The 121,896-nt window shown below is 42.1% G+C and overlaps 1 protein-coding gene and 1 long non-coding RNA gene across 4 annotated transcripts; both read right to left on the reverse strand.

Annotated features, from left to right (window-relative positions):
- Nucleotides 1-30,121: 30,121 nt before the first annotated feature.
- On the reverse strand, nt 30,122-32,711 carry LOC149127990 (uncharacterized). Its single transcript, XR_016230202.1, has 2 exons — nt 32,551-32,711; nt 30,122-30,465 (listed from the first exon to the last, which is right to left on the reverse strand). It is a non-coding gene; the product is annotated as an uncharacterized LOC149127990 (long non-coding RNA).
- Nucleotides 32,712-60,312: 27,601 nt separating this feature from the next.
- Nucleotides 60,313-117,704, reverse strand: TMEM182 (transmembrane protein 182). Of its 3 annotated transcripts, XM_089327447.1 has the most exons (6): nt 117,262-117,671; nt 116,950-117,049; nt 115,220-115,318; nt 82,882-83,019; nt 67,140-67,180; nt 60,313-62,922 (listed from the first exon to the last, which is right to left on the reverse strand). In XM_089327447.1, exons 1-6 carry the CDS (start codon nt 117,391-117,393, stop codon nt 62,842-62,844), a joined length of 591 nt encoding a protein of 196 aa, XP_089183573.1. In that variant the 5' UTR covers nt 117,394-117,671; the 3' UTR covers nt 60,313-62,841. The 3 variants fall into 3 exon arrangements, with proteins under 3 accessions (XP_089183573.1, XP_002709887.1, XP_017194876.1); XM_002709841.6 differs by lacking the exon at nt 67,140-67,180 and having other exon boundaries at nt 117,262-117,704; XM_017339387.4 differs by lacking the exons at nt 67,140-67,180; nt 82,882-83,019 and having other exon boundaries at nt 117,262-117,682.
- Between the last annotated feature and the right edge of the window lie 4,192 nt (nt 117,705-121,896).

Below are 121,896 nucleotides of genomic sequence, written 5' to 3' on the forward strand. Positions count from 1 at the left end.
CCCAGGCACATTAGCAGGAGCACATTAGATTGGAAGTGGATCAGCCAGAACTCAAACCAGCACCCGTATTGGACGCAGGCACTGCAGGCGGCTGCCTTACCCGCTATGCCACAATGCAGGCAGGCACCATAGTATAACATTCTTAATCACTGGTTTCACAAAGTATAAAAAAAGTTTTACAAAACAGTGTTTGCAGCAACACTGATATACACAGACATTTCTTTCTCTTTTTTTTTGTTTATTTTTTAAATTTTAGCTTTCATGTATAAGGGAGAGCATGCAATATTTGTCTTTGAGTCCAGTTGATTCCACTCAATATGATGTCCTCCAGTTGCATCCATTTTGCTGCAAATGGTAGAATTTCATTTTTATAGCTAAATAATATTCCACTGTGTGTATATATATCACATTTATATATATCACATATATATGTATGTATATATGCATGTGTATATATACATATATAGTATATATATACACATATATAGTATATATACATGCATATATAGCATATATGTGTGTGTATATATACGTATAGTATATATACACACACATATATACTATATATAGTATATACCACGTTTTCTTCATCCATTCATCTGATGATGAATATATATATTATATATATAACATATACATATATACATCACATTTTCTTTACCCATTCATCTGATGATGGACACCTTAGTTGATTCCAAATTTTGGCTGTCGTGAACAGTGCTGCTATAAACATGGTGGTACAGGTATCTCTTTGATACCTATTCAAGTCTTTTTTTGGAAAGCACAATTCCCGATTTAAGGTTTAAAGAATTTAATTTATCTCACTCCAGTGCAATCCCATAAGATGGTAAACACTATTATTTTTGGTTTCTGTATCTAAAGTAAAGATTTCTTGAGGGCAAGATCTGTATTTTACCTCTTTAGTACCTCTGCAGTAACATAATGACATGTGATGAAAATAATCATAATAAAAATAAGTACTGGAGTGAATGAAGGAAATCTCCTAGCCCACACTGAGAAAACAAAGTCTGTGTCTTTCTGAAATTGATGCAGATTGTTTGTGTGTGCGTTGAATGCAGTTATCTGTTGCTGAGTAACAAATTACAACAATATTTAGTAGGCTGGAGAAAATGGTTGGCTTATTACGGTAGGCTTTCTGTGAGTCTGAACTTCAGCAACAACGTATTTAGAGACACTCATGAGCTTTCACTGGAGATGTTGGCCAGGGCTGCTGTCATCTCAAGGCTTCTAAACTCATTCACTTGGCTATTGGAAAGACTGACTCCAATATCAAGATTATGCACAAGAGGTGAGTAGTTGAACTAGTGGTTAAGACATTCCCATCCCATATCAACATATCTGGATCTGGGTTCCATGCCTAACTCTACCTCCTAACTTAAGCTTTTTGTGAATGTAGACACTGGAAGATAGTAGGAGTGGCTCAAGTAATTGGGTCCCTACCACCCATGTGGGAGACCTGGACTGTACTCCCAGCTCCTGGCTTGGACCTATCCCAGTCCTAGATGTTGCAGATACTTTGGGGATGGATTGGAATCTCTCTCTCTCTCTCTACCTCTGACATAAATAAATGCACTTAAAAAAAACAGATTAAGCACATGAGTCTCCTTATAAAGCCTTCTCATATTATGGCAAATTCTTTCCCCAGAGCAATGCATTAGATGAGAGAGAGAGAGAGAGAGAGAGAGAGAGAGTTGTAGACAGATGTCACCCCCCCTTTTTTTTTTTTTTTTGATGACATGGTCTCAGAACTGATCTCCCTCCACTTTCAATGTATTCATTAGATATGAATTTTTATTCCAGCTGACACAATTGAATCCAGAGGATATATAAGGGGAGGGAATTACCCAAGGGTGTGAGACCAGGAATCACTTGGGCAGAGAGTGGGCACCCAAAACACAAAAATGTAGATTTTAAAATCTTCTATAAAACCACATATTCAAGCACTCTCATGTATGAAGATTTAGAGATTTTTAGCAGAGAAGATGAGTCAGAACCTGCTATTATGACTCATAATTCAACGTGTACTCAGCAGAAAGAGCGTTAAGAACCCCTGAACCCCTGACACTAAAATACCCCCAAGTATTTATCATCATGGTATTTTTCTGGGATCTAGTAACATCATTTTTAGGTGAGTCCAATGTGCAGCATCAAAGGCAACCTAAGGTGAACTGCTGGACAACTCATTGTCCCCTGATAACTACTCTTCTTGGTTTTCCAATGTATTAACATTGAGAGGCACCAGCGGTAGAGTTCTTGTGCTTCCATAACTGAATACCTCTGTCTGCGCTGTTCAAACAGCAGACAGGAGACAGTTATGTTCTTGAAGTTCTCAAGGCTGGGAGTCAAAACCAAGGTGCTGTGCAGATCAGCTTCAGATGAGAACTCCTGTCCTGGCTCGCAGACAAGCAGCCTCTCTGTGGCCCCAGCTGGCCTTTCCCCCCTGCTCTCCTTTCCTTTCCTGTAAGGACTCCGGTCCTATTGGATGAGGTTGTATTGAACCTTAATTTTCTCCCTGAAGGCCTTATCTCCAGATACTATCATACGGGAGGTTAGCACTCCCCATTAGGAATTTCAGACGGCAAATGGACATCAATTCTGTCTGAAGCAGTGCATACTTGCTGAGGTTGCTAACTACATTTCCCAGTTCCCTTTTATTGAAGCTTTAATTGATTTATTTAAGAGGCAGACACACACGGGAGAGAGACAAGGAGAAGGGGGAAGGGGAGAGGGAGGGAGCTGGGGAGGAGAGAGTGGAAGAGGGAGAACTCCCATCTGCCAGCTCACTCCCCAGTTGCCTGCAAGGGCCAGGCCAAAGCCAAAAGCTATATTCTCAATCCAAGTCTCCTTTTTGGGTGGCAGAAATGCAATTATTTGAGGCATTACAGCTCCCTCTCAGGGTCTGCAGTGGCAGGAAGATGGGGCCAGGAAACAGAGCTGGGCACTGAGCCCAGGTGCTGCAATGTGGGACACAGGCCTCTCAACTGAAACCTTAACCTCTAGGGTAAACACCCACTCTTCCTACCCACCTTTGAAGCTAGGTAACCACATTTTCTTCAGTGAGAGGGAAAAGAAAGTTTCCATGAGTTTCCTGGAAACTTCTTCACAAAATAGCTTTGCTCTTGCTTTGTCTGTCCTTGTGACTCAAAGGCTGCAGCAAGGACTACAGGCGCAAGGTCACACCTCAAGAATAGCCAGAATGTGTCTAGTCTCCAGCATCCTGCGGAGCAGAGCTGCCTGCCCTGCCCTGGACTGTCTGCACGCTAACTTTCATGACGGTGGGAAATACTACTCTATTTTATTTAAGTCATTACTCTTTGAGGTATTTCTTCTACGTGCAGCTGAATGTAATCCTAATTAATACACCAGATTTACTCAGCTAGTGAAGTACAAATATCATGTGATTATCGAATGTCTTGGGGACAGGTTGAATTGACATTCTCATGTAGGAAGAACTAGATGTCCACTTGCTAGTGTTAAAAACAAATTTTCACTCTTTTAGTTGAAGTTTGCATGGTTCCTGTTTGTTTAGGTCTCAGGCACCCTCCCTCACTAACACCAGGCTTTATACAATCCATTCTCTGTCTGGCTACATACACATTTGGAATGGCAATGACAGACATATTCCAGTCCAAACCCCTTATTTGTGATGAAGCAAAGACCCATAGAACTAAAGTAACCTTGGACTGGCCTGGTGTAGCAGCTTGAGCAGCCGCCTGCAGTGCCAGCATCCCACGAGGGTGACAGTTCCAGTCCTGGCTGCTCCACTTCCAACCCAGCTCCCTGCCGATGTGCCTGGGAAAGCAGCAGAGAATGACCCAAATGCCTGAGCCCCTGCTACTCATGTGGGAGACCCTGAAGAAGTTCCTGGCTTGGCCCCACCTTGGCCACTGATACCATTTGGGGAGTGAACCAAAGGATGGAAGATCTCTTTCTCTCTCTTTCTCTCTCTCTGTAACTCTGCCTTTCATATAAATAAAAAAAATTTTAAGTAAAGAAACCAGAGATTATGGAAGAATAAATACTAATATTGAAGGCTACTAACACCCAAGTCAGGCTTTCCATGGCTCAGACACAAATTAGCCCATTTGAATTCCCTGGGGAAAACTGCTTGGTTACACAATACCCTCTGCATATCTGCACCTCCACTGTGGGCCTAGCCCTTTTCTATCAAGAGCTCCCACAATTGGGCTAGAGCGAGAACGCCTCACCTTGCAGCTGAATTCCAGGATGATAGCTGAAGGCCTCTGCACATACCCCATCTATAACTCCCCTCTCCATGCAGGGACCAGGGGAGGCTGCGTGTCTACCTCCTGGCAAGTCCTATCAGCACTCATTTTTTATCACATAGATTGAGGGACCAGTGTATTACATTCTCAACTCTCTGTCAACTCATATCACATTAATGTGAGATCATTTTAGTCTGTTAGAGTGCCATAACAAAGAAAGAGCTGTTAGAGCATGACAGCACCTGTCAGGGTATTGCAAATAGTTATTTGAAATATTGGATTAAAACAGTTTCCTGTGACATTAGTGGCAGCAACTTGTCCCTGCAGACGAAGCTCATTTATTTGCACTATGTAAATGAAGGTGTTCTGTGCAGGCTATCATTAAAGGAAACATTCCCTTACAGAGTTAGGGAATTCAAAAATGTTAGCATTAAGAGAGATTTAGAGAAGCCGGTGCTGTGTCATAGTGGGTAAAGCTGGCATCACAGGTGGCATATATGGGTGCCAGTTAGAGACCTGGCTGCTCCACTTTTGATCCAGCTCCCTGCTTATGCACCTGGGAAAGCATCGGAGGATGTCTCAAGTTCTTGGGTCCCTGTACGCACGTGGGAGACTCAGAAGAATCTCCTGACTCCTGGCGTCAGCCTGGCCAAGCCCTCAATGATGCAGTCATTTGGGGAGTGAAGGAGCAGATGGAAAGTCTCTCTCCCTCTCCTTCTCCCTCTCCCTCTCCCTCTCTCTGTCTCTCTCTCTCCCTCTGTAACTATAAACAAATAAATCTTTAAAAAAGAGAGAGAAAGAGACATTCAGAGGGACTGACCTTGTGGCATGGTAGGTAAAGCTACCACCATCCTATATAGGTGCCAATCCAAGACCCAGCTGCTCCACTTCTGGTCCACCTCCCTGCTAATGCACCTGGGAAAGCAGCAGAGCATGGCCCAAGTGCTTGGGCTCCTGTATCCACATGAGAGACACAGAAGAAGCTCCAGGCTCCTGGCTTCAGATTGGCCCAGCTCCAGCCTTTGTAGCTAGTTGACAAGTGAACCAGGGGATGGAAGATCTCTCCCTCTCTGTATCTCTGTATCTCTCTCTCTCTCTCTCAAACTCTTTCAAAATAAGTAAATCAACCTTGAGAGAGAGAGAGAGAGAGAGAAAGGGGTGGGGGGGAGTTCAGAAACCATTAAAGACCATTGCTCTGCCTGGAGAGTTGGTTGCCTCCTCACCTTTCAGTATTAAGCTCACCAGCCACCTTCTCCATGGGTGCCTGCTAAGTTTATCCACCTATATAGGTGAACGTGGATATTTTGACTATTTTCAAATGGCCTACACTGTAATCTAGCTGCATCTGTATGTGTATGAGTAGACGGTAGATTACTTGAAAGCATAAGAATAGCCTCCTCTTCACCCTAGCATTCAGCAAAGGGCATTCCCTGCACCAAGGGCTCAACCTTTATGGACTGATGAGCCAGGCAATCATGTTTTTAACAGAACAGGGGACCAGCCGATGTAAATGACTTGTTCAGTGGAGGCAAATAATTTAGTCACTTTCAGCAAAGCACACTTATGCCTATTATATAGAGTAACAGTCTCACTCATGGTTCATTAGGCCACACGCTGATCCTAAATTAAAAATTTAAGATTATGCCTCCAACTCTTAAAATAGGATCTGAAGTTATGACTCTGGACTTTGAAGGCCCTGGTTTCTAGTCCTATATTCTTAGTGTGTGGCTGAACACAAAATATTTACTTCCTTTCATCCTGACTATGCACAAAATTAGGAATAGAATATTAAAAAATGTCAGTTTTCCACCTTAATAGGCCACATGGAAAATAAAACCACTGATGATGATGACACAGCAACATCAGCCATGGGAAGCTTCAGGAACTCAACTCACAAAGTGGAATGGGACTCCAGGGTTACACCAGTTTTTGCTGTTAATGAGTATATTGCTCAGCTTTTTGTTAATTAAAAAAAATTCCTTTCTAAGGAAAGGTTTGTTTAGGTCCCAAGTTTGGAGGCTCACATTTAAGATTAGGTGATGCCACTGATTTGGCCTCTGATTAGGGTGGAACTTGGCAGTGACAGAGTGTGTGGAAATTCAGGAAGCAGAGATAGAGAAAGAGAGATAGAGGGCCCAACTGAGGCTTTGATAACCAAGCTTCTAGTGAGAAGTACCTACTGAAATCAAACCCCCAGTGTCCTAAGGACTTCGCACTAAGCTGCCTCTTGAGCACCATAATTAGGCTAAGTTTCCACCCTCTTAGTTCTATTAGCTTATTACTGTGGAGTTTAAAGTCTTCATGAATTCAGGGACCAAATCATATTCAAGCTGTAGCAGTAATCGCATCACTCTCCTTCCTAACTGGTTTTTATTTTCTCTTAATGTGAAATGTAAAGCTCAGAGAAGAAGGAATATAAAGTTATCTCCCCTACCTGGGGTTCAATAAATTAAAAATTCACAGTTCAGCGCATTCAAGAAGATTTACTACATTCTGATGAAGAAGTAGCATACCTCATCCCCTCAGATGCCACCCAAGGTGACCACAGTCCTGACATTCATGGAAATCACTGCCTTGCCCCTTTGCACTTGCACCATGTGACCATAAACATCCCTAAACACCATGATGAAGCTTGCTTCTTTATCTTTTTGCTCAATGCTGTCTTTGTGAGATTCATCCTTATCTCTATGTCCAGCTATAAGTTTATTCATTTCAGTGCTATGCATTATGCCTTTTTGTGAATATACCCAACACATTCATCCGTTCTATTGTTGATAGCAATTTGACATCTTTCCTACTTGAGATAATATCAATAATATACTCTAATAAAGAGACAGAAATAGAGATGGAGTAGAGAGAGACAGGTACAGAAATAAAAACAGAAAGGCAGAGATGGAGACCGGAAGCTAGAGGCAACTTTGGTCCTAACAGACATGTGTTTTCCTAGGTGTGTCATTTTGAACCATAAGTTTTAAACAATTTTCAATTATTTAAATAATTGCTGGGCTCTCTATTCTTTTCCATTTGCAGTGGTCTTTTTTTTTTTTTTTCTGATTCTATAGAGAATTTCATTGGTATTTTGTTTACATGGAATCTGCAGCTTGTTTTGGGTATATGGACATTAACATTATTAATTCTTCCATTCCATGAATATGGACTATCTTTTCACTTTTTGTGTGTCTACTATGATTTCATTGTGTTTTATAGTTTTCACTATAGATCATGTTCATCTCTTTGGTTAAATTTATTCCTAAATATTGTTTGTAGCTATTGAGAATGGAATTATATTTTCTTGATTTCCCTTTCTGCAAGCTTGCTATTCATATATAAAAAATCTATCATTTTTGCATGCTGATTTTATATCCTGCAATTTTACTGAATTTGCCTTTCAATTATAGCTATTTGGTGAGTGTTTACACTTTTCCATGTATAAAATCATGTTATCTGAAAACCTGAAGATTTTGACTTCCACCTTTTTAATTTAGATGCTCTTTATTTCTTTCTTTCCCCTGATTGTTCTTGCTAAGATTTTCAAGACTATATTGAATAATATTGAAAATATATTGAATAATATCCACTGAAAGTGGATAGCCTTGTCTTGTTCCATATCTTAGGTTAAGTGCTTTTAGCTTTTATCCTCCTTAGGGTCATATCAGCTCTAGGTTTGTCACACACATCCTTTATTACTTTGAAGTGTATTTTTATACCTAATTTGATAAGAGATTTTTTACAAAGGGTTACTTGTGGTGGAATGAGAAGGTGATGCCAAGATGGCCGCTGGCAAGCAAGCATCAGTTACTCAGGAATGGCTTCGGAACCCACCCGGCAAAGGAACCTGTCTGGCACAGGCAGTGATTGGTTAGGGCATAAACCGCCCCTTGACCGGATTGGCTGCCTCGGCTATATAAGCTACTGTACCAACTGAAATAAATGAATCTGCGAGTTGCTCACCTCTAGCCAGCTTTCACCAGACTCCCGGTGTCTGCGTGGTGACTCTGCGCCTCTTGCCCCCACTGCGCTCCTCCTCTCAGAAGGAATCCACAGCAACAGTTACTGACTCCTATCAATGCTTTTCATATATCTATTTAGATGATATGGTTTTTGCTCTCCATTCTATTGATGTGATTACTTTCCTTTATTAATTTTCAAATACTGAATCAATTTTGCATATCTTAGATAAACCCCACTTGATCATGGTGGATGCTCTTTTTGATGCACTGCTGGGTTCAGTTTGGTAATATTTGGCTGAGAAATTTTGCAACATGTTCATCAAGGATACTGGTGTGTATCTTTCCTTTTGTGCTGCACCTTTGATTTTGATGTTAGAGTGAAATTGGCATTGGTAAAAGGTCTGGCAGCATTCATACTTTTTGGTTTGGGGGAATTTTTGAGACATGCTGGAGTTAGCTCTGTTTACAATATTCTATAGAATTTAATTACAGAGCCATCAGGTTCTGGACTTTTCCTTGACGACAGACTTTTAAGTACTGCTTCAATCTCAGTACTTTTTTTTTTTTTTCTGACAGGCAGAGTGGACAGTGAGAGAGAGAGACAGAGATAGGTCTTCCTTTTGCCGAAGGTTCACCCTCCAATGGTTGCCACGGCCGGTGCACTGTGCTGATCCGATGGCAGGAGCCAGGTGCTTCTCCTGGTCTCCCATGGGGTGCAGGGCCCAAGCACTTGGGCCATCCTCCACTGCACTCCCTGGCCACAGCAGAGAGCTGGCCTGGAAGAGGGGCAACCGGGACAGAATCTGGCGCCCCGACCGGGACTAGAACCTGGTGTGCTGGTGCCGCAAGGCGGAGGATTAGCCTAGTGAGCCACAGCGCCGGCAAATCAATCTCAGTACTTTTTAATAATCAATTTAGATTTCATGTATTATTGATTTAATAATAATAATAATTTAATAATTAAGTAGTATGTGTGCAGAGATGTATCCATTTCTTTGACTTTTTGGAATATAGTTCATCATATATCCTACTTTGTGTTTCTAGGGGACCCACTCCAATGTCTCCTTTTTAACTTGATTTTATTTGAGTAATTCATTTTTTTCCTCTGCTAATAAATGACTTAAGTTTGGTCTATGTTATCTTTTCAAAAAGCAGTTTTTTTTATTTTGTTGATCTTTAGGTTTTTTTTGTTACAATTTCATTCATGTCTGCTTGGATCTTTACTATTTCTACCTCCTGCTAATTTTGGGCTTAGTTTGTCCATGCTCTTCTACATCCTTGAGGTGAATAATTGGATTTTTTTATTAGAAATCTTTATTTTTTTAAATTATACACTTATAAACTACCCTCCTAAAACTACTTTTGGTGTATCCCACAGATTTTTTAAAAAGATTTTATTTTTTATTTATTTATTTGAGAGGTAGAATTACAGACCGTGAGATGAAGAGACAGAGAGAAAGGTCTTCCATCTGCTGGTTCACTTCCCAGATGGCTGCAACGGCCAGAGCTGAGCTTATCCGAACCCAGGAGCCAGGAGCTTCCTCCAGATCTCTCATGGGGGTACAAGGATCCAAGCACTTGGGCCATCTTCCACTACTTTCCCAGGCTATAGTAGAGAACTGGATCAGAAAAGTAGCAGCCAGGCCTAGAACCGGCACCCATATAGGAGGCCGGAGCTGCAAGTGGAGGATTAGCCTACTGTGCCACAGCACTGGCCCCTCCCACAGATTTTGATATGTGTGTTTTAATTTTCATTCATTTCAAGAATGAAAATTTCATTTTAAATTTCTTCAATGTCCCATTGGTCATCGTGTTCAGTATTCATGTATTTGTAAATTTCCATTTTTTCTGTTATTAATTTCTAGTTTATTCTATTGTGATCGAGATGATACGTTGTATAATTTCAATTTTTTAAAAAAACTTTACTTAGATTTGATTTGTGGCCTAATACAGAAAATGTTCCATATGCTGATGAGAAGAATGTGTGTTCTATAGCTGCTGAATGAAATGTTTTGTAAATGTCTGTTATGTCCATTTGCTCTGTAGTCTGATCCAACTCTAATATGTCTCTGTCCAATGATGACAGGACACTGAATTGTTGAAGTCTCCAACTATTATTGTACTGAAATCTATCTCTCCCTTTAGAAATAATAATATTTGCTCTATATATTTGGCTGTTCTGGTGTTGAGTGCAGATATATTTATAATTGTTATGTTTTCTTGTTGTATTTATCCTTTTATCAATATATAATGATTTTTTCTTTTCGATTTAAATTATATGTTATCTGGAGAGAGTATAACTCACATTTGGTTTCTACTTGCAAGGAATAGTTTTCCAATACTTCACTTTCCACCCATATATGTCTTTACCTGTGAAGTGGATTTCTTGTAGCAGTATATGGTTCCGTCTTGTTTTTTAACCCATTAGCCAATCTTTATCATTTTACTGGGGAATTTATTTACATTCATGATTAACAATGATAGATAAGGGCCGGTGCTGCAGCTCAGTAGGCTAATCCTCCGCCTGCAGTGTTGGCACTCCAGGTTCTAGTCCCAGTCAGGGCGCCAGATTCTGTCCCGGTTGCCCCTCTTCCAGGCCAGCTCTCTGCTGTGGCCCGGGTGTGCAGCGGAGGATGGCATAAGTGCTTGGGCCCTGCACTCCATGGGAGATCAGGAGAAGCACCTGGCTCCTGCCATTGGATCAGCGCGGTGCGCCAGCCGCAGCAGCCATTGGAGAGTGAACCAACGGCAAAGGAAGACCCTTTCTGTCTCTCTCTCTCACTGTCCACTCTGCCTGTCAAAAAAAAAAAAAAATAGATTAAAAAAAAAAACAATGATAGATAAGATATAACTCCTGTCCTAATGTTAATTGTTTACTGATAATTTGTATTTTCTTTGCTTCTGTCTGCCTCTCTTATTACGTATCTTTTTCTTGTGGTTGTTTTTTGTAATGATATGATTTGATTCTATTTTCTTGACTTATTGTGTTACTGCTTTGTTAGTGTTGTACTTATGTGTGTTTCCGGATGATTTTTATAGTCCTTTCACTTCTAATGTAGTACTCTCTCAGAATTTCTTGTAGAGCTTGCTAGCAGCGATGAATTCCCCCAGTTTTTGCTTGTCCAGGAAAATCTTCGTTTCTCCTTTAATCCTAAAGGATATCTTCACTGGATAGCATATTCTTGGTTGGCAGTATTTTTCTCTCAAGACCTTGAATTTAATATCCCATTCTCTTCTGGCCATTGAGGTTTCTGCTGATAAGTCTAATGGGTTTTCCTTCCTGCAACTTGACACTTTTTTCTCATTGTACTTAGGCATCTCTTCTCATCTTTAACTTTTGACAATCTGACTATAACATGCCTTGGAGAGACTCTTTTGATAGAGTTTGGCTGGGTCCTTTGAGTTTCTGGTATCTGGATATCCATACCTCTTTTAATACTTAGGAAGTTTGCAACTCTCATTTCATTAAATAGGTTCTCAATGTCTTTTTCCATCTCTTCTTCAGGTATCTTCATGATGTGAGAATTTATTTGCTTGATGGTATCCCATAGGATTATCTCATAGGGTTTCTTTGTTCTTTTAAATTCTTGTATCAGTTTTTTTCCTGGTTGGGTTATTTCAAAAGATTTGTCTTCAAGGCAAGAAATTCTTTCTTTTCTTTGACCTATTCTATTGCTGAAGCTCTCACTTTTATATTTTTTTTGTGTTTCATTTAAGCCTTTAGTTCCCAAATTTCTGAAGGTTCTTTTTAATTATTTCTATTATTTATTGAATTTCTTGTACATACCATACATTGTTTTCTTCATTTCTTTGACTTGTCTACGTGTACTGCCTTCCATATCATTAAATTTCCTTAGCATCATTATTTTGGATATTTCAGGCATTTCATACTTCATCCAAATTGGGATCAATTTCTGAGAAATCTGCTGTGCTCTTTGGAAGCTGTCATGCTTCCTTGGTTCTTCATGTTTCCTGTGTCCTTAGATTGATGACTGTGTATCTGGTATATCAGTTTCTTCTTCTTTATGGAGTAGCTTTTCATTGGAGGAAAACATGCTGTTTAAATGGGATATAGGGTGTCTGTTGGGTAATTGCTTTGAGTTTACTTCTAGATGAGTCCAAAAGTGTAACCACTAGATGATTTCTCCAGCTGCAAACAATGTCAGTGGTGCTTATGAGGGCTGCAATTATTTTACTCTGCAGCAGTTTGTGGAGATACTGGTGTGACATCATAATAGACAGTGGATTCTAAAAGGGGTGTGTCTTCAGGCCCCAGCAGGGAATCCTGAATCATACCAGGACTTGCGGCACCAGAAGCTGTGCCCCTAAGCTCTGATAGTCAGTGGAACCCTCCTTAGAATTACTGGCTGAGTGTAGGTGATGTTACCACTTATAGCAATAATAGGCACAATCCTAGCACTGAGGTATGTACATGGGAGCTTGCCCAGGTTCCACAGTGTGAGCACAAGTTATGCTAAGGATCTGTCATTGGCACACGTGTCCTGGAGAAGTGAAATACAGATGTGTCCCTCTCCGGGTCCCACAACTTGAGTGTAGAAAACCCTGTGGATATAGCACCAACTGTCACAGTTCCAAAGCTGCTGGACCCAGTGGGGCCCTTACCCAGGTACAATGGGTGAGCACAGGTGATGCTGGGAATTGGGCACTGGCAGCCACAGGCCCAGATAATGGAATGCAAGTATGGCTTTTTCCAGGTGCCATAGGGTGGACTCAGGCAACTTTGGGAAATAAACACCAATAATCACAGTCTCAGAGCTGCGGTGCCAGGAAAGCACCTTGCCCATTCCCACAGGGCAACTGTAGTTTATGCTGGGGAGTGTGTACTGGTAGACATAAACCTGGAGTAGTGATATACAGACGGGGCCTTTCCAAGGACTCTTGGGCTCCACTGCAGGTGTCTGTGGGACTTATGACACCAACAGTAACAGTCCCAAAGTGTTAGGATGCATGGGGCTCTTACTCAGGTCTCACAGGGTGAGGGCAGGTTGTGCTGAGAATTGTGCACTGGTAGTGATGGACCTGGAACAGAGATGCAGACAGGGACCTCCACATGTCCATCTGATGAGTGTAGGTTACTGCAGGTATTACATCAAAAGCAACAGTATGAGAGGTGCAAGACACACAGAGAGGACTGTCCCTAGGTCCCATGAAGTATGCAAGGGTAAGTATGCTGGTTCTTTGTATCTGACTATCTGGAGTCTATGGCATTCTGTTAAAACCAGCCCAGATGGATTAAAACATGTGGTTCAGCTCTCTCAGTGGACTTATTTATTGATTATCATGTATCTGAAGATTCTTCTAGTGTTTCTTCACATATTTTTAAGATTTACTTACTGACTGATTTATTTATTCATTTGGAAGGCAGAGTGACAGAAAGAGAGGGAGAGATTTTCTCCATTTGCAGGTTCACTCCTCAAATGTTCACGACAGCCAGGACTAGGTCAGGCCAAGGTCAGGAGGCAGCAGTTCCACGTGGATGGCAGGGGTCCAAGTACTTAGGAGATTTCCTGCTGCCTGCTGCCTTCCCAGAAGCATTCGCAGGACGTTGAATTGGAAGCCAAATAGCCAGGCCTCCAGTGTGAGATGTTAGCTAAATGTGCTGTACCACAATGCATGTCCCATTCAAATATAACCATAGCACACCATGCCATAGTGGCTTTTTTATTAATCCTTTTCCAATTATTATACTTTTTAGTTTTGCTTACTCTACTATTCAAGTACATCAAGTATGATATTGAACATAAATGATAGAAGAATTCTTGTCATTTTCTGATCTCAAAGGGAAAGATTCACATTTCATTCCTAAATATGGCTTTTGCTGTAGGCTTTTTATAGACACTTTTCAAGTTATGGAAGTTTTTTTTTTTTTCTATTCCCAGTTTGTTGAGCTCTTCTAAAAGTGTAGATGCATGTTGAATTTAATCTAAAATTTTCTGCAGCTATGTAGATTATCTTAGGATTTTTCTCCTTTATTCTGATAATATGATGAACTATGTAGCTTGATTTTCAAGTGTTAAATCAACTTAACAAGCCTGGAATATACTCCCTGTATCATCATGGATTCTCTTGTTTACCATTTGCAAGTCAAAATTTTATATTATTTTGCTTAGAAGTTTTATATCTATGTTCTCAACTAAGAATGATTTGTAATTTTACTTTCTCACAGTGCCTTTCCAAAATTTGATGTTAAGGTTACCTTGGCATCTTACAAATAGTTCTGGAATATTTCCTCTTGTTCTCACTATTTGTAAGAATTTCCAAAAGACTGATATTTCAAAGAAAAAAAAACACCTTTCCATCTTTCCCTCTCTCTGTGTAACTCCAATAAATAAATAAATAGTTCCAAAAAGTGAGGAAGCCATCACTGTGATGTAGTGGGTTAAGCTGCTGCCTGCAACATGGCATCCTACATGAACACAGCTTCCAGTTCTGTCTTCCACTTCTGATCCAGCTCCCAGCTAACGCACCTGGGAGAGCAGTGGAAGATGGTCCATGTACTTGAGCCCTTGACCCCCATGTAGGAGACCCAGCTGGAGTTCCAGGCTTCTGGTTGTAGCCTGGTCCAGCTTCAGCCATTGAAGCCATTTGGGGAGTGAACCAGAAGATGGAAGATTCTCTCTCTCTCTCTTTCCTTAACTCTTTCAAATAAATAAATAAATCTTTCAATAACAACAAAAGCAGACTGATAATATTTATTCTGGTAAAACCCACTGGTAAGCAGTCCAGACTGGGCATTTCATTTGTGGGAAGTTTTATGATTACTCTTCAATTTCATTAAAAATGAAAGGATTTGTTTTGTATTCCTGCTTTTGATAACACACTTGCTCACAAATTCAACTATTTCATTAAAATAGTAAAAGTTGTTGAAATAAATTGGTTCATGGTATATTGTGGAATTTTTGGTGAGTACAGATTTTTACTGAGATCTGGCTTTGCTGTTACTGATATTACTACTTTACTTCTTTTTATCAAGGTGTGCTTCAATTGGTGTTTTAAAGTTATAAGTCCTTGAGAATTAATTATTTATTACTAGTTCTTACTGTTTCAATTAATTATTAATTTATCCTATTTTTGACAGTTTATTTCCTTTTAATTTGTATTTACTTATTTGAGAGGCAGAGAGACATACAGCAAGAGTTCCAATCAGCTGGCCCATTTTCCAAATGCCTGCAAGAGCCAGAGCTATGCCAGGCCAAAAAAGGAGCTGTGAACTCAGTCTGAGTCCCCCATGTGGGTGGCAGAGACCCAAGTACTTGAGCCAACACGTGCTGCCTTGCAGGGCCCACATTAGCAGGAAGTTGGAACCAAGCCAAGGTTCAAACCCAGGCACTGTGATAGAGAGGCAGGCAGCCTAAGTCATGTTTAATCACTGTGTGTGACACCAATTCCAGTTTTCTTTTTTTTTTTTCAACTTGGAAGTGGATCTTCTGGGTCAGGCACATGGATGATCCAGGAAGTGCCTTCTTCAACCTCACTTGAGCATTCATATTATTTTAGCTCCCCCAAATATCTTGATTGTAGATTTTCTGACACAGATTCTTCCTGCTCAGCCACTCTCATATTCAAAACTCACAGAAACTGTGAGATAATAAGTACTTGTTGTTATAAGGCACTAAATGTTGGGATATACCAGTGTTCACTATTAGCTAAGTAATACATATTTTGATTCCTGGAAGAGGGGTACTCTCCTAACAAATACATTAAAGTGTGAAAGTAGCTTGGAGCCCAACAGTAGATGAAGGTGGGGAAGATTTCCAAGAACATGCTAGAAAAGCATATATTTCTTTTGACAGAACTCTGGATTTTGCAGATGCAGTCACTGAGGGTTTACAAGAAAATGGATGGATAAATATTCTTGGAAGTGAAAGAAGGGGATCTTTGTTAAGCAGTGGTAGAAAGGTTTGCAAAGGCCAATGTTGCGGCATGGCAGGTAAAGCTAACGCCTTGAAAGCCAGCATCCCAAATGGGCACCTGTCCATGTCCCCACTGCTCCACTTCCAATCCAGCTCCCTGCTAATGTCCTGGGGAAAGCAGCAGAAGGTGGACCAAGTGTTTGGAGCCCCACCACCCATGTGGGAGACCTAGATGAAGCTCCTGGCTTCAGCCTGACTCAGCCCTGGCCACTGAGGCCACTTGGGCAGTGACCGAGCAGATAGAAGACCTCTCTTGGTGTCTCCCTCTCTCTGCATGACTTTGACCTTCAAATAAAAAAAATTTTATAAGAAGCAAAGTTTGCAGCATTGTTACCTGCAGATGCATAAAAGTAAAACATAGGTCAAATGAACTGAGATTTACATGAGAGTGGTGAGGGATCTTGTTTTGTTTTATTTTGCTGCCTATAGTAAAATATAAAAGGAGAGGGATAAATTGTGGGAAAGACTGTTAGTCATCGAGGTGCCAGGTGTTTCTGGATTTGAAAATGCTGAATCCCTCAAGATGACCCATGGTGCAGAGGTTAAGAAACGGGTTCAAAATGAAGGTCAAATCAAGGACATGGTCAATAGCCGGCGCTGTGGCTCAATAGGCTAATCCTACACCTTGCGGTGCCAGCACACCAGATTCTAGTCCCAGTCGGGGCGCCGGATTCTGTCCCAGTTGCCCCCTCTTCCAGGCCAGCTCTCTGCTATGGCCTGGGAGTGCAGTGGAGGATGGCATAAGTACTTGGGCCCTGCACCCGCATGGGAGACCAGGAAAAGCACCTGGCTCCTGGCTTTGGATCAGTGCAGTGCGCTGGCCGCAACGCACCGGCCGCAGCGGCCATTGGAGGATGAACCAACAGAAAAGGAAGACCTTTCTCTCTGTCTCTCTCTCTCTCACTGTCCACTCTGCCTGTCAAAAGGAAAAAAAGGACATGGTCAATAAAATGGTACAGAGATGAATCACAGGTCAGGAATATAAAAACTTGCTGATAAGATCTTAGAAAGAGCACTGTCCAGTTACACAACAGTCCCTTGAAAAGATTAGGGGTGTGCCAGCGTGGATCCTGCCATGTGAACAGCAGGAACTCTAGAGCGCTTATAGGCTAATCTCAAAAGGATTTGGAATCCTGGTTGTTGTCCAATGGAGCAAACCACAGGAAATTCTGAGGAGACCCACAAAGTGGACTGAAAGCATTCGAGACAGTGCGAAATGAAAAGCAGAATCAGCCCCCTCCCCGCCAATTCCACAGGCAGCAATCAAGCTGAGAAAACTGCTTGAGCTGAATGGAAGGGGGATTTTTTTCTGCATCCTGAGACCAAATCAAGGAGTTTCAAACATCTTTTCAAACTAGATTGAAAAATTCATGGGGATCATTTGCTGAAAATGTTTATTTTTGTCTACTTGAGAGGGAGGGCAACAAAGAGGGATGTCAGAGACAGAGACAGAGTGGGAAGAGAGACAGAGAAAGACTTTCCATCTACTAGTTTACTTCCAAGTGTCCACAATAGCCAGGGCTGGGCCAGGGTGAAATCAGGAGCCTGGAACTCCATCAGAGTCTCACATGTGGGTGGCAGAGCCCCCAGACCTTGAGTCATCATTCCCTGCTTCCCAAGACGCATTAGCAGGAAGCTGGTTTAAAAGTGGAGCACTGGGAATTGAACCAGGTGCTCTGATATGGGATGTGGGTTTCCCAAGCAGTGTTTAAGCCATTGTGCCACAGTGCCAATCATGATATGAATCCATTCTGAAATTAAGGTTGAAAAGATATTGACTTCTTTACGGCCCTCATTTCCCCCCTGTTTTGAATAAGAAGGTCTATGGAAACTCCCCCATACCTGCCCTACCCCATTGCATGTTGAGTATCTGTAGAGACAGATAACTTCTCTCTTGGTTTCACAGATGAAGAGATAAAGATGAGCTATACTTGAGAAGCTAAACAAATACACCTGAAGGCACTTCATCCACACTTGTACCTCATTTGAACAATGACATTCTGAACCTTGAACTAAAATTACTATGGGATGGTATTGGTGGATTTTGACAGTGTGTAGATGTACTTTGCTTGTGAGAAGGATCAGGTTCATTGGGAGCCAGAGAGAAGATAGTATTAGACAACCTATAAGATTAACCCCAAATACCTGCTGCTCCTGTTAATAATATCCTTGTATGATACCTTCTCTGCGAGTGTGCACCGCATTCAGTGTTTGCTTCTATTGCAGAGAATACCATGGGGTTCATGGGTTTTACTTTTGAAAGTACACTTCCAAGGGTAGGTGCTGTGGCGCAGCCAGTTAACACCCTGGCCTGAAGCGCCGGCATCCCATATGGATGCCGGTTCGAGACCCAGCTGCTCTACTTCCGATCCAGCACTCTGCTAATGTGCCTGGGAAAGTAGCAAAGGATGGTCCAAGTCCTTGGGACCCTAGACCCACATGGGAGATCTCCAAGAAGCTCCTGACTCTTGGCCTCAGATTGGCTCAGCTCTGGCCATTGTAGCTATTTGGGAAGTGAACCAGCAGATGGAAGACTCTCTCTCTCTCCCCATCTCTGTCTCTGTCTCTGTCTCTACCTCTACCTCTATCTCTGTCTGTAACTCTTTAAAAAAATACACTTCCAAAAAGTTGGGGCTTTTTGTCTCAGAGACCACACTATATCTCCCTCTCTCAAACTGTTGGTTGCTTGCTCTGAGGAATGCTGTTGCCATATTGTGAATTGTCCAATGGAGGGGCTCAACCACAAGACAGCATCTCTGGCAAAAACCAGGGAGAATCTGAGGTCTACCACATGAGCCATCTTAGAAGCGGGTCCTCCTCCAGCAAATCTTGAGACAACTGTCTCAATACTTTAACAGCAGCCTCATGAAAGACCTCAAGCCACAGGGGTCCAGCTACTGATAACTTGACCCACAGAAACCATGAGAGGACAACATGGATTCCATTTCTGCAGTTCCAGCTATCTGTTGTCAACCATGATTCAAAAATAAATAATTCAAGAATAAATAATGCAGACATTTTAAAAATTTTTAAAGAATTATTTGAGGTGCCAGTTCAAATATCAGCTGCTCCACTTCCCAACCAGATCCCTGCTAACATACCTGGGAAAGCAGAGAAAGATGGCCCAATTTCTTGGGCACCTGCCACCCACATGGGAGACCCAGATGTAGTTCCAGACTCTGGGCTTTGGCGTGGTCCAGCCCAGGCCTTTGTGGCCATTTGGAGAGTGAACCACTAGATGGAGAAATCTCTCTCTCTCTCTCTCTCTGCCTTTCTCCTTGTAACTCTGGCTTTCAAATAGTTAATCTTTTTTTAAAAAAATAATTATTTGAAAGAAATGAGAGAGAGAGGGAGAGAGAGAAAGAGAGTACACTCTATCTCCCATCCACTAGTTCACTCCCCTAATGGCCACAATGTCATGACAGCCGTGACTGTACAAGTCAATGTCAACAGCCAAGAATCCATCTGGATCTCCAGCAGGGGCCCAAACACTTGGGCCATATTTTGCTGCCTTCCCGGGCACATTACAGGGAGCTGGGCCAGGAAATAGAGTAGCCGCGACTCACCTGGCACTCTGATAAGGGATGCTTAGCTGTTGTGCTACAACAAAGGGCCCACATATAAGCAATTCCACCACTGAGATGTCATTTACCATGAGGTCCTCACTAGAGCCCAGTCAATGCTGATGCCATGCCCTAGAACCTTCAGAACCATGAGCTAAATAAATTTATTTTCTTTATGTTACCCATTTATCTTATCATAGAAAGAAGAAATGGAAAAATACACATCCCAAATATGTCTGGCTTCAAAAACCCAGTTTCTATGATACTACCTATGCTGACTTCTCTTAGGTTTCCACTGGAGTTAGAAAGGATAAATACTTTCAATAATTCATATGCAAATAACACAAGCAACAACCCAGTCCCCTGAGTTATATCCTACTAACTTATCCTAAAGTTTCCAATTCTAGAAATTATTGATTGAATAGTTCTACACTACATACTCTGCAGAATTTGCTGAACCCCTGACAGACTAATATTTCTGCCTCTTAAAATGTTTCTAATAAAAGGAGAGACAGTCCTCATTAGAAAATTCAATTAAAAAGAATCTAGACTCATACAACTCAGAGTTGTCTTCAGACAAGTGGCCTGCCAGTTGTTAGCAATTCATGAGGAGACAACAACAGAAAAGAAGTTGAGAATAGGCATTTAGAACCCTCTGCAACAATTTGCAATTGCATGACATCCACATATATGGCCAGCAGATTCCTCTACTTGAATAAGACTTAGACTTACCTGGAGTGTTGCTGAGCTGATGTACTGAGTCACACACGGTGGGATCCACGCTAGTCAGCGACAACAGAACAGAGTAGGATAGGAATTCAGGAGCCACAAAAAAATTTAAAAACATGTCTTATTCAGCACATAACTGGGAAGCACTAATCATTGACCTGAGTCAGTTTCTGTGCTACTCTGGCTTGAAATCTGCTAGGACTTGAATATGATTTGAACTTAAAGTCTTAAGTAATTTTTCCAAGAGAGTTGAAACTTAATTCAATGGCAATGTTTAGAAGTGGCAGTTTTGGAGATGTGAACTAATTAGCGTGGAGCCCTCATGATTGAATTCTTGGTAGCTTTGCAAGAGATTTCATAGACAGGTGCATACACACACTCCCTGTCTCACACCATCTTGGGACTCTGCTAGCAGGGGCCAACCAGTGGGGCCTGCCATATCTTGGAGTGTGAACCTCCAGAGGAGTGAGCCAACATAAAGGTATTTCCTTTATCAAGTTGGGCTACCTCGGGTATTTTGTTATAGTAATGAAAACCTAACTGATACAGGGCCCTTGCTTTCCTTTCTGGTTAGGGTCACCTTGGCAACAGATTATCTGTTGCAAAATCTTGGACAAGCCCCTCTGTTGATGAGTCTATAGACCTAGGAGTCCATACCTGGGGCCAGCTGCCATGTCTGAGCTCGGTGAGGTGACATCCCTAGAGACTGGCTCCTCTAGAAACTAACTGGATGGCAACACAACACAACTCAGATGTCGGGGTGGGGGACACATGTCCTGAATGACACCAATGAATTAGAGACTCAAGACTAGAGAAAGCTGGTAAACACATGATTTTTGCCTTTCTCTCTCCAGGTGATAAGCTGAGCTTTGCTACAGAGTAAGGGACTTCTCAGCAGCTCAGGGACACATCTTAAGATCCAGTGTCTTTCTTCTCTGCTTCATGTATCTCGTCTCTCATACCAGCTTCCCAGGGGCTGCATACTCCAATGATGCATTCACAGGCACACTTTCGTCTCAGGCTCTGTTTCTAGGGACCCCCCAAACCAAGCCATATACTATGGGGAATCAACACATGCACACCGATTCTCACGTTTTAGATCAGTGCTTCTCAATGTGTAGTGCCCTGACCATCAGAATCAGCAGTATTTGCAATTTGATAGAAATCCAAATTCTTGGGTCTCAGAACTATTAAATCTGGGATGCTGCCATCTGCGTTTTTAACGAGTTCCAGAAGATTCCGCCATATACAAGTTTGAGAACCATGAACTAGAAAATCTCCTTCTCGAAGTATAACAGTATCCTACATCTTAGCTCATGAACAAACCATTTCTTCTTTTACTTTTTTATTTATTTAACAGAAGAACAAACCACACATTTTGCATGACTTCTATTTTTCTTCAAGCACCACTTTCTCTCACACTGTGTCTTCATGGCTTAGAACGACATAGAGGAAATGCACCCCTCTTCACTGGGGCTCCTCTGTTTTGAGAACGGCACCACCATTCTATTGAGCAATTGATTTATTCTATCTCCTCTTCTATCCTGCTTGTTCTATCCTCAAAGATTTCCTCTTCAACAGTCACTACTTTATCTTAAACACAGCACACTAAAGCTAATTTTTAGACCTTTGCAACACACCTGAAAAGTCTCAGAGCAGCCCTGGGCTTTTGACAACATAAGATTAGAACCAAGGCTCTGATCTTCTACCCTGCCTGCAAGTTAGAATCACCTGGGAATCATGCAATTGGCCCCATATGAAAGAAACTGACTTAGTAGCTTCGGGGGTGGGACTCATGTATTGTCTGTTTCAAAACTCCCATGGGGCAATTCTAATGTCAGCCATGGTTGACAAATAATTTTAGTCCAATTCTAGCTCAGTGTACTGGATTTTGGCTCCTTGACTTCATAAGCCCTCAGGCCAGCTGTTTCTGCCTTTCAAAGGACAGCCATCACTACTGCCACCCCACTACAATCACGAAGAGTTGTAGTAAAATTACACTCTGTGGAAGTTGTAGTCAAAGGACAGATGAGAGTCCATTGAAATTTACTCTCAAACGGCAGCTCCAATGATCGAGGACTTCGGATTGCATTAAAAATGGTTTGCAAGCGTCTTATGGAATTGTTGTTGCCTCTCTTAATCCCTGCTCCAAGCTGTAGTCAAAGCAAGTGGGGTCTCCAGTCATTCCAGCCCAGGGACTGCAGCCTGGTGCTTCCCCAGGCGGGTGGCAGTGTGGAAAGGAACCTGCACGCCTGCGCAGAACCTGCCCTCTGTCTCCACACAGCTTCTGGATGCAATCTCAGGGGGCCGGAGCCAGCTCTGGAGGAAGACTACAGAGACGCACATAGGCCTGAGCCAACATCCGGGACTCTGCACTCCGCCTTTCCGCCTTATCCTGTGGGCTGGCTTGAGCAGAAATTTTTATGTTTGATTCTCACCTTCTATTCCCTTAGCGAAAAACCCATTATCTCAAACAGCTGTGTGTCAAGCAAAGACATGAATTTTGTGTAACAACAAAAGGATCCGATACTTGTTTCTCTAGGTAGCCTTAGGCAAAACCATTTTATCTCGCTTTCTTCGTTTAGAGCATAAAGACTCAACTTCTTGCAGAAAGGCGGGTAGATACTTTTAGAGTGGGAAACTTTTGAAAGAGCGAATTCAATCTCTACAAAACAGAAGGGGGTTTATTATTATATGTTTACTTAAAAAAGAATAAAACCGGCTGGACCAAAAAGAAAACAGTGCACATGTCCCACTAAAGTACGACTTGAAATTTGCCATTTCTCGATAAATTCATAAAGGGAAAGAAAACCAGGAAGGTGACGCACACTGCTTGTGTAAACCTTGAAATTGATTTCCGAGGCATCAGAGCTCGCTACAAAAGAATTTCACAGTTTAATTAGGATGGCTCGAATCCAGAGTCTATATTTAGGATAAGCTGGAAATTACAGTGTAGAAATGAGAATTAGCTAGCAAGAGTCTAAACGGGTGTGTGTGTGTGTGTGTGTGTGTTGGGTGGAATCTATGGAGAAAATTCCACAGCTTTTCTCAGCTAACCGTGAAATTTCTTAACTTTTGTTTTTCACTGGACAAAGAACTAACCCAATCCCTGAGGTTTTCACCTGTGCAGCCAAGAGATGTGTTTTTACCAAAATTCTCTAAATATGAACTTTTAAATCTGCCCGCATACACGTTACCCACATTCTCCTCAATACCTGTATGATCTGCTCCAGTGCAGACAAATTTGGCATTTAATGTAATAACACATCAAAAGAATCTCATTAAAATTCAGAATGTATATAAACATATTTTATACCGTTAATATTTTGGCTTCTGTTTTTAAGTGGTTGGCAGAGGACTCGTGGCACTATATCATTAATTTCTTAAATATTCCTGTTTTCTTATCATCATTGGTGTTATCATCAAATAAATTAGTTCAAACCCAAACGTAACAGAAAGAGCCATATGATTGATTTTTTTTAAACTTTTACTTCAGGAAATGTTTTAAGTGATTTTGTACAACTTATGTTGGCTTACAGCCAATTATTTATTAGATGAGCCCATGGCTATTTATGACCATAATTATGGTTTTTGGGTGTCGAACAAGGGTGTTTATCTTTTTCTTCTTTTTCTTCCTTATGGTGACCTAGCTCTGAATTTAAATATGCTTGTCAGTAATTTCCCTAAAAGCAGTTTAAACGTTCTAAATAATATACTCAAAACTGTGAAGAAAAATCTCTTTAACTGACCCCAGCTGCAAAGATGCTCTAACGCACAAGCCTACACAGAGACATTCGGAGAGAAATTAGAATCCCAAGGGTAGAGCTTGAAATTCATTCAAATTCAAGTTACTTGCCTTGGCCGAGGGTTTAATTTTAAATTACAAGGAAGGAAATACTGCAGGTAAAATAGCTCTTACCTAATTCTAACTCACAAATAAATTACAGACACCAGTTTGGAGCTTAAGTGTGCCATAGTCAAATATTAGTGAATTGATTTCTCCTCATTTATTTTTTTGCAATAGTGCAAACATCTTTCTACTACATTACCCTACTGTCCTGTTTCTCATGCAGGTTGAGGATTCAGACTTTTAAAATGACCTGAATTTTGCCAAAGTCCGACTAGTTAGATTGAATGCAATTGAGTTGAGTTCACTGGTTTGACAAGTGCATACATTAACTCATTTAATGCTCATCACCTTACTTGGTAGTTGTTGTATACATTCTACAGATGCATAAACTGAGGTTAATTATGATTTTGGTAATTTGGTGCCAAAGCTTTGCTGTAGATCCCATGTCCAGGTTGACCTGGCTGCTTCCTGAGCTGAGCCAATCACAGCGTGGAGATCCCTGGTGAAGCGATTTTGGAAAGGATCTAGCTAAGTGGTCCAGGGTTGCATGACCTCCAGCTGAGCAATGAGCACCTCTAATTTCCCCCAAAGCTCTCTTAGCAATTGAAGATCAAACCCAAGGAGGCAATGGCTAGCTCTTGTGGGGACAACAGGAAAAGGGGTCATGGCTGAAATAAACGTCCTTCGACACCATCATCTCCTAAGGAATTAACTTCTGTCTGAAACATTCAGAAAATCTTATTGCTTATGTTGGCTCAAATTGAAGACCCTCGGTCTGCAGACAAAACACTCAGACTTTTGAGCCAACTGATCAGAGGAACAGCAACAGAGCTGGTGATTGAAGCTTCAGAACAGGCAAACCCCGCTGTGGGGAACCTTCAACCATCCTCACCCTGGATCCTGAACTCTTTCCCCAGGCTCACTTGGCAGACTCTAAGGAGAGGACTGTGGTTGGGCTGGGGCATGAGGACCTGTCAGCTGCCTGGAGGCTGTGCCTGTCTTGGTGCAGGTACTGCAGTGGCTGGTTGCACCAGGACAATGCAGAGAACTCCAGGTAGAGGAGGAGCCAGGTCACTGGTAATGGGGAGCCACACCCAAGAAGGAAATGTCATCCCATATGCTGCCACCAAATGGTCTTTCCCCGGGAAAGTTTTATTAAAATAAACACAAAAGCCTTCTGAGAAGGTTTTGCTTTTTGTTTCTGTTTATGTCTGTGTGTGTGTGTGTAGTGAGAAACCTCTCATCAGTTTACATGCTAAATGACACTGGGAGATTCCATCAGCTCAGCCCAAAAGGAGATAAATAATCTCCATGACACATGTCCCACTGCCTTCAACCAATCAGTGGTAGGAAGGGAGAAAGAATAAAGGGAGACAGAAAGAAGGCAAGGAGGAGAGAGAAAACCAACATTAGTGAAATGCATACAGTGTGTCTTATTTGGACAACAATGCAGACAAGCCAGCTATCAAAAAAAATTTTTTTGAGTCAATTTGAGATAGTTAGAAAGTGCCTGGATGTCAGAAGATATTAAGAAATTTTGCTAATGTTGCCAATGTCATTGAGCTTCAGTTTTAAAAGGCAGGAGTATTTTATCTATCAGATAGTATTCATTTGGAAATGATCCAATATCAAGGATATGCTTAAAAATATTCCAGAAAAAAAGTGAGCTGAGAATAGGTGAAAAGAGTTTGAAAGAATGTTATTTGTTCAATCTGGGGAATGGGTCTATGGAAATCGATTTATTATTTTTTAAGATTTATAAATTTAAAATATCCTCAATAAAAAGGTTCTTTTAGGTTTGTTCAGACATAGGAGAAATGACTGATCCTAAGTAAAATGTAATGCTACATAAAATGTTTCTTTTTAAATCCATCTTGTGACTGTCGCTCCCCCATTCGCGGAGGAACGACACTGGACCCTGCGCTGTTCTTTCGTCTGCTCGGCCCTTCCCGGGTTTGCTGCTGGCCCTTCCCGGGTTGGCTGCCGATCCTTCCACCTCCGTGGAATGGCGGCTCCCCCTGCCACTTTCCCCACTTCCGCGGGGGAGCGGCACACCGCCGGCCGGCTCTCTCGGGGGCTGCTCAGATGTTATCCGATGTTCCCTTAGATGTTCCTGGTGCATGTTGTCTCTCTCCTCCTTTATAGTCCTCTTCCACCAATCCCAACTCTGCTACCCACACGCCGAGTATGCTGCTCTCCTCCAATCAGGAGCAGGATCAGCTCCTGCAGGTTATTGGTCGAACTGGAGGCAGCTGTGTAAAAGTTGTTTACTCCTCTCCCAGCGCCATATTGTGGGAGAGCAGATGCATAGAATAAGTCTTAATTCCAGTAACTTAGTCTAGTCCGAGCTGCTCCCCACAGTGACAATATTTTTGCTAACCACCTTTGTCTTCACACAGAAAGACACACACATTGACTTCATTGGTTGCACATTAGCAACCTGTATTGCTGTGCATATTTTTGTGGCATTCCCACAAAAGAGAGTTGGCTTTGAAATTGCGACAACTTTATTAAGCAAAGCATCCATAATTCCACTTTAAAAATCTAGTAATATTAGAAATCCGTTTGTCCACTCTGTTTAAAGGCCTTAGTGAAACACTTCAAATCCTATATAGTTCCCTCCTTGATCTTTTCTATGACATGGAAAGACAAAAAACAAGCATATGAGATATGCATCTGTGTTTTTATAGGGATCATTCCTTGGATACATATTTATCTTTCCATAACTATACATGTAGCATCTACATAGTGTATATTCTAAAAATATACACCCTGTGTATATATGACTGGGGGAGAATGAAGTGATAATACTACATAACGGCATCCCAAGTACAGAAGTCTAATTGACATTTGGAATTCAGACTTCAAGAGTTAGTACCCATAGAACGAGACCTTATTTATACTACACTATTTGAAGAAGTTTATGGAAAATGGAACTAAAAGATTAGTTTTTCCCGGGCACCAATTTTTGGAAATTCATGCACAGTTTTTCTTAGTACACATTTCCACGAACTTTTTGAAGACCCCTCATATGCCCAGGAAACAAAACAAATCACAGCGTTCTCCTTGAATTGTGCACGGGGCTGCTCTGGCCTTCTCATGTGTATGTCACAGAATAGGAACTCTGACCGTCACTTTAAGAAAGGTTGGAGGCACGAAGGAAACATTTCAAACATGAACAGAAAGTAAAGATTTTTTTTCTCTTGGGTTTTAAAAAATTCCACTAAGAGCAACTTGAAAGGTTCTTCTTTCTAAACAAAATATCTCTTAGTTTTTGGTGTTCTGTTTTCTTTCGCAGGGGTAACTCTTTAACCGTGCAGTTTATGTTTCTGAATGAAGGAGCTCACTGCGGGGGAGTGGAAGTTTCTGAAAACCCTCTGCCTCCATCCCAGCCTCGCCCTCAGCCGCGGTTCTGTCCACCCCAGCAGGAGAGGTGGGCTGGTTCTGCACCACACGCTCAGGCACCCCTGCATCTTGTGCCTGGGAGAGAGACTTCAAGGGCCCTTGTGTGCAAGTGTGACCTTGCACCCTCCTCTACATCCAGACGGGGCAGACCGGACCATCCACTACCTCAGGGACCACAGGAACTTTTCACATCTTGCGGTGCTAAAAGGAGCATGAATCCTGCAAATATATGTCACGAGGATCCAGGCGACTCAACGCAGGGAGAACAGGGCGACCCTATGCAGCCCCTATGCCCGGCCAGCAGGGGGCGCCCGCCTGCCCTGAGCTTGGTCTTGCTCTGCTCACCATTGAAGGTAGGCGAGTGTGCGCCAGCAACACAACACAGCATACCTGGCCGGGACTCCTACCGCCTACCTTCCCACTCCTGCCTGTCCACAGCCTCCTAGCGCCATCTAGTCCCTCAATTTGGGAAAACTCTTGCTGCCTGGGCTCTGCCTGCCCCTCTTCAGGCAGCCTTTCTTTTTCCCAGGTAACCTGCTCCTGAGCAAGGGAAATCTCCCTGGAGTCTCCTCAGAACTCCCAGGTATTCGCCACTTAACGGTGAGCGTATTTGTTTAATGACTGAACACCTCTGCCACCGGGAGCAGTGCAGGGAGCACCTGTCATCTCTACCGCTGAGCATGCACTGCTGTGGTTGTCCAGGACGCGACAGCGACAGGTGCGACCTTGGCCCCCCATCCGGGAGACGTGCTGGGAGGCAGCAGCGGGCAGAAGAGGCCGCCAGGGGGAAGGTGCAGCTGTAGACACTCGGAGTGATGACAACAGGAAAGACGCAAGGACACTAAGAGCTGCACCCCGTGGATGGCTGGCCAACACAATGCCAAGTAATCCTTCTAACCCTTAGAGCAGTCCCAAAGAATGAGCAGCTATAACTATTCCCACTTCTCAGGGGAGGCAGGGCAATGCATGCCCCCGGCTACAGTGCACCCAAGCGGTGGAGTCATTTATGCACAAACGTGGGGGAGCCGGGGACTGTGTGGTAACTGCCGTGCCATGCTGCCCACCCAGTGCCTATGGCAGTGCCGCAGTTCCCACGTGTGTCCCCAGCAGCAGGTCACCCACCTCGGGAGAGAGAAATGAAGAGAGACGCAGGGAAGGCATCGAGGTAGAAGGAAGGCTCTACTCCAGGGTCCCACTAAGCCACTTGCTAGAATTTCAAGGGAAGAGCTGATAAGCTGCTTCCAGGAGTACTGGTATTTTTCTGATGAGTCTTGTAAGATCAGGAGCTGTGTGCCCCTGTAAGATGGACTTCATGCCTCGCTGGGTGGTTAGGAGGACCAAGCAAGGAGAGTCACAAAGACCGCACTGTGCCGTCCTCACAAATCCCTGTCTCCAAGCACAGCAGCCCTGGTGCGGACCAGGAGTGCCGATAGACGCTGCTCCTGAGGAGTGCAGGGTGGTCGGTCACAGCGACCCGAGGCAGAACCGCGAGGCTCAGCAGCCTCTGCCTTCCCTGGGAGCACAGCCTCTGGCTGCCCCATGTCAAAGCCACACAAGCCATGCTCCCTCTGCTCCCAGGACATGCCCTGCCTCCCTTGCTGTCTCTTGGCCCCAGCCATGGTTGTCCCTCTCCTAGGACAACACCAGCTGCTTCTTTCAGTCAGAGCAGTTGGGGCCCAGAGTGACTTGAGAGTCCCAGGAGGAAAGAAGCAAGCGCCTGGGGGTTGGCACTGTGGCGCAGTAGGCTAAGCCTCTGACTGCAGCACCAGCATCCCATATGGGCACCTGTTCGAGTCCCAGCTGCTCCACTTCCAAACCAGCTCTCTGTTGTGGCCTGGGAAAGCAGAAGAAGATGGCCAAAGTCCTTGGTTCCCTGCACCCACATGGGAGACCCAGAATAAACTCCTGGCTCCTGGCTTCAGAACAGCTTAGTGCAAACCAGCTTTGGCCCTGCACAGCCATCAAAGAGGTCCTCGGCCTGAGAAGTTAGCAGAGGGGAAAAAGCAGGTCCCAGGCTGGAGACAGACAGCCCTGAGAAGAAAACGTTTGTGGCCCAAGGCACTGGCCGGGCCCCAGCCTGGAGTGACCGGCCCATCTCAAGTACGCCTTCTGCCTGCAGCGATGTAGCCTTCACAGGCTCTAAGAATTGGCACACAAATGTATCCATACACAACCTCACTTCTGTGCCAAAGTCATAATTTAAAGAAAAAAAAAAAAAAAACCTCAAGCAGGGATAGAAATATGTGAGACAAGTTGGCCTCTGCTGACCACTAGGTCAGGGTAGAGGTTCCTGGTCACAAACCACTATCCATTAATCACCCTGACAGGAGCAATTATAGAGCAGGCCTTCTACAAAGGGAATACTGCATTTCCATGCTACATGGAAACCGATGAGGAAAAGCGTAATTGGAAGCATTTTTGGAAAGAAAAAAAAAACTAATACTATAATCCCCAATTCCCTTTAATTAGAAATACAAGCAGGTATGCCTTTCATCCATTCATTCAATAAATATTTATAAGGCATGATACAGTAGGAGACAAACATTTAAGCAATCAGCTTTTATGTATCAGAGTCGTCCAGAAACATATAAGCACTAAGCGTTTAAGAGCAAAACATAAGCAAACAAAGGCATGGCCAAGGTCTCTGCTTTGGAGTGGCTTGCGACTCATTGGGAAGATGCGTAGTTTCCAAGTGCCGAGGTGAACGGCAAAGTAAGTCCGCAGACGAAACATCTTCAAGGGCTGATTCTTCTGAACAGTGGTGTAAGAGCTTGGAGGAGTGAGATGCTGGTGACAAAGAAACAAGTTTCAGGAGAGGGCTGGGACGTGAGGGCTCAGAGAGACTTGGCGTTAATAGCGAGGAGAGGAAATCCCCTGTGGAAATGAGAGATTCGCCTGGCTTCAGTGGAGAAGTTATACAGCTTGTGGGAGATGGCATGGATTGGGTAGATTGCAGCTACATTGAGAACAAACGGAATCCCCGATCTTGTACCTGATGATGCCCTGTCACCTGCTTGCAAGACAGAAACTCTGGACAATTAAGATAAAAAGGGGGAAACAAGAAACGGCTCCAAGGGTGGTGTCACTGCCTGTTGTAACTGGCTAGATCTGGGTGTCTGAGGCTCGGAACAGGCAGCCCCCAGCGTGTGCCAGGGGGTTCAGGAGCTTGGGAGGAGTCCGTTCATGTGACTCCCAGGCCCAGCAACTCTGCCTTTCTGATTTCTCGATCTTGGGAAAAAGCACCTGTCTGTATGGTCGGCCCAAAGCCTGCACTCTGTGTCGCCGGCTATGGCCCAGGGGCACTGTCAGTGGCACTCGTATACATCAGAGTAGTCTCTAGAGAAGCGGAAGTGGCTTTGAGCCCGGCAACCACCAGAAGGTAATTAGTGTACATTCAGACCCACAATATGTGGGAGCAGGGGCAGGCACAGTAGACAGGGCAACAGTCGCCAGGACAAAGAAGGAAAAGTGGAGGCAATCCCAATTCGAGGCACAGGAAAGGGGACGGCACTGTCCAGTGGAATAGAGAAAGTGAAGAAGGATGTGGGAGCTCACGGGCAGCGACTTTGCATTGGAGCCCTAGCAGGAGGACCTTGCTCAGTAGTCCCCGGGGACTACCAGCTGGGGCCAGTGGACACAAACAGGGCATGCCCCTGGAGATTGTATGTCCTACCTGGGCAGTGTTGTAGGAACAGAAGTTATTCAAAATGAAATGCAAATAGTGAGGCTATCATGCAGTCTCAACAGGACTGCAGTGATGCACGTGGGTTCAGGTGTAACTAACCGTACTAGGAAGTTCCAGGCCCACTATTGTATTTAACCTTTGCAATTACCCTGTCACGGAACAGTCTCCGAGCTCTCCATTATGTAAATTGTCCAAAGTGATCAGAACACAGAGGGATGGCAAAGTGGGGCTCTGAGCCCCGTTTCTGAATTCCTGCATTCTTGCCTTAACATCAAGTTACCTCCCCTGATCAAAACAACAAACAAAAATACTTGTCCAAACAGTCAGCACACAGGACAGGAATTTCTATCACTACTGCCACCTTGAAATGTGCTATGCTTTGAATGCACTTGCGGCTCCTTGTTCTGGTTCAAGTCTAGTTTTAGAGATTTGGGGACCTTTATAATCCAAACACCACCAATAATTGGTATTTACAGCCCTGAACTCAGTTAGAGGGAGTCTTTAGAATCCCTGTGTGGCATTGCTAGGTAGCCTGTGTGCAGTTTTGGTTCAAGGTCTTTGACTTAAGGCTCCCTTGCGAAAGCACAGTTCAACTTTAACAATTCCACAGTGACACCTGCTGGTGGGAGGAAAGAACGGCTCAGCCCCCTGCTCCCCAGCTGGAGACCCCCCAGGATCGCAGAGTGGCCTGTGTGAGGGGTGCACCTGAGAAGCAGAACTCTGTGATGTGGCTCAGACCGAGACCCGGAACCCCCTCAAGGCTGAGCTGGAGTTCCAGCCAGGTCCCAAATCACAAAGACGATGGGAGAGTCCACAGCCTGTCTGGTTGCCCTGCTCCCCGCCCCGCCTCTGTGGATAGCCCTGCGCTTCTTCCTCCCAACGCGTCCTTTCTGACGCCCTGGCTCTCCGCGATCCCGTTCTTAATAACAAAATAAGATGAAAAGCAAGTCCCCTGGCGTCAACAAGAGGACGACTTCCGCGGAAAGTGCCAAAATGTTTTAGAAAGAAAAGGCAGACAACAGAGCCCTTGCATATTGCGCCAGGCAGGAGAGTAATTTATGTAATGTATTTTTAACTGTGAGAAGTGATGGGGAAACCACTTAAATATAATGTGAATCGAAGATTTGTCAGTTATGTGGTTCATGCGGTGGCAGATCTAGAAAACGTTATAAAAATTGAAGGATTACCAACAGACAACGCCTGAAATCCGAGCTCTTGTTTGAGTTCTGACTCCCTCTATGGCTGGGAATTGTCTGCGTTCAGTGAATGGAGTCAGTTACACACTGTCAGTCAAATGCTCGTTTTCAAATAAGCCTTCTTCCTGTTTGTTTTTGATCTCTCAGCTCCTTTTTAAACAGCAACAACAACAAAAAAAGATTATTTACTTGAAAGACACAGAGACAGAGTGAGCTTCTAGCCACTGACTCATTCCTCTAATGCCTGCAACAGCCAGAACTGGGTTAGGCCAAAGCCAGGAGCCAGGAACTCAACCCCAGTCCCTACATGGGTGGCAGGGACCCAACAACTTGTACACTACCTGCTGCCTCCCAGGGTGTGCGTTAGCAGGAAGCAGGATTTAAGAGCAGAGCCTGAATGTGAACCCAGGGACTCTGATATGGGGTGTGAGTGCCCCAAACCCAACACCTTAACCACCCATTCTCCTCTGCTCATTTAAAAAAATTTTTTTAAAAAGATTTATTTTATTTATTTGAAAGTCAGAATTACAGCAAGACAAGGAGAGCCAGAGAGATCCATTTTCCATCTTCTAGTTCACTCCCCAAAAGGCAGCAATAGCTGGGGCTGGGCCAGGCTGAAGAAAGGATCAAGGAGATTCTTCCAGGTCTCCCACATGGGTGCAGGGGGCCCAAGCGCTTGGGCCATCCTCCACTACTTTCCCAATGCATTTGCAGGGAACTGGATCAGAAGTGGAGCAGCTGGGACTTGAACCAGGGACTATATGGGATGCCAGCACTGCAGACAGCGCTTAACCTGCCACACCCCCCCCCCCCTTATTTCAAGCTGTTATGTTGAAATGGCCCCCACCCCACAACTCACTGTAGCTGCATATCATTTACCTGACCCTATATCGCTTTGCTTCCTGCCTCCACTTTAGCTAGAGAGGCCTGTAGGAGGGAACAGAGCATTCAGCAGGTCTGGACCCTTCCGCAGAAGTCTTATAAACTAACATATCCCCCTGGGGTATGTGCTGCAGCTACGGAAATTACAACAATCAGGAAAACTGCGTGCGTGAGCTGGGGGCTGCACACTCAGGCCCACGCCCTCCCCCCAGAGCTATCCCAGGGAAAACCCTCTCTCCGTGGTCCTTAGGTCCCTCCCACCTGCCACTCCTTCACCTCCCGCCCCAACACCACCACCTTTTGAGAAGTACTCAAAACCCTTTTAGGAGGTTCCTGCGTTTTCCAGAGAAAGGTTTCTATGTAGATGAAATGCGCCCTCTAGTGGCTAATTTAAAAGTTGCAGCCTCTGTATGATTCTTGAGGATGCCGGTTCTAGTGATTTTGTGCCAGTTTTGTGGATTGGTGCAAATCCCACTTTTTGTTGCTGCTTCTCAAAACAATTCAACACTCCTTCCTGCAGTTTTTAACATCCTGCTACATTTCTCTCTCCCTCTCTCTTTCTCTCTTTCTCTCTCTCTCTATTGGACTATTATAATCTGTGTAACTCATTCTCCCAGGTTGACTGCCAGAAAAATTCATCTAGGATCTTCCAGCTGCCTTTGCTTCTGGGAGCTCCTTATTCCAGAAGCCGCAAGCCCAGAATGACAACACCGCGTGGGACTGCCCCACAGTTCTCCCTGAGCAACGCATGAGGACAGCCTGGCCCCCTCAGCGAGGACCCATTCCACAGGTTGGCTGGGACCACAGCAACGCTGTATCTGAGGGTTTTTTTTTTTTAAGATTTATTTTTATTTATTTGAAAGACAGAGTTAGAGAGAGAGAGAGAGAGGTCTTCCATCCGCTGGTTCACTCCCCAGATGGCCACAATAGCTGGAGCTGTGCCAATCCGAAGCCAGGAGCCAGGAGCTTCTTCCCAGTCTCCCAAGTGGGTGCAGGGGTTCAGGCACTTGGGCCATCTTCTACTGCTTTCCCAGGCCATAGCAGAGAGCTGGAGCAGAAGAGGAGCAGCTGGGACTAGAACTGGCACCAATATAGGATGCCGGTGCTTCAGGCCAGGACTTTAACCCACTGTGCCACAGCACCGGCCCCTGTATCTGAGTTTGATATTGTTTCAACATCTACCCAAAAGCTATGTCCTATCATGCTAGTCAAATCTAATACCTACACTTTTTAAATAACACTCCAACAATACTGAAAAGATAAATTTTGAAAATTTTGAACAGGGTGCTGGGAGGTGGTAAGGATTTATAGCACATCTGCCTGATTGGATCATGCCACCGTGATGATTATTTGACAACGAAAAATAAAATAAGGGGCAGGCATTAGACACAGCAGTTAAGAAACCACTTGGGATGCCTGCATCCTACACGGCAGTGCCTGGGCTCAAGCCCTGGCTCTGCTCTCGATTCCAATTTCCTGCTAATGTGCATCCTGGGAGGCAACAGGTGATGGCTCAGGTAACAGTCCCAGCCCCTTAGATAGGAGAGCTGGACTTCGTTCCCAGTTCCCAGTTCCCAGTTTTGACCTGGTCTAGCTTCAGCTTTTGTGGACATTTGGGAAGGGAACCAGCTAATGGGACTGCTCTCTCTTGCTCTCTCTCTCTCCCTACCTCTCAAATAAATATTTTTAAAAGGTGGTTTAAATATACAGAATGGGTAGGATGTGAAACCTGTCAAAGCAAAGAAATAAAAAATTCTATGAGGCAGGCATCTTGGCATAGCAGGTAAAGTCACCACCTGACATGCCAGCATCCCACATGGGTGCTGGTTCAAGACCTGGCTGCTCCACTTCCAATCCAGCTCTCTGCTATGGCCTGAGAAAAGCAACAGAAGATGGCCCAAGTCCTTTGGCCCCTGTCATCCATGTGAGAAACCCAGAAGAAGCTCCTGACTCCCAGCTTCAGCCTGGCCCAACCCTGGCCATTGAGTGAACCAGCAGATGGAAGATCCCTCTTTCTCTCTCTCTCTCTCCCTCTCTCTTACTCTGTGTGTTTGTGTGTATGTATGTTTGTGTGTATGTAACTCTGACTTTCAAATAAATAAATGCATCTTAAATAAAAGAAGTCAGTTCTAATCCAAATGTTTTTAACAAAATTAACAAATTGCGCTTCAATCAGTAGAAGAAATATAAGCAGCCACTGAGATAGCTTTGCTGTCCCCTTTGGTGCCCTAAGCAGTCAGAAAGATGTATTACCAGCCACTATTTGTATGACATAAAGCAAGTAACCACCCCTTGGTATCCGTGGAGTTTGGCTTTAGAACCCCTGTGGATATCAACAGCTGAGGATGATCAAGTCTCCTGTGTGGTGCAGGATGTTCGCATAATCTGTACACATCTTTCCTCCTGTATCATTTAAGTCTTTTCTCCATAACTTATGATATTTAATACAATGTAAATGCTATGTAAATAGTTGTTTCACTGTATTGTTTAAGGAATAATGACAAGAAAAAGTGTTCATGTTCAGTACATACACAATCTTTTAAAAATATTATTTATTTATTTTAAAGAGTTACACAGAGAGAGAGATCTTCCGCCTGCTGGTTCACTCCCCAGATGGCCTCAATGGCCAGAGCTGGGCCATGCTGAATCCAGGAGCCAGGAGCTTCTTCCAGGTCTCCCACACAGATGCAGGGGCCCAAGCACTTGGACCATCCTCAGCTGCTCTCCCACCCACATTAGTAGGAAGCTGGATCAGAGGTGGAGCAGCCAGGATGCAAACTGACACCCACATGGGATGCTGGCATCAAAGCTAGCAATTTAACTCACTATACCACAGTACCAGCCCCTACATATGTACAACGTATTTTTTTCAAAAGCTTCTCATTCATAGTTGACTGTATCCATAGATGCAGAACTACCAGATGTGGAGACTGACCCTAATTCCAAAGGCAAAAAAGAACAATCCTACTCACCTTGTGTTCATGGCCAAATACAGAAGACAAGTATCTGCAGATCAACAGGGAACCTGTTTCTCAGAAACATGAAAGCACTCATATGACTACTGAGCTGGTGCTTGGTGGGTTCTTTCTGAAAAGGAAGGCTTGGCATCCACAGGATGAAACACAGGACCCTGTTTATACCGCCTCCTTGGAGAGACAGAGGGACGCTCTTTAACCATCCTGATTTCTCTCTCCTCCTCCTTTGCCACTCCCACTGTCTATCTCAGAGTTGATCTCTAGCTACCCTTCCTCTGCTGGTGAGTCAACATAGGGCTTCCAGCCTTTGCCTGAATGACTGTGAGACGGCCATGGACACAAATCTCCCAGGCCTTTCCATCCATAATCCAGAACAGTCTTTTGAAACCATGCATCTGATCTCAGCCCTGCTCTGAACATGCTCAGGAACCCTGAGGTGTCCACCACAGCAGTTGCCTAAGGGTTTCGGGGTTTTGATCCTTCGAGATACTACTGCTGACAAAAGAAATGGGTCTGCATGGGTGGAAACGGCAAATGTGCATTGTGAATTACCCGGGGCTGAGGAGATGGAGAAAATGACATTAAAATATCATTTTATTTAGGGGTCAGCATTTAGCCTAGCAGTTAAGACCTTGGTGCCCCATATCACAGGGGGCATGAGATCAAGGCCAGCTCTGGCTCCTGACCCCAGTTTCCCACTTATACAGTCCCTGACAGGCAGTGGTGATGGCTCAGGTGATGGAGTGCCTACCACTCAACCTGGGAAATGCGCACTCCTCGCTTTGGCTTCAGTCTAACCAACCCCAGCTATTCTCAGCATTTGAGGGTGAACCAGTGGATGGGAGTTCTCTCTCTGTCTCTCCCCCTCAATCTTTCTCTCTCTGTCTCAAAAAGATTTTTAGAAAAAGTTTATTTTTGCACACAATTGTTTTGAAATCCATGCATGGTTTTTCTAGGCATTTCCATGAACTTTTTGAAGACGCATGTATGCACAGGTTTCAAATAACCATATTTTTCTTTTAATTCCATTTTCCACAAACATTTTTTTTTGAGAGGCAGAGAGACATACAGAGTACTTCTCTCTCTTTGATCAGTCCCCAGATCCCAGTAGCAGTTTGGGCTGGTGCAGGCTAAAACTACGAGTGGGAAATTTAATCCAGGTTCCCATATAGGTGACAGGGACACTATCACTTGGGAACCTCTCAGGGTCTTCAGTAGTGGCAAGCTGGAACCCAGAGTGGATCCAGAACTTGAAGCTAGCTATTCTGATAGAAGATGCAGGCCTCTTAACCGCTAAACCAAACGTCTGCCCCCACAAACTTTTTTTTCAAAGATTTATTCATTTATTTTGAAATTCAGAGTTGCAGATAGAGAAAGGTGAGACAGAGAGAGAGAGATCTTTCATTTGCTGGTTCACTCCCCAGATGGCTGCAATGGCCAGGACTGGACAAGGCCAAATCCAGGAGCCAGGAGCTTCTTCTGGGTCTCCCACGTGGGTGCAGGGGCCATCTACTGCTGCTTTCCCAGGCCATAATCAGAGAGTTGGATTAGAAAAGGAGCAGCCATGACATGAGCCAGCACCCATTTTGGGTGCCGGTATTGCAAGGAGACAGCATTACCCACTATGTCACAGCCCCAGCCCCCTCCACAAACTTTTTTAAGTGATATGTGTAGCCATAGAATGAGTCTCAACACTTTGCTACTTGCACTTTTCTTTTCTCTAGTTAAATTAAAAACAAATTCTCTTTCTCATTTGTCTTGACAAAATGAACAACTTTATAATTCTTAGTTTTTGAATCAAAGCACTCTAAACTGGGGGATGGGGGAGAAAGCCAGAAATTCCCTCCTTCTTATGTCTAACATTTATCTGTAAAATTGAATTGGGTTGGAACTAATGTTCTAAGAATTCTCTGTGACATATGAAAAAATTAGAAGCACCACAGGGCACCAGGGAACTGGGAATGGAAACTACCTAAGAAGACAATTAACATTGGAGGGAGGGACCCTAACAGCACAGAGCTCTTACCTGCAGCTGGTGCCCGTGCCCGGGGTAGGCAACGTATTTCAACTACATTGTGGATGATGCTAAGTTTTATGCGCTGCCCTCAAAAGAAGTCCTCTGTCTCTCATCTGAGGGGTCCATTCCCTGTGTTCAAAAATAAGCACTGCATTGGAAGAAGCTCAAAATAGCCACTGTGCATCAGGATCCCTAGACCTCACCAAGTTCATGGGGAAGGAAGAAAGAAGGCATGCATGGATGTCAAATTTTTCTGATTCCAAAATGTGCTTGCCTTTTAATGACTTTTTTCTTGTACTTTTTTGAAGGACCCTAATATGAAGCCCACATGCATGCTTTCTATTGGAGGGCTGGCTGAGGAGTTGTATGTGGGGCGGAGGGCACCACCACCACACAGTGGGCTCCCCTCCTGTGCCTGTCTCTCAATGGCTGGGTATCTTTCACTGATCAGGAAGCAATGCCCTCAAAGCAGGGGCTGGACAAGCAGCTGAACATTGTCACAAAAGCATGGGGGTGGCTTCCCAACTCAAGAGGGAACCTCTGGACACTTGGCCTTGACCTTGCTTGGGTCAAGTTGGGTAGCCTCTCTGGACTTCCTATTACTTCTCTGGAATAGGAAACACAAAATGATAGTTCTCACTTCATAATAAAATGAGGGAATTGTATAAAGTATTCAGCCCAGAGTCCAGTACATAGTTGGCACACAACTTTCTCAGACGTACCCCTCCACACCCATTAAAATGGCCAAAATCCAGCAGGCTGACAGCATCAAACATTGGGTGGGGGTGTCGGCCATCAGGAACTCTCAAGCATGCCTTGCTTGTGCAAATGTGAGATGGTCTAGCCGCTCTGGAAGATAGTTTGACAGTTCTCTTACAAAACTAAACTTACACTATGATCCAGCAACTTCACTTCCTACATGAGGGTACTTCCAAAAGTTCATGGAAGAATTGAGTTGAAAGTTACAATATTTGGTGCAAAATAATTGAAATCCTTGTCTAATTTGGTCATTATATACATTTCCACAGTTTTTGAAGACCCCTCATTTTCATAAATTTAAAAAAGTATATTTATATATTTTAATGCCATTTTCTTTTTTTATTGTTTTTAAGGATTTATTTATTTGAATGGCAAACTGACAAAGAAAGGAACAGGCAGAGAGATCTTCCATCCACTGGTTTACTCTATAAATGGCTGCAAAAAGCGGGGGCAGGAGCCGAAGTCAGGAGCCAGGAACTCCAATAGACTCTCCCACATGGGTGCAGGGGTCCAAGCACTTGGGCTGTCTTCCACTGTTTTCCCAGGTGCATTAGCAGGGAGCTGTATTAGAAGTGGAGCAGGCAGAACTCGAACCAGAACTCTGATACAGGATGCCAGCAATGCAGATAGTGGCTTAACCCACTGCACCACAAAACCAGCCCCTCTCAATGCCCCAGACACTTAATGCCATTTTCAATGAACTTTCGGAAGTGTCCTTATATTTACCTAGAGGAGTTGGAAATTTCTCTTCCCACAAAATACCACACATGGGTGTTTAGTGCAGCTTTATTAAAAGTGCCAAAACTTGGAAACAACCAAAGTTTCCTTTAGTTTGTGAATGGATAAAAACTGATAGATGGCCCCCCTAGACTATAGAATAGTAGTCAGCACTAAAACAAATGAGTTATCAATCCATGAACAAGAAATGCAGGAACTTCAGATGGATAGTACCAAGAAGCCAATCTGGAAAGGCTGTGTGGTTCCAACTATCTCACATCCTTGGAAACAAAGCTGTTGAAAGAGTGAAAAGATCAGGGGTTTCCAGGGGTTGGCAGTGGGGAGGGGTAACTAGGCAGAGCACAGGGGGGATTTTCCAGGGCAGTGAAATCATGCTGAAGGATATTATAGTGAATACATGTTATTATACATGTGTTCAAACAAACTGGGAAAAATATACAACATCAATAGCAAATCTCAGAGTGGAGTGTGGAAGTGGGTGACAGTGATGCATCAGTTGTGGCAAATGTGTCACCCTGGTGTAGGATGTCGACAACAGGGGAACTATACATGTATGAGGGCAGGCAGCATTTATGAAGTTTCTGCATCATCTGCTCAATATTGTTGTGAGCCTAAAACTGCTGTGACAAAAAAGTCCATTAAAAATGTTGAGTTGTGGTTATTGTTATCTAAAATCCCTTCCAGCTTGAGTCTGAAGTTATAGGTAGCCAATATGTATTTGTTGCATGAAGTTAATGTTCACCAAGCATTTGTGTGATCCTGGCCTCTGGTAGTGAATTTGCCAGGTGACATAATTCTTACCACTGTGTTTAGCATTTCCATAGCACTTCTCCCTGATTTTGGTTTTTGCTGTGAGCTGATGCAATTATTAAACCTCTCCTACCCCCACAATTAGCGTGTGTGCCTCTGATTACTATTATTATCCTTAATTTCCAAAGGAGGAAACAGGCACAATGGGTCCTCATCCAAGAGGTGTTATTTGGGCATAAATAACACCTCAGGTGAAACAGGTGAGGCACAATTTGTATCTTGGCATTCAATTAGAAATACACCCCAGGGATATTTCATTCCTGAGATAACAACCCCCAAGTGGAAACTCCAGAGTGATTAACTAAGGATCCTTGGCTTTTGTAATAACTTGGTAACACATTCAGAGTTTTATCCATCTGCATCTATAGAGGACCCCTCTGGATCTGTGGGGACCCTAAATCACCTTTGCTGGTGTGAACCGAATGATGCAGCTCAGTAGAATAAGCATCAAGGGCCTGTAACCAACTCTGCACTGCCACAATCATGTGACTTTGGCAAGTCCTTGAACCTTTCTAAGCGTCAGTTACATATTTATTTTTCTCCATTTGTAGATTGGAGATAATATCTCTCTGAATTGTCCACTTCCCAAGGCTCACCTATGTTTGTTCAAACAAGACAGTGTTTCTGGAAGTGGGTTGGATAGGGCCAACATCATGGCAGATTGGGTTAAGACACTGCCTGCCACACTGGCATCTCATGGGTGCCGATTCATGTCCTAGCTGCTCTACTTCAAATCTAGCTCTTTACTAACACACCTAGGAAAGTAGCAGAAGATAGCCCAAATACTTGGGCCCCCACTACCCACATGGGAGACTCAGAAAAATCTGGCTCCTGGCTTCAGCCTGGCCCAGGCATGGCTGTTGTAGTCATTTGGGTGGTGAGCCAATAGAAGGGAAATCTCTTTTTCTTTTTGTACACACGTGATATTTAACCCATATTGTGGGGAGCAGCCGGACTGGACTAAGTTACTGAAATTAAGACTTATTCTATGCATCTGCTCTCCCACAATATGGCGCTGGGAGAGAAGTAAACAGCTTCCCCACAGCTGCCTCCAGTTCAACCAATTAACTGTAGGACTTGCTCCTGATTGGAGAGCAGCGTACTCGGCGTGTGGGCAGCCGAGTTAGGATTGGCGGAGGAGGACTATAAAGGAGGAGAGAGACGGCATGCACCAGGAACATCTATGGGGAACATCTAGCTGAAGGAACACCTGTGCAGCCCCCCGAGAGAACCGGCCGGCGGTGTGCCGCTCCCCTGCGGAAGTGGGGAATGCGGCCAGGGGGAACTGCCCTTCCACGGAGGTGGAAGGGATAGTAGCCAACCCGGGAAGAACCAGCAGCAAACCCGGGGAGGGCCGAGCAGACGAAAGAACAGCGCAGGGTCCTGTGTTGCTCCTCCACGAAGAGGGGGAGCGACATAATGGTGCCGTGACTCGGATAGGAAACCTAGGAGGGAAGAAATGACTCGGATAGGAAACCTAGGACGGATAGCAAACCTAGGAGGGAAGAACTGGGAAAATATCGGAGAGAGAAACTAGCAAAGAGCCTAGGGAAATTATCGGAGAGAGAGACTAGCAAACAGCCTAGGGAAAAGCCGGACGAAAAGGGTGCCGGAAGAAGCTGTTGAAAGCCTAGGCATAGACTCGGATACGGACTACGGGGGGAAGCTGGGAGAAATCTTTAAGGTCGAAAGCGAAAGTGAAAGCTAGAACAAACAGACTCGGACGCGGACTGTGGGGAGAGGCCAGGAGAAATGAGGGAGGAATATCGTTGGAGGAAAGTTTGGGGAAACATACCGGGTAGAGAAAAGTGTTAGGGAAATTGAAGCCGCGGGGGGCAGGCCAAGGCGGAAACGGAAGCCACTTTGGGGTTCTCAGGTTAGCCCGGGAATAGGGGGCGAAAAGTTGAAACCAGAAGCTGAGACGCAAGCCAGATTGGGATCCGTCTGATTAGCCCGGGGAGCAAAGGACGGGAAGCCAAACCGTGGGGCGGAGACGTACGCTGGGTTGAATTCGCCAGGCTAGCCCGGGGAACTTGGATTGAATCCTAGTGGCGGAGACGCAAGCTACGCTGTGTTACTCGCGGAAGCCGTCGCGTGCAGAGAGAGCACGGGGCGTGAATAGATAGGGAACGGGCTGGCGTAGGCTGTGGTTCAGACGCGAAAGGGTTAAGCGTGGAGACCGCGGAGCCGCGCAAAGCCGGGAAGCTGCGCAGATGAGAGAGGCGCGCGGGCTGAAGCAGCGCAGAGCCGGGAACCCGCCGGCGGGGCGAGGTGCCGGGAAGCTGCGGGGATAAGAGAAACAGAAGTTTTAGAAGTAAAGTGAGAAAAATAGGAATGCTGGAAGATAGAAGTAAAATGGGAGAAGTAGGAATGCCCGGAGATAGAGAAATAGAGAAAAATAAGGCCTCCCCTCAACATGCCAATTAGAAGGCTTGGATTCGGTCTGCCCGATTAGTGAGGCGGTGAGCACCTGGGCGGCTAGCCGCAGGTCACCGAAGACAGGCACGAATTAACATCAGTAAAGCTTCTCCACAATGCAACAATTAGGAGGCTTGGATTCGGTCTGCCTGATTTAAGGCGGTAAGCGCCAGCAAAGCTCGACCAGAGTATGAGCTGCAGGTCACCGAAGATAGGCACGAACCAACACTAATAAGTCTCCCCCACAATAAGGCAATGAGAAGGCTTGGATTCGGTTTGCCTGATAGGTCTTGTAAGTCCCCTGCAGGCAGAGCAGAGCATGCGCTGCAGGGCACCGAACACAGGCACGCATCAGCGCCTAAAAACCTCCTCACAATGGCGAAGAGAGGACCCGGATTCGGTTTTCCTGATTGATAGGACTTGTAAGAGCCTGTGGCAACTCTAGCAAGTAGAGCAGAGTGTGTGCCGCGGGACACCGAAGACAGGCGCGTATCAACGCCAAAAATAAAAAGAAAGGGGGATCTGTGGGGAGCAGCCGGACTGGACTAAGTTACTGAAATTAAGACTTATTCTATGCATCTGCTCTCCCACAATATGGCGCTGGGAGAGAAGTAAACAGCTTCCCCACAGCTGCCTCCAGTTCAACCAATTAACTGTAGGACTTGCTCCTGATTGGAGAGCAGCGTACTCGGCGTGTGGGCAGCCGAGTTAGGATTGGCGGAGGAGGACTATAAAGGAGGAGAGAGACGGCATGCACCAGGAACATCTATGGGGAACATCTAGCTGAAGGAACACCTGTGCAGCCCCCCGAGAGAACCGGCCGGCGGTGTGCCGCTCCCCTGCGGAAGTGGGGAATGCGGCCAGGGGGAACTGCCCTTCCACGGAGGTGGAAGGGATAGTAGCCAACCCGGGAAGAACCAGCAGCAAACCCGGGGAGGGCCGAGCAGACGAAAGAACAGCGCAGGGTCCTGTGTTGCTCCTCCACGAAGAGGGGGAGCGACACATATGTGTGCTACATTAACAGTAGCTCTGCCTTTCAAATAAATAAACAAATATTTTAAAAACAAGAAGGGGGCCAGCACTGTGGCGTAGAGGTTAAAGCCACCGCCTGCAGTGCCGGCATCCCATATTAGCACAAGTTTGAGTCCCGGCTGCTCCACTTCCAATCCAGCTCTCTGCTATGGCCTGAGAAGGCAGTAGAAGATGACCCAAATCCTTGGACCCCTGAACCCGCGTGGGAGACCCTGAGAAAGCTCCTGGCTCCGGCCTTTGTGGCTAATTGGGGAGTGAACCATTGGATAAAAGACCTCTCCCTCCCTCCCTCCCTCCCTTCCTCTCTCTCTCTCTCTCTGCCTCTACTTCTCTCTGTGTGTAACTCTTTCAAATAAGTAAAATAAATCTTTTAAAAAATGCAAGAAGGAAGAACTGTGTTGGAGACTGGGGGACAGTGATCGGTATCCTACATTCCATCTCATTTCTTCGTTTCCCCACGCTCTAGATTTCTGTTGTTAGAAGAGGATCCCAAGTGAAGCTAAAGGAAGAAAAGGTAACTGTGGCATTCAGACTGGTGACTCCTCGGATGATTCATGGTGGAGTTGTTCTTCCTTTGGGTAGAGAGTTGTGCATCAAACTTGTTGAGGGGCCACCCTTCCCCTTAGAGTTAGGGCTGTGGCAAAGGAAGGAAGAGGGTAATTGTGACAGCTGCAGGCAGCCATTGTAATACCACAGGTGTGTTTACACCTATGGACCCTCCACATCACAGAACAGGAAGAATAAAACTGCAAGGTCAACCAAGGAGTCAAAGCACTGAATCTTGCTTTAATGTACATGTGTGTTATTTAACCCCTACATCAGCTAAATTAATATTTCAAGTTTCTTTGCTCACTCAGGTTCCATTCATGTCAATGGGACTTAATGGCATAGGTCATTGACTGAGCAGATACCTCCTTAATTGGTAGATCAATGTGGCCATGATGAGTATGGGGTATATCAACCTTGTGTGTCCCCTGATGTGATGCACTGAGAAGAATTCATCACTTCTGGGATATTCCTTTGCAAAATTCAAGATTCCAATCCAGCAAAACATCAGACAAAACTAAAATGAGGTACACTTAACAAAGTACTCAACCCTTCAAACGTGTCAAGATCATGAGAGGCAAAGAAAGACTGAAGACTTCTCACCTATTAGAGACTACGGAAACAATGCAAATAAATGCAATGTGGGATCTTTGAACCCGTATCAGATAGGATATCAGAGGGAAGACTGGTGACATGTGGATGTGATACATAGTTTAGTTGGTGATACTGTATGAGTGTTAATTTCCCATTTAGAAGCTTGCACTAGAGAAAGCAAGTAAACATGTGTGGGGGTGCTCTCCTTTTTGTCTTTCCAACTGCTCTGTAAGTCTAAATTTATTTCAAAATAAAAAGTAAAACAAAAAAATTATGCTACAATTCCAGGGAAAAGTTGGAGCCTGGATTAGATTTGAGGAATGGGAGAGTGTGCAGATGATAACTAAGCAAAATTGGTGAAGGATCAAAAGCCACATCATTATTATTTCTACAAAAAAGTATATTCATGACTGATTTCTATCCGACTATGAACAAATAACTTAGAATTCATTTGATGAGCACCTGCCAGCAATCCTCTTCTCTCTAACCTTCCTCCTCCTATAACCTTCTTCCTGCCAAAAAAAGGGGGAGCTCCTCCCCGAGATGCTAGTATGCTCCAGTTTTTGTGTCAAGCACTGCATAGGGATGGACTCTTTTCTTTGTACATTGTTCTCAGGAAGTGTGCCGTTAGGGGCTCAGGATAACAAAGACTGCTGTCATAATTAAGCTCCGGGATGTATTTCAAAGACTCACAGACATTAGAGATGAGAAAGACCCAGGAGGTCATCCAAGCTTGTCTCCCTGCCAGTGCGGGATGGCTGCGTGCAATTTGGCAGATCTGTTATCAGCCTGCAACAATTCTAAACTATTCAAAAAAATTACCACTTTCTATAAATTATGATGAAAAAGTTTACCTTTTTTTCCTGGGTGATTCTTGAGTGTAAAAGAGGGGAAGTAAGTCACTGAATAGCTTTCTAAAAACAATTACTGTCCTATTTAGAATATATTTTCCAAGGTGAAAATGTGGTTATTTTCCACTCAGTATGACAGCCTGTGCTTATTGTTATGCAAGAGTTGCCTGCTTGCATCTGATCATTTAAAATTTAGCACTGACCCCAGCTGTCCCTCAAATGATATTATAAATGTGGCTTGCAATACTTCCAACTTCTTCTGGCTTTTATTTAAGTGCTGGACTGGAACACAGTTGTACATGTTTCCTCCTTTAGCTCAGACATTCTAGTCCCAGGATCTTCACTTTACAAATGCAGGCTGGAATGGATCCTTCCAGAAGCCTGAAAAGAATGACATCAAGATACTGTGTGGGAGGCCCTATTTACCTAGAATTGGTGAGATTTCAATGAGACTGTGGACATACTGGATATATAATCCCAGTAGCACAGGACAATGAACACTAGAAGAACATCAAAAAGAGGAAGTATTTGCATGGGATAGAACTTAGAGGAACATGGAAGAGAATCATTGAAATGGGAGAGTTAATTCACTGCCCAGAAATACATTCGTGGGATATGTTTTGATTATGCCCACACTATCAAGCATGTACCCGAACCAGCAGTTCTGCATTGGATACCATTGATCACTCTTCCTTTAACATGACTGCAAGGAGAATGTATATGGGCTGCACCCTGTTTATAAGTAGTTTGTGTTCCAAAATCTCCTATTTCAGGTGGTTAAAACCTAGAATGTACTTTCTCAAAGCTCAGTGTTGTAAATGAAGCTTCCTTCCCAGGTTAGATCACAAAATCTACCATCGGAGCTGGTGTTGTGGCCTTGACCTGACCTCGACATATACACAGGCTTAAACTCCAAGTGCTAAGCCTCGTGAATTCACACAACATCAGTGTTTCCGCCAGCCAGCCAGCACCTCTGAATACTGAGTGTCAAGGCCAGGGGTAAAAACGGTCTTTTTTTATGAAATGGTTGTCAAAAAATGGATTGTTCGTTAAGTCTGAAGATTATGGTACTGAAAATAATGGGTAAAGATTTAGATACATAAAAGTAGCAAAAGTAATCAGACCTCTCTACAACCATCACAACAAATAGGGAACACCTTAGAAAAGATATTACTGCAAGAGACATAAACCCTTTGAAAGAACTGGATGAATACTAAATTCTCAATAGTTGCGGCTTTCTTGATTCCCTCAGTAGAACACCAGCAGCATGTGCACATTTTTGTTTCCTCTTCAATTATCACTCTTACACAGACTAAGAGTCTTACGGGTCTGACATGGACATTTGCCTAAGAGAGGAAACCTGCTCTGAGATTTTCCTTTTCTGTTTCAGTTTGCCTCTTTGGGTTGTCAAGTGCGGGACCATCCTTGACCTAGTTTAATTGGGGAGAGGTGTTCTCAAGTGAAATTGCAGAAGGGAAATGCTTACAAAGAGCCCAAACCTGGGAAACATATGAGTGGGCTGCTTAAATCCCAGAGCTGGAAGGGAGGAGGTCCCAATGGGCAAAGCCTCTGGACCTCAGGAGAGCCGTTGGTATTCCCATGCTCCTCTGTGCTCCCCAACATGAGCAGCTTCCAATCCTGCTGGCAGATCTTCATGTGTTTTCTCATGGTCTTTGTCCTCTGAAGCCTTTCTCCATGTATAAGCAATCAATATCTCTACCATTCTTGGGGAGACTGTTGACACCTTCTTCCAGCTCTGTCTCTTGTTTCTCCCATCTTTTGATATGTGCCTCATATCAGTGTATGCCAGTGACTGCCAGTGCAGGTGGTAGGGAAGAAAACAGAAAAGGGGAGTGAGAAGAACCCAACTCTCCAACTCGCCTTTGTCTCTGGGCTAGAGGATAGACTCTAGGTTGGTCAGCCAGGCACCCTACCCCAATGCGGTTAGCATACTGGTCATGTGGGATAAACTGGGACCCTATCCCAAGTAGTACTCCCTGGCTGGGAACACCAGCTACCCCATAACCTCAGACTTCCACTTAAGCTCCGCATGCTGGGAACTGAAGGAATAACTTGCCCATAGTTATATATTACAAGAGAAAGACAGAACCCACAATATTTGATAACTCCTACTCTGTTCCAACACTTTAAAGGAACAACTTGTCTTCTTCCAAGTAACCATAAACAGACCACAGAAGACTTACGTAACATAAGCATTCACATGTTGCTCTGTTCTCAGGCAGTTTCGGACTAAGTGTATAATTAACATTATAATATTTTCAGGTGTCATCCTAGTTTGCCTTGTCCGGTTTCTTTGAAGTCATCAATAAAAATGACCTTGGTCTGGGCCCAAATTTCACAGCCACTTTACCTACTCACTTCACTTCACACAATTGTTCATTCAACCAATGTTTATGGAAAGTCTGCTATGGCAGAGCCTAGAGTGGAGACTTGGTCAGAGAAAGTTTAATGAGAAAACCAAGGGAAGCAGTCAGGGCTCCGGAAACCTTATGAAGACTGTCAGCAATGCCACTCACCTTGACCATCACTCTGAAGAGTTAGTGACCATGACTAAGGTATGGTAGAGTTAACTGCCACCACCTAGCAATTAATTACCATGACCAACAGGTCCTCTTATACTAGAACTAGAAGAGATTCCAAAATCATCAACAGTTTTACTGATAGCTTTTTTTTAATTAATATAACTTGAGACAACCTAGGACATAAACTACTACCTTTTTTCTCAAGTTCTGTACATGACTACTTGATAGAAAAAAATTTTTCTTTCCTAAGATTACAATATATACCAGAGGTACCCTAAAGATCATGGTAAATATACATGATGAAAAAAACTATGCATGAATCGCAAAATTTTTTGCAGCAAACTATTCGTTTTCCTTGGACTTCTGGCAAAACCCTTGTACCATATCAACCATGAGTGGAGACGGTGTCCCCAAGCCCATGTGTGTAATAGCAATTCTCTGCATTTGCTACTCTGATGGTAAACTCAGTGACACATGGCCTGAGACGTGCTTGGCACACTTTGATCACTTACCAGAAAAGGGATTTGATTTCTCTTCTATGGTTAGTACATGCAGAAGGCCATCTCTCTCTCTTTAAGATTTCTTTTATTTATTTGAAAGACAGAGTTATAGAGAGAGGTAGAGACAGAGAGAGAGGTCTTCCATCCACTGGTTCACTCCCCAGAGGTAGAGACAGAGAGAGAGGTCTTCCATCCACTGGTTCACTCCCCAGTGGCCAGAGCTGTGCCGATCTGAAGCCAGGAGCCAGGAGCTTCTTCCAGGTCTCCCATGTGGGTTCAGGGGCCCAAGGACTTGGGCCATCTTCTACTGATTTCCCAGGTCGTAGCAGAGAGCTGGATCGGAAGTGGAGCCGCTGGGACTTGAACCAGTGCCCATATGGGATGCCGGCGCTTCAAGCCAGGGCTTTAACCTGCTGCGCCATAGCGCCGGCCTTATGGGCATCTCTCTTAATCAAACTATGCTCCACGACCTTTTTATTTCTCTACCCTTAAAACCACCAGTTCTTGTGACTGTATGTATTAGCCACATCCGTGTGGAAGCTGCTTGTTTGTCTCTCTTGAACATCCTGTGAGGTTGCAGCCTCACGCATGACAATGAAGGTGAGGAATAAGCCTGCAATTCCCCAGGAATGCTCAATACTCCACCGTCCCAGTCTTGTCTTCTTAGTCAGGGACAGGTGGTTTCTTTTCGATAACCAGTCTTCCAAGATCAGTGATGCACAAAGTACTTTGCTTAGAAAGGAGAGGAGGGGAAAGTAGAGGAAGGGAAACACACACACACACACACACACACACACACACAGAGAGAGAGAGAAAGAGAAAGAGAAAGAGAGAGAGAGAGAGAGAGAGAGAGAGAGAGAGAGAGAGAGAGAGAGAGGTCGGCTTTGCGAGAGCTCAGAATCTCAGACTGCAGGGCCTTGAAACCGAGGAGTTTTTTTGAAGCTGCTTGCAAATGCCGTATCTACCCTTGACAGGTCATTTCTTTCCATTCAGTGCTTTTTATTCTCTGCCATTTATAAGCTCTTAAGCAAACGTAAGTGGGAGAGAAAGCTAAGGTATCTGATAACACGGCATATCAGACTGACAGCCTCACCAAGTTCCCTCTGTGAGTGAGTGAGACACTGTTCCAAAGAGAAGTGATGCAAAGAGAGAGGAGAAAAGATCAGAGAGATCGTGCCTTCACATTTAATTCAGAGAAGCGGCCCTGAAGTTGCCTTCTGTGTAGATCAGTGGTGCGCCAGTTGTACGTGGGTGCCCGGCGCGGCAGCACTGTAACATGATCGCTCATTTAAGAAGCTGCCAAATAGCTGTGTGGTGGCTGGCGGCCTGCTATGGTGGCCACGAGAGGGGTCCCTTGCAAAGGAAGTCACATAATAAGAGGGCAAGCAAAGCTGACGTGCAGGGAATCGTTTTTCATAATCTTGCTGTATTTTTCTTTTTATATCTAGATGTGCTCACCATTTTTAAAAGGCACTAATCCAATTTGGATTTTTTTTCTGATTGACCAACTACATTTGTAAACCCACCCATTTATGAGATGATTCTCTTCTCTGGTGATCTGTTTTCTCCAAAAGTGACAATATTATCGTTGTTCCCCTCTCCCTCGAGTTTGTTTGTTTGTTTGTTTCTGGCTCTCATCATATGCCTGGGCAATCTTAGACATGTAGAGCAGTAAGGCTTCAGATATTCCTAAGACAACCATAGGAAATAAGAGTACTGGGAAATCTCTATTGAGAGGCTAGCACTGTGCTGCAGTGGTTAAACCTCTGCCTGCAACGTTGGCATCCCGTATCAAAGTGCCAGTTCAAGTCCTGGCTTCCGATTCAGCTCCTGTTAATGCAGCTGGGAGAACAGTGGATAATGACCTCAGTGTTCAGGTCCCTGCCACCCACATGGGAGATCTAGATGGAGTTTCTGGCTCCTGGCTTCAGCCTGGCTGTGCCCCAGCCGTGGTGACCATATCAGGAGTGAACAAGCAGATGAAAATTTCTGTCAGTGTCTCTCATCCTCTCTCTGTCACTCTGCCTTTCAAATAAATAAGTCTTTTTTAAAAATAAATCTTTAAAAATAATAAACTATCCAGCAACCTCTGAATAGGGAGGTAAGAATTTATGGACCAGAAAATATGGAAACATGGTAATTCAAACCTAAAGTCCTGCTAATGACAGCAATAACAATGGTGGACATTTATTGAGCACTTACTTTGTGATAGGTGCTGTGCCAAACACCTTTTGTGAACACATCACTGTCTCCAATTCATGGACGAAGAGGCTGAGACACACAGAGCTTACCTGATCACTCTAGTTCAGGCTGCTGAGGTTGCAACTGGATTCCAACCCTGGCCATTAGTCTCTCCAGATCCCTCTTCTCTTAAATGCAACACCCTAACCAGCACTGATTGGAAACTCTTCTAAAATCACCTGCCGATTTGAACTTCACTAGGTTTTTCCCCGGTTATACTGTTTAGAGGGAAGTGAAGAAGCACAGGAGCTTGCCTGAGGGCACCCGGGTAGGTGTCTCCATCCAGAACCCACCCTCTCTCCCTGCCACATGGCTGGAGGCTCCCTAGAATACGGTGAACAAGGCCTGCCAGCAGCAACACCAGGCAGTGCATTCCACAGGCTCCATCGGCTATCTGAGCAGTGCACGTTCTATTTGCCCCTCAGAGGAACCATTCAAGTGGCTGCAGCCTGCCCGTTGCCTCCCACAGATCCTAAGCCATCGAGGACTGGAGAACGCCGCAGGGATCTTGGTGTAATGTACTGTCCCATTTCATGCTCCAAGCCCAACGCTAAATCGAGGGAGTGGCCAAGAATAGGGGTTATCTTAAATATATATAGTATTATAATATATAAATTTATTTACTTTTTACTTACTGGAAATGCAGAATGACACAGAGAGAGCGAGAGGCACAGAGAGAAAGATCTTGCATCCATTGGTTCACTCTTCCAAATGGCAGTAATTGCTGGGACTGGGGCTGGGGCTGGGGCTCATGTGGGCTGAAGCCAGGGCCCTGGAACTCCATCCAGGCCTCCTGTGTGGGTGACAGAGGCCAAACACATGGGCCATCTTCTGCTGGTTTCCCAGGCGCATAAGCAGGGAACTGGATCAGAAGCGGAGCAGTCGGGCCTTGAAATGGCATTGCAATGTGGGGTGACGGCAGTATTGCAAGTAGCAGCTTCCCTGTTGCACCACAGTGCTGGTTCTCAGCGGAGGATTTAAGAGTGGCTCACTTTGTGCAATCTTGCAATCTGGTTTTTCATTCATGCAGTTAATCCAACATGAGACCTCGGAATTTTGTTTTGTCTTGCTTTCACTTAGAACTGTTCAAAACATTGTCCTCTGGCATCAGGGAAAAGCCAATTGATATCCTAGAAAGAACGTGGAGATTCACATACCTGGAGATCCACCCCCAACCCTTCCTAGATGGGTGGCCTTGGGAGAGTTACAGCTCCTCCCTCTTTCACTTTCCTCAGCTCTCTAGTGGGACTGACACCACCACCTAACATACGAAATGCCAGTGCCATAGGAAATGCTCAAAAGGGCGCCATTGTTCATCTTTCCTTGACTTTCACCCCACTTTTAATTTTACCAAAAGGATTTCCATTGCCCACAACTCTTTTTTTTTTTTTTTTGAGATTTACAAAGATTTACTAGAGTCAAAGACCTCCAGCTAGAGCAGCATGGAGGGGGGTTTCCAGGAGAGGAAAAAACCCAAAAGGCCAAGTAGCATTCGGGTTTTTAAGTACAATTTCAAAGGAAAAAAAAAACTTGACAATCAGATTGGCATTCAGTTACCAGGCAGAGACAAGACCCAAAGGACATGTCTGGCCTGCTCAGATAAAACAAAAGACCATTCAGAAGGGTGGGATAGGTAGCTTGTTTTCACCATAAGCTGTGAAATCAGGAAGAGCTCCCTTGCTGTTCTCACGGTAAATTTGGAGATGCTGAAGGAAACAGGGCGGCCTGTTTGTTCTTTTAAACTTTTTTAGGGAAGGAAGCAAATATTATTATACATCCCAAATTCCATTGGGACCACCCTGACTATCTATTAACCCATCTGACTCCTCACTTCCCCCCTTAACATGAATATACCCTAAAATCTGTTGGGGTGGGGTACTAGACAATGATTACGCTGGCTGCCCACAACTCTTTAACTCACAATAACCTTGGGTGGTTTCAAACATGTCTACATAGGGAATAGCAATGCAACTCTGAGAACCAGCATGTTCCCAAAGTCAAAGACTCCAATACTAAGCAGGTTAGCAGGTGTCTGGGCTGAACTGGCACGGTTGTAGTTAAAAGAGCATAGAGTATCTGTGACATATTTTTGATGAGAAAGTGTTCAAGTTCTAATATTAAAACCAAGTTTTCAAACCTTTGTTCTGTGTGACCCTTTTCTAGTTACCAGTTAGAACTATTCCATGGTTTCTTAGTGGTGGAATTATGGGGGAATTTCTTTCTTGTTTGCTAGTCCTTTGTACATTTTGAATTGTCTACTGAATATGTATTACATTGTGTAAAGAAAAACAGCTTGGAGAATTAAAGGATTTCTTTAACATCTTTTTCTCTGTTCTATTGTGTCTTTGAACAGATATTCATAGACCTTGGAAACTGCATTTTCCTGAAAGCTTGGAATGTAGTAAGATTTTTGGCTTTGGGGCTCACCTTTATTTATTTATTTATTTATTTATTTAAACAACAACCTATGGAGTAATCTGATTTATTTGGAATGCCTTGCTCTCTCTAATTAATCCTTATGGATGGGAAAAAAGTATTAGGAATCACAAACTGGGGCTGGTGCTGTGGCACAGTAGGTTAAAGCCCCGACCTGCAGCACCAGCATCCCATGTGATTGCTGGTTCCAGTCCCAGCTGCTCCAGTTCTGACCCAGCTCCCTGCTAATGCACTTGGTAAAGCAGTGGAAGATGGCCCAAGTCCTTGGACCCCTGCACCCATAAGGCAGATCAGAAGAATCTCCTGGCTTCAGATGTGTTCAGCTCTGGCTGTTACAACCATTTGGAAAGTGAACCAGCAGATGGAAGACCTTTCTGTCTCTGCCTCTCTGCAACTTTGTCTTTCAAATAAATAAAATAAATCTTAAAAAAATGGAAGCATAAACTCTTGAAGATGCTGCCCATCAGTCAACAGCTACAGCAGCTACCTTAGAATAACCACCATGTCATAGGTATATGTAACCACTGTGTTGATGGTCAGATCAGCCAATTACACAGAGAATGGTAAAAACAAGACTTCTATATGGGAGTATTCCAAAAAGTTTGAGGAAAACTAAAATCTAAAAAATAAGTTTATTTTAGTGTAAAAATTTTAAAATTCACATAGACTTTTCATAATAGGCACTTTCCATGAACTTTTTGAAGATTCCCTCTAAACAAGGGTTTCAAAATGTTTTTATACCAAAATAAATGTATATTTTAATTCTATTTTCCATGAACTTTTAAGTATCCTCTTATTATCTCTCAAGAATAAACTGCTCTTGGAGCCGTCACTGTAGCATGGTGGGTGAAGCTGCTGCCTGTGATGTTGCCATCCCATGTGGGCATCAGAGTCCTGGCTGCTCCACTTCTGATACAGCTCCCTGATAATGTACCTAGGAAAGCAATGGAAGATGGCCCAAGTCCTTGGGCCCCTGCACCCACGTGAGAGATCCGGAAGAAGCTCTTGGCTCCTGCTTTGGATCGGCTCAGCTCTGGCCATTGCAGCTATTTGGAAAGTAAACCAGCAGATGGATGATCTCTCTCTACCTTATTGTAAATCTGCCTTTCAAATGAATAAATCAATCTTTTTAAAAAAAGAATAAACTACTCTGAGTTAAGAAATCAAAAAATTTCCTTGAACCAAAATCGAGTTCATTTTTATAAAAAAAAATAGAAAAATAAAGAAGCCCTCTTTCTGCTCCTTTATCACCACTCTTTCATAAACTCTGCTTTTATTTTCATACTAGGAAGTTTCCTAGATCAAAAATGGACAACTTAAAATAAATAAAACATAATCCCTGTGCAAAGTTCTAGTGTAGTATCACATGTTACTTCTTTTTACGGTACTTTATTTACTTAAGAGACAGGGAGACAAAGACAGACAGATGGACAGACAGACCTCACATCCACTGGCTCACACCCCCCCCCAGTGACTGAGGACTGAGAACTAGGGCATAGGTGACAGGGATCCAGTTATTTGAGCTATCACCTGGTACCTCTCAGGGAGCACATTAGCAGGGAACTGGGATCAGCAGCCAAGCCAGCACTCAAACCCAGACACTTTGATATGGGCTGCAAGTGCCACAAGTGGCATCTTAATCATCACACCAAAGCCACACTCCACAATTTATCTTTTGATTGTTCTTACAGGATACCGAGCATTACCATTAAATCAACAATGGCTGTCTGACAGTTCCAGATTCTTCTGGATAAGAATAAAACTAATGCCAATAGAAATCAACAAGATATTCTCTTCTCAAATACTTATCTAGGGAAGCCAGGCCGGAGACATTTCACTTCACTTGCAATGTGGAATCTTCCAGCTACGCGCTAACATCCTGTCCTACTGAGAATGCTGTCACATTCTATTACTACTCAAAATTTTAACAGCTCTCTCCTTCAACTGCAGTGATGCCCTGGGATTGTATTTATGTGCTTCACTGATAGGCGATGTAGAGTATTGCATTTGACCCAAACAAGGTGCTCCTGCCCAAACTTTCTATAACACCTAACTCTGGAACTAGTCCATGTTACATGCACTATAGGGCTTTCGTTTGCTCACTGGCTTTGACTTGCTTTTTTTGTCAAACTTAATGATGAGTGCTTTCCACACTCCCAGGGTCTAAAACCTGTCCTTTGGGATGAAGTGGATCCCTCTATCCTTACACCTGCATGTCCAAGTCTTGTGTACTCTTTTCCCACATCCTCCACTTTGTACAAAACAATACCCAGTGCTTCTTTTTGACTCCACATTCCCTTCTGCCCAGATCCACAACTCCCTTCTCTCCTTTTTAAATTTATTTGACAGATAGACAGTGAGAGAGAGAGAGAAAAAGGTCTTCCTTCCATTGGTTCACCCCCCAAATGGCCACCACGGCCAGAGCTGCACTGATCCGAAGCCAGGAGCCAGGTGCTTCCTCCTGGTCTCCCATGCGGGTGCAGGTGCCCAAGCACTTGGGCCATCTTCCACTGCCTTCCTGGGCCACAGCAGAGAGCTGGACTGGAAGAAGAGCAACTGGGATTAGAACCTGGCTCCCATATGGGATGCCAGCGCCGCAGGCGGAGGATTAACCAAGTGAGCCACGGCGCCGGCCCCTCTCTTCTCTCCTTAAAAGATAGTCTCCTTTTAGGAATTGCTCAATTCTACTTTCTCGCTTCCCAGTAAGTCCTCCAACAAATCAATCTAAATTCCATCCCAGCCACGATCCCAAACCCTGAGTCCTCACCAATGCTGACAACCCCTAAGCTTCCATCTCCCAAGCTCACCTTTCTTTCCCTGTCTTATCCTCTCAGCAGCTTAGGTAAAGATATATTTCTTGGATTCCTTTTTTTTTTTTTTTTTTTGTCACATTTCCCATAAATCTTTGTGCCTCATTCTATCTTCTGCTTCAGTCTTCTGATCTTCTAAATACTGGGTTCCCCAGTGCAGGGGGAGCCATTCCCCTGATGGTCTCATCTTCCCCATGACTTAAAAATTGGTGACTCCCAAAAGTGCCTCTCAACTTAGATAGCTTCTCGAAGCTCCAGATGGCTGTATCCAATTATCTTTGAGGGGTTCAAGGTGGGCATTTCACAGGTACCTCAAATACGATGCCATCAAAACAAAGCACCATTATGCAGTGCATGATGGTATATATATGAGGATCCTTCAAAAATGCATGGAAAATCTGTGTTATCTTTTACTGCCATTTTTCATGAGTGTCTTTTTCAGAAACAGTCAGAGCTCTCATCCACTGCTTACTCCCCAAATGCCCCAATGATCCAAGCTGGACCAGGGCCTGGGGTCTAAGCTGGGAGCCAGGAACTCAATCTAGGTTACCTATGTAGTGGGCAGGAATCCAACTTGAATGTTCACTGCTGCCCCCAGGGGTATGTATTTGCAAGAGACTGGAGCCTGGAACTCAAGATGGGATGGAATCCAGGTACTCCAATGTGGGATACAGGTGTCTTAACAGCTAGGCTAACTGCCAGCCCATGAGCTTTCTGGAGCCCCTCACCCACCCCAGCCCCCTAAACACACACAAATATACACACATATAAAAATATATGTACAGGGGCCAGCACTGTGGTGCAGTGGGTTAACGCCCTGGCCTGAAGCACCAGCATCCCATATGGACACTGGTTCAAGACCGGCTGCTCCACTTCTGATCCAGCTCTCTGCTATAGCCTGAGAAAGCAGCAGAAGGTGGCCCAAGTCTTTGGGCCCCTGCACCCACGTGGGAGACCTGGAAGAAGCTCCTGGTTCCTTGTTTCAGATTGGCACAGCTCCGGCCATTGTGGCCAACTGGGGAGTGAACCAGCAGATGTAAGACCTCTCTCTCCCTCTCTCTGCCTCTCCTCTCTTTGTGTAACTCTGACTTTCAAATAAATAAATATTTTAAAAAATATGTACAGTCTTATCCAAATCCATCTATATATGAATATGGACCACAATTATCTATCTATCAATCTATATAAAAACATATATGGTTATGTGAGCATATGTATACACAGACACACACACACAAACAGGTTAATACCACTTTTTACTTCACATCTCTCCCAGGTAATTTATATGCACCTACAGAATTCTTGAGAAAAAAAACAATATCTTCTGTATTTTCAGAGAAGACAATATATCAATATGCCTTGTAGTATCTTTGTATCTGCTACACCAAAATATGAGACAATAATCATTATTCTTTCCATACCACTGTTTTTAAAAACTATGTTGTTTAAATACCTATTATTTAGATAGTTTGTAATGCCAATATTATATGCAAGCGTTGGTGAATTTTTTAATAGTGACAGTCTCTCTTTGGAATTAATGAAAAAGAAATGCTAAGGAGAGATAAAAGGACTTGTCATATAAAGGGAGAACTGTCCTACATTTTCTGTGAATTATGTCACAATAACTCCTGGACTCCCACAAGAATGAGAATATTAACATCTTTGCTGCGTATGCACTTATTTTATCCCATCAAGGCCTCTCCTCCTTAAATTATCTATATAATGCGCAGAATCAGTGCAGGATGCCAATTACTCTCGCTATGCTCATTTCCGAAAGCCAAGTGAGAATCTCCCTGTCATTTCTGTGAACCAGGAAAATAATTATCACTCAAAGAATCCAAAGTCATTGTAAGCTATATACATATAAAGATGCTTTCTAGATAAATCGCATATATATAAATTATGTAAGTTTTATATAATTTATTGCTATGTTGATCGATTTATGTGTGTAGTTCATTCAGATAGATAGAATGAAGTAGAATTATTAGCTATACTCACACAATATGATTCTTTACATCCCAAGGCAGGTGGTTCTACAAAGCTCATCTTTCCACCTGCCCCTCCACTTTCCACTCTTAGCTACACATACCAGGGGTGCACACGACCCTTCAAAAGCCAGTGTCAATTGTTAAATCAACAACAAGAGTCACTGTGCACTTACTCCCCATGTAGGATCTCTGGCCTTAATGTGTTGTACTATGTGAACTAATGGTATAACTAATACTCAAATAGTACTTTATACTTTGTGTTTCTGTGTGGGTGCAAACTGTTGAAATCTTCACTTAGTATATACTAAATTGATCTTCTGTATATAAAGATAACTGAAAATGAATCTTGATGAAGAATGGGATGGGAGAGGGAATGGGAGATGGGATGGTTGCAGGTGGGAGGGTGGTTATGGGGGGGGGGAGCCGCTATAATCCAAAAGTTGTACTTTGGAAATTTATATTTATTAAATAAAAGTTTAAAAAAAGCCAGTGCATCTCCATGAACATTTCTGACTTTTCTTTAATACAGGCTAGTCCCAGCTTAACTTTATTTTCTGAAATTTGATCTAATACTTGCCTTGGTTAGCCAGTTCAGAAACAGCAAACTCTAAATGAACATTTTCTTTCAGCTAACCAGGATAAGTGTCCCTTTGCTTAGTTTATGCTTGTTACAATAAGAAAGATTGTAACAATTTCCCCACTCCTTGTTTGTAACAAATCTAAAATACTAGCTTCTTAATTTCTTGTTGGAATTTCTCCACCTACATCTGATCATTTCTGGGGAAAACACTTCATTTGCTTAACTCCTTCAGACAACCAATAAAAATTTAATTTCTTTACAATCTCTTTATGAATCTCCCATTTCTGACTTTCTGCCCATCAACTCTGGTCTTGATTTTACTCATTGGTATAATTTTTCCAAGTAATCCCAGCAATATTGGTATTTTAGCACACTTCTACACACCTTCAGACTCATGTCCAGCTAATTTTACTTATATCCTCTAGTTGCCAAATGCTTATGCCATTCTAAGTCTCTCTAAAAGACAAATTTGGTTAACTTCATGAAAATATAAATCAAATTCTGTGTTGAGCAGAAAAAAATCACTTTGAGTTGAACAAAATAAAGTGATACCCAGGGAAGCCCTGCTATATTACTGTCCACTGAGAGAAACTGATTTTTTAAAAATTTGCTTGACTCAAGTGCATTGATTGATGCCAGTCATTTTATCTTTGTACTAAAACTTACATTAATACACACCCACTATCATGCACATATACACACACACACTCCCATACATATTAGTGATCAGTAGATCAATAGATCAATTAATAAATAATCAAATATTGATGTCTGCCCAATAAATTCTTTTCTAATGAATTTAGTTTTCAAATTCAATTAATTTATGGATTAGTGATGAATGTGACTATAATGACCACTCGGAGCACACCTGATAATATCATTTTAGAAAATTTGGTAATCAACTCCTAAATTGAACACCATGAATAAGCTTCTCTGTACTTGTATAGTTTCTCCAGGCAGTTTCAATGCCTGTGCAATGTGATGCCTGAATGAACCCAACCAAGTAAAAAATACAATAAGAAAGGATCACAGCTTTCATCAAAGTCCAAGGGCATAACTCACTGCCCTCTTTATTTACCTTTTCTAGAAGTGTCACTGGAAAGACTTCTTGTTTGTTGAGTCAAAATTTTATGTTGCAAAAATCAACACGTTTAAAAAAGGTTTTAACACTTTGTTGGAAGCCCTCTGAAAATTAATCCATACACCCAATGGAGAAATTCACACAGCACAGACATTTGAAAACAGAGTGTCCCAAATCAGCTACAAGGCTGTTACAACAATCTGCTGTGTATGCCTGTTATTTTTAAGTACATTTTACACATTGACATTACAAACACAACTCACCTTCCTTCCTTCCCCTCAGAAATTAATATGATTGATGTGCTACAATGACAAAATACTTTCAAAGTGTGTCTGTGTAAAAATGTCATTTACATCAGCTCTTTAGCTAATTGCTTTATGTTAAATATATGGTAGTCGCATACATGCTAGAAATTGAGGGTAACCGTCTGAAATGAATACACATTCAGACCCTGACTAAAGGCAGTTTGTATTTGAAATTTCAGTGGCATCCAGTATACCAGAAAAAGGTTCCATGCCAAAGTTCTACAAAGAAGAATTGTATTTACAGATGACATGAGCTAATCAAATACATCTAGCCTCATCTGGAAAACTTAATGGTGTGCTATAACTTAATATCGCAGTCAATATGCCTAACAGAACCCATAATTATTTTTCTGATGATCAAGCCAAAAGCAAAGAGCTAAATGAAGCAATATAAAAATGAAACAGAAAAAGGCAGAGGAAAGTACCACAAAAATCTTTGTCTCATTGACACAACATGAGAAAAACCCTGGGGCTTGTCCTTAGGTTATTATCTACAAGCAAGTCCTGTCACTCAAGCGCCCTCCTGATTCTGGAGGTACCGCAGACCTTTGCTTTTCCGAGGCTTAATGGGAAGTGCAAGACGTGCAGAGAAGACTCAGCAACTCTGCACTGCAGGAACAGCTGAACGGGAAGCCATGGTCCACCTGTCCCCGGACTCTGCTAGGCAGTCATCCCTGTGCATGCCACTCTCACAACAGCTGTAGGACGAAACAGGTCATCTGCAGCAAAGCTCAGGTGCCGGGCCCTTTCTCTGCTCCTTCTCCAGCACCAAACTCCACTGTGGTGGAAGCTTCCAGCATGCAAATATAACCTAGGCCCCTCAAATGGATTTGATTCCAATCAACATTACTGCCAAATGCACATCTTTGATATGCAAAATATCTATGCTAGTGAATAATCAAGAATGTCTTTTCCCCACAAAATCTTTTCTTCTAGGAGGTTAAAGGAAATTGCAGATCTGTAAATGTTAATGCACCTATGGTAAAGATGAAGAAATTGAGGGACAAAAATTAAGGGAATCAAATGTTCAGAGGAACTGAAACCTATAAAATCTTGGGGAAAGTTAATATTTCATGGTCTTTCATGAAGCAAGGCTATTATAACCCTCATATGGAAGTATTTTGAAAGTTTATAGCTAGAGAATATTAAAAGCACGTTTCGTCAATAAATTTTCACACGCTGAACATCTTAGCAATATAATTTTTAAATGGGAATTTTAAAATATCAAATAGAATTATGTACAAAGTTGAGGTACTTGGTTTTTACATATTTTAAACCATATTACATTATACAATTAACCTACATTAAGTTCATAAAAATCCAGTGTGCATTATGAATAATTTAGTGTAGAGGTTTTACACTTAAATATAGTTTAGGGTTTATGTAACCATCTACAATGAAGTGAACTAAATTAGTTAACCAAACCACTGTTCGTAAGAGAGCTGACAAAGTCCTGTGGCTCAATTTAACTGATGGTGAGCACCCCTGATAACAGACCAGGTGATGTCTATTTTTAAATAATGATTCCTTTGCTCACAGAAGTCTGTGAATGCGTATGTGGCTATGTATTGTGTGGGGAGAAGAAAGGGAATGGATTCTCTAATGATGTTTGCTTTCAATTCTTACATTCTTCAAAGATTTGTTTCTTCAATTAGAAGCATAAGAGATTGCCAAGAAGGAGATTTTAAGCCAAATCTTGTTTTGTTGCAGGTGATGGTATCATGCTGTTATCAGATCTTTGTAACCTGCATGAAATTCCCCACCTGCCATGAGAGGGAGATCCTTCTATCTGCTCCTTGAAGGATTAGGTCACTGACAGCACTGGGGTAATCTAGAAACTCGCTCTGTCTGGAGAGATGTTAGAACCTTCATGTCGGAGAAAATCACAAGTAAAACAGTTCATTCAAATAGCAATTTAACAGGTACATCCACTAATGCTATATTGGGATCATTGAAAACAAAAGTGGAAAAGACAAACCAACAAAATATGCTGTATTTTAAAATCTCCCAAGAAAATACTGGTGGCAACAGTTTGATTAGTGATGGATCTGAATGTGCCGTCCAACAATGAGAAACAATAATCCTGCTAGTAACGAGAAAAAGATCCCAGCCGGCGCCAGAAAAAATGACCAGCCATACAGAACTGAAGGGCTGAATGACAAGCAATCTTGCATTTTCAGGGTTTTGTAGCTTTCCATGTCAGCCACGGCCTGGACCCAGATGACATACAGCACCACCACCAGGGAAAACAGGATGCCTGAGGGAGACAAAACAAGAGACTCTTAGCCAGTGTGAAGATGCCTGCTGGAGAACTTTGTACTTGACCAACCATTTGCCTGAGGACCTCTACCAATGTTTCCAGCTAAATCAAGTGCTATACAGCCAACCCTTTATTATGTGCTTTGTAGGCACATCTTTTTTTTTTTTTTTTTAATTTTTAGAGCATTGAGGGGAAGGTTACAGCAGCAGAATGATAGTGACAGTTGATAAGCATTTATTGAGCCCTTAATATTGTATGCCAAAGATTGTATTAGGTGTTTGTGAACATAATGGGCAAAGACCCCGGCCCTTGTGGCATCTATATATTTTTTTTTTAAAGAATTATGTATTTATTTGAAAGAGTTACACAGAGAGAGGAGAGGCAGAGAGACAGAGTGAGAAGTCTTCCATCCACTGGTTCACTCCCCAGATGGCCGCAACGGCCGGAGCTGTGCCAATCTGAAGCCAGGAGTCAGGAGCTTCTTCCAGGTCTCCCACGTGGGTGCAGGGTCCCAAGGACTTGGGCCATCTTCTACTGCTCTCCCAGGCCATAACAGAGCTGGATTGGAAGAAGAGCAGCCGGGACTATAACCGGCGCTCATATGGGATGCCGGCACTACAGGCCAGGGCGTTAACCCACTGCACCACAGTGCCAGCCCCACAGAGTCTATATTCTAACATTTAGCCATTTCTTACTGTGTTCCTAATTTGGGATGAGCTGTACAATGCATTTCTCTTGATGTATAAAGCTGGGGCTATGGTGCAGTGGGTAAAGCTTCCACCTGTGATGCCGGCATCCCATATGGCCATCCATTCATGTCCTGTATACTGCGTTACCATTTCAGCTACCTGCTAATGTGCCTAGGAAAGCAGCAGAAGATGGTCCACAGGGCTGGCACTGTGGCGTAATAGGTAAAGCTGCCACCTGCACCACCAGCATCCCATATGGGCGCTGGTTCAAGTTCTGACTGCTCCACTTCCCATCCAGCTCTCTGGATGGGAAAAGCAGTAGAAGATGGCCTAAGTCCTTGGGCCCCTGCACCCACGTGGGAGACCTGGAAGAAGCTCCTGGTTCCTGGCTTCGGATTGGTGCAATGCCAGCCATTGTGGCCAACTGGGGAGTGAACCAGTGGACATAAGCTCTCTCCCCACTCCCCCATCTTCCTCTCTCTCTCTGTTTCTCTCTCTCTCTCTCTCTGTAACTCTGCCTTTCAAATAACTAAATAAATCTTGTAAAAATACATACAATAAGCCAGTGTAATAAGTACCCTTATCCTCTGGTTTTAAGGACACAGAGACACAGCTAGAGGCTTTCAAAGCCGATTTTTCTCTCTGACTTTCATTAGAACCCACCTAACCAGTGCTGTAATTAAATATGGACATGAAAACAGAAATCATGGTGAGCACTAGCCAAAAGCAGAGATGAAAGTACTGAACTAACATAAGAGCACATGCAGGACTCTTGATCAAAATATATATACTCAGGAGTGATTACACATAAAGGAAATATTGTCTTGAAAGAATGAGACTGGGGAATTGATAATAAAAGATTCTGTGGAATATAAAACCAGAGACTTGAGACCAAGAGGCTTATAAAACAAAGGACAAGAGGAAGGGAATGAGAGAGGGAGGAATGGAGGCAGAAGGCTTACACACTACCTAGAAGACAGCATCACAATTTGTCAACAATTCCAGTGTTATCCTCCAGCACCAAACAGTGTTGGAATTATAAAAGTGGAGAGAGTAATACAATGTTGGACACTTCTCCTTAACAAGTGATGTGACAGGAAAGCTTTGTGAATCCTGAAATTTGAGAAAACTGCTAAGCGTCTATTTGTTACCATAACTGCTAGAAAAGAGCAATGCTTCCGCACTGACCTACAGACTCTGCAAAGTTAGTTGTGGTAATGCACTGGTTAAGTGACAGGCTGGACACAACCACGCAGAACAAGAGACTCAGATTTGTTCCAAAGAAAATAGACTTGGGGGTACGTGCTATTTGTCTGAAAGTTCAGTCCAAACAGACCAGCGGTCTACTACGTTTGTTGAATTAATGAGCTGAAGCATTAGGGACAAAATATCCACTCTCTAACTGCTAGAATGTGGGAAAGAAAAGCAACTCTGTGATCAGGAGCAGAGACAGAGGCCCCTTGGCATAAGAGCACAGCCGTTAAGGACCCAGCCATCCATCATGCTCCTCTCATTAATTGTGATCCTGTGGTATTTAGGATGCCCTCTCTCGATGGGTCATCAATTTCATGAGAATCTTGAGATGTAAACACAAAAGAAGATGTCCAGTGAGTTATTATCAGAGTTTAAACATTCTCATAATCATGATACCAGCCACACCACAAGGCAGAATATAGTTAGATCCTTCACTAATAAGAAACATACTTCACACTGTGGCCTGTAATGTAAATGCAAATCCTGGCGCACAGAATACAGCAACGCAGCCACTGAACAACAACTCTATCACAGAGAAATAGTAAGTCATAGCTAGCATGCAAATGCCTTACACAGATGCACCTCAGATTTTGATGACAATATGACAAGGCCCTGTGCTGTCTCACAACTCTGTGCCACTCAATACATTTTTTAGCAAATATGTGGACAATGTTTTCTGTTAATGTAAAGGTTTGGCTTAGGCATTTGCATAATAGCATTTGTGTTATGCAAATACCATGCAAACCTTTATATTATTGGTTGATATGATTTTTATCTTCTTTGCATCATGCGAATCTCTTGTGCTTTCAGCTATTTTTATAAAAAAATGGAAATTGCTTTTGTGAAGAGCCAGTAGTTTAAAGGCATTTTTCAAAAGTTATAAAGCCCATTACTGAACTGAGTAGCAAAAACTGCATTGCAGGTAATCATGTAGGTGATTCTTAATAAGGAAGAATGGGCTTATACTTAAATATCACCATTATTCGAAGAGGAATCACATCGTGAGGGCAATGGAAAACAGTCATTTCTATCACTGTGAACTTTTTCACCAACTGAAGAAAATAGTCCACTTAATTGTATCAGATCAGTGTGTGATATATCTCATCCATGGAGTAAAACAGTTGGTGCCCCTCTACCCACAAAATTGTCATGGTTGTGTGTATGGGTATGGCGTGTGGGTGAGTACGAAGAGGAAGAAACACAGACAGTAAGGAGGAAGTGAGCTAACATCAGGAAACTATTTTTACTAAAGGACAATTATTTAACTGATATTTTAGTGAGAATTTATCATGGGCATCTGATAAATGGGATGAATGGGATATAGAGTAAGAAAAGGACTTAGAAGGCTGCTACACACATAGAGGTATACTGAGCTCCAAAATCACTGCATTAAAGTGAGTTGGAGTTGTGTGTCTCTCTGCCAGAAAACAAATTTGGAAAGGAGGAAAGCTAGAATAAGGGCTATGGTGTTTGACTAGAATTTATTGTATCAATTTCAATTGATGGTTTTCAGATTACTAATGACTATTGATAGATAACAGATAAGAAATGAAGATAGAAGTAAAAGTGTGTGTGTGTTTTAAAATACAAATGTGCGTTCATGCCAAGATATATTTCCTAGCTGTCTCCCCTGAGAGGATCTGGGAGTATCAGCACCCCAGCAGTATCAGCACACCAAGTATCAAGATCTTGACTTCTAAATACCAACAGACAAGACTTCTCAACGACGTTTGAATAGACCCTGTGGCATGAAGTACTACATGATCCCAGAACATCTTGTTACACAAGAAAATTGAGATGCACTCAAGGAATGATAGAATGTTGAAGAGGCCAGCTTGATGGAGCATTCCTGTTGCCCAAACAGAGACAATTTGATCACTAAATGAATAGTGGTAGTGGGTAATTATTTATCATTGAATAAAATAGGAACCCACGGTGATACAAGTAAATGAGTGAATAAATGGGGAAATGAGCAAGATTTTCCTTACTGTAGAAAACTAACTTGTAAATGTAGAGGGAATGGCAGAATTAGAAATCTCCATTTGGCAAGAATTTAAATGATAATTGAAGCAAGAAACAAAAGTGGATTCAAAAACTAGTGGATGAAATATGGATGAAACATAGGATATTTACATAGGCTCAAAATCTCTGCCCATGAAATATTCATTAATTGTAAAGAAGGAAATTGTAACTCTATACTAAAGAAACAGCAAACACTACTGATCAAAGCTAACGTCACCCATGCCATGACAAATTGATGCCACACATCACCTGATGGGATGCCGTGGAGAACTCAGGGTCACTGCCATGATCTTGCAGCCAAAAAGAAAAGAAAAAAAAAAAAAACAGAGTCTGAATCCAATCACGAGGAAACATCAAACAAACCCAAATTCAAGACCACCCTGAAAAATCACAGCTCTGTATTTTTCAAGAGGATCAAGATCCTGAAGGCCAAAGAAGGACTTGTTCTGGTTTCATGGAGACTCCAGTGGCACAAAAGTGAAACAAAGAGCATGATTAAGGACCCTTTGGCTGTAAAAGACACTATGGACACACACAGAAAATATTAATGGCCTCTATGGGTGAAAGGACTGTAACTTCTATGGAAAAATGATGATATTTTGAAACAAGAGCAAAATGGATGACATCACATCAAAAGTATGGTAGAAGTCTGTGACCTTGCATGTTGGGAGGAACACATGTTGCGGTTCATCCAGGACATGTGACTATTCATTCACAATAACATCATTGATCTGATCCACCTACTGAGTGCAGTGTCTACTCTAGGGCAATACTCTTACCATGGAAAAATGTTCATTGTTATCCCTGGATATCTTAGGACTCTCACTGATAAAAACACAAATGGCAACTGACTTCAGTAGCTAATGAGCTACATTCAACCCATTTTCCTCAGTGATTTTAGCAGGAATGTAAAATATTGCAAACATTTAGGGATCCATGTGTTTTCAAATAAAACTGTATTTAAATTTGGGCATTTTATTTTGAAAGCACAAATTTATTTTCAATTAAATTTTACAATATCTAATTTTTTGAAACCCAGCCAAATAAATAAATAAATAAACCTGTAAAACAGCTCACTGGGGACAAAATCAAAGCATGGCCCCAAAGCCCATGAAGATTTGTGACTAGCAAAAATAATTGGGTCATGCTAAAAATATACTGAGTTTCTATTTATTGGCAGCCTGTAGAGGAATCATTCAAACTGATAATCATGCATGAGTTCTCTCACAAAGTTGAAAACTTTTCCCTTTGAATGTCATGGATTCAATTTGGAAAGTATTTTTTGTAAAAAAAAAAAAACTGCACATAAAATTTGGTCACCAATGTCAATTAGAAAAGCAATTGTTGATGATAAATCAATATGGAAACAATCAAAGTACGGAAACAAAAACATACAGATTCCCCCAAGGCCAAGGGCAAGACTGAGAAGTAAAATTGCATATCATCAATATTTCACAAAAACACAGAAGGAGGAAGCATACTATAAAGATCTCTTTATTATAAGAACCAGATTTAGAAATACTTCCCTCATGGGGAAAGTTTAGCCACAGACATGAAAATTGTTTTCCTTAGAAAGATAGCAAGCTGTCAAAGTCCTCTATTCTTGTCTAGAAGTACATATACATGCATCTAAAATATATTGGAATCCCTTTCAATGATAAACTTGATCTTTAACTACTTAGATGTAACTAAAATGCTGTTAAATGTGCTTGAAGCACTTGAGTCATGGGCAGTGGGAGTATACTGGGGAAGAATAGTGAATTTAAGTTGATTCAGAAGTCTGATATTCAGGCTTCGAGATAAATTCAGTGGCAACTCATTTCACCTTTCAGCAGGCACAAGGGAGTCTATAGAATCCTATAATCAATAAATACAGTACGAAGGAAGTGAAGGAGAAAAGTAAATTAGGATCAGAAAGAAAAATGTCTTTACTCAGAGGACACGCATGCAAGGGCATCTGTGTAGAACTAGAATGCAAGCATCATTAAATTATAGGGATGATAGCATTGGGCTACTCAGCGTGGCTATATTCAGGGGAGGAAAACCAAGTCTGCAGTAGTTAATTGTCTAGCAAGGTCAAATGTTTAGCCTGTGGCATAACTCAAACTAAAGTCCACATGGCAGGTGACACACATTAGGTTGAAGACAATTTCCAAACATCCTGCAGGAGAGAAAATCTTCTGAGGAAACAGAAGACTAGGAGACTTTGCCAGGTGTGGCTGCCCACAAAGCAAGGAGAGAGCTCCTGCAAAGTTTGGAAACAGACAAAAAAATTTTAAAAATGGGGTGTGGGTAAGCATGTTAAAGATAGAAGCATTGGTGTTGGAGTGAAGGAAACTTGACATGCGATGTATTTATAATCATTAGGAAAACTAACTAGTCATTGTGGAAGCTGTAATGATGACATCTATAAATATCCCACTATGGACACACTGCTGTGAGATGTTCTGATCCCTACCTAAAGTTTTCAAATAATGGATAGCATTTCCTTAGACTTCTTCCCTCCTTGAAAATGGCAATAATATCTTCTTTACGGAGTATAATTTTATACTAAATTGATAAAATGGTGCTGGATCTCATTGGTGCTGCAGCACACATTTGAAGTGCACCTGCTAAAGGCTCTCCCCTTGCCCCCTACCCCAGGACCATAGCAGTCCTGTTAAGTCTGGCTAAGATCAGAGTTCTTGCAATGAGGTTTCTCCTCACCCTAGTTGGAATGGCTATCATCCAGAAATCAAAAAATAACAAATGCTAGTTAGGATACCGGGGTGTGGGGAGGTACATACCCTAATAAACTGTTGGTGGGAATGTAAACTAGTACAAACCATTATGGAAAAGAGTACGCAGATTCCTTAGAAATCTGAAATTAGACTTACCATATGAGCCAGCCATTCCACTCTTGGGAATTTGCCCAAAATAAATGAAATCAGCATATAAGTGACTTATTTATACCCCATGTTATAGCAGCTCAATTCACAATAGCCAAGATATGGAATCAACCCAGATTCAATCAACTAGTGATTGGATAAAGAAAATATAGCATATATACCTGATGGAATACTACTCAGCCATAAAAAAACAACAGAAATGAATGCAGCTGGAGACAATTATTACTTAGTGAAATAAGCCAGTCCCAAAAAGACAAATATCATGTTTTCTCTGATATGTGGCAGTTAATATATAATGCCAAAAGAGATGTATACAAATGAAATTGACACCTTATGATTCAATTATTACAGCCCTTGTCTATATTCCTGTGGAACAGTGGTCTTTCTGCTTTTTACTTGTTAAGCATTATGGTTTGTGGTGCTTTAAACTTGTGATTATAAAGCAAATTGAAAGTATGTTATTGGGGACAGCACTATGGTGTAGCAGGTAAAGCTGCCACCTGCAGTGCTGGCGTCCCATATGGGTACCCGTTCAAGTCCTGGCTGCTCCACTTCTGATCCAGCTTTCTGCTATGGCCTGGGAAAGCAGTAGAAGATGGCCCAAGTCCTTGGGCACTTGTACCTGCATGGAAAACAGGGAAGAAGCTCCTGGCTCAGCTCCAGCTGTTGCGGCCATTTGGGGAGTAAACCAGAGAATGGAAGAGCTCTCTCTCACTCGCTCTCTCTCTTTCTCTCTCTCTCTCTGCCTCTCTGTAACTCTGCCTTTCAAACAAATAAATAAAAATCTTTAAAAAAAAAAACAAAGTATGTTATTGCAGGGCCAGAATTGTGGCATAGTAGGTTAAGCATCCCTCTTGTGGCACCGGCATCCCATATGGGAACCTGTTCTAGTCCCAGCTGCTTTGCTTCTGATCCAGTTCCTTGCTGAAGGACTAGGAAAGCAGTAGAAGATGGCCCAAGTGCTGGGGCCCATGCACCTAAGTGGGAAACCCAGAAAAAGCTCCTGGCTCCTGGCTTTGGATTGGTCCAGGCCAGGCTGTTGCAGCCATTTGGGGAGTAAACCAGCAGATGGAAGATCTTTCTCTCTGTCTCTCCCTCTCTCTGTCTATAACTCTGACTCTCATATAAATGAAAGAAAGTATGTTATTGCAAAAATTAAAGGAAAAAATAAGAAAGTAAGAAAGGAGGGGGATTGAGCGTGTGAGAGGGAAGTATGTTATCATTTTGGAATTTTATCTACGGAATACATGAAATCTGTTCTCTTTATATTAATACAAACTTTAAGAAATAAAAAATACTGACTCAATTTTCTAAGACAAACTTTTGAGGATTATTCAAAGACACTCACTAAGAGAATAAGATTTCCAAGTGCTTGCAGCACAGTGGCACAGGGATTGTTTTGTAATTAGTTATTTTCAGCTCCTTCATTCATTTAATTTTCATTCTGTATTGTCTGGAACATATAAGAATGATACACAAATGAATACTATGAAGCTTAATTATAAAATGAATGCCTGTAAACTGGTCCCACACCTAGGAGCCAGAACACTGACCACCCTTACACCATTTTTTCTGGGATTTCTTTGGGGAAAGAGTTGCATCTCTAACATGCAAGGGGAATTTCAACTTAAACTTGGAAGATTCAAAATTACAAACCAGGAGAAAGAGGTGCACTCCTAAGAAGCTTGCTGTGAGTGATGTAACCCCCCATGATGGCTATCAGTGCGCCTCGTGCTGTGGCTAGCATTGGGGCCCAATAGAGTAGACTGATGGAGCTCCCACACCCATAGAGACTCCCTGCTAGGCTTAGAATGACATCTGCAGCTTCTGTCTTGTCATAGTCTCTTCTGACCCATGGCTTTGCTTCCTGCAATTTCAGCCACCTCTGGTTCAAAAATATTAAGCAGAATATCAATCAATAAATAAATTGTATACAGAGGAGCAACATGGTAACCTTAAAGAGTGTGGGACTAACTGCACCTTCAGGCCTCCATTGAGGGTTTTGGAATATGTCCCCTGCAGACGAGAAGGATTACTCAATACAGGGTCATTCCACTAAAGTGTGTACCTTTTTTAAAAAAAACATTTCTGCCGGTGCCGTGGCTCACTAGACTAATCCTCCACCTGCAGTGCCAGCATCACGGGTTCTAGTCTCGGTCGGGGCGCTGGATTTTGTCCCGGTTGCTCCTCTTCCAGTCCAGCTCTCTGCTGTGGCCCAGGAAGGCAGTGGAGGATGGCCCAAGTGCTTGGGCCCTGCACCCGCATGGGAGACCAGGAGGAAGCACCTGGTTCCTGGCTTCGGATGAGTGCAGCGCACTGGCCATAGCGGCCATTGAGGGGTGAACCAACGGAAGGAAGACCTTTCTCTCTGTCTCTCTCTCTCTCTCTCCCACTGTCTAACTCTGCCTGTCAATAAATAAATAAATAAATAAATAAATAAAAATCAGACAACTTCTCTGCAAAAGTAAGTTCTTTAAAATAGTTTAATTCATGTTGTTGTAACAATTGGTTCTTCTTTACAGTAATATGCTATTGTTTTCTTTTATAATAAACTTGCGCTCATTTTTCTGTATCATAGTTCAGAAATTATAAAACCATCCACACATAAAAGTCAGCATTATTGACTTAATTGTGATTCTTCATATTCTTGGTCTTGTTTTCCACTGATTTATCCTCAGTTTTCTGATACAGCATTCTTTCCTTTTATAGTTATAACATCATAATTATATCTATCTGATTCCAAATATTCTTTGCTGAATGCACATCACACTGCTTTTGAAATACATCAGTTTCCTCTTTCCTTTCATGTCTGGACTCATATTTTTATTTAGTCAACTGAACCTATATAATATGCATTGAGTTTCTTAAATTTTTATAACTTTCTTAGATTGGCATAATAATTTTCAGCATTAAACATCCTGTTTACTCAATGTTACTCTATTAAGAAATATTATTAACAGAGAATGAGCACAAGGATTTATCCATCTGTACAAGTAATCAGGGATTTATTCTGAAAAGCAGTGTGCCATTTTACACTAAGTAAGTATTTATGCTCAGAACTTGCATTTCAGGAAGCAGGAACTGGTTGATGTGTGCAGGCTTTGGATTCTGACTGCCCTGGTTCAAATCCCAACTCGGAAGTTTGAACAGCTGGAAAACTTTGCACTTTACTCACTGAGGCATCTTGGACAACTTCCTTATTTCTCCATCTAAGTCTCTTCATTGGTAAAGCAGAGGTAACTCAAGCAGCTACATCAGAAAGTAGTCACAAAGAATTATCCCAAATAAAGCACTTAGAAAATGCCTAGGACATGTGAAGCCCTTACTAAGCACTGGCTAATTTTGTTGTTATCGTTTTTATTATTACGCTCTGGCATGAATTCCTGCTAATGACTAGCAAGTATCCCTCTCTGAAGTCTTCTAAAGCATCAGAGATTCTCTCATGTGCCTGAGTTATCCTGGGATTGGCCAAAAGTCAAATGAAGAAGCCCACCAAGGTGCTTTCCATTTCTGATCACCTACCATGAACAACCTGAAGTCTTACCGGAGCATTCCACAAGGTGGCACCAGTCATCCTGCAGTCCCATTGTCAAACATTTTCAAAAGAATAGAAGGTGAATCCTGACACAGGCCCACTCATATTATGAACATTTTCCATTGTAAACGTCTAGTCAAACAAACTTCCTCTCCTCCCCACCAGCCCTTTAATTATAGGAAGTATAAATGCTGTCCAGGAAGAGCGCAGGTCTATATGATCATTCAGGTGAGTTAACACTACCCAATGTGCTCTTCCATCCAGGAAAGTGGAAAGAAGAAAAAAAAAAAAAAAAAGGAAAGAATGTCTCGGGGGAAAATCACATAATTTACTTAAGTAACCAATATACTCCTTAACCACTCACTCACACTTTTTTCTGAGCAGAGAGACTATTTAGTATGCAATGAAAGGGAATATTTGCAAAGAAATTGAATCTCCTACTGTGCTGCATAAAGAGAGGACCTCAATGATATGCGTACCCTGGGAGCTGAGAACTAAAACAGGTGGGAATGCACTGTGCCTTTCTACCGTGACCAAATCTAATCCCAGACCAGTGACACCACACAAAGTTCAGAAATAATCTTGTCATCTTCCACGTCTGAAAACTCCCTGAAATTAATGAAGATTAATTATCTCGCGTAAGATTGTCATGTGAGCAGAGGCATTCATTTCCCAGGCTTATAACCCTAGTTCTTAGAATACCAGTGCATTTTGAGAGGGAGTTGTGAAACACTTATTCAAGCTTGAAGGTCAAGGTTTTCCAGAAAGCCTCCACAAAACTACTAGTGAGTTGCCCTCTTGCTCCCTGGCCTGCTCAGCACCCAGAGGGACACACTAAGCGTACATACAATGAGCTGGGGTGGGCAGTGGATGCTGATAGGACAGTGTCCAATCTCTGGAGAGATGGCTCTGTCTCCTCTCATCTTCAGACATTTATTCCATTCCCCAGGCATCACATAGCTAAGGTGTCCTAGGCTCATAGAACGGGGCTTGAAATGCGTCTTCCAAATTTTGAGCAAATTCCTCAGGAATTCTCATGTTGGTGCCATGGGCACTCACATGTCCACCACGTGAGGGCCCCATGTGAACCTGATTCTGACTGCTACACACACTTCAACTGAAGAGCAATGTGAGAAGGGATGAAGCTTCAAAGGGGAACCTGAGAAAGAAAAATGATAATGTTTAAAAATATTTTATAAATAAGAACTCTTGGGGCCAGCATCATGGCCTAGCGGGTATAGCTGCTGCCTGAGATGCTGGTAACCCGTGTGGGCACTGGTTTATGTTCTGGCTGCTCCACTTCCAATCCAGCTCCCTGCTAATGCCCTGGGAAGAGCAGTAGAAGATGTCCCAAGTGCCCGGGCATCTGCCAGCTACGTGAGAGACCCCTATGAAGTTTCTGGCTCCTGGCTTCAGCCTGGCTCAGCCCTGGCTATTGCAGCCACTTGGGGAGTGAACCAGCAGAAGGAAGCGCTCTCTCTCTCTCTGTAACTCTTTCAAATAAATAAACAAACCTTTAAAAATTAATAATAACTCTCCACAGTGCTTTCCTATTTAGTATTGAGTAAGGTTGATTTGTTCTAGCATTTAACATTTATATAAACTGCTAGGCCAGGGACATTAAACAACCTGCATTAAAAATCCTAAAGTAGATCTTCCAACATGATGATAGTAGTAATATCCAAATAAAAACTTTTCTCGAAAAATTTCAAATATGACAACTGAGAGCAGAAGGAGATATACAAAGCACTTCCTTTAGAAATGTGAGGAGGACAATGATTTCTACTTGTCTGCTTGGAAAGCAACTCCACTCACGCTTTGAATCTGAGCTAACAGAAAACCAAATGGTTATCCTGTATGCCGTCAAAACCGGAGACAGTAATTCTACCTGAAGAAGTAGGAGAGTATTTCAAGAAGTTCACGGGGCATGGGTTTAAAAGATAAGCTCATTTGGCTGCCAAAACATTGACATCCATGCGTAATGTTTCATAATACACATGTTCCAGAAGCTTTTGGAAAGCCCTGTGTTTTTCTGGCTGGTGTATCAGTGACAAACCATTTGGGGGAGCTGTTTTTTTTTTTCTCTCTCTCTCTCTTGCACCTGGCCTCCAACACACCAGAGCTCTGAGCGAATCTGTCCTGAACTTTGGGCGAATACTCTGCTCCTTATTGAGAAGTTGGTTTTCTGTTTGTTTTTTCTTTCTCCTGAAAGCCTACTCCTTGCACACCAGGAAAGACACTGAAGCCTGTTTCCCAGGCGTGTTCTCACAGGGTCTCCTTTGTTTGTCTTGAGTCAGTGGTTGTTTATAGCCTGGGGTGCATCCGACAGAGATGTGCAGGCAGCAGGTGCAGTGGGAGAGGCAGGGAGCCTGCCAGTATAGAAGGCCCGCCCCCAGGCTGTCAGCAGTTCTTTCCTAATCGCTCCCTCAGCTGGGATTTCTGGGCGTCCTCAAACTCATCTCCTGCCCCGAAAACTGCCAGGCTCCTTATGGAGAAAGACACTCTCTGTGAGCCACGTGGCCAGTCTTGACCAAAGGAAGACGAACATCTGAACATGTCACTTGGCTTCTGAGAACTATTTTTATAGGTCTAAAGGGGGAAAGTCTCTTGTGCTGTGCTGCCTCATAGCTAGCTCTCTTTAATCTCATGGGGAAATCAGTGTGGTTTACCGCTGAACAGTTGTCAAGGCTCTTGTTCTTTTGACAGGAACAAGGGGAAAAAAATCCCACAAATCCACTTCCTTCTAAGTCAGTCTTGCCTGCTAGAGGTTGGGGATGTTTTATTGCCTTTTTTCCCACTCACCTTTCCTGCACTCATTTTTCTGAAGGGACCACACCGCTTCACTTTTAGAAAGCAACTCCTATCCAGAGAACAGATGCTTTATAAAGCAAGGTGCTGTGGACCTTGTGGGCTGCTGTCCCACATGGCAGAGGACTTACGCAACTCAATCCAACTCTGCTTGCTGGCATCACAGGTGAGCGACAGTGGTTTGTGGAAGAGCTTCTGGGAGCCAAGAGCACATTCTGGGCACATGGAATAGGGCAGAGCGCACAGGCACAAGCAGGAAGTAAACTGCAGCTCTGCCTCCTTCAGATTCCAAAGGGCTAAATCACACTGCGTGGGTTTAACACACCCTGGCCTGAAATAGCAGCTGCTCTAACCTTGTGACTTACAAGGTGTCTACATCAAGTCTCAACCCAGAGTCTGACAAGGGTGCTCTGCAGGCTCCTTGCCTAGGGGAGAGATTGTGTCTACCCCTACATTTGGCAGAAAAACTCAGCAGTCCTCCAGAGTGCCACCCAGGAAAAGATTTCAATTAGAGCAAAAAACAAAAGTCTCCACCCTGAAGTGCTGATACAATGCAGACTTCTACTTTTTATGGCATATTCCCCAATGCCAGTGTCCCGGAATGCTCAGTCGACATCATTATTGTTTCTCCTATATTTAGATGTCCTATGCCTGCACAATTGCTCTGATGATGTCAGTTTGCCCAGAGACCAGGAATACTCGACTACGATTTTCATTGCGTACCCCAAATATAAAGACTATCCCACCTATATCACTTCAACACTTCTGCATCTTTCCTGTCCTATCTGTTGGCACGGCGTCAAGAGAAAACAATCATCAACCTCTATGTATCCCACAGCTCTCCGGGAGTCCACATGGAGATAAACTGAAGCAGCTGTTCAGGCTTATCCAGGTGCCTGGTAACTCTCCAAAACTTGCATCCCGGTTGTAAGATCCTGACAATCACTGTGTACTCTGTCCAGAACTGACCCTTGAGGGAACGTGGCCTGGCCTGCCTGAGGAAGTAAAAGAGTACTTCAAAAAGTTCCTGGAAAAACAGAATTTAAGGGTAACTTTATTTTAAGGCAAAATGATTTTGAAATCCATGCAGATTTCTGACAATCCATATTTTTCCTCAAACTTTTTGAAGATCTTCATATGCACGCATTTCATAGTTTTTTTTTTTTAAGATTACATACAGAAATCAACTAAAAACAGATGCTGGCGAGGATGTGGGGAAAAAGTGGCACTAACCCACTGTTGGTAGGAATGCAAACTGATAAAGCCACTACAGAAGTCAGTTTGGAGATTCCTCAGAAACCTGAATATCACCCTACCATACAACCCAGCCATCCCACTCCTTGGAATTTACCCAAAGGAAATTAAATTGGCAAATAAAAGAGATGTCTGAATCTCAATGTTTATTGCAGCTCAATTCACAATAGTTAAGACATGGAATCAACCATTTTAAATGCCCATCAACAGAAGACTGGATAAAGAAATTATGGGATATGTACTCTATAGAATACTATACAGCAGTAAAAAAAATGAAATCTGGTCATTTGCAACAAAATGGAGGAATCTGGAAAACATCATGCTGAGTGAAACAAGCCAGTCCCAAAAGGACAAATATCATATGTTCTCCCTGATCAGTGAAAACTAACTGAGCACCTAAAAGGAAACCTGTTGAAGTGAAATGGACACTATGAGAAACAATGTCTTGATCAGCCCTTGTCCTGACTTTCAAGGAACAACTTACTATTTCATTCCTTTTAGTATTTTTTTGTTCTACTTAATACCATTGGTTGAACTCTTTAATTAACACACAATTATTCTTAGGCGTTTAAATTTAACTGAAAAGTGATCCCTGTTAAATATAAGAGTGGGAATAAGAGAGGGAAGAGATGTACAGTTCTGCACATGCTCACTCGGACTTACCCTTCATAGTAGAGCTAGATACGTGCCAGGGGATTCCAATTCAGTCCCATCAAGGTGGCATGTACTAATGCCATCTTATTTGTTAAAGTAAGTTTAGTAAAGATCAGTTTTAAGTTCATAATTGATCAAAAAGATATGATTAAGTGTCAAAGGGATTACATAAATAAGACCAGTGTCTGCAAATAATATTTGAGAGAATTAAAAAGGAGAGAATGATCCTACATGGGAAGCAGGATACACATCAGACTCATACAATGCCAAATGCCCTAAACATCACTCTGGCCTCAGAATCAGCCCTTAAGGCATTCAGATCTGGCTAAAAGGCCCATGAGAATTTCACAGGCATGGAAAGCCAAGACACTGTGGCCAAAAAAAAAAAAAATGACCTAAATGAAAGATCTCTGTGAGTGAGATCCCAGAGGAAAGAATGGGCCATCAAAGAAGAAGGTACCTTTCTCTGAAGGGAGGAGAGAATTTCCACTTGGAATATGGACTTGTCTAAATAAGATCAGAGCTGCTGAACTCAAGAGGCTTCCATAGCCATGGCAACTCATGACAAGAGCCTCGAGTGATTACTGAGGTCATAAACGAGTGTCAATTGTTAAATCAACAACGAGAGTCACTGTGCACCTGCTCCCCACGTAGGACCTCTGTCCTTAATGTGTTGTACTATGAGAATATAAGAATTAATGGTAAAACTACTACCCAAACAGTACTCTATACTTTGTGTGTCTTTGTGGGTGCAGTATGTTGAAATCTTTACTTAGTACATACTAAGTTGATCTTCTGTATATAAAGATAATTGAAAATAAATCTTGAAGAATGGGATGGGAGAGGGAGTGAGAGATGGGATGGTTGCGGGTGGGAGGGAGGTTATGAGGGGAAAAGCTGCTATAATTCAAAAGTTGTACTTTGGAAATTTATATTTATTAAATAAAAATTGAAAAAAATTCAACAAATCTTAAACAATCATGTTTCCCTGCAGTAAGCTGGTAAGGCAAACAAAAAGTTTCTTTATATTTAGATCCAATTAATATTATTGTTTGTTCATAAAATTTGCCATACTAAGCTACTCACCTCTTACTGGCATGTCCTTGAATTAAATTTATATAGTATAAAAGATAAAAAAAGATTAATTCATTTATTTGACAGAAAAAAAAGAGAGACAGGGGTTTTCCATCTACTGCATCACTCCCCAAATGGCTGCAATGGCTGAAGCTGGGCCAATCTGAAGCCAGGAGCCAGTAGCTTCCTCTAGGTCTCAATGTGAGTGCTGGGCCCAAGCACTTGGGCTATTTTGCACTGCTTTTCCAGGCTATTAGCAGGGAGCTGGGTCAGAAGTGGAGCAGCCAGGACTCAAACCTGTGCCCATATGGGATGCTGGCACCACAGACGAATGCTTAGCCTACTTTACCACAGCTCTGGCCCTGGGTTTCAAAATTTTTTTGCACTAAAATAAACTTCCTTTTACTTTTGATCTTCTACAAACTTTATCAAGAGCCTTCTGCCCAAGTGCTAGGCAGGGTAACACCTGCTCTCCACGCCTCTCTCCAAGCCTGTTGACCTAGCCAGGCAAATACCAAAGGCCCCACCTCTGACGCAGACCCAACAGCTGTGATATCAGCACCCCCCACACACACACCAACCATGGAATGCCCCAAAACAGTCTTCCTGCTGATGCCAAAGAATCATTCTATGTACACAGGCTCAGTAATGCCCATTTGGAATTTGTGTCTGCCCTTCCCTAAAGCCATCACCCAAATAAAGAGAGAGTATCCAGTCATGTTTATGGCATTGACAAAGCAGTCACAGCCGCTCTGAGCCCAAGCAGCACCTGTTCATAACCCACAACCACTTAGAGCACAGTGTGCTGGCACTGGGCAGCCACTGGGAGATCCAGGCAGGGAATGATGAGGCAAGCCCTAAAAAGAAAGGGATGTTGGAATACTTGGCACACAACATGAGATCTCTTTATTGCACAAACATAAAATCTACTCGAAGAGAGCATTATAAATTAACTTCATCCTACTCAATGAATATGCTCATGGTTCTGAATGAAATGTAGCACAATATAAACTTGGCTGACTGGCAAACCTAAGGCAAAAAAATACTCCATATTTTCTTCATTTTCACATAAGTTAACATAACATTTCCATCTTTGGCTTTGAATAATAATGATAATAATAATAAACAATAACAGGTAATAGTAAGCCACTTAAAATTCTCTGTCAAACAGTGCTCAAATTTAAGGGTGATGTTTTGGCTTAAGAAGATTGTGTTTCCTTTTGGCAAGTGTTAGTAGATTATAAATTTTAGTTTCCCCTGAGCATACTGCTTTTCCCATCTAAAATAAATAAATAAATAAATAAAAAGACCAATATACTATCTCCTGCAACAGAATTCCTCTTTCTGTTCTTGGGAAACAAATGTCAATACACAAACAATACAGAATTTTGCTAAACGATGGAAATTCAAAGTCAAGTTTAAAGGAAGTATCATCATAATCATCTAGTTTAATGCCTTTCAGAGTGGGCTTAAAGAACATTCTGGACACTTAAGAACTTCCAAGGGGCTTCTGAATGAAGTCTTGAGTTCAAGCCCCATACCAAGTGCACACAAAATTCATCACAGAGAATCCAGTGCTCACCGGCATATGAGTACATGGTACATATCAGATGCATCTACAGAGTTCTCTATCAAATATAATTCTTGGCTTTACTACTTTCTTTCACAAATTATAAAATGGAAACATAACCAACAATTTGTTTTCAAAAGTACTTACACACACACACACCACAATCCTTTAATAGGGCCAAATCAAGGATCAAGTAAGTTTTGAGCTTAAAACAATTGTACTGCCCATAAAGCATTAGTACTAAACACCTGCTATTATATCATTTCTCTATATTGATGAACTGAGGTTTAAAAAGAAAAAGAAGGCATTAAAAAACACAAATATTTACACATTGTAGAAAAGCACTGTTATTTCTGGGAAGACTACCAAAAAAAAAAAAAAACAATATGATCTGAAATAAAACTTTGAATGAGACAAGGGTGGAGTGTGGTTTGGAGGAGTGGAACATTTGGCCAAGGAGGAGCTCAGTTTTAAGGAATCTGAGAGATTATAAATTAAAGCATAAAGATCATATATCGTGAAATCTAGGAGAAAGAAGCCAGCCACAAAAGGCCACATATAATACGATGCCATATACGTGAACTATCCAGAATAGGTAAACCCATACAGACCAAAGGTAGAGGTTTCTTAGCGCTGGATGGGACATGGTGGGTGGCAAGGTTTCTTTGAGATATGCTGAAAATGTTCTGAGGTCAGATGGTGATGATATTTGTATAACTCTGTGAGTGTACTAACAAGAAGTGCTGAATTATCCATTTCAAAATGGTACTTTGAATTGTATGTTAGTTATATCTCAGTAAAAATGATCATTACAAAATGATGATCTCTAATAGGTAGATTCAATGAAAGAACAAAGTTGAAACAAAAGTCAAAAGAATAACAAAATAGGTTAAAAAAAGGCTCTTCTCAGAGTGGGTTATTGGAGTCCTTTAAACAGAATAGATCTATGTGGCTATTATTTTTATTCTCTTGCAGAATAAAGCACAATATTAGGCAGAAGGAGTTTTGGTGTGATTATGATGAGCAGGAGTACACACTATTTTTACAATGACAGTCAAGACAGGAAAGCCACCCATTCTGGTCCTTTCCTTTAACTGTCCCAACAACCTCACCTAAAGACACAGCCTTCTGACCTGATGCCACACTCAGTTTGGTTGTCTCAGTGACATTGAAGTTTGTCTCCTCTCCTAGACTTGTTATATTTACAAATAGCCTTGTGCTTATGCTTTCAAGTTAGTGGTCTGGTTTTTGCTTCCTAAAATAAATGAAAAAGACTTAAAATTCACAAGACTCACCTATTCCATTATTTTTAAATTTGTACCATGATCATTTTACCAGGAATCAGAAAGAGTAGTTGGGAAGCTGACTAAAATAAATTCAGGTTTTACAGAGAAGAGAATGTGTTTATACAATGCATATGAACCGCAATTAAGAAAACTGAATAGTGATGATACAGAAAAAGATGATTGTTTAACCCATGATAAACAAATCACAGGCATATGCTTATCCAAATATATCATCATGGGGTTATCTTGTTAAGAGCACACAAAAGGGGCTAGCAGTGTGACATAGTGGGCAGATTAAGCCACAGCTTGCAAAGCTTGTATCCCACAGAGGCACCAAGACCCAACTGCTCCACTTCTGATCCTGTTCCCTGCTAATGTGCCTGGGAAAGCAGCAGAAGCTGGCCCTATTACCTCAGCCTCTGCCACCCATGCAGGACACCCAGAAGGAGCTCCTGGCTCCTGACTTCAGCCATTTCATTGTAGCCATTTGGAGAGTGAACCAGGAGTTGGAAGATCTGTCTCTCTCTCTCTCTCTCTCTCTCTCTCTGTAACTCTGCCTTTCAAATAAATAAATAAATATTAAAAATAAGAAAAAAGCACACAAAAAAAGAGATTAGAATGCTCTTGCACACCTCCAAGTGAATTAATACTGCAGAGTATTCCCCTCTAAGATTCAGTTTTCTGAACGTATCATGGGGATATGACATGGGCAATGACTGTTATGACAATGCAGTGTGTTACTACATGGAGAATGGAAAGTCCCAGGAAAATCTCTGACATGTGCTTAACACTGAAGAACTATTGCATGCAAACATTGTTTTATTACTACTGTTAGAAGACTGATGTTGAATCTAGAAATGGAAGCCGTGACGAGATGAAGGGAAACCATGGCAAGAAATCACACTCTTTGCACTGTACGTACCTGCAGCAATATATGAGCCTCCCCCAGCTTTATAGAGAAAGTGGCTGGCGAAGGGGGCTGCACAGATGATCAGAAAGCTTGCGGTCACGACAGCGACTACCCCTAAGAGCATCAGAACTGCCCAGAAACCACGGTAAACTGGAGATGCCAGGAAAAAAGAAGAAAAGAAAACACATTTAGATTGTGGACACAGTATAGACAGACACATGCTAAGCTTCTTACCCCCTCATTTCTCTGATTTCAGCCAGAGCACCACTAGACGGAAACCTAGGCTAACAGGCCCTGAATTATCTTACACAGGAGATATCGGATGACTTTGGATTCAATGATGTCAATGTTGGTGACCTTCAATTAACATCTTGTGCTTGGTATCTGCACCACACACATTATATACTAGAGATTTTCTACTTTAGAGGTGGGGACACCTAAAGTTCTAGACAGAGCTCTCTCAGGCGCCCAGCTGGGTCATATGTGTAGACGTTCTACACCAGATGTACAAGGACATGAAGATGTGTTCACATTATTTACAGAGCCCTGCCTTGTATCTCCTGATAAGATACATTTGAGTCACAATGATCCCTTAGAAGCTGGTAATGATAAACCCAAACCTCCAACAAAATGTCCACTTCTGGGGTAATTGTTTAGCCTACAGGTTAAAATGACCATATCCCATATGAGTATCTGGGTTCCATAACTGGTTTCAGTCTCTGACTCCAGCTACCTGCTAATGCAAACCCTGGGAGGTGGAAGTAATGCTTCAAGTAGCTGTATTTCTGCTATTCCTGTGGGAGACCTGGATTGAGTTTCCAGTTACCAGGTTTGACCCTGCCCAGTCAGCTGTTTCAGATATTTGAGGAATTAACCAGCACATGGAATCTCTCTCTCTCTCCCTCTCTCCCTCTCTCTCTCTCTCTTTCTCTTTCTCCCTCTCTCCTTCTCCCTTTTTCTCTCTTTGTGCAACACCCCTTCTCCTTGTCAGCCTTTCAAATAAAACAAAAAAGTCCCCTTCTATTTAGATTATGGCTCCTGTGTAAATTTTCTAAGGCAATAAAAATGGCAAGACAAACCATAAAAAAAATTGGTACAATGATGCTTTCCAAGCAAAACTGAAATTTTAAATCTGATATATTTAAGATACACTACTCACTATTATTACTTCTCCTTAAAAAGATTAAAAGTGAAAAGTACAGGAGTCTCTTAGTCAAGGACAAGCAAGGCTGAATTAATGGATGTAGCTGGTGATAAATGGACTATGGGTTTGGTGATATATGGTAATCAAATAAAAAGGAATTCTAATGATCATTTTTGAGCTGGGTAATTACCAGTCTATTAAACAAATTCATCATTTCCCAAAGGCTAAAACATGAAAATAAATTCTTATTGGTATTAATAACAGAGGAAGACTCAGTGAAACATATTAGTCAAATTATAATATTTTAAGAAAACACAGAAACATTCTAAGAAGGCAACAAATGATTTTTCTTAACAAGGCTGCCTGGAAAAGAAGTAATGTATTTGTCAACTAAAATCCTAGAGGAAAGAGGACTGGGGATGGACATTTGAGAACAGGAGCCACCTCAGTAAGTTAGCTGGGAAACAAGGGCTGGGGTTTTTGTACAAAACCAGTCCTGAAAGCAGGAATAAAAGACCAGCTCTGCTCGCACATGCTAATGCTGCTCACTTGGCGCTGGCTTCCAGGTGGGTGGTACTGGGAAGTATGCAGCAGTTGTGTTCAGGTTCAGAAGGGAGCAGGGCAGAAAAGAAATATTGTCAACTCTGAGTCTGGGACGTCTGAGTGGCACTCTGTGAGCCGTATTCAAGGACAGTGCAAAGTGTTCACAGAAATGGAATTAAAGGATAGGTATATTTTGGTGCAAAAACATTGAAATCCATGCATATGAAAAATCTTCAAAAAGGTGATGGGAAATGTGTATTAATGAAAATATGCATTAGTTTCATTTTTTGAAATAATACAAAATACTTATATTTTAACTCAATTTTTTAAATCCTTGGGTAGGGAGTGTGTTTCTGTGCACCAAAGATTCCAATCTTCTGCATAGAGGAATCAGAAAAAAAGAGACCCTCACTGTGCAGAGTGGAGAAATCACCACTACATCCTTTCATATTTCTCTTGCTGTTTTGCTGTGTAGCTGTGCCAAAGTATAGGAGGCCAAAACTCTAAGACAACCCAGTCTTTCTGGTCAGAGAAATTGGGAAAAGGATCCCAGGAACCAGAGGGGAATCCCATGGAGGACAGAGCAGAAGAGACTCAAAAATTCTATTTGAAACTACTCACCTGCAAGCCGTACATATACCAAGCAACAACAACAAAAAATCGTGAAAGAAGTTTAGCAAAGGCTTTGAAAACTGAATAGCAGTGTAAAACCCCACAAGAACCAGAGCAATTCCTAAGTGGTCCCTGCTCCAGGGTGCAGGACACAAACAGCATAGTAAAGAATTTGAAAACAGAGTTGACAATGAAACTGCCACCACAGAAGTAAAGGACAGAATGAGCAGTTGATTGCATGTTAAAAGAACTACAGCAAATTCAAATTCTCCAGAATTTTAACAGTATGGAAGTATGACAACATAATATTCAAAATGTCCAGGAAACAACCTGAAATTACTTGATACACTGTAAAAATCTGACCATTTCTCAAGAGGAACAGGCAATCAGCAGATGCCATCAAAAAGACAATTCAGATGTGTGAATTATCAGAAAACCTTAACCTAGCTACTATAGAATTGTTTTCTATGAACTGAAGATACACTTAAAACTAATGGTAAGAGGAAAATTCTCAAAGAAAACTAAACAAAAAACAAAACTAAGCTGAATTTTTAGAATTAGAAAAAATAATATCTAAAGTTTTAAAAACTGAGAGTCAAGAAGAGAAAGGAAATGAGAGAAGAAAAATAAGTGAACTTGAAGGGAGAAATAGAAAAGAAAAAGAGCAAAAACAAAATGAATGAATTTTCAGAAACTGTGGGACAATATTACAAGTTTTCCATTTGTTTCATTGGTGGCCTTAAAGCAAAGGCAAAAGCAAGAGTGCAGAAAATCAACCATAAAAATAATTATTGAAAACTTCTCAAAGTTTTTAAGAAAAGATTTATTTATCTATTTAAAAGTCAGAATTATTGAGAGAGGGAGAGACAGAGAGATCTCTCATCTGCTGAGTCATTCCCCAAGTGGACATAATGGCCACAGCAGAACCAGGCTGAAGCCAGGAGCTGGAGGCTTCCTCTGGGTCTCCCATGTGGGTGACTTGGGCCATCTTCCACTGCTTTTCTCAAGTCATTAGCTGGGAACTGGATAGGGAGTGGAACAGCTGGAAGATGACCTGGCATCTCATATGGGTGTAGGTAAGAGCTTTACCTGCTGCACCACAACACTGGCTCTGAAGAGAGATAAATTTATGGATCCAAGAAACTCAATGACTCTAAAGAAGATAATTTAAATAAATCATCTCTTACATATAAAATGAGATATCAACAATCACATAGAAAGAAAAGCCTTGAAAGCAACCTCTGAGGAAAATGTGACATGTTACACAGAGGGGTGTAACAAGCCCAATAGCCACAATTTTCCCATCAAGAAGGATGGTCACCAAAAGTCAGGGTGATATTTTTAAGGTACTGCAATACAAGGATCTTCAACCTAAAATTCTGCATATAATGAAAGCACCTCAATGAAATTAAGGGCCAAAGTTGTTTGTGAGGGAGCAAAGATAGAATTTATTGTTAGCAGTTCTGTTGTAAAATAAATGCTAAATGAAGTTCTTTAGGCTAATGGGAAAGATATCAGAGAAAACTTTAGACATGAAGGAAGAGAAAAATAAATGGTGGATATCTGTGTAAATATAGTAGACGACTTTTCTCTTGATCTTTTGAACAATATTTGACTTTTGAAATTTAATCAGCATAACATACTAGAAAAATGTAGATTATTGGAATTTAAGTGACCCAAGTATTTTCTTTCCTTTTTTTTTTTTTTTTTTTTGACAGATAGAGATGGACAATGAGAGAGGTAGACAGAGAGAAAGGTCTCCCTTCCATTGGTTCACCCCCCAAATGGCTGCTACAGCCGGCGCACTGCACTGATCTGAAGCCAGGAGCTAGGTGCTTCCTCCTGGTCTCCCATGGGGGTGCAAGGCCGAAAGACTTGGGGTCATCCTCCACTGCCTTCCCGGGCCACAGCAGAGAGCTGGACTGGAAGAGGAGCAACCAGGACAGAACCGGTGCCCCAACCAGGACTAGAACCTGGGGTGCCAGCGCCGCAGGCGGAGAATTAGCATAGTGAGCCGCGGCACCGGCCAGACCCAAGTATTTTCTCCATTGTTGCCATGCAACCCTGGAGCAATCGCTGAGGGTTCTTGAACCTTTGCTGCTTCTTCTGTGAAGCAGGGATGATTGTATCCATGCTCTAGTACAATTAGAAGAATTGTTCATAATGCATGTGAAGAATATGATGTGTAATAAGAGATCAATGAGTGGCATTTACTTTGTGGTTGCTTTTACTGCTCTTATTGTTAAAATGGCATTATCATTGCACAGCAGGTGACATTATATTCAGCAATAGGAAAATAAATTATATCCCTCAGAGAGCCTTGTGTGCTGCTTTATATGTACAATGGACTTTGGAAAACCACTTTAAATTATAGCCCACAGGACAGCACAAAAGTTATATCTAGGCAAAGTGGACTGTCAATACAGGAGGTTCCATGAAATTTTTAAACTGTCTCCTATGGAAAATGTCCCTGATCATTAACCTTCTATGAATCCACTGGCTGTGTTTTGTATCATGTGACTCTACTCCTAGGTACCTAATACACAAATACATGGGAGTAGACATTTGTCACAAAGAAAGGCAATACATGGCCTCTGTCCCCTGTCTTATGAAATACATTTTGAAAAGATGAGTTGGAATAATCATTGTGATCCTTTGAGACCTGGAAACTGGAAAAGAGGGATGAGAAGCAATAGTGTTTAAGTCTTTGCACAGAAGAAAGCAGAGGAGATGCAAGAAAGACAGAACACACATGTTGAGGGAGAAGAAGGAAGAAAGCAAAATAGTCAATAAACGCCCCAGGAGGGCTAGTGACATTTCTGACAACTGCTAGTTCCTGGTCCTTCATCTGTCCTGGCAAAAGAACCTGAATTTTGATTTGAATCCTGTGTAAAAAGCAGAAGCACCAGAGTGGTATTTCAGGAAGAGGGGCCTGGCTGCCTGGAGAGTTTTGACCATACAGAAATAGCCTCTAAGTAAGATTCCTCAGTGCTGTCACCATGTGTCCTATTTTTTGGTCTATGCTTCTGACATTCAAGACTGCACAACTTCAAGGCTGTTACAAGGTTTCTTGGAACTTCCTGTTTCCTTTGCTGACTATATGACACATTTTCATGTGCATCACACTTTGATTCCAGAATTAAAATGTTAAATCATAATAGAGAATTGCTGGCTGGAATTGGATAGTTTGTTCACTATCCAAAGTAGAACAGAGACAATCAGAGAGGCTTCAACAGGCAGTGAAGTGCATGTGTTCTGAGACCCAAATATAATATGGGGCTCCTCTTCTCATCTTATCTTTCAATTCCGTTTTCCACAAACTTTTTTGTTTTTTGACTTAAGAAATTTTGGGGGCAAATATTTGGTTTGGTTAATGATTTATATTATTTCAGTCTCTTGAGATCTTGAACATAAGGTGATATGTGTTATAGCATAAATAGATGTACATGTAATCTATATTATTACAATTTGTATTAATTAAAGATTCATTTGAATCAGTAAAAGGTCAGGAATAATTATTGTTTTCAAAGAAATTAAGTTCCATTGATTTGAAATAAACTGGTGAACTGACCCAGGAAAGAGCTCCTGAGCTAGGGGTTGCAATGAGGAGTATGACTAGTAATCAGCCCGACAACTGATGTTATATAAGTAGTTCTTCTAGATTATTGAGTTTATTTTCCCAGATTAAACACTTAGATTTATTGTATCACTTTCACTAGCAATTTCTTAGTGATTTCATTCTAATAGACCTAGATTGAAATAGGACAACATTCTCTGTGCAAGTATATCCTTTCATACTTTTATAACTTTTTCCTTTAAGTGTCATATTTTAGTTTTTATTTGAGTACACTGTTTTTATTTATAGATAAAAGAGTCTTCAAATCACTAGAGATTGTCCAGCTTATTAAGAATGTATGAGGGGTCCTCAAAAAGTTCATAGAAAAGTAGAACTAGTCAGTTTATTTTGCCATAAAAAGTTTGAAATAATGCATTTTTTTTGACAGGCTGAGTTAGACAGAAAGAGAGAGACAGAGAGAAAGGTCTTCCTTCCATTGGTTCACCCCCCAAATGGCCGCTATGGCCGGCATGCTGTGCCGATCCAAAGCCAGGAGCCAGGTGCCTCCTCCTGGTCTCTCATGCGGGTGCAGGGCCCAAGTACTTGGGCCATCATCCACTGCCTTCCCAGGCCACAGCAGAGAGCTGGACTGGAAGAGAAGCAACCGGGACAGAATTCGGCACCCCAACCAGGACTAGAACCCAGGGTGCCTGGGCAGTAGGCGGAGGATTAGCATAGTGAGCCGCGGCGCTGGCTAGCATATTTTTTCATAATATGCATTTTCTATGAACACTTTTTAGACCAATCCCATCATAAATGGAGTGAAAAACTATTTTCATAGAATAAGACATATTCATAAAAAGTACATGATATAAAGGATATTAACAGCATTGCAAGTTCAAATTTCCTATTGAAACACACATCACAGTAGCTCATATCTTGGATAGACCTAAAGGGTCACATTCCAGAGTGACAGAAGTAGTCAGCGTAGGGAAACACGGTTTATGAATCCTTCAGGGAGGAAACATGAAAACTATTCCCAACTACAGGAGAGTGAAGGCCATCAAATAAAGTAGGCTATTAACTACGCACATAAGTATGGGTGGATATGTGAGTGCATGTGTCCACATGAGTGTGCCTCTGTGGTATGCATGTGTGTGAGTGTGTTTCTCTGTGTGGACCTGTATGTGTATATGAGTGTACCTATCTATGTACAAGTCTGTGCATGTGTGTCTGTATGCCTGCATTTGTGTGCACACAACACATGTCTACATGTCTGTGTAGGTGTTCTATGTGTGGTGTTTGTATGAGTGTGCCTGTATTTGTGTGCTTGTGTGTATCTGCTTGTCTGTATCTGTGTGTCTGGGTGTGGTACATTTCTGTGTGTGTGCCTGTATATGTTTCTATTTCAATGAACCTGTATGTGTGTGCAAGCCTGTGCATATGTGGTGTGTCTCTGTGTGTGCCTGTGCATGTGTGCAGACTGCCGTGAATAGGAAGTTAATGGCAGAATAGGCATCTATTTTACACTTCATGAAAAGAGTAAGAAAAATGAAGTCACATAGTAATTACTTTTCCAGTAGGAACATGAGTGCTATAAAAATTCACTAAAATATCATTAATTTGGTTGATGGGCAAAAGCAGTCTGAAGTTTTAACTAGATTATTTTACAATAAATTCCACTCCAAGCCATTCTGATCTATCCAATAACTCAAACTAGTACCTTACCAGGGACCCCTAAGAGCGACCCTGCCAGGCTGGCTTGGCAAATGGGTGCATTGCTGACAACCAGAAGCCACTTAATTTAGCAAACATATGCTGACAGCTGTCTACATTCAAGGCATCAAAAATTTCTGAAAGCAGACACAATCTTTACCTTCGCCAGCTCATTCCAGCAGGGGAACAGCCAGCACGCTTAACGTCATGTGTGATGAGTGCCCTAGAGGTCTGCATGGATTTCATGGCACCCGTCCGACTCTCAAAGAGACAGGCCATTGCCACAGGGCTGGGCAGCAGTGAGGAAAGCCATCCTGGGTTAGGTCTTGATATCTGACAAGGACTCCAAGAGGCAGAAGGCAGGGGCGGGGTCATTCCAATTAGTCTTGGAAAGAATTCCATGGAAGGTGGAATAGGAAGTCCCCCTCCCTGAACTGCCACCCTGGTGGAGGCAGGGAAGAGAAAATGAAGAACCTGGAGAAGCAGGCAAGGCCTTAAGTGTCATTGCCAAGAGCTGCTACTTTACCAGACTAGGCTGGGGAGCCACTGAGGGTGATTAATCGGGGAGAGCAGTTAAACTGGTATCAAAATCTCTCTGTTGTAACTACATTCTCGTGGAGAACAAATTGCCCAGAAAAACAATAGAACAAGGGAAGCCAGTTAGGTCATTTTTGCAGCAGTCCAAGTGGAAGCTCATGGTAGCCTGACTTAAAGCTGGGTGATTAGAAAAGAAATGAAAGCTCCAGTATCGTTGTAGAAACAGGAGGTGAGAAACCAGCACAAACAAAGGGCGTGTTCATGGGTCTTCATCTGAGTGCCAAAGCAGCTTGTTCCGCTAAACTATTAATAAATTCCCTCTTGATTTTGCACAATCCTGTAATAACACAACAAACTTCCTTTCACCCCGAGTACACAGGAAAAAAGTCAACTCAGATGATCACAATTCCAAATTCATAGTGTTTTGATAAGTTATTTTATTGTACATGTACAAATGTAAATATTTTATTTGCAGCTTAAGATAAACTTCAGCGTGACTCATTTTTCAAAACTTGCTATCTTGCCTCAGACACCCACCACACTAGCTCAGAAAGCAAATCCTCTGTTTCGACACATCCTCAAGCGCACAGTGTGAAGTGCTATAAAAAGTTCCAAACGAAGCCAAAACAAAACACATCATCCCCCTCCGCCTCCCTCCACGGCAAACGAGGGTCCCCGGCATATGTTGCTGTAGCTTTAGGCAAGGCACGCTGCCGCACAGGCCAGCTCGGCTGTCCTTCATCTCTGCGTGCTGCTGGGGCTGGCACTGTCAGGCAGCTCTAAAAATACAGCACCACGGCACAAGGACAGGCTGTACAGTATGTCCGCATCTGAACTGCACGGCTGTGGGCATGCCAAGCTCCGTCAAGGGTCCTGCACGGTCCATCGATTTCTTCTTCATTTTTTTTTTCAGGACAAAAAGAACACTGAGAGATACAGTGCACTGTATTTACCTTCCTACTGTAAATACTGGCTAGCTCAGGGAAAGCGCCAAGTGAGAAGTGCAGGGCCTCCACTTTACACTGTGGCCGTGACTTTGGAAAAGTCCTTGAAGCTGGAGAAGTTGGGGTGTCTTCTTGCAGAGTAGGGAGCTTCCCAAGTTTGAGAGTGCATCCACATTCATTATCTCAAGGACCCCTGCTAAGGAGTTCAGAAGGATAGGAGGGGAGGGGGGAGGCTCAGGCTCGCCAGCATTGGGCAGAGCGCTTTTGCAACATGACAGCTACTAGGGGTGATGGCAGCTGCAGTACACAGGGGTCCTGACTGGGGAGGTTTCCACTCAGGGTTTTTCAACTTTATGATGGTGCCAAAACAATACAAGTTTGGTAAAATAAACAAACAAACAAACAAAAAAAGGAGGATCACATTTGGAATTAGAATTTGGCATTTTCCCTCTTTTGCCGCTGGGCAGAGGTAGCCACAGTTTCAGGATGCCCCAAAGGTAAACTATTGAAACCCTACTATGTACTTTGCTGCTCAGCTAGGATGCACAGTAGATTCAGGGTGTTCCATGTGTTTTTTAAATTTTTGATAAGTTTGACTTATGATGGGTTGAGGGCCATTTGTAATAAGTGATTGGAGTTGGGTAGCAGCAGCAGCCAGTGAGGACACACAGTACACACAAGCCACTCAGTGCCCAACTCAGGGGCCAGGAGAACACCCAGAACCTGACCTCCAGCTCCATGGTCATCCTTGCCTTCTGCTGCCTTTGCAGGGAAGGGGGCCCAGGTCAATGACTTTCAACCCTACTGGTACCTAAGCGTCCCTTTAAGAGTTTTAAATAGGCCAGTTGCATGAGAATCTCTGGGAGAGAGCACAGGCCTGTCTTTTCCAAGGTCCGCAGGAGACTGAGATACATAGCCAGGTTAAGAAGCACTGGAGTCTTCATCCCTGTGAGCTGCTACTTTCACTTAGAAGGAGTTGCACGCCACACAGTTCCTCAACCTCTACACATGTTCTTTCCTCAGAGAGAGCAAGCCACATCTCAAAAGTTTAACAGCCAGTGCATAACAAGTTCAAGAATTTAATGCAGGCTGTTGGGTGGCACTTCCACCTGCCATTAATCTCTATGTCTGTTCTGTTTTTCAAAGAAATTGGCATGGATCCACCTAAGCTTTCTAGGCTCCAATCCTCCCATTGTGGTTCCTTCTGCTTTTTCCTCCACAACAGTTAAAATGACTGCAGATCGAATGTTTGGGAGTTTCTTTGTCTCCCTCCCCATATTCATAGGCTGAAGCCCCACAGTTCCCCATATGCAACAGTTGGGAGATGGGGCTTTTGAGGAGTAAACAGATTAGATAAAATCATGAGACAGGGTCCTCCTCATGAGATTAGTGGCTTTACAAGAAAAGGAAAAGAGAAAACACTGTCTTCCTGCCATGTGACGACATAGGGAAAAAGCAGCCTTAGGAACCCTGGAGAGGGCTCACCCCAGGGCCTGACCCTGCTGGCACCATGATCTGGGACTTCTGGGCTCCAGAACTATGAGAAATAAATGTTTATTATTTCAGCCTCCCCAGGATGGAGTACTTTGTTATGGCAGCCCAAGCTAAGAAATAGACTTCCAGGGTCTGCTCACTCTTCCCTCCTTGAAGGGATATAGTGGGGTTACTTCCTCATCTCCATCATAAATCTTGAGCATGATATAGAGTCAGTAGGAACATAGACAGACTCAAGAGTCAATGAGTTTGGGTACAGTTATTTCTCCATGCCTCAGTTTCCTTCCCTAAAACGTGATAATAATGTTACCTATTTCATAATGCCAGAGTGCCTGACCCAAGCACCTAGTGTTCTTGACATGTGCTGATTGCTGGATGGTGCATGCTGTATTCCCATTCTCTCTGTGCATAGCCTGTACTTATATGTGAACTTCTAGAGGACAGAGGCAGTCTTGCCCCTTGTAAGTCTAAGCCCCGTGTAAGCTGTTTGTGCAAGAAAGTAATAGATGCTCAACACAATATGAATGAGTAAATAACCAATGATCTATCACTCAATTCCCCCTGTAATCTCAGGATAAAAAGAATATGCAATGACTGTATATCATAATGAACCCAACTGATTCCAACAGTAATGAACCCATGATCTTGGTCTCATCAACACAATGACTGGAGCATCTTTGTCACCTAAATTCCTACTATGGAGCAACAGGCACTGGAGTAAGAGCAGAGAGATCATGTGATCAGATGTTGACACTGGAGTACAAAGTAGCATCCCTGAAGACTGTGTGACCATGATTTCCACATGCCTACAGCAAGAACATCAGGGCTTTCTACAATGTTCCTAACTCTAAAAATTATAAAAGAGGGACAAATTTTCTTCATTCACCAATCCCCCACACACGTACAATTTTTCCAAAAAATCTGAGCTGCGTATGAAAAGATTTGTTACCTTTTCTATTAATCCAAGGAAGGAACAGTATTGAGATCACTCTCTTCATGCTTTTGAATAGGAAAGTGGATTCTGCTTGTCCAAAGCATTTGTACAGACAGTAGAACATAATACAGTAAAGGCTTACTTACTTAGTTGTAAGTACTCTATTCTAGGTATTCTAGGACCCCTGAAGTTTCGATTTCGTATCTTTCAGATAAATTGTCTCTACAAGCCATTAACATTTCTCCAGGGAATCTTGTTATCCTTTATTATATTGCTAGTACATTCAGGAATCTTCCTCTTGGGACTGGCATTGTGGCACAGAGGGTTATGCTGCCACCTGCAATTAGATGTTCCACCTCTGATCCAGCTCCCTGCTAATGTGCCTGGGAAAGCAGTGGAAGATGGCTCAACTGCTTGAGACCTGATCCATGTGGGAGACCCAGATGAAATCCCTGGCTCCTGGGTTTTGCTTGGCCCACCCAGCCCTAGCCATTTCAGTCATTTGGGGGAGTGAATCAGTGGATGGACAATCTCTCTCTCTCCCCCACCCCGTCCCTCTCTCTCCCTCCCTCTCTTTCTCCCCCCTCCTCTCTCTTTCTTTATCTCTCAGCCTTTCAAATAAATAATAAATAAGTCTTATTTTTTTAAGGAATCTTCTTCTTGGGGATTTGACTCAAAGATACTTTATCATTTCTACATCATAAAAATTAGATTAGGAATTTAGTAGTGCCAACATCACTGGATCTTTCCACCCTCTATTGGCTTTTCCACCCTCTAATTGGTGATTACCAATTAAATTGAATTCCACCTCTTCTTCACCCAAGCTCTGATATTGATTGTAAAAATCTACATTGTATCAGGCACTATTCTAGGTAAGCACTTTCTGATCACATAACATGAACAAAGTAAAATCCATGCCACTAAGCAGTCTGAGAGGAGAGTAATCCACAACCCATTGGCTATCAGCCATGTCCAGGAGAAAACAGAAAGGATGTATTATGCAAGAATAGAAGAATAGTGTTTGACTCATCTTAGCATCTTGCATAAGGCTTCCTGGGGGCCCTGAGCCTTAAAGAGGAGAGCTGAACAAGCAGGGGGAAATGGAGGCAACAAGCAGACAGCACATCAGAGGAAACTGGGGAAGAGAGTGGTGCACAAATCTTCTATGTCTGACACTGACAAGCTTTGGCTGGAGAGAGAAGACAGGAGACACATTATGGCAGTCCTTGTAGGGTGTTATTTTCCAGTGGAACACTTTGGCTCAAGTTTTATGAACTTTCCTACCAAAATGGTATGAAAAATAATGAGTTGACTTATATTGAAATTGGCTTCTTGTATGCACAAAGCACTAATTTATCAATTCCAACCCACTGGCAAAAACTTTGCATTCTGGCTTTATGTGTGGGGTTTCAGTAAGAAAAATAGACAAAGCAAAATGTGTGAAAAACACATACCATACTCAATTGTCTTTCCTATAAAATGTATTTTCCTGATGTTTTTTCCTTAAAGGGTAAAATATTTTGAGATAAAGGCACCAAAAATTCTGACAACTATTTATGGAAACTAACCTCCTTCAAGCGGAAAATGAAATGAGCAAGCAGATTTTATCAAGGAATTAGGATGAAAAGAAGAAAAGTTTCTAGGAAGAAAATCAAGACACAGAGAGGTAAGTAGCCACCAGCTATGGCTGGTAGTGGGGAGGGCTGTGCCAGTAAGTCACATCCTGTGTCTGCCAGCAAATGCCTTGGGAAAGATTTGACTAGCGCGGAATCAGGACCTGCGTAGGCTGGAAAGTGAATCACGCATGCAAGAAGAACTGGCACAGCCGGCGTATGGTGAGTATTTCACTGGACAGGCAAGATCGCAGGGACATAGCTGGCACCCCTGGTGGGACAAATACGCCACACTCTACAACAAATTTTCACACTTGGCTTATTCTCAATAAAGGAGTCCAGAGACCGTCAACCCAAAATATAGCATACTGGCATGCTGATTATTTTAAATTATACCAACTTAGAGAGCAGTAATTGTTAGAAGAGGCCTTACTTTAGTATCTCCTTGTCTGCTTAAAGGCTGGACCTGCCAAGGAAGAAAACGTCTGGTCCCTTCTCTGGGTGTCACTGGCAAAACTCATCCCACAGGAAGAAAGCCTGCCAATACACCTGGAGATAGACTTGTCACGCAACATTGTTTCCTACTTCAGTTCCAAAGAAAATTGTTTATGGTCCATTGTTTGTTGTTCAGGCACAAGAGAGTTTGTATGTTTCTCCAAATTCACTGGATTCCCCTGAAAATCATTCACTATTCCCCTAAAAAGTAATAGGCATTGCTTATTTTTCCCTTCCCCTGTGGAAAAAGGGTATATAAGTTTCTGAACCATGTGGGACTCATGGGTAATTATATTCTGTGATTGCTTCTGTACATGTAATAAACGTGTGTATCTCTCTATTGAAAGCATTGTCAGTTAATTCCAGTAATTCTTCAAAGGCTGAACCACGAACAGAATGAAGCATGATCATTGGTATTCAAAGTCAGCTTTCACTTAGTACAGTTCCTGACCCCTTCTGGGGCATCTTTTACTGGCTCGGCCTCTTCTAGGGATTAAGCTGAGGGAATGTGGTGGAAACATCGATTGAAATAATTCAGGTCTCCTCACCAGCCTGACAACTATGTTCCATGTGTTCTTTAGAAGTAAGTCACTTAGCCAGCATTCCTGGTTTTCTACTTGTTTCTCTATAAACAGGTAGGACCAACAGCCTCAGAAGTCACTTCTAATTCTCGGCTTAGGGCCCCAGCAAGTGGATAATCAACACATTCTTTTGATAGTGAACAGCATACATTTAGCTCCCACGTCCTCACTTGAAAGGACCAGTCTTCGAAAAATATCAATTTTAAGCAGAAAATCATTGCAGAGATCAAACATAGTGTCAACAAAAGTTCTTGGTATGTGGCTTAGCAGGGATTGGTTCTACTTACTGATTTGCAGTGACAGAATACATCTTTGGATGAAGGCCCTCACTAGCTACTCAACATAACAAGCTGTTACAGCAAATACCCTCCACATTGCACAACAACAGCTGTTGCTCTGGAAACAAATTAACTCTCTGCTTTCCATAAAACACATTGCAATTCCCTTAACAATACTAAAGCAATGATCTATTGATATGACAATGACCTTGGTAATAGCAATGGGCAATAAATTTGAGTACTAGGAAAAATAGCTAATAAAACTCAGTCATCTTTAAAAAAATATTTAAAAATCACTTTCATTGTATTCCCATACTTCCGAACTTGTTTGTGGAGCAATAAATAGAAGAAAAACAGATACTGACTCACTATATCAAAACTAAATGGTATAAAATAAGAGAATCTACCAAATCTTACCTAATTAATAAATAGATTTTGCTTTAAAGTGCATATTGCATGTGAGGAACACACAAAAATTTCCCTCTCCATGTTTTCAAGGAGTTGATGACAGAGAAAATCATGGAAATGAAGGTAGTTCAATGCAGAGTGTGAACTTTGCAGTGAGAGACTTAATTCTCTCAGTCCCCTTGGTTTTCAAATGACAGCAATCAATTATACTTCACACTGCCTCGTCAAGGTCAAGGGAATAATATTTAAAAGGAAAGCTAGGTGAGGCAATACAGCGATTTTCTATAATATGAACTCCATATATTTTGCACTCATTCCATTCCATTTTTTTTTTTTTTGGACAGGCAGAGTGGACAGTGAGAGAGAGAGACAGAGAGAAAGGTCTTCCTTTGCCGTTAGTTCACCCTCCAATGGCCGCCGCGGCCAGCGCGCTGCGGCCGGCGCACCGCGCTGATCCGATGGCAGGAGCCAGGAGCCAGGTGCTTTTCCTGGTCTCCCATGGGGTGCAGGGCCCAAGCACCTGGGCCATCCTCCACTGCACTCCCTGGCCACAGCAGAGGGCTGGCCTGGAAGAGGGGCAACCGGGACAGAATCCGGCGCCCCGACCGGGACTAGAACCCGGTGTGCCGGCGCCGCTAGGCGGAGGATTAGCCTAGTGAGCCGCGGCGCCGGCCCCCATTCCATTTTTAATCAAATATGAAATAAAGTCACTACATTATGATCTCAGTGTTTATAAAATAACAAATAATATTTTTTTCTTGCAAATTGTCAATGTTGGTAGGTTTCAATAAACAGAATAAACAAGAATATAAATAAACAGCTTCAAAGAAATAATGACGGTGCCTCTGAATACATCATGGCTCCAACTGTTGATAATTTCACCAGGTCATATTCCTCCTCCTGGCTCTGGAATTCAAGCAGGGCTAATGCTGATCTTTTATGGTTGATAGGAAATGTGGTTGTGAGCCTGATGAGGAACAACTCCAAGAGGCAGAATGCTGGGCTCCAAGTTTTCCTATGTTGCTCGGAACAGCCTGCTGGATCTGAGGGTCCAACCTCAGTACCTCCCTGTACTTCCAGCACCGTGCGCCCATCACGAACACTACATGCTGCTAGAAACACTTCTGTCCTCTCCAGGACATCATAGCTCTGTAGTGTCCTGCCTCATGAACAGCCTATCCACAGTCCCCTTTGCTAGTCCATCCTCTCTTCTCTGACCTCTCGCCAAAGCAGCACTCCAGGGCACAATCCTGCAATTGATCTCATTTCTCCCTACACTCATGCCCCAGGTGGTGTCATCTTGTCCCATGACTATAAATATATCTCCATGCAATGACCCCAAGTGGACGGTTCCTGCTCAGGCTCCACTTTGAACTGCAGACTCTGCCATTCAAAAGCCTAGAATGACTCCATTATCATCTTCAACTTAATCTGTCCAAAAACCTCCAAAGCCTCCTCTTAAAAGTCTTCCCTGCCCCACCTTACCATATCTCTAATAGCAACTTAATCTTCCAGTTGCTGAGGACTAAGAACAATTATCTTCAACTGTTCTTTGCTCACTCTTCATATCCAACCCATCAGTCATACCAGTCAGCCGTTGTTTCAGAACATAATTGGACAAAGAGATATGCTATTTCCAGTAAGATGAAGTAGATACACTTGGGCCTATTTCTTCTGCTAAGTCAACTAATCACCCTGCACATGGGACTGGTATTTAGTACAGTGTTTAAGCTGCCACTTGGAACTCCTGCATTCTATATCCGAATTCCTGGGTTCAAGTCCCAGCTCCACTCCTGACTCTAGTTTTTGGCTAATATGCACTGAGGGAGGCAGGAGATGTTTCCTGTCACCCAAATGGGAGACCTGGATTGAATCCCAGAGTCCCAGATAAAGCTTGGCATGGCCTTACTGTTGTGGGAATTTGAGGAGCAAAGCAGCAGATTGAAGGCCGCCTCTCTCTCTCTCTCTCTCCCTCTTTATCCCCCTTTAAAATAAAAATTAAATTTAAAAAAAAAGAAATGTGGACATTATATAAGGAGACTTCTAAAGTTACTGAAATTAAATAATAAGTTTGTGGTTAAAAAATTTTTGAAACCCATGCATACTAGGGGTCTTTAGAAAAGTTCATAGAAAACTCATACTATAAACAAACTATGCATGGATTTTAAATTTTTTTTCACCAGAGAAACTTTGTGCATTAGTTCCATTTTGCATAAACTGTTGAAGTAATTAATTTTAAAATAAGCATGAGAAGACCTTAGAGGAGAAGGTATATGCAGCAGCAGGCAAAATAACTGGGCACTGTGCAACCCAAAGAAAAGCACATTGTTCCTGGTTTTTCTTATTGTTCCATGTAGCCCAGATTTCTTGAAGGTGAATCTGGCATGTTATAATCAACAATGTATACAGAAAAAAAAAAAAAAAAAAACAAGCATACAAACAAACAAAAATGCATGGCCAAAGGATGAGATAAGGAAGACAAGCAAGACAAAACTTGTAGAAATAACCCTGTTGATTTGGCCAAATACCATGGAAAAACTGCAGCCCCCAACCCCAATAGCAAAGACCAAGATTGGAGGGGAATGTTCCCTTCAGCTCCCTACAGTTTGTAATGAGGTCTCTTCACCACACCACACCCCTCTAGTAGTGAAGGGGAAGTTCAAAAAGGAGTCTGAACTTTCATCCCTACCAGGTAGCAATGAAATCACCTGGTGCCCAGAATTCCAGCCCTAAGAAGTAGAAATGAGGCAGCCTGTCCAAACTAGGTTGATGTTAGGGGAAGCATAGTGGACAGTCAGGACATTGATCACCCCCACTGCCCACCATGTCTGTCTCCACACCCTTGTTAGTGGAGTGCTTGGTTAGAGTAAATGTAGTGAGGCTTTCCCCAAAGGCTGGTATCAGAGTGGGAGGCAGCGACCCTCTCTAGCATTCTGCAGTACCAAGGATCGTCTCCCCACCACAGTTAACAGAGGAGCATGGACTGAGGGGTTATCCAGAATTCTATCCCATCTTGGCATTCAGGAGGCAGTAGCGACCCCTTTCTTCACCAGTGTGGCATCAAAGGAAATCTGACCAAAAAAAAAAAAAAGATTTAAATAAGAGCCACAGTCTCCTATCATGATAGTCAGAGAATTCAAGTTTCAATAAAGAACCAGGAAGATGAAAACTTTAGCGACCAAGGAGAGTCAAGAGACCAAAGCAAAGATGATAGACATGGTAGAATTATCTGATTAGAATTTTGAAGTAGCTATGATAAAATGCTTCCACAACAAATATGAAAATGTTTGAGCCAAAAAAAAAAAATAGGAAGTAGGAACAACCAAGTGGAAATTTAAAATGGGAAGATAAAATAACCAAAATAAAAAAAAAAACTCAACAGAAGTATTTTATATGAGAATGAAAAGGACAAGAGAAATAAATCGTAACCTACAGGAGAGAACAATGGAAAATACCTAATCTGAACAGAGAGAGAATTACTTGCAAAAACAGAGACCAAGAGATTTGTGGGATTATAACAAAATATCTAACATCATGACTTTAGAGTCTCCTAAGGGAAGAAGAATTAGAGCAGAGCTGAAAATCTTTAAAAATATATGCCTGTAAATTCCCAAAGTCATCAGAAATCACGAATCTGAAGATTTCAGCAGAGGAAAGTTTAAACACACTAGAATTACTTTAAAAAAAATGAAGAGAGGAGTTGGCATGTGGAGCAGTAGTTTGCAACTCTGGCATTGGACTCCTGTGTGCTCTGATGCTGATCAAGCTCCCTGCCTAGGAAGGCAGTGGATGATGACCCAAGTGTTTGGGACTCTGTTGTGCATGTAGGAGACCCAGATGGAGTTTCTGGCTCCAACTTCAACCTGGCGCAGCCCTGGCTATTGTAGCTATTTGTGGCATGAACCAGCAGACAGAGATCAGAAGATCTCTTTTCTCTCTCACTCTCTCTCTTTCTTTCAAATAAATAATCTTTAAAAACAAAGAGAGTTTTCTGAACAAAAACAAAATAATAGATGAGCACTAGCAAGAAAGTAAAAACAAAAGAAAGTTAAAAAATGGATGAACACAATATGAGAGAACTTCAAAATGTTCGTGGAAAAGTGAAATTAAAAAATAAGTTTATTTTGGTACAAAAAAATTTGAAACTTGTATCAGTGCTTTTTCTTAATTCATATTTGCCTTATTTCTTCCCCTTTTTGAATTTTCCAAATTATGTTTGATAATTGAAGCAAAAAAAGAAGTGTAACATTTCACATGTGGTTCTCAATATATGAACACAGGAAAAAAATATGTGAGACAATTTTCATTTCCAGAGGGTAAATGACATAAAGTGAGGTAAGGTTTGATATGCACTTGCTTTGGAAATGTCCATTACATAGGCTGTGAGAATGTAGATGTGCAATATAATAATACCTAGTACAGTAATTAAGAAGTTATACAAGGGGGTACACTCAAAACACTATACAGGGGTGAGAGTGATTAGAATGTCAGAGAAGCCACTTGCATCCCACATTGGAGAATCTGGGCTCAATTCCCAGCTCCAGTTCTTGACTCCAGCTTCCTGCTACAGGAAACCTGGGGAGTCAGTGGCAATGACTGAAGTAATTGCATTCCTGTTACCCATGTGAGAGATCTGGATAGCATTCCCTGCTCCTGGCTTCTTCCTCTACCCAGGCCTGGCCTTTGACAGCATTTGGGGAGTGAGCCAGTGGATGGGAGTATTTTCGCCTCTCTCTCTCCCCCTAATCTTTCTCTTACTTTCACTCTTTTCTCTCAAATATATTAGTAAACACTATAGATAAGTCATTATGAATAAATATCTTTGCCAGAAGATAAGAAGAGGGGAAGGATGATAGGCAGAGCACAGAAACTTTTCTGATACTACAATGGTGGATTCATGCCATCATATATGTGTCAAAACGCAGAGAACTAGCCGGCGCCGTGGCTCAATAGGCTAATCCTCCACCTTGCGGCGCCGGCACACCGGGTTCTAGTCCCGGTTGGGGCGCCGGATTCTGTCCCGGTTGCCCCTCTTCCAGGCCAGCTCTCTGCTATGGCCAGGGAGTGCAGTGGAGGATGGCCCAGGTGCTTGGGCCCTGCACCCCATGGGAGACCAGGAAAAGCACCTGGCTCCTGGCTCCTGCCAGGATCAGCGCGGTGCGCCGGCTGCAGCGGCGGCCATTGGAGGGTGAACCAACGGCAAAGGAAGACCTTTCTCTCTCTGTCTCTCTCTCTCACTGTCCACTCTGCCTGTCAAAAAAAAAAAAAAAAAAAAAAAAAAAAAAAAAAAAACGCAGAGAACTCATGACACAGAGTGAACCCCAATGTAAGCTATTGTCTTTAATTAATTGCAATGTATCAGTATTGGCTCATCCATTATAACGGATGTATCTCACTAAAGCAAGATTTTAACAGGAAGGGAAAATGTGTAGGCTATGGGATGGGAACTCCTTGTACTCTCCACTCAATTTTTCTGTAGAATGTAAAACTACTCTACAAATAGTCTGTCAATTTTAAAAAATCAATTGGATGTCTGTGTTGTAACAATGAAGAGAAGAAAACTAAAAGTGAAAATTACTACCATTTATAGTTACTCAAAAATTGAATTAAACTTTAACAAAATGCATATTTGTGTAAAATGCTGATGAAAGAAATCAAAGACATAAAGAAGATACTATGTGCATAGATTAGAATCAATATAATAATGGCATGTCTCTCCAAATTGATACACAAATCTAACATAATTACTATCAAAATCCAGGCAAAGTATTTTTTTGCAAATATAGAGACAAAAATATTCTAAGCTTCTTACAGAAACTCAAACTGAACTAAGTAAAACAAATTTGAAAAAAAAAGAAGAAAGTAGAAGTAATCCTTTCCAATTTCAGCGTTCATTATCCAGCTAAAATAATCAAGATTGAGTGGGTCCTGGCAGAAAGACACATTCCCTTGAGACAGACTACAAAATCCAAAAATGGTTTCATACAGGTATGATAGGCTACTTTATGTTATAGATGTAAAAGTAACACAAGGGAGAACAGATTGTGTTTGCAACAAAGGGTGCTGGAAAAATTGGACATATATCATCAAAAATGAGCTTCATGTCTTATACAAAAATGAAACTATATTCTAAATTTAAATGTAAATCATAAAACTTTTAGAAGAAAACATGGAAAACATGGAAGAAAATCTTCAAGTCCCAAGGATTGGTGAATGGTTCTTAAACATGATATCAAAAAGAATAATGGCTTTTTTAAAAAAATCAACTAAATGAAGCATCAAACTTTGCAACTTTCATTATACAAAAAGCTCTAATACATGATGAAAAGTTAAACTAATTAAAAGGAGACATTTGTAGACTATATACTCAATAAAGGATTCATATCCAGAATATATAGAACACTCTCAAAATGACAAAACTGATCAACAAAATGACAAATAATTGAACTAACAAATGAGTGAAAGATGTAAATAGACATTGCACTGACAAGACTCAATGGATGGAACCAAGCACATGAAAATATATTTGACATCACAGGACATTAAGGAAATGGAAGAAACGGCCAAACTGGAATGTCATAGATATTAGAATGGCTAAAGTTGGAAATTATGTAAAATATATAACAACAAATGCTGGTGAAGATTCAGAGGAGTTAAGTCCCTCCTGTGTTGCCAGTGGGAATGTAGAATGGTCCAACTACTCTGGAAACCACTTTGGCAGTTTTCAAAAATGCTAAACATGTCCCTCACCTGGTATCCCTGCACTTCTACTTCTGGGCATTTACCCCTGGTAAAGTCAAATTTACATCCACACAAAAACAGCACATAAACTTTGTTATTTGGCCCCAAACTAGAAACAACCAAAATGCCCCCCAATAGGTAAATGATTAGAAAAACTACATAGCAACAAAAATAAATGAATTACTGATACATGAAACAAGTTGGAAGGATCTCCAGCACGCATGTCTAAAAAAGAAAGCCAGTCTCAAAAGACCACATACTGTATGATTCCAATTACATAACCTTTTAGCAATGACAAAATCATGGACATAAGCAACAGATTAGTGGCTGCTGGGGCTGGGGATGCATATAAACGGATAACACAGGAAAAGCTTTCTGTTAATGGAATAGTTTTATCTTCATTGTGGTGGTGATTATATCCCATCAATCTACACGTCTGACAAATGGCACAGACCTATACAAACATGCACTGATGTGAGTTTTCTGGGTTATTTAGTTATTTATTTATATAAGAGATGAGAGTGAGCCAGGGGTGTTCCTATCCACTGATCCATTCCTCAAATGCCTGTAGTAGCCAGGACCCAGGCTGAGGTCCAAGCTGGGAGCTGGGAGCTGGGAACTGAACCAAGGTTTCTTATGTGGACACCATGGCCTCAGTTATTTAAGCCATCACTGCTGCCTCTCAGGGTCTACACTTGGAGCCTGAAGTCAAACCCAATCCTTCTAATGTGAACATGGGTATCTGAACTGCTACGCTAAATGTCCACTCCTGTTTCCTGGCTTTGATTTTGCATTGTTGCAAAAAGAGGTGGAGTCAATGAAGGAAATCAGGTGAAAAAGCATGGGAGCCCTCTGTATTATCATGGCAACTCTCTCGAAATCTACAATTATTTCAAAATAGAAAGTTTAAAAAGACAATAAAGTAGTGTAGAATCTGTTAGTGATTTTTACTGATATACTTATGCTAGAAGTTATACCATATTTTGAATTTGCTTTAAAATAATTTAATTTGGATTAGTGTGAAAAGATATGTTGATAATTATTGAAGCTGAATGATAGGTATATATGAGTTCATTATACTCTTTACTTCTGTCATATTTAAAAAATTCTATAAAATAGTTTTTAAATATCAAAACAAAATGTAAAATCCAGAATCCAGGATGGGCATTTTAAAGGACACAGTAGCCCAGACATACAGAGTTTTGGGGAATTTCCACTTGATTGGTTGTTAAATAGTTTTAATATTACTCTGCTAAAATTAGACAAATTTTTATTTCCTAATGTTCTAATCTGAGTCACCTGGAAGACAGCAAAACTAACTGGCCTGCCTGATCCCACCCTTGTCTTTCTAGGTTCTAACATTGCAACAAATTGGAAAGATCCCTTTACAATATAAGTAAATGGAAATCCTCCATCCTGTCATTTCATTAAGATTCTGAGCTTGGGCTTGCTTTGCAGTATAGCAGGTTAGCCCACCTACAATGCTGCAGCATCCCATATGAGCACCTGTTGAACCCTGGGATGCTCCACTTCCATTCCAGCTCCCTGCTAAAGCTCCTGGGAAAACTGCAGAAGATGGATGGTCCAAGTGCTCAGGCCTCTGCCACCTCATTCTGGCCTGGTCCTGTCCTGGCTATTGCATTTAGGGCATGGACCAGCAGATGGAAAATCTCTCTCTCTAACTTTACCTTTCAAATAATTGAATAAATCTTAGAAAAAAAAAAAAAAACTCTCAACCAGTGTCTTTACGACAGCCCCACTTCCTCCAGTGTGTACCACCTCTGGATCACGTCTTCTATGCATCTCTTCCTCCCTCAACTCCCTCCATGCTCACTTTCTTTCCTTTTATTGTTGTTTTGGGTTTCTTGGTTTTTTGCATGTGTTAGGCATGCCTCTGGGCCTCTGCATCTGTTGTTCCCTTGATCTGGAATGCCCTTCTTTGGATTTCACATGGCTCACTGCCTCCATTCCTTCTGATCTCTGCTTAGATTCCACTTTCTCAGTGGCATGCTTTCCTATGAGCACATGATCATTATTATATAACCCCTGTCACCTTGGCCCCCTTAGTCTCTGGCTCCTTCCCCTGTGTCACACTGTCAATCTCTAATAGGCCATGCAATTGATTATGTTGCTTTGTCAGTCTTCTCTCATTAGCATATTAGTCCCCCAAAGGTAAATATTTTGTCTGTTTTTTCACTACTGTTTCCCAGAACCTAAGAAAGTATCTGGCACGTAATATGTGCTCAACAAACATTTGCTGTATGAATTTTAACCAATACCACCAAATAAAGAGTGAAAGCTTGGTTAGTGGAGATGACATACTATGAACTTACATGCACTAGGATGATGGTGATAATGATAATAATAAGGAACACTTATTTATGAAGTCCTTACTCTTTCTCAGGAACTCTGAATTTTTTTCCAGTATCAATAAGTATTGATTTATCCATTGTATTTTCCAAGGGAAAAGAGAAGGGACGGGAAGAGTCAGCATATGTGTTACAAAGCGATTAGAAAAAGGGAAAGGAAGTACCCAGTACAGCAAAGATCAACTTTCAAATTAATAATGCTACACACATACACACACTTTAGAGAGCAAAGACATTTCCCTGAGGAGAAGCTGAAACGCCACCATGTGCCTTGATGACGACTTATTTTTGATGCTCTAAACTGGTGTAGCCTCACAAGAGCAGCTGACACTAACTGAATACTAACAACCTGGCAACCACTCTGCTAAGGACTGACATTATTCTCTCTTCATTTACAGAACAACCACATGAGATGGATGCTATTCTCACTTCTCTTTTACAAACCCATTTCCCCAGGTGCTCTCAAAGTGGTGGCACCAAAGGGATGAACACAGAAAGCAAGCCCAGCTTGTAACCTCACACAGCCCCCATGTCAACCCAAGCCCTGTGCTAAGCACTCTCTGTGCAGCAGCTAATTAGTCCTGAAAAGAGGGATTCAGGATCTGTGAGCATAGCTGAGCTTCATGATGGAGCCCACATTGGACCCAGGGCTGTCCAACCTCACGACAGGCATCACAGTCACCATGAGAACCCCCTGGACTCCACTCATCTTTCATTTCTCTCTGAGTACCCGACTGACTTAACTGACTTATTTTGTTTATCTTTTGCCTCCTCACCATAATGAAAGCCCAATGAGAGCAAGAGTTTAAGGCTGACCTTGAAGCTCCCAGAACAGTACCTGGCACACAGTAAGTACCCAATATTGTTTTCAATGAATTTAATTGATACTCTTGTCTAAGAAGTCCAAAGTTTGAGGTGCCTAAAGAGGAGAAAGGCCTGGATGAGCTCCTTGGTGTGTCTAGCTTTGAATATTACTCATGAAAAAGGTGGCAGAGAAACACTGCTATTATGAGACTTCAGATCCAGAGTTGGAGCTGGGCATGGCATGTAGACAGTGAGTATACAGTCGGCACTCCATAACCACAGCTTCCACATCTGAGGATTCAACCAAGTGTGCATTGAAAGTATTTAGAAAAAATATACTGAACATGTATAGACTTCTGTCCTTGTCATTACTACCTAGACAATACAGTACAGCAACAATTGATATAGCATTTATACTGTATTATATAGAATAAGTAACCTAAAAATGATTAAAAGCATACAAGAGGATATGCATAGGATACATGTAAATAATGCTTCATTTTATATAAAGGAATTGGACATGGGAAAATTTTTGTATCTGTGGAAGGTCCTGGAACCAATATCCTATAGATACCAATGGACAAGGATGTTGTCATTTCCAAAAACAGCTTGGGCCCTGGGTCAGACACTGGAAATGTTCTGGAGTTCTCAGAAAAGAGCAATGTTTGTCCCCTCTCTTCTCCAGGACATGTGGCAACTTCCACTGATGTTTTTGGGCTTTACTGGTAGGAAGGCACTTTTGGCATCTCATAGGTGGGGGCCAGCAATGCTTCTAAACATCCTATGATGCACAGGACAGTCCCCATAACACAGAATTAGCTGACCCAAATGTAAGGAGGTCAAGGTTGAGAACCCTGTTCTATGGCTCCAGGACATCTGTATCCTGAGATAAGATTCCACTCTGGTGTGCAGCAGGCATCTTTGTCAACAACATCAAAAGGCCTCATGGGGACAGGAGTCTATTCCTTCCCCCCCCCCCCCAACACACATACACACAGGAGAAGCCCAGTCACACTGCAGTGAGTAGTCACACTGTCTTGTTCAGAAAAAGCAATTACCTTCCATTGTTGGGGGGGAGTTCCTAAGCTGCCACCAATCCTGAGATGCCCACACATCATTCGTAGGGAACAAGAAATAGCACCTTCCAAAAGATGTGATTATTCGCACCACTTTTGATGCTGGACCGCGGAAGTACAAAGCTAACTCCATCCTTAGGAGCTACGCATAGGACAGGGCAGAGTGCACCTGGGCAGGCACTCACACCTGAATGTGGCCTGTGTTGGTCGCTGATGGGGTCAGCTGTCATCAGGAAGTGCAGCTACCCCTGTAGATCTTGTGGAGTCTGTGGCCATGGCTGATTGATCTGAATGTCTGATTGGAGAAAATGAGGCTGATGGGAAGGCTTTTCTAAATATCTTGGCTGGCGCTGTGGCTCACTAGGTTAATCCTCTGCCTGCAGCGCCAGCACCACGGGTTCTAGTCCCAGTTGGGGTGCTGGTTCTGTCCCGGTTGCTCCTCTTCCAGTCCAGCTCTCTGCTGTGGCCCGGGAGTGCAGTGGAGGATGGCCCAAGTACTCGGGCCCTGCACCCTTCTGGCTTCGGATCGGCGCAGTGCGCTGGCCGTAGCGGCCATTTGTGGGGTGAACCAACAGAAGGAAGACCTTTCTCTCTGTCTCTCTCTCTCACTGTCTAACTCTGCTTTTTCAAAAAAAATTAAAAATAAATAAATATCTGGGTTCTGGGCCTTTATGAAAGAATAAACTGAATTGCATTTTCTGTTAAAGCTTGCAGTGTGTTATTTTCTACACAATTAAAGCAACAGGAAGGACTTTAAATTATTTAATAAATTTAGGACAATGACCAGAATTGCCATACATGAAGACATACAAACACACAAAAATGATCAATCAGACTCAGCTATACCAGATAATTAATCTGCCAGCTGAGGAAGCATCCCAGTAATATCAGGGTTTTACAACATGGTGCTGTGTCTCCTCAATCATTTAAATACTTGGCTTATGTTAACCCTAGACTCAAATCTTCATTCTGTTCTGTGTGGTTTCAGAGTATCAAACATAAGAATGTTCATTTTTCTGTTTGAGTTTCCCTTGTCCTGTGATACAGCAAGTTTTTCAGTGCAACGTGTTTTTGTTAAAGACTCTGCTCTCTGCAGTGCTGTGCTCTCTCCATCACTATTCCAAGCTCTAGTGTTGGCTAGTCACAGATGTCTCTGCTGTCTCACTGCTGCTCCCTGAACATCTCGGAGTGAGGTTTCACATTCCATCATTCTGATTCTGCCTCCTGACCTCTTCTATTGGGAAAAGAGAAGGGAGAAAGAAGCCTAGGAAAAAGCTCAGTCTCTGGAGGGTCATCAGGGGGCAAAATGTGCAGGAGAATGGCATGGTTTCCTGGGAGGAAAGAGCCCCCAGATCTCTGGTCCAGTCTAAGAGAATGGACAGGGAGCAGGAACGGGGAACTGAACAGAGGGTGTGGAAATCTCAGGTCAAAACAGGAGAGCTTGTGGTTTAGGGGTAGAAGTAGGCAGCTAGAAAGAGGAGCTTTCTGGGTGTCTGCAACAGAGCTTCAGTGGGGAGGGAGCTAGGAAGGCCACCAGAACTTTGCATCATCAGCCTAGGACCCAATTCCTTCTCACGCCCTTCTTACTGTCATTCGTTCTGCACTTGAGATTGAGGACCACTGCCTCTTTCCCAAGATTCTCCCCTCCACCAGCTCCTTCAGCACCACACCAGACTGTTCCTCCACTGACTCCTCAAGGCTCGCTCTCTTCCTTACTGCAGCTTTTTCTCTTCCCTTCTTACCTTACATACAATTGATAATTGCTACCTTCTTCCCCATGATGTTTTTTCCTAGAGATCACATCTTTTATCAAAAATCACATCTGCCTTTGCCTCTCTGTAACTCTGCCTTTCAAATAAATAAACAAATGATCAATCTTTTTCAAAAAGGTAGCAAAATGGAATGAGATCAATTTATTTTGATGTAGACACTTTGAAATTTTTTTAGTTTTTTTCATAATATTCATTTTCCATAAACCTGGTGAAGACTCTTTGTATGCATAAATTTCACTTTTTTGCACCAAGATGGACTTAACTTTCAAATCATTTTTTTCATGAGTTTTTTGAGGTCCCCTCATATGTTTGGCCCATCTTTATATCCACCCTGACCAAATGCTAACTGAGTGTTCCTGGAGACACTCCATTATTATACCGTGTGGTAGTTTTGACAATGATACCCTAAGTAATTTTTGATGAGCATAAGATTTCTTTAATTCTTTACTGAATGAACCTAGATTTCTCTTTTAAAAAATTGATTTTATATGTTCTTTTTTTTTAATTTTTCTTTTTGTCTTCAATACTATCAGCTATCTCTTCTTTTAATCGTAAATGTTTATTTATCTCATAATACTCTTTTCAGGTCCCTGGTACCTTTTTTGAATTACCCTCATACAAGATCCCTACTGTCAGCAAGCTTAGGGTTGGATGGGGAAGCAAATGCAGGAAAAAAAATATTACAAATGTGAAAAATCAAAAATCTGTGTTACAGATGATCACATGAAAGAACAGATTTTATGAAGTAATGTCTGGTCTAGTGGGGGGTAAAGGGTTGACAAGGAAGGTTTCTAAGAAAAGTAGAGTTTGAACTTACTGGAAGGAATCTATTCTGTTAGAAAAAGGAAGAGAGGAAGGGTGGGTAGAGAATACTAGGGGAGGGTCAAGGAACATACCAAGGTCCTGAGTCAAGGGGACAAACATTGAGTTTGAGAAACTCAAAAAGGTCAGGATAGCTAACCTACATGTGCATATTTATTCCAACTCGTCAAGAAAGAATGAAATCATGTTCAATATATTGTGCCTCAAAAGAAAACCAAGAATGAATTTAGATTTTAAGATTTTTCTCCTGGAAAGGTAGTTTACTTCTGAACATACTAACTAATTTTGGCATAAACTCATTCTGTACATATTTATAAGCACCTACTCATTACCAGACACTATACAAAGCTCTGGGGATATAAACGTGAATAGGTTACATTCTTCTCCTTTAGGGAGTCAGAGAAATAATGAAGAAATGGAGGCAGACAATTGCAGTTAAGTATAATTAGCACTTTGGTGGAAGGGCAGTTAAAGGCTAAGGGATACCAAAAAAGGGAAAATTAATTCACTCAGCAGCAAATTGTTTTGAAAATTAATCTATGCTCAGTAAATCATTACAAAGTGATACCAAATAAATGAACTATGATTGAATCTAAATATGAAACAAACCAGAAAATCTAAATTCTGACAAATCTCAAAACATAATGGAATTGTTTAATGGACTTCAAAGAACATAAGCCTACCTCAAAATGATTTTGAGAATTAGTCTACACTCTCTAGGCTTGGGTATCACTCGGCTAACTAGATACTAGAATGACTGAATTTTAGGATAAGTATTGAGGTTTGGCCGGCGCCGCGGCTCACTAGGCTAATCCTCCGCCTAGCGGCGCCGGCACACCGGGTTCTAGTCCCGGTCGGGGCGCCGGATTCTGTCCCGGTTGCCCCTCTTCCAGGCCAGCCCTCTGCTGTGGCCAGGGAGTGCAGTGGAGGATGGCCCAGGTGCTTGGGCCCTGCACCCCATGGGAGACCAGGAAAAGCACCTGGATCCTGGCTCCTGCCATCGGATCAGCGCGGTGCGCCGGCCGCAGCGCGCCGGCCGCGGCGGCCAGTGGAGGGTGAACCAACGGCAAAGGAAGACCTTTCTCTCTGTCTCTCTCTCTCACTGTCCACTCTGCCTGTCAAAAAAAAAAAAAAAAAAAAAAAAAAAGTATAGGAAGCACAGATTAGAACTTACTGTTATACACAAGTCAAATTCTAAGATAGAAAACGCCAATGTAAGTTTTTGTTTGTTTGTTTTGCTGAGATACAAACAAAAGACTTATACTTTGTAATAGTAACCCCTACAGTCAGTCTTTCATTCATTGTAGTTAATACAATTCCCAATAAAACAAAAAGCAGAGACTTGAATGTTTGCATTGATTCTGTCAATAATTAGCTATGTGAAGACAGAGGCACATGATTTCTCCCAACCTCAGTTTCCTTGTTATTAAAAAGGGTAACCTTATAAAGAATTTTCGATTATTCTAAAATAGTCGCTCCAGAAATATCATACATCATTGTATCATTTTCACCGAGTTCAATACTGACCAGCTGTAATTGTAAACACTCTGTAGAATACAGAAGTACTTTATAAATAATTTGCCAGACCAAGACACATTAGATCTTATAAGCAATAACTTCAGATTACCAAAGCTGGGTTGGCAAATGTGTACAGTACCTGATAATTAAGGAGTTACACCAAGCTAAATAGTGGCTCTGGGGACTGGTGAAGACTACATAGTCTCATTAACTAGGAAACACATACTGAAAACCCAGGTAGACTACTTACTACTTTTGATAGAATTCATTCCATTCTCTTGATTGTAGGAAGCACACAAAAGCATAATCATACAAATATCATATCACATATCCTATCCTAAGGACAAAGAAAACTCTCTTTGTTGAAGGACTCATCTTTGGACATCTTAGTCTTTTTGCTAAAAGTGTTTGATAAAGTTGTCTAAAGTGAGTGATGCGTTAACAATGTGTCTGCCAAAGAGGAGTCTGAGCATTTAAAAAAGTGGATATGTTTTTTTCACTAGATCCAAAAAATGACAAACTAATTATAGGCAGTGCTACATAATAATCCTAAGTGTAATTGCAGTATAATTTTTCGGATGTGTATTTACTGTCTATCTCCATCATATCATTATGCATAGGTTATGCTAGCTTCTCATCATCCAGGTCTCCCCTATCTCCTTGAGGAATAGACTTTTCAAATATGTAGATTCCTTTGAAAACACATAATGGTGCCTAGTCTACCTCTCTCATTACAGGACCTTAAATAACAATGCCAACAATACTAGTATTTACGTAAATCCTAAAGCCCTGGAAAGCCAATACTGCATGTCTTTTTAAGTTATATAATGTCAGGGAAGAGACATCATTTTTCTAACTTATTGGTAAACAAAAGTAATTTGTCCTACCCTTTCCTATGTCACCACCTCTTCTCTTATCAGTGAGGGTTTCCACACTGTATATGATGCAAGGGGTTCTGACAATGTGAGTGGGCATCCACAGATTTATATCAAGGCCATTAGCCACAGTCCTTTGAGCCCAAGGAACCCCAGTGGACAAGCACAGCTGTAGGTCAGTTCATCCCTTTTCCTATGCAGACCCCACACCCAGTTCACTAAGTGTCACGTTATTAATGTGATAAAAGTAAATGCCATATTCTTTGGCAAGCTACAGACAAAACTATGATGCATGGAAACACACGCTTGTAGAAACATGAAAAAAAAAAAAACAGGTGGACCATGTAAAGATTTGTTTGGTTCTGTGATGGTTAATGTTATCTGTGGCTTTGGTTAGAGTATGGTGCCTGGTTGCTGGATGAAACACCAGAATGAGATGGTTAGATGTGATTTGAATCTATACAACTGACCTTCAGTAAAGCAGACCAGCCTCCCTAGTGTGGGTGGGCCTCATTCGCTCAGATGAAAACCATATGCATAAAGATGGGTTCCTTGAGGGTCAAGGAATCAGGCTCCAGAATGCAGCATAAAACTTTAGCTTCAGTTTCCAGACTTCCAACTCAAGACTCTAGCATCCATTTTTATCTGCATCTCCAACCTATCAACTTGACCTGTGGGTTGCACACTTATCAGCCCCACAATTGCACAAGCCAAATTCTTAAAATTCATTTCTCTCTATAGTTATCTCTTTTTCCATATGTGTGCATATATATATATAAACATATTATATGCATACATATTAATATAATATGCATATAATTTCTATATGCACACACATATATACATGCATTTATATTTATGTAAAATGTCAAAATTTTGTATTGGCTCTCTTTTTCATGGAAAAAATATAAGTTTATTCAGAATATTAAATATATTAGAAATTTCTTTCAAAAAACAAATACATTTGATTTTGTAAATGGCATTGTACAACCGTAAGTTTTAGAATTTTTAAAGCTTATTATTTTTAATAAGACATCTAGTCAATGACATCTGTCTTTCTTTCTTCTCTAGGGTATCACATGCAACAGGGTTTAGTCATTTTGTGTGAATGCAAGAGCATAATCATATTCTCATGTATATCAATTGCAAATATTGTTTTTAAAGTATACTATATTATACAATGTTTTCAATTGTAAGACTATCTTTATTTCAGTTAAATCCTTAAAAAGCAGTTCTTTCTAATAAACATTATCTTCCAATTGGAAGATCCATTTTAAAAGTATTTGCATCACTAGGATGTAAATTAGTGGTTTTACTTTTAGACCAGATTATGCTCTATTGAAAGTATAAATGATGTGCTAGCATATTTTTATATAATTAATAGAGTGACAGCAGAAAAAAAAAGTTGGCATTACAGAGATTAAGCTGTTTTCTACTTGCCCACCATCATTTTCTGATGTGCATACTTCAGAAAGAAAAGTGCCTCTCAGAGGCAACCTGTGGACAGAGAGTACTTACTAACTGCAGAGTCATAGGAGGTGGAATTGTGTTCTCCTCTCATGAAGGGGTATGGCGACAGGTAAGCATGTGTGCAGTTTTTAGAAGCTGGTTGGTTGGCTGGGAAGGAGATGAAACAATAATATTTGTTATTGAGAAGCTCAGTGCCAACTCATTCCTAATGGGATGCAAACATGGGAGTCAGGAGGTTCCCAACCAAAATAAAACCACTGATTTCATCAACACACTCAGAGAATCATTGTTCAAGGGAGAAAACCCTCCTTAAAAAACTCATCTCAAGACACCTAGATGATCTAGAAGAGTGGATTCATCCTAAAATATCTAGTTACATGATGTAAATCCATGGAATAAATGTGAGTGCCCTTATATTACCTTATAATCCAGGGCTCCACATTTCTTTTATTTTCACCAATTCTCCAGTACCTAACATAATGCTAAGGATGTGATTGGTTTTCAAAAGTAATTGTTTTAAAAATCGAACAAACTTTAATTTAAACTTGATTAGTTCAAAAGGATAAAAAATTTGTTCTCTGTTCATCCAACTTTTGGAGAAAAAGATTTAAATGATAAAACATACAAATTAATAGCCCAAATACGTTCTCAGCATTTGAAGAAACTATGTGACAAAAACATCGTGTTGTCTGAAAACAATATTTCATTATGTGGACTTTAAGGCAAAGTGAAAGAAGTCCTTGGCATAAACTTCCCTCTTAATCCACTCCACCGAAGTCTTAATATAAATTTCCAATGTCAAATTGCCTGATTCTTCTACTGCCCCAAATGCACTGGAAGATAAGTCTATCAGATGTGTCTCTCAAAACACCACTCATCACTGCTTTGTTCCTTTTACAGATGCCAACTCGCCATTAGCTTGCCTAAGTCTTCAGTGACCTCATATTTTTATTATATGTTCCATAATCTGGACTATGTAACTACATACTTTGATTTTTTTTCACAGAAGCATTTGATAAGAAGGCTAATATTTCAACCCTCAATAAGCTATTGGATAATAAACAGTTCTTCATCGTTGGATGCAATGAAATAAATGCAAGTTATTTTCAATGAATTGATTCTCAAAGATTACTACAACATAAGAAATACAGTTGAAAGAATGCATCATAGTTTTAAAACGTTATTTTACTTCAAAAGAGAACTTTAAAGTTTGTATGAGAGAATGCAAACATCAAAAGCAAGCACTTCTTGATATTGCCTATAAACTTAGCTAAAGCCCAAATAATACCAGCTTTCATCTGCTGTGGTTGGTAATTAAGTTTAATTATTTGAAAAAATATGAAGATTTTTTAAACTTTGAAGCTTTGAATATAAAATAACACAGCTGTATTTCTGGATTTTTATATTGGAGATTTCAAGGATTTATAGCCAAAAAAATAATTTGCAACATAGCAGTAATAGACACTTGAAAAAAAACACCATTGAGTATATTGGTTTTTTTAAACTAGGTTTAGTGAATTTTAAAGATTATCAGAGAAACAGAGTACAATTCAGTAATGCCATAAATATTCAGACTTCTATTTTATGTTAGAAGATATAATTATTTATATAGCCCTTTCCACTTACTGAAAAAGAATCTCTTCATGAACCTTTGAAGGCATCTTATTGAGCTTTTTACAATTAAGAATCCAAACTTTTGTAAGTGATAGGTTCTAAATAAGAATATGTTCATTTTTACTTTAAAGTAAAAGTGGAAAATAAAGCCAAACTGTACTTACTGTACCAGAACTTCCAGATATTGGAGTCATTCTCTTCCACAATTCCATTAAACCAACATCTCCAGAAGAACCCTTCATGGTGGAACGTGACATTCTCTATCTGCACAGAACACACACGAAGTAACTTGCCGTGAACACATGGAATATAATCAAAATTCATCACATGAAAGATAGTTTTCCCCAAATAACAAATCAGTAGTTTATGTCCATGAAGAGATAAACCCTCCGCTCCCATTCTCTGATTTCAAGAGGATACCTAGGCTCTCCTCCCCACACCATCCAGCACTTCAATACTTAGGAGAAGAAACGCACATTGTGGTCACCTGAGCACCTCCCCACTTCAGTCACCAGGAGCCAATAGTCAGATCCAAAAGCCACCAGGAAGAGTAAAACCCCCAAGGCACCAAAGAGAGCCCCAAAGAAGATGGCGATGTTCAGTCTCATTTTCAGTTCACTGGTCTCCTTTTAAATAAAATAAGAAATTGAAACACGGCAGACACCTAGTTCCCCAAAGGCAACAACGACAAGAGGAAGGTTTTTGAGCAGGCAGAATCGTCTTGAGAACCCCGTTCTAGCTCCTGCTTTGGTGGCTTCTCGCTCACTCCCAACCAGTGGGTTTGTATTCCCTCTGCTTTCCCCTGGAGCGACTCCAGCTCAGCAGCTGAGAATGGCTGGCTATTTTAAGATACTGATTGAGGAGCTGTCTCTCTCCCATGAGAATCAAAAAATAGCTGACCTTGCCCAGGCTATAGAGCAGAGTACCAGGAGCTGGCTGGGATGACTACTACTGCTGTTGGATAATCCATAAAGGCGGAAAGAAGGTGGAATGGCTATGACGTCATCACCGTATTGGCCCCAAACTCTAAGTGTCGAACAAGTGCCATGGCCATTACCAAAGACACTTAGGACTCTCTTTGAAGATGTGAGGGCATTTCACAAAGTGCCCAACATAATCATCAGAAAATGGACTGATGATAAAAGTATCAAAAATATATTGTTTCCTGGACTAAGGTTAAATAAAATAGTCTACTCTTTCATTTTTGTTTATTTTAAATATGAGTCCCACAGAATAGTCATATAGACCACCTAGCTACACTTTCTTCAAATCTGTCTCTTTGAGGTTAATTTTTTTTGTTTTCATGTGTGAATGTGCCAGGTAGAATTTTTTAAATATTTGTGTATTTTTTAATGTTTAAGACTTATTTTATTTATTTGAAAGTTAGAATTACAGAGATAGAGAGAGAAACATACAGAAAGGAGGGAAAGATAGGGAGACCTGTCTTCCATTGGTTAATTCCCCAAATGGCCACAATAGCCAGGACTGGACCAGGTCTTCTGGGTCTCTCACTTGGGTGGTAGGGGCCCAGGGACTTTGGTCATTTTCCACTTTTCCAGGTGCAGTATCAGGGAGCTGGATTAGAAGTGGAGCAACCAAGACTAGAACTAGCATCCTATGGGATACTGACATCACAGGCAGTGGCTTAACCTGATGTATTACAATGCTGGTCCTTTGTGTGCCATTTAAAACTTACACTTGGCTGTCATTTTTAAAAACTGTGTATATTCATTTCCTTTATTTCAGAGAGAGAGAGAGAGAGAGAGAGAGGGAGTTTTCCATATGCTGGCTCACTACACAAATGTCCACAACAGCCGGAACTGAGCCAGGCTGTAACCAGGAGCTGGGAACTCAACCTGGATATTACACGTGGATGGCAGGGACCCAACTGCCGCAGTCATCACCTGCTGCCTCCCAGATGCCCTTCCACAGGAAGCTGGAACAGGAAGTAGAGCCAGGACTCAAACCCGGGCAATCTCATATGGCATACAGACATTCCAAGCAGCATCATAACTGCTATGCTGAATACATGCCCATATATTCTTATCAGTAACCTGGGCCACTTAATCTTCCAAAATGGAATCAGAACTCTACCATTTCCTTCACCCTTCTTTTGTTTTGTACAGGATAAATCCTTATGATGGATTTTGTGATCGTAAAAATATCCTTAGATGAATGGCCCTGGTTGGCCCTAGTGTATGCAAAGGAGAGGCCATGGATGGTGTTCAAAGCCCAAAAATCATGAACCATGGGGTTAAATTGAGTTTGAGAGCTTTACCTGAGCAGATTCCTCACCTAATGCTCAAATCTTTTCTAAAAGGCTCACCATGCCATTAGGCTATGGCACTTCTAGCCTATGGCATTTAAGGATATCACAACGGCCAGAGGGCTCTGCTCGTCTACCGAAAACTGCATCTTGGGAGTTTCTAGACATTAATCCTGTTCTGTTCTCTGAGACTGCACAGCATAAGTTCCCTCCGTCATGCGACAGAACTTTCTGATATTTGGAAGACAGTAATCACCTCATTCCTCCTCAAACCACAGCCCCTCTTCTCTTACCTAAACTAAACACCCTATTGCGTTCATCCTTTCTATGTTCCTACAATTTTTAAGTATCTGAATGGTGTAAGCATAGTAAAATATTCTGAATATAGTTGTTGTTTTGAATGAAGATGATGGGTACTCTTTCCAGCAGCCAAATACTTGTCCCAACAATATTCATTTTTTAAGAGTTATTGATTTATTTGACAGGTAGATTTACAGACAAGAGAGGGATATACAGAGACAGAAGTCTTCCACCTGGTGCTTCACTCCCCTACAGGCTTCAGTGGCTGGAGCTAGGCCAATCTGAGCCAGGAGCCAGGAGCTTCATCTTGGTCTCCCACATGGGTGCAAGGGCCGAGGCCCTCAGGCCATCTTCCACTGCCCTCTCAGGCCATTAGCCTAGAGCTGGATCAGAAGAGGTGCAGCCAGGACATGAATCAGTGTCCATATAGGATGATGGTGTTGCAGGTGGAGGCTTAACATTCTGTGCCACAGAGCCAGCATCACAATATTCCTTCTAACACTTGATCTCACAAATTTTATTTGTTGGTTTGCTTTATAGCTTTATCTTTATCTTGTTCTTAAAAGTATTTGAATTGGCATACATAAAGATATGCAAAACAACAGGTTAGAAAAGCTACTGTATGTATGTATGAGATAGTTAAGGCATACAGGGAATGGATTAAGGAAGAGAAGGAAAAACTGGTTTAGCACTTTTAGTGTTTGCCCTTGGGCTTTCCAGTTCCCAAAGTGGAGAGCAAGTCCCTCAGTTACATAAGGACTTCTTTCTTCAAGTGTTTGATCTAGCAGTTAAGGCACAAGTTGGGACACCCACAACTCATATCATAGTGCCTGTATTTGACTTCACTCTGCTCCAAGTCCAGCTTCCTGCTAATGCAGACGCCAGTAGGCAGCAAGTGATGGTTACAGTAGCTGATCCCTGCAACCCACCTGGGACATCTGGATTGAGTTGCCAGCCCTTAGTTTTGGCCTGGTCCAACTCTGGCTGTTGTGGGCATTTGGGGAGTAAACCAGTAGGTGGAAGAGCTCTCTCTCCCTCTATTTCTCTTTCTCTTTTTCTCTCTCTGTGTGTATCTGTGTGTGTGTGTGTGTGTGTGTGTACACTCTTTGTCTGTCTCTGTTTTGTTCAATATCTCTTTGTTCTGTTAACTTTGGGTGTTTTGTTTTTATCAGTTACCAGAAGCTTAGCAGAATCTCTGCCAGAGACCAAGTGGATAAGGTCACCACAGCCCTGTGAGGAATGCAGTGGGAGGAAGCTGGGAGATATGGGAGCAGCCTGACCTGAGGCATCACAGCTTGGAAACCAGCAGGAGAACAACGTCCTTTGGCCTCCTGGGATGAATGTTCTTTAGATAACAGGTTCAGGGGTGGGCACTGTGGCGTAGCAGGTAAAGCCACCACCTGTGGTGCCAGAATCTCATATGAGTGCTAGTTCCAATCCTGGCTGCTTCATTTCGGTTCTAGCTCTCTGCTATGGCCTGGAAAAGCAGTGGAAGATGGCCAAGTGCTTGGGCCCCTGCACCCACGTGGGAGGCCTGGAAGAAACTCCTGGCTCCTGGCTTTGGATTGGCACAGCTCTGGCCACTACTGCCATTTGGGGAGTTAATCAGCAGATGGAAGACCTCTCTTTGCCCTGCCTCTCTGTAACTCTGCCTTTCAAATAAATAAATAAACAAACAAATATATGTTTGTGTTTTTTTTTTTTAAAGATAACAAGTTTAAGGAGCTTGTTGCTCAGACTACTCCCTTCCTCCTTTGGTGGTGATGATGTGACAGTCTGGTTAAGAACTACATGTTTAGGGGCTGGTGCTGTGCCATAGTAAGCTATGGCACAGGGCAGAATTACTACTTATCAATAGTCACATTGAACGTTAATGGCCTCAACCGTCCAGTTAAAAGACACAGATTTGCTGATTGGGTTAAGGAACAAAATCCATCTATTTGCTGCTTACAAGAAACACATCTTTCCAACAAAGATGCATACAGACTGAAAGTGAAAGGCTGGAAAAAGATATACCATGCCAACAGAAATGAAAAAAGAGCAGGTGTAGCCATCTTAATATCAGACAAAATAAACTTTAACACAAAAACTGTTAAGAGAGACAAAGAGAGGCACTATATAATGATTAAGGGATCAATTCAACAGGAAATAACAATTATCAATGTATATGCACCTAATTACAGGGCACCTGTTTATTTAAAAGATTTGTTAAGGGACTTAAAGGGAGTCTTAGACTCCAATACAATTGTACTAGGGGACTTCAATACTCCACTCTCAGAAATGGACAGATCAACAGGACAGAAGATCAACAAGAATACAGTAGATTCAAATGACACTATAGCCCAAATGGATCTAACAGATATCTAAAGAACTTTTCATCCTACACATAAAGAATTTATATTCTTCTCAGCAGTACATGTAACCTACTCTAGGATTGACCACAAACTAGGCCATAAAGCAAGTCTCAGCAAATTCAAAATAATTAGAATCATATGATGCACCTTCTCAGACCACAGGGGAATGAAATTGGAAATTAGCAACTCAA

This window comes from Oryctolagus cuniculus, chromosome 2 (genome assembly GCF_051225735.1).
Source record: "Oryctolagus cuniculus isolate XC-2025 breed Fujian yellow rabbit chromosome 2, ASM5122573v1, whole genome shotgun sequence".
Classification (NCBI taxonomy): domain Eukaryota; kingdom Metazoa; phylum Chordata; class Mammalia; order Lagomorpha; family Leporidae; genus Oryctolagus; species Oryctolagus cuniculus.

Coding starts and splice junctions, on each gene's coding strand:
- TMEM182 (XM_002709841.6), bottom strand. CDS start 117,393: ATGAGACTGAACATCGCCATCTTCTTTGGGGCTCTCTTTGGTGCCTTG. Junction 115,319..116,949: donor TATCTGGAAGTTCTGGTACA/GTAAGTACAGTT, acceptor TCTCCTTCCCAG/CCAACCAACCAGCTTCTAAA. Junction 62,923..82,881: donor AGGCTCATATATTGCTGCAG/GTACGTACAGTG, acceptor TGTCTCCCTCAG/GCATCCTGTTTTCCCTGGTG.